This window comes from Moschus berezovskii, chromosome 8, assembly GCF_049115385.1.
Source record: "Moschus berezovskii isolate FMDL1 chromosome 8, NW_MosBer_1.0, whole genome shotgun sequence".
Classification (NCBI taxonomy): Eukaryota; Metazoa; Chordata; class Mammalia; order Artiodactyla; family Moschidae; genus Moschus; species Moschus berezovskii.
The window spans coordinates 108,632,722-108,776,900 of record NC_142467.1 but is presented as its reverse complement, the minus strand read 5'-3'; the positions used below and the strand labels follow the sequence as shown (position 1 = coordinate 108,776,900).

Genomic DNA, 144,179 nt, shown 5'->3' with positions numbered 1-144,179 from the left:
GGATTTGGCAATGAGTTCTTAGGTATGACATATAAGTAATAAAAGAAAAATAAGATTTCATCAAAATAAACTTTTGTGTATCAGAAGATATTATTAATAAAGTCAAAGACAATGTGCAGAATGGGAAAAGTTTTGCAAAGCATATATCTGAAAAGAGTCTAGTAAGCAGAATTTAAAAGGATATCTTTCAATTTACCAACAAAAGGACAAACAACCCAGTTAAAAATGGGCAAAAGACTTCAACGGACACTTTAAAGAAGACATAACAAATGGTCAGCAAGCACATGATAAGAGGTTCATTATTATCAGTCATTCAGTTCAGTTCAATTGCTCAGTCGTGTCCGACTCTTTGCGACCCCATGAATCACAGCACGCCAGACCTCCCTGTCCATCACCAACTCCTGGAGTTCACTCAAACTCATGTCCATCGAGCTGGTGATGCCATCAAGCCATCTCATTCTCTGTCGTCCCCTTCTCCTCCTGCCCCCAATCCCTCCCAGCATCAGAGTCTTTTCCCATGAGTCAACTCTTCGCAAGAAGTGGCCAAAATATTGGAATTTCAGCTTTGGAATTTAGAATTTCAGTCGTTCCAATGAACACCCAGGACTGATCTCCTTTGGAATGGACTGGTTGGATCTCCTTGCAGTCCAAGGGATTCTCAAGAGTCTTCTCCAACACCACAGCTCAAAAGCATCAATTCTTTGGTGATCAGCTTTCTTCACAGTCCGACTCTCACATCCATACATGACCACTGGAAAAACCATAGCCTTAACTAGACCTAGGGCCTTTGTTGGCAAAGTAATGTCTCTGCTTTTTAATATGCTGTCTAGGTTGGTCATAACTTTCCTTCCAAGGAGTAAGCATCTTTTAATTTCATGGCTGCAATCAGCATCCCCAGTGATTTTGAAGCCCAAAAAAATAAAGTCTGACCCTGTTTCCACTGTTTCCCCATCTATTTCCCATGAAGTGATGGGACCAGATGCCATGATCTTCGTTTTCTGAATGTTGATCTTTAAGCCAACTTTTTCACTCTCCTCTTTCACTTTCGTCAAGAGGCTTTTTCACACAAATTAAAACCATGACAAAATGCTACTTTACACCTGCTGAGATACAAAAAAAGGAGGAAAGTAACAAGTGTCAGCAAGAATGTGTAGGAATTGGAACCTGTGTAACTGCTAGTGAGACGGTAAAGCGGTGCATCCACTGTGGCAACCAGAATGGTGGTTTCTCCAAATGTTAAATAGAGAATAACCATATGATCTAGCAAGTTCACTCCTAGGTAATGGAGTCTTAGGACTGAAAGCAGGGACCTGAGCAAATACATACACATCCTTGTTCACAGCAGCTCTATTCACAATAGCTAAAAGTGAAAACAGCCTGACATTCACCAATGGATAAAACATACAACGGAGTATCACTCAGCCATAAAAGGACTTCCCTGATGGCTCAGATGGTAAAGAATCAGCCAGATATGCAGGAGACCCAGCTTCCATCCCTGGGTAAAGAAGGTCCCCTGGAGAAAGGAATGGCAATCCACTCCAGTATTCTTGCCTGGAAAATTCCAGAGGAGCCTGGCAGGCTACAGTCCATGGGGTCGCAAAGAATCAGACACAACTAAGCAACTAACACACACACACACACATACACAAAGGAATGAAATACTGACATATGCCATAACATGGATGAATCTCAAGAACACTGTACTAAGTGAAAGACACCAGGTGCAAAAGGCCACATATTATTTGATTCCATTTATATGAAATGTCCCGAGTAGGCAGATCCACAAAGACAGAAAGCAAGTTGGTGGCTGCCAGAGACAAGGGGGAAAGGAAGAGGGAGAAACTGCTTATTGGTGTTTTATTTGGGGGTAACAAACCATTCTGAAACTAAAGATGGGACTTCTCAACACTGTGAATGCACCAAATACCGCTGAACTTGAAATGGTTACCTAAAAACAGTTACTTTCATTTTACACAAATTGGACTGCAAGGAGCTCCAACCAGTCCATCCTAAAGGAGATCAGTCCTGAATACTCATTGGAAGGACTGATGCTGAAGCTGAAACTCCAATACTTTGGCCACCTCATGCAAATAACTAACTCATTAGAAAAGACCCTGATGCTGGGAAAGAGAGAAGGCAGGAGGAGAAGGGGACAACAGAGGACGAGATGGTTGGATGGCATCACTGACTCGATGGACATGAGCTTGAGTAGGCTCCAGGAGTTGGTGATGGGCAGGGAGGCCTGGCGTGCTGCAGTCCATGGGGTCACAAAGAGTTGGACATGACTGAGCGACTGAACTGAACTGAACCCCTCAATAAAAAGTGTAAGGACATGTGGGGTAGTTGGGGTGATCGAGACAGGATACCCAGAGAGAGAGTGCAGGAGAAGAGGAGCAGGAACAAGGGGGCCGGCAGAGGTCCCCTCTGAAAGACTGTTGACAGCCCACTCAGTGTGGACCGGAGCCCCAGAAGGGCTGGGACCTCTCCCATAGCGCCTTGGCCTCACCAGCACCTCTGCACCCCAGACCCCACAGGCGAGGAGCTGGAGAAGAGTCAGACAGGGCCAGGCCACAACTGCCTAGGGCAGGGTAGAGAGCCAGGGGGCAGAACGGAGGCGGGGAGTGTCGGCACAGCTTTCCCAGAGTGTTGGCTTCCTCCAGTGGACACCAGACTGCTGCCTGAGGGTGGGGCCCAGGCCTCGGAAGCCCCTGGCCCTTGTATCCAGCATCAGGCCCATCTAGGCCTGCCAGGAGCCACCTCCCCTCCCCGGCAGGCGGGCTGGCCCACAGAAGTCCAGTGCTGTCTGTCTCACTGCCTGTGGGCCAAGCCTCAGGGGAGCTCAGAGGCGTCCACACTGGCCAGCACTCTCAAGCGCCCTCCCCTCCCAGGGCCCTGGCCACTCTGTGGCCTTCTCAGCAATCTCCCTTGGCTCCTCCACTGCACCCCGTGCCCCAGGCCACACCCTCCACCCCCTACCGCAAGTGAGCCCTCTAGCCCACTCTACCCTGACCCCAGTCCTGAAGCCCGTGGCCACGGCACACCGCCATGATGGGCGACCGCTCCCTGGCTATGCGGGTCACATGGAGCAACGAATACTTTTTCTGGTCTTTCTTCAGGGGATGGGTCTTAGCAGCTAGGTTCTTTTGCTTCTGGAGAAAGAGGTTCACATGTCACAGGCCTCAGAATCATTAGGCTACAGATTCAGATCTCTGGGACCCATAGGGTTCTGGCCCTGGCCTGTTGTGGGGCCCAGGAATCTGTATTTATACCTTGAAACCCATGTAAAGTGCGAGGGGGGGGGTCTGAGCCCTAGAATCTGAAGGGCTGACTCTCAGGGACTGGATGGTGTTACCCCCTCCCCTGCCATCTCAGCTGCATCCCTGAAGCTTTTCCTTCGGTGACCCAGAAGCTCCTGCGCTGTGCTGGGTGCTGCTGCTCAGTCTCCTCTTTCAACCGACTCTCTGAGTGAAGGGTACCCAGAAAACCACCACTGCCCTCAAGCAGCCCACTTTGGATGCTAAGACAGGCTTACTCCAGAGAAGCAAGAAAAGCTCCTGCCACTCCTGTTCTTGAAGTCTGTTGAGGAGATGTGAAATCAGACACTTCGAGTATCTTATCATTTGGGACTTCCCACGACTTTCAAGAAATGACACAGAGCCAGAGGCAGCAGCATTGAGTGAGACCCTAGACAGCAGCCCACCTCTTTTCAGGCCTTCTGAGGGAGGAGACTCTGGGGCCCAGTGGGCCAGGGGTCACACAGAGGAACAGTCTGAGCTAAGCTCTGAGAGAAGGAGCTGTCCAGGTGGGCTGGGGTCTTGGCCAAGCTTCCATAGCAGAAGAGGGTAGGAGCAGGGAGCCAGGAACTGCTGGTAGAGAGAGACAGGGCCCCTGCCTGGGAAGGGTCTCTGGTTAGGTGGGGCAGGGCCAAGAGGAGCTGATGAGTTTAGCAACCTTGGGGTGTGGAACCCAGGCGAGAGTCGGGCAGGGCCTGGGTGGGACATGGTGGCCAAGCTGGGGCTGCAAGACCCACTGGTCCAAAGGACGAGATGCTGGGGATAGCTGAGAGAGCCCAGCTCCTGACCACCTGGGGCAAACTTGAGCCTCTCCCCAGCTGGTGGCTCAGATGCTGAAGAATCTGCCTCCAGTGCAGGAGACCTGGGTTCGATCCCCGGGTAGGGATGATGCCCTGGAGAAGGGAATGGCAACCCACTCCAGTATTCTTGCCTGGAGACTTCCATGGACAGAGGAGCACGGCGGGCTCCAGTCCACGGGACCGCAAAGAGTCGGACACGACTGAGCGACTAACACTTTCACTCTCACTCCCTTCTGGTACGGTTAGTGCTCTTCCATGCCTCAGCCTCCCGTTCATTCAGGAGCCCCCTTCCTGCCCAGAGAGAGTGCAACCAGCCTGGGGCACAGGAACCCCTCCGACAGCAAGAGGGAGCAAGTTAAAGGAGGTGATGTGTGTGTCAGTCCCAGCCAACCCAGCGGTTACCTAAACAAATGAAAACCCCCACTCCAGGACCCAGGCACGATCACCTAGGAAGCAGCATAACTCAAGGCTTGGCCTGGCTGTGGGCCTTAGGCCCTCCTGTGAGTCATCTCTGGTGGCCCCAACGGTCCTGGCCCACCCCAGGGGACAAGAGGTCAGCTCCACCCTTCCTGGGAGCAGCAGGCCTGTCTAGTTCCAGTGATGTCATAAGGATTTTCCAAATTATGTTTCTGGATCCATCACACGGGTCGGAGGAGACATGAGGAACAGGCGGGACCTGGGCCCTTCCCTCTCTCCTCCAGACTACAGCCCAGACCCTGAGGTTCCACTCCCACTGCTCTGCCCCCACAGAGCCCACCGGGTGCCCCTCCAACATCTGGGGACCTGAGTCTGGATTCTGCCAAGAGGAACTGGGATTTAAGATGACTTCCCAGTCCCCGGGCCTGGCCTCCCCTGCTGTCTCTGACTAGGGAAGTTCCAGCATGCCTTCCTGAGCCAAGGCCCCTCTGCCACCCCCTGCAAACCCTGACAAATCCCAGCAGTTTGTCAGCACTTCATGGGCATCCAGGGCTGCACCCCTTGGTCAATACCCAGAGTCCCACACTGGCCAGGAGCTCCCAGGCCTCCCCTTCCTCACTGCAGAGAACCCAACTGTGAGTGTGCACCTCTGGGCAGGAGTGAGCCCATCCTGGATCCTGTTGCTCAGTCCCTTCTAAAGACATCACAGACAGATGTCATGAGTGGAACCTCCAAGCACCTCACAGTATATCTTAGGCCTCACTGAATGCTAGGGATAGGAGCCTGTCTAGAGGCGGAGGTTCCCGGGTGGCAGTCGGGAGGCTAGAGAAGCAGTAAGTGGAGAGGACTGTGAGGACGTGGGAAGGGTGTTTGTTTTAGGACGATCTAAGGGTGCTGTGAAAGTGCTGCACTCAATATGCCAGCAAAGTTGGAAAACTCAGCAGTGACCACAGGACTGGAAAAGGTCAGTCTTCTTTCCAATGCCAAAGAATGCTCAAACTACCGCACAATTGCACTCATTTCACACGCTAGTGAAGTCATGCTCAAAATTCTCCAAGCCAGGCTTCAGCAATATGTGAATCGTGAACTTCCAGATGTTCAAACTGGTTTTAGAAAAGGCAGAGGAACCAGAAATCAAATTGCCAACATCTGCTGGATCATGGAGAAAGCAAGAGAGTTCCAGAAAAACATCTATTTCTGCTTCACTGACTATGCCAAAGCCTTTGACTGTGTGGATCACAACAAACTGTGGAAAATTCTGAAAGAGATGGGAATACCAGACCACCTGACCTGCCTCTTGAGAAACCTGTATGAAGGTCAGGAAGCAACAGTCAGAACTGTACATGAAACAACAGACTGTTTCCAAATAGGAAAAGGAGTACATCAAGGTTGTATATTGTCACCCTGCTTATTTAACTCATCATGAAGAACGCTGGGCTGGAAGAAGCACAAGCTGGAATCAAGATTGCTGGGAGAAATATCAATAACCTCAGATATGCAGATGACACTACCCTTATGGCAGAAAGTGAAGAGGAACTCAAAAGCCTCTTGATGAAAGTGAAAGAGGAGAGTGAAAAGGTTGGCTTGAAGCTCAACATTCAGAAAACTACAATCATGGCATCTGGTCCCATCACTTCATGGGAAATAGATGGGGAAACAGTGTCAGGCTTTATTTTCTTGGGCTCCAAAATCACTGCGGATGCTGATTGCAGCCATGAAATTAAAAGACGCTCACTCCTTGGAAGGAAAGTTATGACCAACGTAGATAGCATATTAAAAAGCAGGGACATTACTTTGCCAACAAAGGTCCTAGGTCTAGTCAAGGCTATGGTTTTTCCCGTGGTCATGTATGGATGTGAGAGTTGGACTGTGAAGAAAGCTGATCGCCGAAGAATTGATGCTTTTGAACTGTGGTGTTGGAGAAGACTCTTGAGAGTCCCTTGAACTGCAAGGAGATCCAACCAGTCCATTCTAAAGGAGATCAATCCTGGGTGTTCATTGGAAGGACTGATGCTACAGCTGAAACTCCAGTACTTTGGCCACCTCATGCGATGAGTTGACTCACTGGAAAAGACTCTGATGCTGGGAGGGATTGGGGGCGGGAGGAGAAGGGGACGACAGAGAATGAGATGGCTGGATGGCATCACCGACTCGATGGAGGTGAGTTTGAGTGAACTCCGGGAGTTGGTGATGGACAGGGAGGCCTGGCGTGCTGTGATTCATGGGGTCGCAGAGAGTCGGACACGACTGAGCGACTGAACCGAACTGAACTGAACTGAAGGGTGTATGTGTAAACTGATGAGATGATCCAGGACAGGGGTCGATGAACTATGGCTCAGGGACCACGTCTGGCTGCCACCTGTTTTATCAATGAAATTTTATTGGAAGAGCCACACCCCTTTGTTTCATACTGCCACTGGCTGCTTCTACTCTACGGCAGCAGAGTGAAGTATGTAGTAGTAACAGACCATCATCCGCTCGATTAAATTCAGCAGGGGCCACTGGAGAGGCTGGGAAAGCATCACAGGATCTGCTCTTGTCCTAATTAAAGGAGACTGAGTGGCTGATGAGGTTTGGATGGATACAACCAAGCATGACAGCTGAGCACCTTCATATTGCCCCTGGGGGGCTATGGCTGTGACTCAGCTCAGCATGCTCTTGCTCAGAGTGCAGCACACACGTGCAGGCCGTGGGCCGTCTCCTCTTCTGGGGCCTCTGTCTCACTGCCTGTTCCACCTCACCTGGGCCGCCCATGAGACCCTATGTGCCCCTGAGATGGAGCCTCCAACTCAGTCATCAGTAATATCAATAATGTTGGAGAAAGCCTCAGATCCTATGGGTTTTACACTGCAGTTGTTGGGCGGGGACAGATAAGGATTTAAACAAACAGGGGAGTCTCAGACAGGATGATTGCTACAGAGACCCTGGCGGGCTCCTCATGAGGCACCTGCCGCATGAGAAGCCTGTTCACCAGGTAGGTAGCTACCTTAGTTTTTCGTCTCTTCCACGATAACTTTTCCAGGCTGTCAGATGGCCTCCGCCATTTGAGAACTTGCACCTGTTCTGGTCTGAGGTCCTACCTGTGGTTGCTATTCCTACTGTGTGAGCGTGGAGGCTGGCCTGACCAGGTAAACAAGCTCACTTAAAGGGGACCCAAGAAGTAGCAGGCTCTTACTGACCAGATGGCCAGGCTGGGAAGGCCTGGAGAGGGAAGGAAATGCCTGGCACCACAGGGCTGCCCAGCTGGGACAGGTCTCTTGGCCACCAATCATTGCTCTGAACAAAAAGGGCAGAGATGGCAACACAGGGGGTGTCCTAACATGAGCCCCCCCATCCCTCCTTAAAATACCCTCTCTGGTCTCCAAACCATATCTGGGCCCAAGAGAACAGCCCACAGTGCTCCGCCAATGGCCTTTGTTAACATCAAAGCCTCCATATTCATCTGGGGCATGAGAGACACCAGACACAGGCTATGGGAGTAGAGTGCACCCACAGAGGCCTCGGAAAGGAATCCTGTTCTCTCACTAAGTGACTCCGACATGTGCCAGGCACTGCTTGGTGCCATGCTCACAGCAGGGCTTGGAGTCGGGTGGGTGGTTCCTCATGGAGGGGCCTGTACTTCACATGGAGACACCATCTAAAGATGCCAGGACAGGTGACTGGGCATGCAGCTTCTCACCTGTGACATGCAGGGTAATCACACAGGCCTCAGCCCAGGCACATGATGAGTGATGCTTTCCGTTAACTCTTACTCCTACCTCCAATCTGATGTCACTATACTTTTCCCAAATGTTCTTTCTTGTAGCTTATTTTGTGAGATATTCTATGCATCCTTTACAAGCTGCTCCAAAACTAAACGACAAGTTGTGCTGAGTATGTGCTGTGTGCGTGCCTGCCTGCATGTGCCTGCAGGTGTCTTCATGTGTGTGCCTCCATGAGCATCACGTGCCTGAGTCTGCCTGCACATGTGTGTCTCTGTGTATGTATGCCTCTGTGTGTGCACACAAATGCACATGTGAAGATATAACTGCGTAATTACATCTGAGTTGCTGGGGATGAAGTCCCCGAGCAACTCTCCCACACTGATTTTAGTGAGTTAGCACATGCTCCAGGAGTCCGTGTGATGGAAGGCTTGCCTCCATGGAGTGGCCACCAAAGGTAACTGAGACACAGCCTCCTCCTTCTGGGCCCAGTTCCATGGGAAGGAAGTTTGTGTGACAAAACTTTGAATACACAGAAACATTGCACAACGTTACAAATGTTCCTGACATCATAGGAAGACAGGAAACCGGCCAGCAGCCCGTGGTGGCCATTGTTCTCCAGGGCGCGCGTGGCCAGAAAGTCTTCTGATGGCCCTTGGAGCACAGCTTTCTAGACTCTCACACTCTAGCTGTGTCTACAAGTCAGAGTTTTGCCTGAAAATAACCTCCATTTCCTTATATAGATTAAAAAGTAACTAGGGAAGAAAACTATTTTTCCAGCATAAATTTCCCCTCTTCTTTCCTTTCACAAAGAATATCTGCTAACATAGGCTTTGAGAATATCACTCCAAGGTGTCCTAAAAAGCAAACATCAGTTTTGGAGAGGAGGTGCAGACTCCCACCCTGCAGGGCACCTGGTGAGAATGTGTCTGCACGGTTTCTGCTGCAGATGGTTCTTTGGGAATTAGTGTTTAATGGTCAACCCATAAATAAGATAAAAATTGCAACTGAGGAATAACCCCAGAGAGGAGGTCATGGATTTCAAGCCTGATTTCAAATAAATCTAACGCACTTACCACCATATGTTTAAACTGTGACTTTTACAGTGGTAGTCAAGGAAGAGGTTGTTTTAGGGCCAGTCTCAGCTAAAATTTATTTGGTTGGTTTTACAGTAAATTCAATGTTTCGTTTTTAAGTTTGCCTTGCAATATCAAAACACTGATCCAGAAGCTCCAGGGAAGGAAAACTTGTGTTGCAAAGCTCCACACAGCTGTTTGTATTTTTAATTATAAATAACAAAAGTCAGCAAGAAGCACCCAACACTTGCAAGGACCATGGAACCATCCCTAATCCATGCACACATTTAGTTCCAGTGTTTGTGGGTCATGGAAGAACCAAGAGAGCTCCAGAAAAGCAGCACGCAGTTAGCACCTTAAAGGACTCCAGACAGCTCTGCATGGAAGGTGGAAGGTGGAAAAAAACCCATTCCTCCCGTAAACTCTTCAGCTTGCCCACATCCATCCAGAGATATGACAAAAGTAGGTATTTACATGCCCATCTGGCCTTGGCCCAGCCTCCTGAGGTGACTTCACCCAGTTTCCTGGTTTGTTTCCTTCTCCACAAGACAGAGTTTCCTAAGCTTTTTTCCAGTTTTAAGCGTTCCATATACATGTTTTTATTTTAAGCCAGCATGATCCTTTCTGAGAGAAAGTAAACACAAACCATAAATTTGTTGACTGGTACATTATCTCATCACAGTGGCCCCTCATTATTTGCAGGTTCTGTATTTGTGAATTTTCCTATTTTTTAGTGTTGGCTTCCCTTTTTGAAACTTATTTGACCCGTTCCACTGAAGGCCTGAGAACACAGGACCGGGGCTGGGGAGCAGCGTCTGACCCCCTGGGCGGGATGGTGCTGTCCAGAGGGTGGACTCAGAGGCTGTCGGGAGAAGACTGTATGTTTTTGGCTCTCAGCATGGCAAGGCCCTGGGCCGCCTTGGGGACAGTTCACTGCCTCTGCGGAGCCTCGGCGCTGCCAAGGGTGGGGTAGTCCAGGTGCCTCTCTCTCTCCTCAGCCCTGCTCGGCGGCCCCTCCTTCAGCCCTTGCAGTGTGGTCCGTCACTCAAAGAGAAGATGAGCCAGGCTCAGGAAGGGAGCATGGGCAGCAGCCTCCCTTTCTTCAGCGGAAACCTGGCCCGAAGCCTTCCCTTGGCTGTGAGAAAGCACTGTACGCACTGCAGTGAGGAGAGGGCTGACAGCACGCAGGGAGGACGGGGTCTGAGGGACGAGGGTGTGAGTGTCCCGCTGCCCCTTGAAGTGAGGAGCTGGGTGCAGGCCCACCTGTAGCGGTCACCATCTCAATCGGAGCCTGGGCCCAGTGAGATAGTGTCACTGCCTCACTGAACCTTCCCTTCTCCCATCCTTGCTTCTCAACCGGCTGGGAGTCAAAGCCTGACCAGCTCGGAGTGGCAGCCGCCTCAGGGGGCGGGAGGATAGGATGATACAGTGGGTGGACCCAGAGGCCGTCGGCCCTGTGCTCCTCCTCAGGGTAAGACTGTACGTCTTTAACTCTCAACATGGCGAGGCCGTGGGCCACCTGTGGCCAGTTCACTCTAGGGACTGAGGAAGGTGGACTCTTGCTGGCCTGCAGAAAACTTGGTTGCCACAGCTCCGGTCCTTCCAGGAGAAATTCCACGTCTGATCCAGCCTTCTCAGTCTTTCACCGCTCGCCCCAAGTTTCCCTGGGTGGTGTGTTGAGAACAGGACTCCTGGTATCACGTGGGGCCTCGGGCCTCTTAAGCCATCCTCAGATGGGCCGAAGGGAGCCCCGTGGTGTGCACACCCCACGCCCTTCCTAGCTAACCCTTGGAGGGAGGAAGCAGCTGGGGTGGAGTGGGGAGAGCGCAGGAAACTAGTGTAGCATGCGCCACAGAGGGTGTGCCTTGCTTGAGAAACACAGGTGGGAGGTTTGAATTCCGTGAAGTCATTCTGGCTAATGATTTCTTTACCACTGCCCCTCCAGGGGGACTATGTGGACCTTGCACTCACTGGGGTCCCTCAGGTCCCAGGACGAGAATGTGCCATCCTAGTGTTCATGTCAAAGTCCTACATGCTGGGAAGCTTCTCCCAGGCGTGTGAAAGGTGCAGGGTCTTTGATTGAAGCAGAAGATGGAGAAGAGTAAAAAGCTCATACGGTGGCACCAAACGTGGTGAAAGCAGCACTGGCTAGTGCCCCGTGGACTGGGATAGACTGCTGACCCTTCACAGGGACAGGACGCTGCGACCCCGGACTCGCACCGGCCGGCCCCGTGGCTGCAGTGACGCCGACCAAGCATTCGCTGTTGCACCCTGCGCTGAGGTGGAACTAGTTAACTGACGCGCGGGGCACACAGAGCATGAAAAGGAGAATGGTGCTCACTAGCGCCAGCACAACCTGGCTGTCACCAAAAGGAAGGTTCAGCGCCGGGGGAAGGACCACACCTGGACGAGGAGCCGGAGCTCACCCAGACACACGCACTGTATGCTGGGTCTGGACAGGGCGAGGAGCAAGCGGTGGCCACACACGTGGAGACCAAAGCCCAGTCCCTCAGACGGCAGCACTCCTGCTCCAGGCCTGGGCTTCATCTCCCTGGGAGACACCACGTGCAGCTGAGGGTGGTGGCTGCTAGGCGTCCTGGGCACACCACCCAAACAGCACCATCCCCTCTACTGCCCTGGCTGAGAGTGCTCACATTTCCTAACCCAGATGTCGCGACCAATGTCCTGTGGGTGGTAAGGGGAAACTTTGGAGGAGACAGCCCCAGATCCACCCCTGCCCAGGGCTGCGCATCTTCGTGGGGAGGTGCTGCCTGACGACAGAATGGGGCATCACTGACCTCAGCTACTGGGAGGCAGAACTCCCGGTCCCGGCACGGGGCACCCTGGGCCAGGCTCCCAACCCCGCCGGACTATCTCACACACCCTCGTGCCCACACTCACACCCCAGCCCCTGCATACGCACATATGCACCACACCCAAACCCATGCGCATACTTGTGTACAATTTCATTCACATGCACACACATACACCCAAACTCTTGCACACACATATACATACACTCATGCACGTGTAGGGCTTCCCTGATAGCTCAATTGGTAAAGAATCTGCCTGCAGTGCAGGAAACCCCGGTTCAATTCCTGGGAAGATCCACTCTGTAGAAGGGGTAGCCTACCCACTCCAGTATTCTTGGGCTTCCCTTGTGGCTCAGCTGGTAAAGAATCCACCTGCAATGCTGAAGACCTGGGTTTGATCCCTGGGTTGGGAACATCCCCTGGAGAAGGAATGGCTACCCACTCCAGTATTCCGGCCTGGAGAGTTCCATGGACGGTATAGTTCATGGGGTCTCAAAGAGTCAGACATGACTGAGCGACTTTCACTTTCACGCACGTATACTCTTACACACCTAAACTTACACACATACCCTTGCACACACACCTCCGAATCCACTCACACACCCTCCATTGCACACACCTGACTCCACACATAGTGTATACACACATCCCCAACACACACATGCTCGTATCCACACCGCTTGTCCTGTGGTGTGTACACACACACACACACACACATGCTCATGTATCCACACCGCTTTCCTGTGGTGTGTACACAAACCCACACACACACACGCTCGTGTCCACACCGCTTTCCTGTGGTGTGTCTTCACCCAGGATCAGGAACACTGGCGGCAGCAGCGCCGAGGGAGCTTGGTGTGCTTCTGGTCAGAGTGCTCTCTCCCACTGGCTCCCCCGCCCTGGAGCCAGGCTAGCCCTCCCTCTTCTACCTCACAAGGCTGTTCCCACTGCGTCCTTGGACAGCCCTAGGCATGCATCCCCAGACCAAACCCAGCTCCGGAACGAGGAGGAAAAGAAGCCAACGCTGAGCAGGGCTCCTGGTCAGCACCCTATGCAAATCCTGGTGACCAAGGCCTGAGGTCAGGGACTGAGGGGGCCCCGGGGCTCGTCAGAAGGTGGGACCCTCGGGAAGGAGCTGGGAGTCTCCTCTGGTCAGCTGATGCCTGCCCAGGCTCTGGGCAGCCTGCACGCAGACATACTTGTCTGGAGGGCTCCACAGTGCTCAGGTGCCACTGTATTGCCTCAGCTACTGTTTCCAGAACACCGTCAGGGTTTCACCCTGTCTGAGGGTGTGGCTCCTTTGCTCCCTTCCCTGCTGCTTACCAAAGACCTCCCTCCTGAAGAAAGGGAGCTTGGTGCATCCTCCCTTCCCACCTTCAGACCCCAGCTGCTGGGAGACGCCCCCTCAGCGCTACATGCTGCCCCCTCTATCACCTGTCCCCTCCACTTGGATGCCCTCCCTCTGCCATGTCCAAATCCCCTGCCATCTGACCATTCATTGCCCAGCCCACACTGCTCGGTCCCTTCTGCCTCGCTGCAGCTATAAGCTCACTCTCACACCTTCCCAGTGGTCTGGAGACCAGTGGGGCCAGGCAAGCTCATACGCACAGATGACAGAGCTCAACATATGAATGAGCAAAATATTAATAGTCCCCGCACAAAATTTTCATCTGGATCCTTTAGCACTATACAGATAGCAGGACTGTATTAAAATAGGCCTCAGATTGTACCTAATTTTTATCAGACTCTGAACATAAGGAAAGAATTAAGCTTTGAAGGAGGTATCATTTCCAAATTTAAGCGGATTTTTGTTTTGGAACTTTCTCCCTTGAAAATTACCAAAAGCCAAAACTGACAGGCATGCTTTCTTCTGAAATTGCAGAGTAATTTATTTATTTATTCAGGCCATGTGCTCGCTGGGATGGCATCTGGAGATAAACATCTGCTTTTGGTGAGAGTCTGAAATTTAGTCATGCCAGGCGCACAGCAACTTCAATCATGCAAACGCACAAAATATCTGGCCCTCTTTCTAAAATAAGAGACTGGTCAGAGGTGGGAGCCAAGTGTGGAGTCCTTCCACATCCTCCTGTGACAGAGCTTGTCCCAGCTAATGGGTCTTCTTTACAGGAAGGGGCCTTAGGAATGCCTACCCTGCCCTCTCCCCAGGACCCTATCCCAGGCCTTTTGCTTTTGGCCTACTCAATCCTGCAATTCCATGCTCACCACTCCCCTGCTCAGAGACACACCCAAGCTGAAGGCTTAAGGCGTGGGGCAATAAAAAGTAACCTCAGAAGCTCTCCCCTATCCCATCCATCTGAACTTCATGTAGCCAGGACCCTAAGTGGGTTTTGGTATGAACTGTGTGCCAGGCATGCCCTTATGTGTGCAAATGGTGCCCACTTGACCCCTGGGAGGCCCCACTGGAAGAGTGGAGAAGTCCAGCTGCAGGCAGGTATAGCCAATACACCCGGATCCTAATGAGGGCTCCAGTATCGCCTCTGGGCCTGCTTGGGGCTCACCCTGAAGGCCAACGTGCTGCAGGCTACCTGCCCGATCTCCTGTCCCCCCACATGGAGTTCCTGTAGTGCTAGTGCAAAGAGGAGAGGGAGGACTGTAGTCCTGAGGGCTTGAGAGTCTCCATCTCTGTCTCCCAGAGACACGCTTCACAGCAGTTTCGAAAAAGTTCTCCCAGGCACTGTACAGAACTTTGCTCCGTGCAGTTAGTCACTTCATCACAACGTCTGCCAACAGCACTGGATCCTTGTCACACACAGAATTTCAGACACCCCGGCTTTTTGTCTCCATTCTGTATCTTTCAGAGGGAGCTTCCTAGTGCCATCAGATGATCTCTGCCCCGTTTTGGCCTTGCCCCCTCTCTCCATGGATGGGAGAGCCTCTCTTCCCTCCCAGAAGCCAAAGGGACAATTGAACAAATTCATGATCTCAGGACCAGCCAGGAGGGCCAGAGTTGTCTTAGGTTTAAACATGAGCAATTCGAGTCAGGGACCCTCTTGACTGATTGGAAAAGACTCTGATGCTGGGAAAGGTTGAGGGCAGGAGGAGAAGGGGATGACAGAGGGTGAGATGGCTGGATGACATCACCAACTCAAAGGACATGAGTTCAAGCAAACTCCCGGAGACGGTGAAGGTCAGAGGAGCCTGGCATGCTACAGTCCATTGTGTCACAAAGAGTCGGACATGACTTAGTGACTGAACAACAAAAACACCATTTTTCTAGATATATGCGTTAATACATGATATCTGTTTTTCTCTGACTTACTTCACTCTGTGTGACAGTCTCTAGGTCCATTCACGTCTCTGCAAACAACACAATTTTGTTCTGTTTTATGGCTGAGTAATATTCATATGTACCACATCTTTTTTATGCATTCCTCAGTTGATGGGCATTTAGGTTACCTAGAGAGCATCACCAACTCAATGGACATGAATCTGAACAAACTGCAGGACATAGTGGAGGACACAGCAACTGAACAACACCCTCTTGCAACAAGCAGGTAGTAAGATGGGCCGCTGGACCACAGCATTACATGACATTACATGATGTACAGGTCCCTATGGCCATTTCCCAGGAAAATAAAAAGTGAGGCCATCTCTAGCACTGTCAGGAGTGCCCTGGCATCACCTCCAGTGATGGGAACATGTCAGAAATGCTTAATGTCCCTAGTGGGAAGGAACTAAACTCAGGGGATCCCAGAGGGCAGGGTGCTCTGAATTGGCTCTCCAATCAGGCAGCATCAAAAACACTGGGCCAGCATTAGCCTGCCTGCCTCACCCCTACATCTACAGAGTGCAGAGTGGAGGGACCCCACATGAGCAGAGTGAGCTCCATCGAGGCCTCACGACTCTTTCTGCTGTCTTCCCCCTTTACACTGCCCTGCTGATGGAGCAAGCTGCACCCACAAACAGCAGCAAACCATAATGTCCCCTCTCAGACGCTTACTCCACTGGTCACTGGTACCTGGACAGCGTCCTACTCACTCTATGGGGGTCCTGGGTCCACTGTTACTTCCTGTCTCTCCTGACTTGACTGCTGTAAACACCAGGCACCACAATAGAAACCATTAAGCTAATAACATGCTGAACATGGGGAACAAATAGGAACATTTGCATAGGTGGGGCTGGTGTCCAGCTGGCCATCTGCATTTTGAGTTCCCTGCTGTACCTCCCTGGCCTACTGCAGGTTCTGTTCTGGCTGTCACCTTGAAAATAGCCTGCTGGAACCACAGCGAGAGGTTCCTTTTGTGATGACAAGGGCACCTGGTCACCAGGCCGAGAGGATGAGGGGGTTTCCTCCCCATAGCTGTAGCCCTCATGATTGCCTTCATCATAGGATCTGTCTCCTCAAATGTGTGATGGAGAGGAAGGGGACGTCTCCCAGGACTTTAGCACTAAAGACCTCCTGGAAAAGGAGTGGCTTCACAAAGCCCTTTGTTCACAGTCTCCTAGAACCTGAAGCCACACTGAGGATGTCTCACAGCCACCAGGGGTGGGGGAGTCTCACAGATAAGCAGATAGGAGCTAATGGCTTGGGCCAGGGGCTCTGGCTGGTTGTAACAGTGGGCCTTTAGAATCCATATGCTGTAGATGCAGAAATGAATCTTCAGAGGTGGGAAGAAACTTACAGAAGTCCTACAGACAGACAGCAAGAAGAACCAGCACTGAGTTGATGCATCAGCTCCCTGTGGGCGAGGAGTGAGGGCTGGACCACCGCTTTCCTGGATGCAGGAAACAGACAAGGGTAGATCCTAAGACACCCTCAACATTCCTGCCCTTGTGTACACACAGGCTCGCCCCGTCATTTGATCAAACACTAATAAGGTGTTGTTGCATAGAGATTTTGTAGATAGGATCAGGGGACCTTAAGATAGGAAGATATCCATGTGGGCCTGACCCAGTCACATGACTTCTTTTAAAAGTATTTTTCTCCACCTGGTTGCAGAGGAAGAGTCCGCGTTTCACAGCGTGAAAAGGATTTGGCCTGCTTCTGCTAGTATGAAGATGGAGGAGGCCACGGGGCAAGGAACATGGGTCACCTCTAGGGGCTCAGAGCAGCCCAACTGAGAGCCAGAAAGGAAACAAAGACCTCGGTCTCACTGCTGCAAGGAGACGAATTCTGCCAACAACCTGGATGAGCCTGGAAGAGCCCCAGATGAGCCCCTATGAGGATGCAGCCAGGCTAACACCCTGATTTCAGAATCCTGGCCTCCAAAGCTGTGAGAGGAAATTTCTGTTGTTTCAAGCCACCCAGTCTGCAGCACTCTGTTATGGCAGCCCTGGGAAACAAATACAGATTCTATTACTTGGGAGTGGTACACCACTGCAACAAATAGCTAAAAATACGGAAGTGCTTCAGAATTAGGTAATGCCTTGAGAAGTTTAGAGACACATGATAGAAAAAGCCTAAACTGCCTTGAATAGACTATTGGTAGAAATATGGATGTTAAAAACTCTGCCAGTGAGTACTCAGAAGGAAATGAGTAACATGTTATTGGAAACTGGAGGAAACTTATTATAAAGTGGCAGAGAACTCAGCTGAACTGTGTTCTGCTGTTGGGTGAAAAGCAGAACCTGTAAACGAACACGAGGAGATTTCTAAGCAAAGTTTTGAAGGTGCAGTCTGGTACCTCCTTGCTGTTTATAGTAAGACTTGTTAAACAGAAATGATGAGCATCTGATGATCTGACTGGAGAAGGCAATGGCAACCCACTCCAGTACTCTTGCCTGGAAAATCCCGTGAACGGAGGAGCCTGGTAGGCTGTAGTCCATGGGTCGCTAGGAGTTGGGCACGACTGAGTGACTTCACTTTCACTTTTCACTTTCATGCTTTGGAGAAGCAAATGGCAACCCACTCCATTGTTCTTGCCTGGAGAATCCCAGGGACGGGGGAGCCTGGTAGGCTTCCATCTATGGGGTCGCACAGAGTCGGACACGACTGAAGTGACTTAGCAGCAGCAGCAGCAGATAGCACAAGAGGCTAAAATTAGAAGATTCATGGTTAGGAAGGTATCCACTAGTGAGAAAGCCAACTGTGGCTGAAGAGATTAAGGGTGTGACTCAACCATCTCAGCAGAAGCAAGGAACAGAGATGGGGTTACCCAGGAAAGATCTAATGGAGGATCTTCCTCTCTGTGGTGTAGGTCCCCATGACAAACACAGGAGACCCACGAGTTTTTTGAGAATGTTACTCAGCAGAAACACTGCCAGCTGGGACTGAAAAGGATGAAGTGAAAAAGGGCTGTTGGGACTTCTCAAATTCCACAGGCAGGAAACAAGCTGATAGAGCTACTGAGCTATTGACATATTCTACTCTTCAAGAAAAAGGAAGAGTGTGTTGGGCCCAGAGGACAAAGCCTTGAACCACAGAGGACTATTCTCAGGTCTTGAAACTGAGTGGAATTTGCCTTGCTGGACTTTAGTACTGCTTGGGACCAGAGACTGCTTTCTCTCCTTCCTTATCTCCTTCCCTTTCTCCCTTATTTTTCTCCAGCGGTCTTTGTTTCTTAGAGCAGTTTTAGGTTCGCAGCAAAACTGAGTGCAAGGTACAGAGAAAGTAATCCCTGGCCTCACATACACAGTGTCTCCCACTACCGGAATCCCGCAGCAGAGGGCACGTACGTTATAATCAGCAGGCCTACACCGACACATCACTATCAGTCAAAGCCCACAGTTTACACGAGGGTTCCCTCGTGGTGTTATACATGCTATGGATTTTGACAAACATAACCCTATTTTTTTTTAGCAGTTTCACAAAGTAGTTTCACTGCCCTAAAAATCCTCTGTGCTCTGCCTATCCATCCCGTTCCCTGCCCCCCATCCCCAATCCCTGGGAACCATCGATCTTTTAGATTTTTCTACTGCCTCCATGGTCCTGCCTTTTCCAGAACATTATATAGTTGGAATTATATAGTATGTATACTCTCAGATTTTCTTTCAGTTAGTCAATATACATGTAAGCTTTTTCCATGTCACTTCATACTCTATAGCTCATTTCTTTTTAATGCTGAGAAGCATTTCATTGTCTAGATGTACCACAGTTTCTTTGTTCATTTTGTCCTTTAGATTACAGTCCTTATCAGGAATGCCTTTTGCACATATTTTTTTTTCCCAGTCTGTGGCTTGACTTCTCATTCTCTTGACAGTATCTTTCACAGAGCAGATTTAAATTGTAATGAAACCCAACTTGTCAATTCTTCCTTTCATGGATCATGACTTTGGTGTCGTATCTTTCCTAAGATCTAGGTTTTCTCCTATGTTAGCTTCTAGGTATAGTTTCATGTTACATTTAAGCATGTGATCCATTTTGAGTTAAATTTTTGTGAGCAGTCTGTGTTTAGATTTTTAATTTTTCATGTGGATGTCCAGTTGTTCCAGCACAATTTGTTGAAGAGTATATTTGCTACATTGTGTTGCCTTTGCTCCTTTGTCAAAGATTCATTTACTATATTCAGGTGAGTCTACTTTCGGGCCTTTTACTGTTTCATTGGTGTGTCTATCTTTTCAACAGTACCACACTTTCTGGATTATTATCGCATTACAGTCATCTTGAGGTCAGTCCTCAGACTCTGTTCTTCCCATTCAGTATTGAGTTGCCTATTCTGAATCTTTTGATTCTCCAGATAAACTGTAGAATCAGTTTGCTGATATCCACAGAATGACTTACTGGGATTTTGATTGGAACTGCATTCAACTTATAGATCAAATTGGAAAATACTGATATCCTAACAATAGTGACTCTTCCTATCCATGAACATAGTCTATTTAGCTCTTCTTTAACTTCATTAGTATACTGTAATTTCTCTCATAGAGCTCTTATATATATATTTTTAGATTTCTACCTAAGTATTATATTGGGGGGGGGGGGTGTTGTGCTAAAGTAAATGACATTGTTAACTTCAAATTCCACATGTTCATCAATGGCATCTAGGAAAGTGACCGACTTTTGCATATTAACACTGTATCCTGCAACTTTGCTATAATTGTTTATTAGTTTCAGCAGTTTGTTTTGGTTAATTCTGATTTTCTACATAGAAAATCATAACCTCTGCAAGCAAAAAAAGCTTTATTTTTCCTTTCCAGTCAGTATTCTTTTTATTTCCTCTTTTAGTTTTGCATTAACTCTCAGAACAAGGTTGAACAGGAATTGTGAGAAGGAGCACTGTTGCCTTGTTCCTGATGTTAGCAGAAAAACTTCAAGTTTCTCACTAGGATGTATAGCATTTGCTTTAGATTTTTTTGTAGATGTTCCTTATGAAGTTGAGAAAATTTCCTGTTCCTAGTTTGTTGGAAGATTTTTATCATGAATGTGTATATGCTTTTTCTATACCTATTGATATGATCGTATGATTTTTCTTCATCTGTTGATGTGATGGATTATATTGATTTTTTAAAACGTTGAACCAGCCTTGCAAACATGGGATAAATCCCACTTGGTCACTGTGTATAATCATTTTATGCATTGTTGATCTGGTTTGCTGACATTTTGTTGAGGATTCTTGCATGTATTGGTACCTTGTAATGTCTTGTTTTGTATTAAGGAAATGCTGGCCTCATAGAATGTGAACTCATTTCTTTAATAGATATAAGAAGGGTTGTTTTCAGTTTGTTCAGCTTTTAACTTGTTGGTAGGATGGAGAAGTGACTTCCCAGCTCCTCTCATGCTGGACAGGAAACAGGAACTCTGGTGACCCTTTCTAACTTCCATATACCCTTTCCCCCTTTTGGAGTAGGAACAGCCTATCACTTATCATATGCCTGTCCCACTACTGTATTTAGAAGCAGATAATCTGTTTTCTGGTTTCACAGGTCAGAGGTGGAGAGAAATTTTGCCCCAGGATGGACCATACCAAGTGTCTCACCAATACTAGATGTAAATGATTCAGATGATGAGATCAGAGCTGATGATATTTAGATGAGATTTTGGATGAAGAGCTGTTATGTAATGGGTTGAGACTTTTGCAGTTGTTGGGATGGACAAATATATTTTCTATGTGGGATGAATGTGAATTGAGGAGGAACAGAGGACAGATTATAATAGGCTGAACTATTGCCCTCAAAAGATATGTCCAAGTCTTAATTCCAGGAACCTGTAAATATGACCTACTTGGAAAAAGCGTCTCTACATATGCAGTTAGATTACAAATCTTGAGATGACCAGATCATATGGGATTTTTTAGTGGATGCTAAATCCACTGACAAGTGTCCTTTTAAGAAAGCAGCACTGGGAATTTTGAGGCAGTTACACAGAAAAGGAAGAGGTAATGGGAAGATGCAGGGAAATGGAGAAATGTGGCTTCAGAAAGTGGAGAGGCAAAGATTCTCCCCTAGAGCCTCTGAGGAGACCAGGGCTCTGCTGACACCTTGATTCCAGAATTCTGAACTCTGGAATTGAGACAGCTTAAATTCTGCTGTTTCAAGCCACCCAATTTGCGGTGTTTGCTACAGCAGCCCCAGAAGACCATTCACCTCCATCTACTCTTTTGTGCAGTGTGCAGACAGGCCAGGTAGTGGGGAGATCCTATTCCATGCTGTGAGGTCTGTGAGTGAAGGGCTGGCTGACGCGGAGACCCCACCCTTGCTGAGGTCTGTGGACTGAGAGCAGAGTAACATGGACACCCCACCCATGATGATGTTCCTGCGCTGGGCAGTGTGACAAGGGAGAGCTGAGCAAGCAGGAGTGGGTGGATCTGTGAGCAGCCTCAGGCTGGTTTACGATGCCAAGAGGGCAGAGTGTTTGCTTCACAGGATCCAGAGGTCAGACTGGGCCTGAACAAGATGCAATGGTGTCTTTTCTGACGACCCCACACTCCAGCAAACTCACAGAGCAAGTGAGGCTGCAGCTTCAGGCATCTCCTCATTTTGGGTTAAGCCGACAGGAGAGTGAGTGACCGAGAAGGCATCTTGTTGCCTCCCCAGCTATTGCTTCAACCCCCTCTGAGACCCTCCGGTGCTGAAGCAGTGTTCTACATGAATAAGCCAGTTGGGAAGAGAGGTGGTCTCTAAGTTTAGCAGTCAGCTACTGCTTCCAAAAAGAAACCAATTTTCTATGACATGGGGCATAACATGGGTGGGTTTCGATCTGTAAGTAACCCTGGTTCGTTCAGAACACACCCCGTGACCTGGGACACTTCCCTTCTCTCCACAGTGTCCTTCCTGTGCATTCACTCTTGTTGGGTAGTCAGGATCTCAGCAGAGCCTCGACTATAGACCCTGGGTGGGTGTTAGGTATTTTTTTCCTCACTTGTCAGGAAGATAAACAGAGCTCCCCTCTGGGGAACTCCTCTGAGCACTCTGCAAGGCCAGCAGGCTTGTGCGTCTGATTCATAGATGAACCACTTACAGGGCACTTAGGAATGGGATCCCTGGTCTCGCCTTCTGACCCACTTCCATCATCTTCATTCCTAATTTCCATTCCCAAACTGTGTATCTCAATGCTGCCATCACATTAGGAAACAAACCGCCCTCTAGAGCATCACTTCCACTGGAAAATGCAGAAGGTCCAAACAACTACATATAAGGGACTTCACAAGGCTGTGCATTCTCTGCTTGTCCTCACCTTCCATGGTAGGAGAACCCAGTGCCTACACTCCTTTCCAGGGCATCTGCCCTGAGCCTCTAAAAAAGTCCAGCCTCAATAATGCCAGCAGCAGCTCCACAGCCCAGAGTGGGAACAGAATAGCCGCTGCATGGTGGAAGCCGCCGGGCATGGAGGAAGAGGCATGGGCAGCAGGCTCGGCTGTCTGCACAGCCTGGAGGGCCCGGCCCTCCTTTATGGGAACCTGGGTTTCCGCACCTGTCCTTTACTCATTCTAGGAGCATGCCCTGGACCACCAACCCTCCCACCTCCAGAAGAGACACATGAGGGACGTGGGGTGCCACTCCCTAGCTCACACCTCCCTCCCCAGGGTGAGAGAAAGGGACAGAGGATGAAGGTAAAATCCAGAGGTCCCTGAGGAACCAGTGCTGCCTTGGACCTGATGAGAGAGCACGTTGGACAGTGTGGCACTAGTGTACCCCAGGACAGCAGCTGCTCATGGTGGGACGGCCTGAATATGGCTGCCTACCCAGCGAGAGCCCGGAACGCAAGTCAGGCTCAAAGAACACAGCCTTGACCGTGGTCAGGATCTCCTCACCTGGACACTGCTCAAGGGCCTTGAGTGGCTCCTGGGTTGACAAGCAGCTCCTGCTGTCTTTGAATTGATGCCCCTGCCGGTCTGTTTCTCACTGAGGAGGCTGAGGGATGAGACTGAGCAGTCCTTCTGGGAAGCAGGACCACCCTTGTCTTCAGACTAGCTGAAGGACCAACCCTGTGGCTTTTTACTTTGAAAATGAATCAGGGAAAATTACCTCCTGGGCAAACCCACTGCTGTTCTGTTTCCAGATGGGTGCCAAAAGCTTGAGATACTATGTGGCTGTGGAAATCAGTTGCAAATGCGAAAACCGATTACAATTTGTAAGGTGTATTCAAACCCATAACTAATAATTAAATCAGGAGCAGTGAGAGGGGAGGGGGCTCCTCACAGGTGAGGCCAGTGGGGCCTTGGAAGCTTGCAGCATCGTCTCATGCCACGGCTGACATCCCAATCAATACAACTTCCTCCAAGAGGGCATTTCATCAAACCCAAAACCAAAGCTCCCCACCCCAACTAACTGCCTGCAGTCAAGTTTCCTGCGTTATTTGAAAATGTCTCTAGGACTGACTGCTATCTTCTTCTCTCCTAAAATCTGTGTGTGCCCTGTTTTGGAGCCTCCAGAGATTACCTGTGGAGACCATGACCTGCCATTTCCCATCTCCTTCTATCTCTAGTGTCCCCCATTTCCGCCTTATAAAGGAATGGGACTGACTAGTGCCATCAAAGCAGGTTCTGACGCTCTCAACAGCCGAGCAGAGTCAGGAAACAAGCCGGTGGGTATCTCCCAGCCTGTGACTGGTACTTTTGCTGTAAGCAACTTTGCTGCGAGCAGTTTGGTCTCACAATTGGCTGTAAGGCAATTGTTCCATAAAAGATAATTTACTAGTCTTGCAGAGCATTAATTATCGATTCTTTAGCTAATTTAGATACAGCAGCCTGTTCTCTAATGCTTTCTGAACCAAATTATGCAACGTTAGAAGCTGGAGGGAAAGAAGAATCAAGGACCTCCTATTCCCCCCAGCTCCAAAATACATGGTTATGATTCCTCATGAGCATAAGTTTCCTAAAAATGGTGACATTATTTGATAGCAGAGTACATGATGTAGTAGAATTTTGGTATTTGGCACAGAATCTGCCTTAGATGATTTGGTTAAATATTAATATAAGGACTGGACATGTGATGGAACATTTAAATATAGTCCAGGTATGTACTACCAAGGAGAAGGCAACGGCAAGCCACTCCAGTACTCTTGCCTAGAAAATCCCATGGATGGAGGAGCCTGGTAGGCTGCAGTCCATGCGGTCGCTACGAGTCAGACATGACTGAGTGACTTCACTTTCCCTTTTCACTTTCACACACTGGAGAAGGAAATGGCAACCCACTCCAGTGTTCTTGCCTGGAGAATCCCAGGGACGGGGGAGCCTGATGGGCTGCCGTCTACGGGGTCACACAGAGTCGGACACGACTGAAGTGACTTAGCAGCAGCATGTACTACCAATTATACACAATATGTTGATAATAGCATCCTTCATCTGTTTATTTTACTTCCAGAAAAATATCAAGAGATTTCAGATTTTTTTATAAAGAACTTACAACTGACATTAGATCCTGAATCCTTAAATGATCGACTGTGAAAACCGAAGTATCATCATTTTCTCTAAGTTATACCCAAATACAACTATAACCATGAATCTACACACATTTTAAATGGTATTCAAATATTTTTAGCATTTTCATTTTTCCAAAATAAAATCTTTTAAAGATTTTGTCATTAGTTTTTCATGTTTCATTATGTCATTTTTGCCTTTTTATCTTTTATGGCAAAAATACCCAAAACCCTCCCAGCCGCAACCCTAGACGCAGTGCTGGCCACCAGCAAAAAGTGCCATGCGAAGGGCTCAAGCCATGCTTGAGTTTGGGGCTAAGGAGGGAAGTGAGACGCCCTCCAGACAATGCTCGAAGACTCTGATGTGAAACTTCAAAGGAACACACCCATCTGGGCAGGTGAGTGCAAAGCCCTGAAGTCTGTTCTATGGCTTACAAGCTAGGGACATGTATAAATGTTCAAATGGCTGAAAGAAGAAAATCAAAACAAGAACATTTTGGAACACATGAAATATATGAAATTCTAACCTCACAGGTAGTTTTAATGACCATTTGTTCCTAAGTCCAGGCTGCCTTCATTTAACAGCAGACCTGAGACATTTCAACAGATACCACGTGGCTTGAAAGATGAAGTATTTTTTACCTGGCCTTTTACTGAAAAAGTCTGCTGACTCTGCCCTAAACAAACAAAAGAATCAGCCATTTCTGAAGAAATGTCAAAGCAGTTTCATTTCGGCTCAGTGCTGGTCGCACAGCTGCATCAGATGTGGGTCTTTATCCTGCCCACCTTCATAGAGTGTAAAACTAACTTAAAGAACTACGTGTGTCAAGAAGTGCAAACACCTTATGGGATGATAGCAAACTTAACACAATCCATTCCCTCAGTCAGAGGTTAAAGGGCAAATAGATTTTGTTACTCACATGCATGAGCTTGACCCCCGACACAAACCCAAAGTCAGTGTTACAGGACAAACTCCACATCAGGAAAATAAAAAACAAAACAGGAGACACAACAGGTCCTGATCCAAACACCAGTGGTGATGACAACAGGCTCAGGATGCCTTTCCTGCCACTCTCCAGAGGTCTACTCACCTGGTAGGACCCACTTTGTTCCAGCCATCAAGACACATACCACCTAGGCCGCCTGAGGATGGCAGGAGAGACCACCAGCTGACCTGCTCGTCTCCTTCCCTGGGTACTGCTTCTAGGAGCATCTCAACAGCTGTCCCCATCATGGCCTCCCCGTGTCTAAAACATGGAGGCAGAGCCAGTGCACCACAGTTGGAGGGAGCAATGGGAAGTGGAATCAGTTCCCCTGGGATAGGAATTATTCCCCAGGGATAAGTGTGTCGTGAGAGTCAGTTAGAGTTCTTGGCAATTTTGCTTCAGCCTGGGTGACTAACCATTTGGCAGATGGATTTTCTGCTACGGGAAGGTGTTATGGTTAAAAAGTTATTTCTGGGGTCAAGGTTTAAAAAAAAAATAGCATAAAATGGTCTTTGATGGCCTTTTCTTTTTTATTATTCTTAAAACACTCTAAGTCTCCACATCAATTTAGCTATTCATGGGCGAGAAAGGGCCCAGAGAACAGTCCTCTAACAGTACAATGTCTTCTGCACCACACACCTTCATGCTCAGAGTTATCTGGTGATGGATAAGGAAAGGGTGAGGCCCACAGAGCTCAGGGCTTGTTACTAGCAGGGGATCACCAGCAGAGTCCCGGCCCCTCTCTCCAGAGGCCTGTTAGCAGCCGAGGTGTCTATGGCCCTGATGCCAGAGGAGTTATCTATTTTCAGGATAAGCTGAGGCTGGCTGGCTGCTGGAGACTGAGCTGGGGACCTCTGACCAGTGCCCACTGTATTCAGAATAGCATCATGAGTGGCACAGATTCGTGTTCACTTCAGCTGCTCAGGGCTCTCCAGAGCTAGATGCAGAGAGAGCAGGTCCGATGGCAGGAAGTCACCTGCTCATTAGAGACATCTGGATAACGCATGCGCCCTCAGATGTTCTGCCTCCGGGCCTGGGGTCAGTGTATGTATGCCTGTACTTTGTGAGTCCCAGGCGTGAGCCCAGCGCGTGGCCATGGTGAGAACCACGCGCTCTACCCCAGGGGACGCGCTCTTCGAGGGCTGCCGTGAGAAGCACGGTATTTGGGTGCAGCCTGCCCACCTGCGCTGGCCTGTGCCTCTCCTCAAGTGTCCCTCCAGGCTCCACAGGGGTGCAGGCCAGCTGCGGCTGCCTCTAGGCTCGAACTCTCCACAGCTGTCCTGTCGACACACTTCACACCTGCGGCGTTCTCCCTGACCTCCCCGGCGTCATGCACGAGAGACGGCGGCATGCGGCTCAGACCCCGTGGGAGGGGCATGAGCTCTGAGCTCATCCATCACCTGAGGCACAGGAGAGGTCAAGAGCCACTCTTCACACGCCTGCGTTGGATGAGAAACCTTGAGAGGACAGGCCCACTTCTCATTCTGGAGGTCAGTAAGTACAAACCAAGTAGGACAAACAGAGACTAGGAACGTAATTTACCACAGTGAATAAGGAAAATAACTGAAAGACCCTTACGACTACTATCTTCGAGAAATGCTACTTTCCATGTCTTTCTGGAATGGATCAGCTGTCACAAGGCTGGGCATCCCTAGGTGACCCAAAATCCATGCCCACTCGGAACCTCAGACCTAATGTGGAAATGGGATCTCTATAGACATCATCAAGGTGAAAAGGTCTGAAGGTGAGATGACCTTAGATTAGGATGGGTCCTAATAAGAGAAAGGACAGGGAGCTCTGAGACACAGAAACATGGGACGGTGGCCACGTGACAACGGAGGCAGAGATCCGGGTGGTGTGGCCCCAAGCCCGGGGATGCCTGGAGGCACTGGTGCCTTGAAATGGCACAAATGATCCTCTCCTAGAGACACCAGAAGGATAGCAGACTGCCCACACCTCAATCCTGAATTTGTGGCCTCCAGAAGCGCATTCCTACTGCCGTAAGCCTTCTGTCTGTGGTACTTTGTTAGGGCGGCCCCCGGAAACTAACACTGTGTCTGTGAATTAATTCTTAAAACCGCCCAGGACTTGGTATGCAAGAGGAGTGGTGCACCACGGCAGCATAGGGCTTGCAGGCACCACCCTGGGAGGGCTGCAGCCAGGCAACTCAAAGCAACGGCCATACAAGGTCTAAGTGTGCTTCTCTGGGCAAGGTTCTTGGGATATTATTTCAAAGCAGCCTGGACGTGGCCTGTTGTGAGAATGGGAGGACGTCACCCACTTCTCTACTTTCCCCTCATCTTCCCGTGAGTAGCTCTCCCAGGAGTCACTCAGTCATGTTTGACTCTTTGAGACCCCACAAACTGTACTCCATCAGGCTCCTCTGTCCATGGGGATTCTCCAGGCAAGAAAACTGGGGTGGGTTGCCATGCCCTCCTCCAGGGAATCTTCTTAACCCAGGGATTGAATCCAGGTCTCCCACATTGCAGGTGGCTTCTTTACTGTCTGAGCCAACAGGGAACACACTAAGGCACCCCAAACCAAGCCAAAAGGCATCAATGTATAGCTTCAAACAACATTCTAAAACTAGCATTTCTGTCTCTGGATAGAAATGGGGCAGAAAAGCAAAAATTAACACTATTTAAAATAGGTGCAATTTGTACTGTTTTCATGTTTGACTAAAAACTGATCAGTAAAAGAATATTTCAGGTGTGTACAGGATGATCTCGTGGTGTACCGGGTATAATCTTAGCTTTTGTTAGAACTTACAGTATAACCAAAAAGAAACGGACCTGTCCATCAGAGAAAAATGGAACAACATGAAGGCAAGGGGGTCTGTGCTGAGCAGGCCATGCAGGAAAGGCAGGCTCGGGACCGAACGTGATTCTGGAGAAGAGGTTTTCCTGACAAAGGATGCGCCTGCAGTGTTCAAACAGGCAGAGGGTTAGAAATAAGAGACATAAATCATCCTTTTTATGGTCACTGAGAATGGAGACAGGATGAAAATACAGCTAGCTGTGCACTGGAGACCCGGGACTGTGGCCATGCAAAGTGGTCCCTGAGGCCTGGGTCCAGCTCACCCTCAGAGTGAAGACACTGAGCTGCCGTGGCCACCTCATAGGGCTCAGCCTGTGTTTGAATGTGTGTGCTCCCGACTCCCCAGGCAGCCTGAGAGGGCCTTGCAGCTCACTGCACTTGTAGGCAGAACTCTTCCCGCGCACTTTCAGCTCCCTACAAGGGAATCCCTTGGTGGCAGCTACGATCACCCCACGCAGCTATCTCGGCAGCCCTTCATCTGAGGCAGCTGCGCACCTCCCGGGACAGGGCACTTGGAATGACTTCCTGGGTCTTCATCTCAAAGGAAGCATGCAGGATCTGAGAACAACGCGATCGAAGTGATTCTCATCAGAAGCAGCCACCCCTACGCTTTCCTGCTCCTCTAAGTCAGTTTCTTCATCCGTCGGTTATGCTTGTCGATGGTTAAGGTTGCCCGGTCCACAGCTGCCGTGATGCCATCCAAGGCCTCATCCTGTCTCTCCAGCTCTGTCTCGGTGTCTAAGGCAAGACCTTTGAGCTTCCTCAGGATCTGCGAGAATAGATAACATATCTTTCCATTATTTTCATAGTACTTCAGAAAATGTGTCAGTTAATGAGGATAACGCACACGCTGAGCACAGAGCCGGAGCCTCCAGTTCTGACCCGGCTTTGGGTCTCACCGCTGCCATTCTCTGGCGCTGACCTTCAGTGAGGCAGAGCTGTTGGGAGATGACGCATCTGCTGTCTGGCCCTGCTCCAGGCCATAAACAAGGAGCCTGACCACACAGCCCCAGGAGATACGTCCCTGAGGCACTGCTGTTTCCAACCCGTGATTTCGACGCTGACCGCTTTGCTGAGAATGTTACCACATCCACATGGAATTCCTGCAAACAGTAGTGGCACGGGGTAGAACCCAGAATCTGCAAGCTACAACTCTTACAACTCTACTTGAGACTAGTTGCACTGTGAACTGTACTGTAATTACATACCTACTGAACCAGAGTTTAAAAATTTAATGTCTTTGACAAAAAAAGAAATGATTTTGAGAGAAATTTCAATGACCAACTGCTTGCAGTAAATTCCATACTGTTCCTCTTTTAGAGAAAGGTTCAGGAAAGGGAGGAACTGCACAGTCTGAATTAAGATGAGCCCTTGGTGCCTGGTTTACTAACTCCCAACGGACCAGCCTGCCTATGGGTCCATGCAAAGTCCTTTATCACAGGAGGATGGGTCTGACGATGAACAGCCCGGGGGAGCACCAAAGGGGAACCCCGAGTGCAGTCCTACTGATGCATGTCACACTCCAGACTGAGATCCACACCCCCCCACAGGTCCCACCCAGAGACACGGGACCCCGAGTGCAGTCCTGATGACATGTCACACTACAGACTGAGATCCATCCCCCGCAGGTCCCACCCAGAGACACGGGCAAGAACGCTCTGGGCTCCAGAGGCACCTGGGACCACCTGAGCGGTGCTGCTGCCTGGGAAAGGAGGCCGCACCTCAAGGAGAGTAAAGCGCACCCACGTGGTGTCTCAGAAGGCACAGTAGCACCTGTGAGGTCAAGCCGATCAGAAAGGACTGCCTGACCACCTGGCCCACCACCCACTGCCGGGGAGAACGCCTCCATCTGATTAACAAGAAACAGAATAGGCAGGGAGATGGTCGGGAGGATAATAAGATCGACTCCTTCCCTAAAAACGGTGGGGCTCAAATGAGATCACAAATGTGAACAAGCTGTGAAAACTATAAAGTGCTATGTAAGGTGCTGCCGCCAAGTCGTAGAACGCTCAGACTGAAGGAACCCAGCAACACACCCCCGCTTTTTGGAGGGGGACGTGGAGATGAGGCCCGCTGAGGTCATCCGCAGTTATACGCAAGTTAGTGACAGAGGCAGGATTTACCCCATCTCTCTTCAAACAAAGCATCGTCACAGGGATCTTCGTCATGAGAAAGAAGAATAAATCCTGATCCAAGTTAGCAGTCTCAGACACTACCTTTTTGCACCCTCTGGGAGCTGGTGGAAACTCCATCAGTTGAGTCACTTGAAAAACTGGACCAAGCTCTGGAAAGTATACTGTGGGGTCAGTCAGCTCTGGAGGGGATGGGCTAGATGACCTAATACAGGAGGTCTTTTCCATCTCTCATTTCTATGATCTCATATGGCTGAGGCCCAGACAGCATAATAAAAAAGCCACCACTCACCACTATGTTAGGCAGGTCCTTCCATGCTGTTCTCTCTGGTCAACTATTCCTTCCTTATTACCTCCATTTTAGTGGGATAGTAAGGCCATTCTACCAGAAACTTGCACAAAGTGTCCCCTGTGTTACACACCTGCGTCCTATCTGACACTTTTGAGGCAGTCTCTCTCCTACGTTGAGTGATTAGGCCACACAGACCCTGTGACTCTCTCTGCAACCTCTACATGCTTGTCAAGCACATCAAAATGTGGTCGTGTATTTTCAGTTGAACTGTCTCTCAGGCCGACCAGGTTCTGAACTGTAAACAATCGCTGTTCGCACGTGCACTAAAGGCAGGAGATGGGCTCTCAGCCAGGGAGCCACCCGCTCCCATCACTGCAGCCAGCCAGTTGTTCTGCTCTGCTCTGACATCAACAGTGCACTCAGAAAACCAGGCAACAGAACTAGAGGAGACGATAAAAGTCTTCCAAAACCCAAATCCAGACCAGTGCCTGTGAGACAAGCTCTGCTGATAATATGCTTTCCCATCCCAACATCCAAATGCTCTCAGAGGAAAGTAAAACCAGGGATTAGAGTGTATGCACATATATATGCGTGTGAGCTCAGCTGGGTCTGACTCTGAGCAATCCATTGGACTGCAGCCTGCCAGGCTCCTCTGTCTATGGGATTTTTCAGGCAAGAATACTGGAGTGGGCGGCCATTCGTCCTCCCGGGGATCTTCCTGACAGCGAGACTGAACCAGCATTGCAGGCAGATTCTTTACTGCTGAGCCACTGGGGAAGCCACACAGATATATGATGTATATGTATGTACGTGTATATATACATGGTTTTGTTTTCTGTGTTCTCATTCCCCAGTTACCTGAAATAAGAACAGAATTGAGGGAACCCCTGCAGTATGCCTGCCCTAACTATTCTCTGTCAATCCTCAATCTAACTCTGTTTTACAGGTGAAGCTGAGAAGGGTGGGTGACTTGCTCGAGTTCCTGGGGTCGAGCTCCTACTGTGGCCCTGAGAACCGCTGCATGGACAAGAGATGTCACGGCCATGACTCAGAGATCACATCACTGAGACACTGAAAGAAACTGCATAAGACCCTTAAAAAATGGCAACAGGACTCTCGCCATGGATAGGCAGTCAATTCACATATCCCAGAACCTGTGCCAGCTCTCAGAGCCCTGAGAGACTATGGAAAGATATCCAATTAGGGAGAACCATACTCAAAATTTCAAATTTTCTAATAAAAGTAAATAGTATAATTAATTTAAAAATGTATTTTATTTAAACCAAATAACCCAAAACATTACCATTTAAACATGTGAGTGGGTGCTCAGTTGTGTCCAACTCTGCAATCCCAAGGACTGTAGCCAACCAGACTTTACTGTCCATGGAATTTTCATGACAAGAATACTGGATTACCATATCCTTCTCCAGGGGATCTTCCCAACCCAGAGAGCAAATCCATGTCCTTGGCGTCTCCTGCAATTGGCAGGTGGATTCTTTACCGCTAGCGCCACCTGAGAAGCCCCCCATTTAAACATGAAGTCAATAAACATTAATGAGAGATTTTATATCCATTCCTTTTTTATACGAAGTTCTCACAAGCTACTTGCGAGAGCTTGGGCCAGCTGCTTTTTAAGTGCTCGGTACCCACACATGGCTAGAGGCTACCACACCAGGCAGAACAGGACCACATTGCCACGCGACAGCACTCTCACCAAGGACCACTGTGTGTGATGGATCCGGTGTGTCCCACACTTCCACAGCCATATTTCTCCAGAGGATGAATCAACTGCCTCCTTTCCAAGATGAAACCGTGGCAAAGGCAAGAACACCTATATTCTTCAGTCTATGCTTAACAAACACAGTAGCAAAAGGCACATATACCTTACTTTGTGAACAGGAGCAGCTGACACGCCTACAAAAGCTGAGCGTTTTACTGAGTATATGAATCCAAATAAAGGCTGGTTCCTGTTGAGTTTCATTTGGAAACAGTTTCACTGAGATGGTCTTAAAAATAGCACTTGTTCTATGAAGCCTGTTGAGACCCTTGGTTGGTCTGCCAAAACTGCACTTGAAATTAATTAATACTGCAAAAACACAAGTGAGATCTTTACAGCTACTGAGCCTGCAAAGAAAATTACTGAGTAAACCTTCAAACTGCTAGTACCTCTGGAATACTGGTTCAGTGTCTTCTTCCTTTAAGAAAGGGACTGAAGTAATTAAATGGCACCGTGTGCATTCCATGCAACATGGGGTGGAGAGAATGGAGAATACGAAGTCTGGCCAAACCTTAACAACAGCTGTTACTTCTGTGGCCCAGGATGACAGGCTGTCTAGTCATCAATGCACCATGTTGCCAGCCTGTGGAATATCAACGGGGCTCTCAGACGAACCTTCGCTGGGCTCTGACTCAAAGACCAGGGTCAAAATGGACTCTTCCCCAAGTCTCTGCTCCACTAATAAATAAACCCAGCAGCCAGCCATCATCCAGCTACATCTGTACCTACACAGAAATTATGTGATTAATAGTACATTGAGTTTTAGGAAAAACTGATAAATTCCCAAGAAATATATAGTGCACATAAGTACAAGTTCAGATAAAATAACATGTAAGCCAGTATCTCCAGGAGCAGCATTCTGGGAAAAAACCACAGAGACGCTCAATGCTCTTCAGCTCAGTAACCAGGAAGTGGGAGCGCCAAGATGACTCAGGCAGGACGCGGGAGGCGCCACATGGTCCCCAGGACAGAGCAGAAGCCTCTGGCTTCTCTGGGAGAGGAGCACCTTCTGCTCGGCCACACGCTATGGTGACCTCCATCTCTGCAATGTCACAGGCCTCAGAGTGGCGGCACAGACGCCATCTGGGCTGACAGAGAGCAGATACAGGGATCCTTTAGCTTCCCAACCATTTTCTCTTTATTTATAAAAAGAAATCAATTATGGAAAAATGGCTCACCCAGTGGAGGAAGCTCCCTTACCAAAACAGATGTATGCCTCACGCCAGCTATCAAGGTGTGAAAGCCTGGGAATCAGAGGCCCCAAGCTCCGCTGTAAGTAGAGCCTCCAAGGGGGTCCTGGAACATGTAGGCTGGTGTTTTCACTGTGTAAGGACATGGCCTTAATGTTTCTACAAAGCCTATAATATGCTAGTTGTTGCCTCACTTATAGTCCGAAAAAAGAAAGTGTTTTGTTCTACCTCACAATAAAACCCCAAGATTTAGACTATTAGTATCTTTAAGTACCTAAAATGAGTAGGAGAAGGAAATGGCAACCCACTCCAGTATTCTTGCCTGAGAACGCATACACAGAGGAGCCTGGTGGCCTATGGTCCATGGGGGTGAGGGGCTGTCACAACAAAGAAGTCGGAAATGGCTTAGCGACTGAACAACAAAACAAAGTTTAATATTAGCTAGACTGTCTGCCTTGATCTTGTTATTAAACTGACCCACTGAAAAACTGAATTTTCTTGCAGTAAGAAACTAGCAACCATTTAAGAATAGAGCTGGGATAAATCAAGCTGTCTGCAGTTCTACCATTTGGGACTATTAACATGCTGTAGAGAAGGCAAAGAGGGAAAAATTGGCTCCCTCTCAACCAAAGCTCTAGAGGCTGTACAGAATATTCTAGGCTACAATCTGTCACATTCAGCACTCACAGGCCACCCCTGTACCCCACCCTGTCCTCTCTGCATTCCCTGAGGTCCTGAGGGTGATCTGTGCTGCACAGGGGCAGGAAAGGGTTCTCTTTTAAGGAGCACCCCTCTTCACAACCCCCTCTCAGCAGAGAGGGTTGAGCATAAACCTGCCTTACACACCACAGCTGTGTCTGTACAACAAGACTTTGAGAGCTGAGTCTTCAGGGATCTGTTAGCCCTCACTTGAAGTCTGCTGAATAGTGCAGTTACAGACACCCTCAATGGCCCACAGCAAAGATAGCCCTTTTAGCTCATGGTCTGGGCAAGGAAAGCACCTCCCAGGACTATAGAGAAGTCCTGGGAACCAAGCTGCTATCAGACTGTAAACAGAGCTTCCCATGATGAGAACCACGTTTTTAAGAGAGGACTGGAATCCCTACCAAATGCTCAATAAACTGAAGGTTCATCTTACATTAGGAAGTAAATGCCTCAGTGGGGACGTCTCAGGATATGAAATAAAGAGAAAATGCATTAATTTGGAACTTCTTCAGAGCTGATTGGGTACAAACATTTGGGGCCCCACTGGTAAATTTGTTTAGAACAGAATTCTGCTCCGTACAGTACCAGCCTCACCTTCACTTCAAGCCCAGCAAACCTCAAGTAGGGACCCTGTTTTGTAAAACGTGATAGTAGCACTTTTTCTGGGAAATGGGCAGCCTGTTGAAGGCCACACGGCTCACTTAAAGGCACTTACTGGCCATGAGAAGCTACGTTTCCAACAATTAGTCCCTAGCCCGATGCTACAGATGGGATGGACAGACGTACACTGCCCAAGGCCATGAAGCTTCCCCAATACTGTGTCCATGTATTCAGCCCAATTTTAGATTTAAATACTGCATAAAACCGACTTTCCAGCCTGAACCAAAAACCACCTAACACTAGTTAACTATTTTTTAAAAGTTAAAAACGATGCTGGTAATGGGTGAGATATCCTGATAGAAAATCAATAAGGAAACAAAGGACTTGAACACCATCTGCACCCAACAGATGCACAAAGCATACTCCACTCGAATCAGTGGAACCCACGGTCTCCTCCAGTGTACACAGAACATCCTTCGGGACAGACCACATGGCAGGCCTCAAAATAAGCCTCAGCTTAAGACTGAAGTAACAGAAAGTACCTTCACAGTGGAATGAAACTAGAAATCTGGAAAAATAAAAAAAAACTCACAAATATGTAGAAATACAACACTCTTAAACAACCAATGGGTCAAACAGGGAAATTAGTAAACTAAGACGAATGAAAATAAAACCACAACATACTGAAATAGTAGCAAACTGAACCCAAGTAGAATTTATCTCAGAATGCAAGCGTGGTTCAGACTTAGAAAATCAATTCATGCAATATACCATATTGTTAGAACAAACAGAAAAAACATATATAATCAACTCAATTGATGGAGAAACAGCAATGACAAAACCCAACATTCTTTGATGATAAAAACCTTAGAAAAGCAAGACTAAAAGAGAACTTCCTTCTATGATAAAAGAAACCTAACCTATCCTTCTGAAACTATTCCAAAAAACTGCAGAGGAAGAAACACTTCAAAAAGGAAAAAAAAGAAGGAAATACTTCCAAACTAATTCTATGAGGCAGGGGGATTCTTTACGGATGAGCCACTGAGGAAGCCCCCCGTTCACTATTGGTGGGGATGTAAACTGGTATAGCCATTATGGAGAACAGTTTGGAGGTTCCTTAAAAAACTAAAAACAGATACTATATGATCTGACAGATCCCAATCCTGAGCGCATACCTGGAGAAAAATCAAAATTCTAAAAGATACAATTCTAAAATTGTTAGTTCTAGCTCTGTGAAAAATGCCATTGGTAATTTTTGCTTTGGAAAGCAGTCATCTTGACAGTACTGATTCTGCTAACCCAAGAACATCTGTTTGTGTGGTCTTTGATTTCTTTCAACAGTGTCTTACAGTCTTCTGCATACAGGTCTTTTGTCTCCTTGCTGCTAAGTCGCTTCAGTCATGTCCGACTCTGTGTGACCCCATAGACGGCAGCCCACCAGGCTCCCCCGTCCCTGGGACTCTCCAGGCAAGAACACTGGAGTGGGTTGCCATTTCCTTCTCCTTCCGTCCGTTCCGTCGCTCAGTCATGTCCGACTCTTTGCGACCCCGTGGACTGTAGCCTACCAGGCTCCCCCGTCCCTGGGATTCTCCAGGCAAGAACACTGGAGTGGGTTGCCATTTCCTTCTCCAATGTGTGAAAGTGAAAAGTGAAAGTGAAGTCGCTCAGTCGTGTCCGACCCTTAGCGACCCCACGGACTGCAGCCTACCAGGCTCCTCCATCCATGGGATTTTCTAGGCAAGAGTACTGGAGTGGCTTGCCATTGCCTTCTCCGAACATTAATGCTACAGATCATTAATATTACAGAATATTAATACCTCAGCTATTAAAAGAATGAATCTGAGTCAGCTGAACTGAGGCTGATGAACTTAGAGCCTGTTACACAAAGTGAAGTAAGTCAGAAAAAGACAAATATGGTATATTAACACATATATACGGAATCTAGGAAGATGGTACTGATGAACCTGTCTACAGGGCAGGAACAGATATGCAGATGTAGAGAACGGATGTGTGCACACAGCAGGGGAAGGAGAGAGCTGGATGGATTGAGAGTAGCACTGAAATATATACATCACCATGCGTAAAACAGTTACTAGTAGGAAGCTGCTGTGCAACACAGGGAGTTCAGGCCAGTGTTCTATTACTACCTAGAAGGATGGGGGCTGGAGACAGGGTGGCAGGAGGGAGGCTCAAGAGGAAGGGGGTATATGTCTACTTATGCCTGATTCATGTTGTTGTACGGCAGAAAGCAACACAACATTGTAAAGCAATGATCCTCCAATTAAAAATAAATAAAAGATACATGTACCCCAATGTTCACTGCAGCACTATTTACAATAGCCAGGACACAGAAGCAACCTAAATGTCTACTGACAGAGCACTGAATAAAGAAGATGTGGAACATATATATATATATATATATACACACACACACACACACACACACACATATATATACACAATGGAATATTACTCAGCCACTGAAAAGAATGAAATAATGCCATTTGCAGCAACATGAATGAGCCTGGAGATTATCATACTAAGTCAGACAAAGAAAGACAAATATCCTTCTTTGATATTTCATGATATTGCTTATATGTGATGGTTGTTGCTCAGTCACTTAGTCATGTCTGACTCTTTGCGACCCCATGGACTGCAGCACGCCAGGCTTCCCTGTCCTTTACCATCTCCTTAAGCTTGCTCAAACTCATGTCCATTGAGTCAGTGATGCCATCCAACCAACTCATCCTCTGTCATTCCCTTCTCTGCCTGCCCTCAATCTTTCCCAGCCTCAGGGTTTCTCTAATGAATCAGCTTTTTGCATCAGGTGGCCAAAGTACTGGAGTTTCAGCTTCAGCATCAGTCCTTCTAGTGAATATTCAGGATTGATTTCCTTTACAATTGACTAGCTTGATCTCCTTGCAGTCCAAGGGACTCTCAAGAGTCTTCTCCAACACCACAGTTTAAAAGCATCAATTCTTCAGCACTTTGCCTTCTTTATGGTCCAACTTTCACATTCATACATTACTGGAAAACCCACAGCTTTGACTACATGGACCTTTGTTGGCAAAATAATGCCTCTGCTTTTTAATATGCTGTCTAGGTTTGTCATAGCTTTTCTTCCATGGAGCAAGTGTCTTTTAATTTCATGGCTGCAGTCAGCATCTGCAGTGATTTTGGAGCCCAAGAAAATAAAGTCTGTCACTGTTTCCACTGTTTGCCATGAAGTGACGGGACCAGATGCCATGATCTTAGTTTTCTGAATGTTGAGTTTTAGGCCAGCCTTTTCACTCCCTTCTTTCACATTCATCAAGAGGCTCTTTAGTTCTTCTTCACTTTCTGCCATAAGGGTGGTGTCATCTGCATATCTGAGGTTACTGATATTTCTCCCGGCAATCTTGATTCCAGCTTGTGCTTCCAGCCCGGCATTTCTCATGATGCACTCTGCACAGAAGTTAAATAAGCAGGGTGACAATATACAGCCTTGACGTATTCATTTCCCTGTTTTGAACCAGTCTGTTCCATTTCCAGTTCTAACTGTTGCTTCTTGAACTGCATACAGGTTTTGCAGGAAAGGTGGTCTGGTATTACCATCTCTTTAAGAATTTTCCATGTGGAAAATTATATGTAGAACCCCCCTCAAAAATTGATACAAATGAACTTGTAGACAAAACAGAAACAAGCACACAGACTTAGACAATGAACTTGTGGTTACCAGGGGAGAAGGGTCGGGGGAGAGATAGATTGGAAGTTTGGGACTGACATGTACACACTACTATATTTAAAAACCGATAATCAACAAGGACCTACTATGTAGCACAGGGCACTCTGCTCAGTATTCTGTAACAATGTGAATAGGTAGTGAATTTGAAAAAGAATAGATACACGTATAACAATCACTTTGCCATACACTTAAGACAAACAACACTGCTAATTATGCTTCAATATGAAATACAAATTTGAAAACCTAGATGTGACATGAAGATATGACAGACGGAAATCATAAGGAAATACAAATGGAGTACAATATGGGAGATAAATGAGTTATGGAGAACATATGTAATGATTAGAAACAGAAGAGCCTGTAATAAAGTAAAAACTGAAAAACATTTTTTAAAAAGGCGCTTATGAAAAATTCAGCTAATAGGAAACTCAACAGGGAAGGACTGAAAGCTTCTGCAAATTAGGAAAAGACAAGAAAGCCCACTTTCACCACTGCAACACAGTACTGCTATGCATTGGAAGTCCCAGACAGAGCAAGCAGGCAGAAAAAGAAACAGAAGGCACCCAAACTGAAAAGGAAGAAGTAAAACTATCTCTGTTTTTACATGTAACTAGTAACCTGTGCGAGCGCTCACTTGTGTCCGACTCTGTGAGCCCATGGACTGTAGCCCGCCAGGCTCCTCTGTCCATGGAACTTTACAGGCAAGAACACTGGAGTGGGTTGCCATTTTCTACTCCAGGGGATATTCCCAACCCACATTGGTTGCATCTCTTGCCTTGACAGGCAGATTCTTTACTACTGCACCACTTGGGAAGCCCCATTTTCATATGACATGATCCTGTACATAGACTATCTCAAAGAATGCACAAGAAAGCTAGAACTAATTAACAAGTTTAGCAAAGTTACACTATCAACAGACAAAAATCAGTTGTGTTTCTATACAGCAGCAATGAAGAATCTGAAAAAGAAATTAAGAAAATAACCCGACAAGGAAATAATATAGCAGCTAACTAAAAAGCTAAACATAAAATTACCCTATAACCAAGCAATTCTACTCTGAAGTATATGTACAAAAGAACGAAAGCAGAGACTCAGATACTTGTGCATGAATGTGCATGGCAGCAGTATTCACAGTGGTCAAAGGCTGTCCATCAGTGATGAACAGGTAACATGAAGCATGTTTCATCCGTACAACTGAATATTATTCACCTATAAAAGGAAAGAAGTACTGATTCATGCTACAAGATGGATCAGCCTTGAAACATTAAGCCAAGTGAAAAAAGTCAAACACAAAAGGATTATAATACTTACAGGAGGCTCCTGAGATTGTGCTCAGTGGCTCAGTCATGTCTGACTCTGCGACCCCATGGACTGCAGCCTGTCAGGCTCCTCTGTCATGGGACTTCCCAGGCAAGAATATGGAGTGGGTTGCCATTGCTCCAGGGGATCTTCCCGACCCAGGGATTGAACCCGCACCCCCTGCACTGGCAAGTGGACTCTTTACCACTGCACCAGTTGGAAAGCCCACTGGAGGGCCCCAGAATAGGCCAATTCACAGAGACAGAGAGAGGATTAGCCGTTACCAGGAGCTGGAGAGAGGTGAGACGCGGAGCTGCTGCTTCGCTGTGACAGACGCTGCTGGGGTGACAAGAGGGCTCTGGGGGTAAAGCCAGCAGTGGCGGTGGTCGTGAAACATTTCTGAACGTAATTAATATTACTGATAGAGTTACAACAGAGAAAAACAATTTTTAAGTAGTTAAAATGACAAGATTTTATTCTACACATTCTAACACAGTAAAAAACACGGTTCTAATATACATAACCTTCCACCGGCAGGTACTCAATAACAGCATAATCAAACACTTGCTTTTAAGACTTGAGGTTCACTCAAAAGCTGACCAAGAACACAGGAAAATGTTCTGAAGGGTGAACAAGTCATCCTCCAAAATGAAATGCCGGAGCATCTGTTTCTTGCCCCTTGGCACTCTACTTTCTGTACCACCAAGCAGCGGCTCTAGAATTTGTTCACTGAGATGCTGGTACAGTCTGGAATCACAAAATCTTACAGTTCCTCATCGGGCAGCTTCTTCCCTATCCACAGTTCCCAGCGGTAACAGAAAGTACAGAATACATCCCCAAGATTCATCGGCATGGGCATCGGGACCCGAAGGACAGGCGCCTCCCCCGTGCAGCTCGGGTTCACACCACAGCCTCTATGTGGAGGAGGTCCAGTCAACTGCAGAGGACACACAGCCACGCACCTGGACTGGCCCTCTCATCATGAACAGTCACTGTCGCAGACAACAAGGGCTTCTGCTAGCATGGTGACCATACCCAACATAATGGGAATTCTGAAGGCTGCCATGGAGAAGAGCTGGCTGTCCCAGGCAATCACAGAGGGCACCAGTGGGAGGCACAGGAAACCACAGCAAGCAGGGCTGGGCTAGGCAGTGGGGGCACCACGTGTCTGTCTGTCAGTCAAAGCAGTGCTCATGGTTACCAGTGACCCAGCTACCCAACAGAGCAGACAAGAAAACCAGAAATGATTCAGTAAGGCATGGCATTTTCCTGTAACTCAGCTTTCCTTTCATTGTGGCCGATTCTGCCTTAGAGGGTAGGTACTGGAATACACCAGAAGTCAGTGCCCTTGCTTTTCAGAAGTGGAGACTGGGTCCAGGGGAGCGAAGTAGCCTTCCCAGGACTATAGACAACAGACAGGGCTGGGAGCAGCGCCGGGACCAGGGCTCATCCCGGGCACACAGCCTCTCACTGAAACGCCCCTGTATGTGAACAACAAAAGCTGCCAGGCGCTCTTCCTCTTCCAATGGCCTCACATTTAGAGACGACATGGGATGTGATGCCAGAAACACTTGTCAGTGATTCATGGTTAAGAGTAACATATTTAAATAAACGGCCTGCCTCGTTTCCAATATTCAGACTGGTATCAAAGCCCTAAATAAAACACTACCCTTCTAACTGACTAAAAAGACTCAGAAGACAGCAGAGGACAAAAACAAGAGAACCTGAGGAGAATGAGCAAGACCTGAAACCATCTCATTTCTCCTTATTTAAAAATCTTCAATGATTCCAAAATCCAGACTCCTTTGAGTGGACATGTCCAGCTCCCTGTCCCCAGACCCCTCCACAGAGCCCACTCCAACAAAGGTGTCGGCACGCCCTCCCAGCACTGGTCAGTGGTCCTGTAGCTGGTGGAATGTATTACCAGTTTAGCCATTCCCACCTTCATCCTAAGAAGTACCAGTTCTAGAACGTGCATTTCTGAGGTGTGGTTTAGTCTACTGCCATAGCTGATGAGAAGCATCATGGATTACCACCCCTCACTTAATATCTCATAACTGTGTCCTGACAATTATTCAAGGAAACCCAGATGTGCTGTTTTCTCCAAATAAACAAGTAATACACTGAAGCCAGGGCTATACAATCCCAATAATTCAGACATCTATTTTAGGCTAAAGATCACTTATGCAAGAAATGAAAGATTCTTTTTTATCCTGACTAGGAAAGGAGACATGAATTGGGACAAATTTAAATAACTGGGGAAAAAGTACAAGGAAAAAGACCAGAATGGTGGCATTATTGAAGACAAAATGTATTTTATAATTTCTACAAAAAAGAAAGAAAAAACAAAAAAAGATTATCTTGTAATAAACCCTAATGGAAAACAATGTGAAAAAGAATATAAACAGACACACACAGAACATACAGAGAGAGAGAGAAAAGGACATTAATTTCTTAAGACAATCAGCAAGGAGAGAGCCAGAGCATCCTTTCTGGCCGTGAATTATTTCGGGAACGATCCAGTGAATTACCAGCGCAGATACTTGTGGAACTTGGCTCGGCTAACCAACGCAGAGACAAAAGGCCTAGCCCTCACTCACCTCCCCAGCACAGGCATCCGCAGGACTGCCTTTCAATAAACTCTTCTCCTCATGCCAGCTGACGAGCTAAGTTTCCAGTAAACCAACTTTCTGACTGAACTGAATGAATCACCTCCATTTTTAATTTTTGTGTTTTGCACTTATTGTTTATAAAGATACCACATACAGTAGGCAGGCTAAATGTCCAAATATAATCAAACAGAAAGTTCAAAACCATGACCTAAAAACTTGCCATGAATCCACACTCTGTGCAACCCTTTTTACTGGAAATGATGAAAGCATCCAGAGCAAGTCTTCCTGCACTGCTGTTCCGCAGCCGGGGATGTTGAAGAGCCTGATAAAGCGTAAGACCAGAGCCGAGTCAGCTTCTCACTCTGATCCTTTCTTTGGTGAAAGACGGACGGAGGGTTAAAAAACAACAAGCACAAGACACAGAAGTGGAGATTAAGAAGTTATGAAGAAACTTTATATAAAATTGCAATGTCCTGAGGACAGAACCAGCCCGTTTTTGTCTTATCACTTCCAAATGCTGTATCAAATACACGGGAGTCACAGATTTAGTAACGAAAGAGCAGGAGTTCTGAGGCAGGAAAGGTTAGCACATCAGACATTGGAAATGATTCACGGGATTCTGCCAAACCCCTCTGAGGGACTCTGATTCCTCTCCCAGCCTCCTCCACCACGTGCCCTCCCACAGCGGATGGTGGACAGCCACAGCTACGCAGCAGATGGGGCCCAATTGTAGCCCACATGCCTGCTGCAGAGGCCCAGCACAGAGGGAGCTGGCACACTGCACTGAGCACGGCTGCTCCCTGAGGAAATCACGGCGCGTCTCCTCTCTAGCACCCCAGCTGCACTTTAAGTCACCAAAATCCATTTTCACGTAATGACTTTAATAGCATCTACAGCAGAAACCACAGATGAATGGAGCGAGATTTTCTTGCATTTTCATTTTCCCTAGAAATTTAACTCACTCCTACCTATGCCTGAGCTTCAGCTACACAGCTCAAAATTCTTCTCTAAATATGAAACATGTGTTTTACCTCAAAAAGACAACCCCATATGAAACTACGTTCTCCCTGCAGGGAAAGAGCATGAGACGGCTAACTAGCACGAAGTCCCGCCCCTCCTGTGGGTAGGTCCTGCCAACCCAACCGCTCAGGGATCACCACGTCCTCTGCCCCAAAGCCAGCATCCTGATTCATGACCATGGCATCTGCTGCTGCCAGCACGGACGCCACAGGGCTCACTGAGACTTGTTGATGACAGTCAGGACCAACCACACAGACACAAGCTCTCGTGGGGAAGAATGGTGGCCTCCGTGGTTGCTGAGGAATCTTACTCTACTCTTAACTGTTGGGGCGTCCATCCTGATCTCCCCCATTCTATCTACCTAGCTTTTAGGGGAAGAGCACACTGGACATGATGGTAGAGATTGTTTATTTGAAACTGGAAGGACCCTCTCAAACTACATGGCCACCAGTAGAATTAACAGATAAGATTCTTACACTTCCCATGAAAAAGCCACGTTCTTGCTCCAGTCTCAACACAGCTGTGGGTCACAGAAGAGCTCATCTCAGCCACAGACATCTTCGTTGGAGGGTGAGAGAAGGGACCCAGATCCCACCAGTCTGAGGCCTATATGTACTCTCATTCACTTTCACAAGAACAGGTTACGTTTGCCTTCACAGTACAAGGCTTTCTCAAGCCCCAAGACAGACAGTATCTGCAGTGTCCTGGAGTCAATAAGCCTATCAAAAGAAAGGATTAGTAAGCTGCAAAATCTGCTAGTTGCAGCTAGAAAGCAGCATGCCTCCGTGTCACTACTGAAAGTGATTAAGTCAGATCAGCAGGAATAAGTGACAAATGACGGATGTTTAAAATACCCCACAGTAAAAGATGAGCACTCTTTCCCCAAAAGGAAACAGCTGAGCTTAAAGGAGTCTAAGCCTATGCAGACACACAGAATAAAACTACTTAAAACAGGTTTAAACGGCATAGTCTCTTATATGCTTTGATGAAATCTGTGGGGTGCCACCAACAAAACAGTCTCTCCAAAATGGAGCCTGAATCTGACGAAGCCTCTAGAGCTACAAAGAGGCCTACAGGAGTGCCAAGGCAGAGAGCAGACAGCTCACCGCCTGCTGGGAGGGGGAAACCAAGTAATATCTCGCAAGGTGCAAAATTGTGACAGAGAAACAATTCAGCTTTTTCATCAAATAAAGTGCAAAGGAAGAAGAAGAGATGACAGAGGAAAATTGTGAATTAAAGGCACTTCACTAAATGCAACATAAGGGGGCTTATGAGGACCCCGATCGGAACAAACGTGACGCATTTTTCTAAATGCGGGAACTAAGGGAAACCTGAGCACTGGCTCGATGTCTGCTGACACCAAGGAATCTATCCTTTACTTTTTTAAGGTGAGTATGGTACTGTGCTGATTTTTTAAAACAGTTCTTTCTTTTAAAGCTACTGAAATATTTATGAATGAAATGACACAATGTCTAGGTTATCTGCTACATAATTATTAAAAAAGGAGAAAGAAAAGGCCCCTGTGTGGTCCAGCATTAACATAGGAAGGTAAATTGAAAGTATTTCTATCAAATATTGTTTAAATTTCAATTGCCTGGACAAACAGTGGCAAGCCTTCTCAAGAACCAGTGTGCAACACTCAAGGGCAAGTGCCCTCAACCACACATGCCCAGGCAGTGCACACACAGACGGCACACACACAGGTGCTGCATATGAGTGCACACAGTGCACACACCACACACGCACACATGTACATGTACAGAACATGTGCGTGCACAGACCACACGCGCACACATGTACAGAGCACATGTGCGCACGTGCACACACACACAAGAGGCAAGACTACTGTGTGCACACAGGAACACTGTGTGCATCTGCATGCCACAAAATGCAAGGAATCAGAATGGGCAATGCCTTTATCCTCCTTTTTCAAGCCACAGGGAACTTAGCAAATCAGATGGCTATCCCAACATTTCCGTGTAGGTAACAGGCAAGCAGAAATCAGTGGAAGGTTGTTTTTAGGCAAGAAAGAGAAGTAAGTTGCCTGCAGGGGAGGATATAACACTATGAATGCATGTTACCTGTCCCAGTTCCTGGGTGTCTTCCTCAGAAATTACTGGCTCGCTTGTTTGTAGCTGAAGTGGCTTCCCTTCCTGGCTCCCTGAGGAGGATTCACAGTGCGTGGCTTGGTCCATCAGTCCAGATGCTGAAACATAAAGTCAAACAGAGTGGCATCTTCCAGAAGGTGTGAACAACACAAGCATATTTAGAACTTTAGAAAAAGTGGTGTTTAAGACCATCAGAGCTCTTTAGGTTGACAGAGTGTTTTCACAGTCATCTATGGGTATAGAGCCTCTGTGCTTGCTGGAGCAATAAGTGTGGTGAACTCACTTGGCTGAGCCTCTGCTTAGCTGACTGAATGTGGGACCTGCCTGAGCCTTGCCTTCTATCCCAACCCAGGGCTGCTTCTTTACCCGACACTGATCGGAGTGTACAACACAGTAAACACTCAGGATCTTGTTCTATAACTGACTTTGAGAAGAAAGATCTTTTATCCAGGAGTATATATTATTTAGTCACTAAGTTGTGTCCAACTGTTTGTGACCCCATGGACCGTGTAGCCCACCAGGCTCCTCTGTCCATGGGATTTCCCAGGCAAGAACACTGGAGTGGGTTGCCATGTCCTTCTCCAGTTTATTAGGATGCTGAAAAGATGAAAGCATATTGGTCTGAGAACCAGCATCTGGATTCCATGACCAACTCCTGTGAGCAGCTTGCTCTGCTTCTGCAGAATGGGAGGGCAGAGATGGGACAGCCCCACTTCCTTCCAAGGACCATCAGGGCAGTAAGCAGCACTGCCTTCCGGCAGAGTGGCCCAGAACAGCTGATATAAGTGCTTTGCTGGGAAAGGAAATTCATCTTGGGGTCCAGTTCTTGCTGGGCCTGAAGAGTAGGAATACAGCTGGTAACTCTAGGGTATGCTAACTACACAGGGGAGAGAACAGCCACCTCCAACAGGTACACAAGTATCCCCTTATTCTTATTTCTTAAAAAATTTCTTACAAACTAACACTCCCTGAAATTCCCTAACTGAGCAGAGAAGACATGAGAATGAGTGGTGTTTCTTGAGATACTAGAGTCTTGGTCAGATAGAGTGAGCTCAGGAACCAGCTGATGCAAAGCAAAACCTGCATGGAGGCAAGGGCAGGGGTTCCACACTGCAGACCTGAGCACTCCCCAGACCCATCTCGCCTGGGAAGGAGGCCCTGTGAGAGACTGCGTGCCTTTTAACTGTGCACACCTGTGAGTAGTGCAACCTACACAGAACTGCTACACCATCATATATACCTTGGGAGTCACAACACAAAAAACTCAGTACATACCATGCACTTGGGTTGCTTTTCTATTCTTTATATTAAAGCTGCTTGCAATCAACCAAATTGATTTCACAACCCGTGTTCTACAACCTCCAAAGTGCCACTACTCCATCATCCTAAGGGCTTATTAAATAGAGAACTTTCCATAGCATACAACTCACTGTTGGTTAGTCTTACAAGACCTAAACGTCACTAAGACGTTACCTCATGAAAAGCACCTTCCTAACACATTAGCAACAGAACACCATCAGAGCTCAACTGGACAACAGAGGACGTGTTCTACTATTATCAGCTCAAAGGAAAAGCCAACTGATGTACACAACCCTGAAATGTTATCAGTGGTACCATGATGGCCAAGTGCTCTTCACTTGTCTATGCTAACAGTGGTTCTCTGGCCAAATGGCTGAAAGTGAAAATCCTCGGGCAGCCTACACCCTTCTCCCTCGTCTGCTCCCTGACCCTGCAGACTCCTGCTCCTGCCAGCCTGGCACCCTGGCCCAGCACACTGGCCCCGCCCATCATGCCCCCCACTGCGCATGTCCTGCAGACAGACGGCCCTGGCCCGCGTCTGGAGGCACGCTCCCCACGCAGCCCCTCGTTACAGCACTCTCCCCTCGCCTGTCCTGCGCTCAGTTCACAGTGTCTCCACGGTATACAGCGCATCCACTGTATTCAGTTCACAGTGACAGTGACTTGCTTGGAGCTGCACTGCTATTTGTCTCTCGCAGCATCTTCTGGAATTCTCCGGGAGCAAGGCGCACGTCTGATTCACACTCGTGCACTTGTGCCCAGCACTGTGCTCCTTCGCTGTCACTCTGGTTTCTATGCCAACAGCTATAGCGGTATGACAGGCAGAAACATACTACTTCAAAATTTTTAACAAATGGAATTGAACAACCAGAAAATCACAACTGAGGACTTTTCTTCCTGGAATATGCTAATCAGAGATGTTTCTCACAATGAGCTGTGGCATCACCAGGGTCCCGCCTAGTACAAAACTCAGCCACCCTCAGAACTGTGTGCTGAGACCTGGGTTGCTGACTCAGTTACTTTAATGCTTTGAAATATCTTCTGGAAAAAATTAATTTGATGCAGTGTAAGATGGTTTTTGTCTCAGAAGTCAACAGCATTAATAGTTAAACAAAATAAGCACAAACTGTTCAAGCTACGTGAGAACTTACAGATGATCCCACTTTCCAAGGACAAGGAGGCATCAAGGGGAGCCCTGAGCAGGGACCAGGCTGGCAGGGGCAGCACCGGACACAAAAGCCACCTCTGTGCATCAGATACAGACTGGTCGCCTTACCGCAAGTTCAGAGCAAAGACCACCAGGGTCTGCCCTGCGAGCAGAAAAACTGCTTCAAGTCTGTCTGCTGCTGCTGCTAAGTCGCTTCAGTCGTGTCCGACTCTGTGCAACCCCAGAGACAGCAGCCCACCAGGCTCCCCCGTCCCTGGGATTCTCCAGGCAAGAACACTGGAGTGGGTTGCCATTTCCTTCTCCAATGCATGAAAGTGAAAAGTGAAAGTGAAGTCGCTCAGTCGTACCCGACTCTTAGCGACCCCATGGACTGCAGCCCACCAGGCTCCTCTGCCCATGGGATTTTCCAGGCAGGAGTACTGGAGTGGGGTGCCACTGCCTTCTCCATCAAGTCTGTCTAGTCATGAGCAAATCCTTCTCCCTGTCCTTGGGTCCCAAATGCCCCATTGATGACACAGGAAAATGCCTACTCTATCCAGCAGCTTATGTAACTGGAGTGGGAAGCCCTTTCAGAAAAAAACAGAAAATGCCCCATGTCCTCAGTGTAACAGGAGGTATAAGAGAGAGAAAGCTGAAATGGAGAGAGACAGCAGTCTCAACTAATTACAATTTTTAAAAAACTTACTTTGCAAATTTACAAAATTATATGGTACACAGCTTGGACCTGTGGGTCCTCAGAAGGGATCAAGGGGTTGAGGGTCAAGCAGCTCTCCGAGGGCCTGTCGACAGCCAGGGGTCACCATGTCCTAATAACCACACGGGGCCCATTTGAAGTCAGCGTAGTGCTCGTATCCTAATGGCCACATGGGGGGTTCTGTCGGTGGTCAGCCTGGGCCATGGCCCAGGGACCCTATGGAGCCTGCTGGTGGTAAGCACTGTGCTGTGTCCCAGGGTCAGAACGTCACTGCTTCAAAAGACGGTCCCACATTAATGGCCCTGTGCAGAGACTTCAATGCCCCAGAAGTTTACTTACCGTTTTACAGAGATGCATGTGCTAAGCAAGGTTTCTACAGGGTCAGTGAATGGGAAACCAGTCTTCTTAAATCAGATGGTCAGAGAAGGCCCCTCTCAGAAGGCAACAGTTAGCAAACAGTAAAAACAAAACTCACTACCAAAAAACTCCTTAAAAATGCTATGCATGGACCTTGCTCTTATGATAAGAGCTGTGGGTCTTCCTCCCCAAACCCATCACCCCAGTGGATCATGGGACAACACGAGACAAGGCCCAGCTTGGGAAAAGGCTACAAAACCTGACCACTGTTAAGATCATCAAAACAAGGCGAGTCTGAGAATCTGTACAGGCAAGATGAGTCCAAGATGAGACTCCAAAATATCATGTGGGATCCTGGATAGGATTCTGGAACAGTAAAACCTAAGGAAACCTGGATAAAACACGGAACTTAGTAAGTCGAGATGTATCAATATAGATAGGTTCATTAGTGTAACAATGAACAATACTAATGTGAGATGCCAAGAACAAGGGAAACTGGGTTAGGAGACACGGGCACTCTCTGTCCTATCCTCACAACTTTCCCTCAAGTCTGAAACGATTCTAAAATTTAAGATTATTTTAAAGATACTGCACAGGCAAACAGGAATTTGCAACTGTTCTTTCTGAAGGTGGAATCTTCCCACCTGCATCATTTCCAGCCCTTGAAGCCCAGGAAGACTCTCCTCCTCCCCCAGTCCCAGCCTGGCCACCTAGGCCCTCAATCTGTCTACACGATACATTACAACAAAGGTCTCTGGAAGATTCTTCTGGACTCTGGTTCTTCACAAACATTGGTCCACTGTTACTAGATCGCCACCTTCTGGCCACACATTTTACTAAAATAGCTCACTGAGGAGAGAGGTACGTTTCTGAGATGACAAAGTCATGGTTTCTATCTCCACCGTTTCTTCTTTTTCCCATACAGAAAAGTAAAAACAGAGGTGCTGACAGATGCAGCAGCAAGAAAGGGAATAGTGAGAAGGAAGTCCTTCCCGGGCTTGACAGGACCACTGTGAGGTCCCAAGCAAATAAGATATCCTCCTGCTTACTGAACTCAGCATGCTGGCTTCTTCCAAACGCAACTCCTCATCACCTGCATTCCTCCAAACCCACAGCTGTAAGGGACACCTGCCTTGCTGGGCAAGGCAGCTTCACAAGGGGAGGATGGCACGTCATGCTCAGTCCAGACTCAGACACACTGTAGGGATCCCACCCAGAAGCTAAAGTTAGCACTGAAATGAAAACCAATCGGTCACAGTGGATGTGGCTCAGCTCATTCCATATATATACAATCCGTTACTGGGATGGGAGAGGCCACAGTCCCCAGTTACTCAATCCAATCGTAATCTAGCTGTTGCTGGGAAGGTGTTTGTAGATATGGTGAAAGCTCTCAATCAGTTAACTTTAGGGGAGGAGGTCTATCCTAGACAATCTGGTGGGCCTGGTTCAATCAGCTGAAAAACCTTAAAGGTATAATATCTGCAGCCTCCCTGAGAAGAAAGACATTCAGCCTCTGCTCAGCAGCCTCAGTTTGTGAGCAAGAGGTCCATTTTCCCCTTCCAGATGGGCGGCCCTGCAAATCTGCACTCGCTTAGCTTCCTGCAGTCTGATCACAGCTGCAGAGTCCCTGGCGCTCACTCCCTGCTGCTCTCTAGCCCCATCTGCCACCTGCATGCTTAGAGTCAGAGCTTATCACCCCATCTTCCTCGGGGTCTGCCCTCCATGAGAGCAAGGCCCAGCAAGCTTGCATTCCTCTCACTTGTGGCACAGTATGCCACACAAGACATGCTCTCCCACCGGCCATCTCATTTGTAACATTCTATGCCATGTTCTCCCTCTGAAACCACCATGCCTAATAGGACCCACGAATCAAATGTGGTGGCGCTCCATGAGAAGGAGGACGGTTTTCAGGACTGCAGGTACCTGGCAGCATACCTGGCATAGACGGATTCGTCAATAGCACTGTTAAACCACTAGCCCACAGTGCTCCGCATCTGGTGGCACCAGCCAGGCCCTGCCTTCTCCTGTCAATGCTGAGGCTCCCCCAGAGGAAGCAGCAGTGATGAGGACCCAGAGACTTGGTTATCAGAGGAGCTAACCAGCCTGAGCTTGCAGATGGCCTCTCCTGAAGGGTCCTTCTGGTCAGGATCTGATGGTGGCTGGTACAATCTACCCGTTTTGGCCCTTTTATGTAAACAGATTGCATACTGAAATCAATCACTTAAGAGGAAAAGGAAATGAAAGGAACTGGAAAAGTAACAAACATGCCTCTTACAAACAAACTCTAACAACTGAAGTTAATAAGAAAAGATTATTACTCTGAAAAATCACTATAACAAGGAAGCAATGTCACCTGTAATGTTAGTGTTAGAAAATAGAAGAATATTTTATGACTCTGGGATTTCTTAAGCACGGCTCAAAAATAAACTTAAGGGGAAAAGTGGTGGATCTGACCACAACAAAATTAAGAGGTTTCTGTGATGAAGGCTGATAGTCTGGGAGAAGTATTTGTAGCTTCCAAAAATGAATATCTAGAATGAATAATGAACCCCTATAAATATATGAGAGAAAAAAAAGCCAAGTAGAAAAATAAAAACAAAAACAAACAGAACAAGCAACCCACAGAGAAAAATCTGCAAGACCAAAAAGCAACTAAAAGGTGTCTGGTATTTCATCTCACAATCAAAAAAATAAGAATACCATCAAGATACCACCTGACACCCTCACATCCACATGCCCTGACACCCACACTAGACCCTGGGGCCAGACTCAGCTATACCCTCCACACCCCACAGAGACCTGCAAGAGGATACTGCAGCCACACTGCCAAGAAAAGCAAAGGTTTTTCACAATCTTCGTAGATGCTAAAAATCACACAAAAACTATGCTGCAGAGTTATCAAAAATTCTGACATCCAAACGCACATCTGGAAGGTGGGCTTGGAAGACCTCAACTAAGTGGCAAGAAAATCAAGAGTGATGTGGGGCCCGGGAGGAGCCCCACCAGAGCAGGTGGACATGATGCTAAGTAAGGCCCTAAAGTGTTGCTTCTCAAATCAAACAGAGGAAACAGGTGAAAACATCTAACTTGGGAGCTTTCCTCCTGAAAGCGTCACCAAAACCTTTCTGACCTACTTGGAAACCACAGCTCTAAAGGAAATGATAAAACTGAGTGATCTGATATTTAGAGGGTAGATACTAAGAAAAATGGACTGAAAATATTTTTATTTACAAGCAAATGGGCAGTTGCCAGTGAGCTGAAACCAGCAGTTGATGCATCATGGTAAGTATGCACCATGGGTGTGCTGAGTTTGACTGTGACTTTACAGGTTTTGTGCACAGACTGTTTTGATGATCACTTACCTGCATGCCAGACGGAGTAGCCCTTCTCTGCTAGGGAAGAGGTTCCAGTGCTTCTGAGCATCATGGCGACTTCTAATAACTCGATCTTCTTGCTGAACTGTACTTCCAAAATGGGGATAACCTCTGGCATCTTGGCAGATATCAAACGATAAGTTATGTCTGGCTTCCCAATGAACCGCTGGCGGATGCTAATTTCATAAGGTGTGTGGACCTTGATGTCATCCACATCTTCTCTTTCGAATCTGTGCATGAGCAAAGAATCTGAGTTGTAGATTTCCAACCCAGAAACAAGAACGGTGAGCCTTCCTGGTTTAACATGAGATTCCGTTCTTTGGGAAATAACAGCAGGAACTTGGATCACTATCCCTTCTTTTCCGAAAGCTTTGGAATCAGTCACTGAGGTGTCCCACTTGGGCTTTGTCTCCGATGGTGTCTTCCAAAGCTTGGAGCTAAAGGGCCACCAAGCAGGAGACTCCAGTTCAGTCAGCAACCTAGAAGAGCAAAAAAAAACACAGAAAGTAGACAATCAGTTGTTAATATTTTGTTTTTTGGAAAATTGCTTTGACGTTTATAAAGAATGTTACCATTTTATAGTTTTCTTTTCCACAAGCACTCCAAGAAGCAGCAAAAGCAGGAATTATTATCCTCATGTTTTAAAAAAGAAGAACAGTAGGACATCTGTCTACAGATGCAAAGATAACCAGGAGCAGACACACAACATCGTCTGACTAGAATACTGCTCTTTTCACACTTGACCTGGGGTAGTTTTGACCAAAATAAATCCTGATCATAACCTTTAGAGAGCTATCTAATAGAACTTTCTGCAGTAATCTGTATTGCCTAATCCAGTAATGGAGACATATGGCTACTGGGCACCTGAAATATAGCCAAAGCAATGATGAGCTGAATTTTAAACTTAATTTTAACGTGGCTAGTGCTATCATATTGGACAACATAGCTCTAATTTAACCACTAACACATCAAGAGATATATCTAAAAAGTCAGTAAGAAAGGAAAACAGTGGAAGCAAGAAAGGAAAAGCAAAGGAACAAAAGAGCAAATCAAATAAACATGAGAAAATAACCAGACAGTAGAATTATCACAACCATATTTGTAATCATACCAAATGTAAGTGGACTAAATTCTCTAACTAAAAGGCACATGGTCAGTCTAAATAAAACACAGTTATATCCTGTTGACAAGAAGCAACATGAAATATAAAGACACACGACAGACTGAAAGTAAAGGGACTGTAAAAGTAAAGTAAAAAAATAACATGCCAAAAATAAACTTTAAGACAAGAAATGTTACTGGGAAAAGAGGGACAATGAATAATAATAAAAGGGTCAATCTAAAAAAAAAGACTTAAGGACAGTAAATAAGCATGCACCTAAAAACAGAACTTCCAAAATTCATTAAGCAAAAACTGACAAAACTAAAAGTAGTTGCAGGTTTTAACAAATTTCTCTCCATAACTGATACAGCAAGAAGACAAAGGTAATTAGTAAGAATACAGAAATTTTGAACAATACTATTCAACCATCTCAACTGATACCTCCAAATGCTGGATGCACTCTTCAGAACATAAACAATAACAACAGAAAGAATATGTATATAACAAAGTGGTCAAGATGGCACAGAATGAACACCTTCACTTCCTCCCACAGGTAAACCAAAATTATGACCACTTACAGAGGAACTATCAATGAGAAGGACCTGAAGACTAGCAGAAAAGACTTCCCCAAACTGAGGATATCAAGAAGGAACTGCAATGAGATGGGTAGGAGCAGTGGAGGTGAAGTATAGTTAAAACCCACATCTCGAGATAGGTGACATACAAAAGGGTGGGCAATCACAATTGCAGAGGTTCTCCCCAAGAAGTAAGGGGTCCAAGCTCCATACTGGGCTCCCCACCCCTAGGATCTTACACTGGAAGATAAGCTCCGTAACAATGGACTTGGAAGGTCAGTGAGTCTTGTCTAAGAGAGAGCTAGAGGGCTCTAGGAAGAGAAATGCTTCTCTTAAATGATACAAAGTATCACATGCTCAGAGACCTGCAAAGAGGGAGTAATTTCAAAGGAGTCTAGATCAGACCTGCCTGTTACACTGGGAGAAGCCTGCCAGGGAGGTAGGAGGCCACCAGAACTTCTGGGGACACAGATGCTGGTGGCAGCCATTTATAGGAGCTATTTAGGTTCTATCATGAGGATACTGCAGCTGGCAAGTGCATCAGTGGATGAACCTCTTTGGAGTCTAGGCTATCGGCACTGGAACATGGCTCCACCCACCAGCAGGTGGGCAACAGCCTTGGGACTGCCCACACTGCACAGCCATGACCCTGACAACCATCAGGCAGGGACCCCAGTCCTGGACCAACAGAGCTGTAGCCAGCCACACAAGAATCTGGCACCATCCACCAACAGATAAGAATCAGCTCTGGGACCCCAGGCCCTACAGGCAACTATACTGGGAACAGGCTCCACTCATAATGATGCAGGCACCAGCCCTGGGAATCCATGCGTCACACACTAGCAAGCCAGCACCAGTACTGGGACTTGCCAGCTCTTGCAGACAGCAAGCAGTCCAGGCTGGCAGGCCCCAAAGTCAACTGTACTGGGACCAGATACCACCTACCAGGAAACTATAAGATATTTGAAGTGAGTGAAACCAAAAACATGATATACAAAAATACAGTGGAATGTAAACAGAGCAGTCATGAGAGGGAAATTTACCTCTCTCAATGCATATATTTGAAAACCTCTTGTAATTCAGTTGCTCAGTCACATCCAACTTTTTGAGATCCTATGGACTGCAGCACACCACCAGGCTTCTCTGTCCTTCACTATCTCCTGGAGTTTACTCAAACTCATGTTCGTTGAGTCGGTGATGCTATCCAACCATCTCTTCCTCTGCTGCCCCCTTCTCCTCCTGACCTCAATCTTTCCAACCATTAGGGTCTTTTCCAATGAGTCGACTCTTCCCATCAGGTGGCCAAAATATTGGAGCTTCAACATCAGTTCTTCCAATGAATATTCAGGGTTGATTTCCTTTATGATTGACTACTCAATCTCTTTGCAGTTTAAGGGACTCACAAGAGTCTTCTCCAACACCACAATTAAAAACGATCAGTTCTTCAGTGCTCAGCCTTCCTTATGATCCAACTCTCACATCCAAGGATGTCTACTGGAAAAACCATAGCTTTGACTATACAGACCTTTGTTGGCAAAGCGACGTCTCTGCTTTTCACTCTCTAGGTTTGTCACAGCTGTCCTTTCAAGGAACAAACATCTTAATTTCATGGCTTCAGTCATGGTCTGCAGTGATTTTGGAGCCCAAGAAAAGAAAATCTGTCACTGTTTCCACTATTCCCCCTTCTATTTGCCATGAAGTGATGGGATCAGATGCCATGATCTTAGTTTTTTGAATGCTGAGTTTTACGCCAGCTTTTTCACTCTCCTCTTTCACCCTCATCAAGCGGCTCTTTAGTTCCTCTTCACTTTCTGCCATTAGAGTGGTATCATCTGCCTATCTGGGGTTGTTGCTAATTCTCTCAGCAATCTTGGTTCCAGCTTGTGATTCATCCCAGCCTGGCATTTTGCACGATGTACTCTGCATCTACGTTAAATAAGCAGGGTGACAATATACAGCCTTGACATACTCCTCTCCCAATTTCAAACCAGTCTGTTGTTCCATGTCCAGTTCTGACTGTTGCTTTTTGATCTGCATGCAGGTTTCTCGGGAGACAGGTAAGATGGCCTGGTATTCTTATCTCTAAGAGTTTTCCAGTTTGCTGTCATCCACACAATCAAAGGCTTTAGCATCATCAATGAGACAAAGCAGTTTTCCTGGAATTCCCTTGCTTTCTCTATGATCCAACAAATGCTCACAATTTGATCTCTGGTTCCTCTGCCTTTTCTATATCCAGCTTATACATCTGGAATTTCCAAGTTCACATACTGTTCAAGGCTAGCTTGAAGGATTCTGAGCATGACTTTGCTAGCATGTGAAATGAGCACAACTGTATGGTTTGAACATTCTTTGGTGTTGCCCCTTTTTGGGATTAGAATGAAAACTAACCTTTTCTAGTCCTGTGGCCATTGCTGAGTTTTCCAAATTTGCTGACATATTGAGTGCAGCACTTTAACAGCACTATCTTTTAGGATTTTAAATAATTCAGTTGGAATTCCACAACTTCCACTAGCTCTGTTCGTAGTGATGCCTCCTAAGATCCACTGGACTTTATACTCCAGGACGTCTGGCTCTAGGTGAGTGATCACACCATGGTTATCCAGGTCATTAAGACCGATTTTGTATAATTCTTCTGTATATTCTTGCCACTTCTCTTTAATCTCCTCTGTTTTTGTTAGGTCTTTGATGTTTCTGTCCTTTATCAAGGTTATCCATCTCTGCATGAAATGTTCCCTGATATCTCCAATTTTTTGGAAGAGATCTCTAGTCTTTCCCATTCTATTGTTTTCCTCTATTTTTCTGCATTGATCATTTAAGAAGGCTTTCTTATCTCCCCATGCTATTCTCTGGAACTGCATTCAGTGTGATATATCTTTCCCTTTCTCCCTTGCCCTTCACCTCTATTTTCTCAGCTATTTGTAAAGCCTCCTCAGACCACCACTTTGCGTTCTTGCATTTCTTTTTCATTGGTATGGTTTTGATCAACACGTCCTGTACAATGCTAGGAACCTCCACCCATAGTTCTTCAGGCACTCTGCCTACCAGATCTAACCCCTGAATCTATTCATCACCTCCACTGTATAATCATCCTAAGGGATTTGATATAGGCCAGACCTGAATGGCCTAGTGGTTCTTCCCTATTTTCTTCAATTTAAGCCTGAATTTTGCATCAGGAGATCATGAAAACTTCTTAGGAAAGTTTAAAATCAGTGGTCTAAGCTTCTACCTCAAAATGTTAAAAATTATACACAAAGAAAGTAGAAGGAAAAGTAGGAAACAATGAAAACAGAAAAATTACAAAACATTATCTTTGAAGTAATTTAAAAATTAAACCTCTAGCAAGAAATTATATATATAAATAAAGAAAAAAATTGAACGAGAGGGAACAAACAACCTAAAAAATAAAACAGGCTTACGTAATTTTATATTCATCGATTATTACATTGTTAAGCAGCAACACTCTCCCAAAATGACACATTCAACCCAATTTCTATCAAAAGCCCAACTGGCTTTTGTGTAGAACCTGGCTAGCTGATCCTAACGGAGAAGGCAATGGCAAGCCACTCCAGTACTCTTGCCTAGAAAATCCCATGGATGGAGGAGCCTGGTGGGCTGCAGTCCGTGGGGTCGCTAAGGGTCGGACACGACTGAGCGACTTCACTTTCACTTTTCACTTTCACACATTGGAGAAGGAAATGGCAACCCACTCCGGTGTTCTTGCCTGGAGAATCCCAGGGACGGGGGAGCCTGGTGGGCTTCTGTCTATGGGGTCACACAGAGCCGGACACGACTGAAGTGACTTAGCAGCAGCAGCAGCAGCTGATCCTAAAATTCACATGAAAATGCAAGGGACCCAGAATAGCCAACAATCTTGAAAACGAACAAAGTTAGATTCCTATTACCTGATTGCAAAACTTACTAGAAAGTTATAGAAATGAAGATGGTGTAGTGCTGGTATAAAGTTATGTATATGAATGAAACAGAATTCAGAGTTCAGAAACAAACCTTGACATTTATGGGCAACTTATTATCAACAAGGGTGACAAGACAATTCAATGGGAAAACAAGTCTTTTCAACAAATGTTGCTGATACAACTGGATATCCATAGGCAAAAAAAAAAAGAAACTGGTCCCATTTCTCATGCCATTTGCAAAAATGAACTCAAAGTTAATCATATATATATAAAAGCTAAAACTATAAAAACTCTTAGAGGAAAGTACAAGAGTAAATCTTTGCAACCTGGGATTAGACAAGAGATTCTTAGATATGACACCAATAGTGAAGCAATATTAAGGAAAAAACAGATACATCACACTTCATCAAAATTAAAATTTTCATATTTCAAAAAACAATCAAAGGGAAATGACAATCCACAGAATAGGAGAAAATATCATATATCTGATAAAGGGACTTATATCCAGAATATATAAAGAATTCTTATAACTCTAGAATAACAATAATAAATGGTCAAAGGACTTGAAAACAATATATATATATATATATATATATATATGAACAAAAAGCACATGAAAAGATGCTCACTATTGTGAGGAAATGAAAATGGATACCACAATGAGATACCACTTCACACCCACTAGGGTGGCTATAGTTTAAAAAAAGGCAATAAAAAGTATTTGTGAGGATGTGGAGAAAATGGAACTCTCATACATCACTGGCAAGAATGCAAAATGGTGCAACTATTTTGGAAAACAATTTCTCAGCTTCTAAAAATGTTAAACAAAGACCCAGCAACTTCCCTCCCAGGGTAAATGAAAATATGTACCTATACAAACACCTGTACATGAGTATCCATAGCAGCATTATTAATAATAACCACAAAGTAGAAACAACATGTATATCATTGGGTAGGGAGTCCCACGCTAGTCTAGTGGTTAGGATTTGGTGCTTTCACTGCCGTGGCCAGGTTCAGTCTGGGGACTTGAGATTCCACAAGCCATGTGGTGCCCTACCCCGCAAAAGACGAAAAACTAGTCAGTGGGTAAACAAACTGTGATAGACCTACGAAACAGAGTATTCCTCAGAAATACAAAGCAATAACATACATCCTACAACATGAATGCTAGCTGAAAGGAGCCAGGCATATATCAACTCTCCAGAAAGACAAAGCTACACGATGCACAAAGACAGCAGATTAGTGGCGACCTGGGCTACGGTAAGAACAGAGCAACACCAACTGGGCGTGAGGCAACTTGTGAGGGTGACAGAAGCGTCCTAAAACTGGATTCCAGTGACATTCAGTTAACTCTGTAAAGGAACTAAAAATCACTGAAGTGTTCACATAAAATGAGTCAATTTTACGGTACGTGAGTTAGAAGGATGTTCTAAAACATCTACACAAACAGCAGTAAAACATTAGAACATTTAGAATAGGGAGAAAAAAACATTAGCCACAAAGGAACAATAAATTCTCTTCAGCAATAACACATGCAAAGAGGACAACGGAAAACATCTTCAAAATGTTGAGCTAAATCTGGCTTAACTGAGAAGAGCCAAATTACCAGAGTGTCAGTAAAATAAAGGCATATTCCAACATACGAAGATTGAGACAATACTACTGACTCAGAACCCAATGAAAACATGATGAATTCTAAAAATTAATTATGTAATCCTTATTTTACCACAGAATGTGAGGAAGTGGTAGAGATCTGACTGCAGAATGGCATGGCTGTTAAATGAGAATTAGGGAACCAGGGCTCTTAACTCCCTCCCAAGGGGCAGCTGTAAGTAAAGCCTCTGGAGGCCAACTGCACTGACGAGACTTTCTCCAGTGACTCGAAGATTCGGTGCCTCCCCTTGCTTCTGCTCCACAGTGTGGGCTTTACCTGGAATTTGTCTGCAGACCATTCACCCAACAGTTATATTTAAAAGGTAGTAAAAGGTGACAGGAGCTGTCCCCGAATACCTGAGATTATGTAATTTAAGGTTTACAATCCTAGATATTACTCCCTGCTAAATTATTGGATTAAAAATGTCACAACATGCTTAAAGATGGAACAGCTTAAAGTTCAGTAGTATACTAACTCAATGGATTGAAACTCATCAAATGCTTTTAGATCCAGGAATTCAAAAGGATATTAAAAATTATAACAACATTTTCTGACGACGATAAAGAACAAAATCATTACTTTGAAAACTGCTAAATACAGAAAAACAATGAAATTTACTCCAGAATGAAATGATCACATGAAGGGCATCATCTATTCATAAAAGCCATATAGTTAGTGAGTGCAGGGAAGATGATGGAATAGGAAGTGCAGAAATCTGTCCCTCCAGCAAAACAAATAAACCGGCAGAACTGTCTGAAGCAACTACCTTGGAACTCTGGTCAAGGAGAAGATCTGCAGCATCCAGCAGGAAGTTGATGCAGAGACAGTGAATTCCAAGCAACTTCTGCTTTCAAGCAGTAGCAGCTACCATCTCCCAACCCCACAAAACCATAGCTCACAGCTGTGGAACAGCAGCAAGTATTCCTAGTGTGGCCCGCTGGAGCCAGGGTGGACTACAATGACCTTTCCTCCAAAAATTGGGATTGTTGAATTTTGACTGGGGCTTTCGATTGCTGAGAGGCTGGCACAGATATCTCCACCACCATGGGCTGAAGTGCTCCCCAGTCAGGAGGGAATTTAAAGAAACAAGACCTATTTATTTTTTCTTTCTTGGGAGCTTCAGTGGCCACACTTAACAAAGAATACGCTTTGCAAAAATAGTCTGGAGTAGTCACAAAAAGTCAGTTCCGACCCTCAACAAGCAAAAACCACCAACCCCTGAGGTATAGGAGAATTAGATTTCCAGAGTGTTATCAGTCAGCTTGGGCTGCAACAGACTTGTAGCTTAAGCAACAAATATTTATTTCTTACAGTTTTGGAGGCTAAAAAGTCCAAGATCAGCATTACAACAGATGTGGTTTTTGCTCAGAGCTCTTTCCCTGGCTTTCAGTCATTTTCTCTCCAGCTTCTTCCTCCTCTGTAAAGACACTAATCCCATCATGGAGGCTACACCCTCATGACCTCATCTAAACTTTACCTTCCAAAGGCCCCACCTCATAACACCATCACACTGGTGGTTTAGACTTAATACACGAATTTCAGGGACACATACATTCAATCCATAACAGAATTACGAAAACATACTCTTCAGAATGTGTAGTTCTTAAGAGAAATTACAAAATATACAAAGAAAGAGGAAAATATGGCCCATTCACAGAAAATAAAGAAAGCCCAAGCATTTGAATTATCAGTCAAAGACATTACACCAACTGTCTTAAATATGTTCAAAAAACTAAAGGAAATTATGGACAAAGAACTGAAAGAAATCAGAATAACAATATATGAGCAAAGAATCTCAGTAAAAAGATAGAAATTATGAAAAGAAACCAAACAAATTTTAGAGCTGAAAAGTAACAGTAACTGAAATAAAAAACTCACTACAGGAAGTCAACAGCAGATCTGAGCAGGGAGAATAAAGGAAAAGCAAATTTGAAGGTCAAACATTTGAAATTTTCTAGTCTGAGGAGCAGAAAAAAAAAAGAAGAAAAACGCTGCTGCTGCTAAGTCACTTCAGCAAATTTGAAGGTCAAACATTTGAAATTTTCTAGTCTGAGGAGCAGGAAAAAAAAGAAGAAAAACGCTGCTGCTGCTAAGTCACTTCAGTCTTGTCCGACTCTGTGCGACCCCAGACACAGCAGCCCACCAGACTCCCCCGTCCCTGGGATTCTCCAGGCAAGAACACTGGAGTGGGTTGCCATTTCCTTCTTCAATCATGAAAGTGAAAAGTGAAAGTGAAATTGCTCAGTCGTGTCCGACTCTTAGTGACCCCATGGACTGCAGCCTACCAGGCTCCTCCATCCATGGGATTTTCCAGGTAAGAGTACTAGAGTGGGGTGCCACTGCCTTCTCCAGAAGAAAAATGAACAGAACCTAAAGGAACTATGGGACACTATCAAGCAGGTCAACACATGTATTACAGGAATTCCAGATGGACAGAAAAGAGGCAGAAAATATATTTGGATTTGAAACTTCTCAAATCTGGTGAAAACCATGAACAGACACATCCAAGAAGCTCAACAAACTCCATGGAGAATAAAAAAGAAACACATTATGATCAAATTGCTGTAACTTAAAGACAAAAACCCCATCTATTTCCCATGAAGTGATGGGACCAGATGCCATGATCTTTGTTTTCTGAATGTTGAGCTTCAAGCTAACCTTTTCACTCTCCTCTTTCACTTTCATCAAGAGGCTTTTTAGTTCCTCTTCACTTTCTGCCATAAGGGTGGTGTCATCTGCATATCTGAGGTTATTGACATTTCTCCCAGCAATCTTGATTCCAGCTCGTGCTTCTTCCAGCCCAGCGTTCCTCATGATGTACTCTGCATATAAGTTAAATAAGCAGGGTGACAATATACAGCCTTGACATACTCCTTTTCCTATTTGGAACCAGTCTGTTGTTCCATGTACAGTTCTGACTGTTGCTTCCTGACCTGCATACAGGTTTCTCAAGAGGCAGGTCAGGTGGTCTGGGATTCCCATCTCTTTCAGAATGTTCCACAGTTTATTGTGATCCACACAGTCAAAGGCTTTCGCATAGTCAATGAAGCAGAAATAGATGTTTTTCTGGAACTCTCTTGCTTTCTCCATGATCCAGCAGATGTTGGCAATTTGATCTCTGGTGCCTCTGCCTTTTCTAAAACCTGCTTGAACATCTGGAAGTTCACAGTTCACATATTGCTGAAGCCTGGCTTGGAGAATTTTGAGCATGACTTTACTAGCATGTGAGATGAGTGCAATTGTGCAGCAGTTTGAGCTGGCATTGCCTTTCTTTGCGACTGGAATGAAGACTGACCTTTTCCAGTCCTGTGGCCACTGCTGAGTTTTCCAAATTTGCTGGCATATTGAGTGCAGCACTTTCACAGCATCATCTTTCAAGATTTGAAATAGCTCAACCGGAATTCTATCACCTCCACTAGCTTTGTTCGTAGTGATGCTTTTTAAGGCCCATTTGACTTCACATTCCAAGATGTCTGGCTCTAGGTCAGTGATCACATTATCGTGATTATCTTGGTCGTGAAGATCTTTTTTGTACAGTTCTTCTGTGTATTCTTGCCACCTCTTCGTAATATCTTCTGCTTCTGCTAGGTCCATACCATTTCTGTCCTTTATCGAGCCCATCTTTGCATGAAAAGTTCCCTTGGAATCTCTAATTTTCTTGAAGAGATCTCTTGTTTTTCCTATTCTGTTGTTTTCCTCTATTTTTTTGCATTGATCGCTGAGGAAGGCTTTCTTATCTCTCCTTGCTATTCTTTGGAACTCTGCATTCAGATGTTTATATCTTTCCTTAGATGGGATAACAGTGGAAACAGTGTCAGACTTTATTTTTTTGGGCTCCAAAATCACTGCGGATGTTGATTGCAGCCATGAAATTAAAAGACACTTACTCCTTGGAAGGAAAGTTGTGACCAACCTAGATAGTATATTAAAAAGCAGAGACATTACTTTGCCAACCAAGGTCCGTCTAGTCAAGGCTATGGTTTTTCCAGTGGTCATGTATGGATGTGAGAGTTGGACTATGAAGAAAGCTGAGCGCCGAAGAATTGATGCTTTTGAACTGTGGTGCTGGAGAAGACTCTTGAGAATCCCTTGGACTGCAAGGAGATCCAACCAGTCCATTCTAAAGGAGATCAGTCCTGGGTGTTCATTGGAAGGACTGATGCTAAAGCTGAAACTCCAATACTTTGGCCACCTCATGCGACGAGCTGACTCACTGGAAAAGAGTCTGATGCTGGGAAGGATTGGGGGCAGGAGGAGAAGGGGACGAGAGAATGAGATGGCTGAATGGCATCACCGACTTGATGGACATGAGTTTCAGTGAACTCCGGGATTTGGTGACGGACAGGGAGGCCTGGCGTGCTGTGATTCATGGGGTCGCAAAGAGTCGGACACGACTGAGCGACTGAACTGAACTGAACTGAAAGACAAAAACAAAAATTTAAAGCAGCAAGAGTGACTCGCCATAATCAAAGAATTCACAGTAACGGTCCACTGTAATCGACCCGCCAATTGGCTGACTGAACACCCAGGAGAAAGATGCCACGCTGGAGACTCAATGCTGACCTCTGCTGCCATTGGGTTGCATGGCAGCGGCAATCGCCAAACTGGCCTTGATAGGTGGGGTTCACGCTGCGGCCCCCAAACATAGCCTCCTCCACCCTGCTGCCATGGCCGTTGTGTTCATGGGCCCACTGGGCAATAACAGGATGGACTGGAGAAACAGGCTGACTGGTATCCAGAGGACGGGTCTTCCTATCCGTTTGGTTACTATAATTCTCTTCTGCTAAGAAGACGTGTTGGTGTCCATTCATGTGGGACATATCTTCACCTTTTTGCCCATTCAGAAAGATCTATTCATACAATTCTACCCCAGACCTCCTCGTCATCAAGTTTCCAATCATGTTTCTCCCAGTCCCTGAACCTCCAGCCAAACCACTTTGACACAACCAATCAGTACACAGTTCAGCCTCTGGCCATCCCTCCTTCCAAGCAGACTGTTGACCGGAATACTGCTTATCGTCACTAATCCCAGAAGAGGACTCCAAACACCTCCCCACAGCACCCTGGTGTTGGAGTCAGCATGAAACACAACACAGTTAAGCACCAGATGGAGCAACACCTTACTGAGCTTTATTTACATAGAAAAGAGACAGAGCAAGATCAGTTCCAATAATGGGCACAGGTCCCTCATGGCCAGCAGGTCCCTCCAGCAGCCAATGGACAGCAACTGGCTCGTGCACACTCCTCAGTACCATAGTGGAAGGACCCTTCCCATTCCCCCACGGAGTCTGAAAAACTTAAAGGACTGGGTATGCTTGAGAACCACTAATGTACAGGCTTAAGCAGAACAAAAGATCACTGGTAGAGACTATAACAAGGAAAGTTATTCCCCCAAAAGCATGGCATAGGTTGTGGGGTTTTTTACCTCTTGATAATAAAGCGTTCTAGCCCCAAGGTCCACTCTTAAGAGGCAAAGTAGGGGTAAAAAGACTGCATACACAAGACTGCATTTCCCAACACGACCCAGAAGCACTGCTTGCAGTTCTGTGCACTGGGAGGATTTCCCCTCACCACTGTCCTTTAGGATGTCCCAGAGAGAAACCGACCTGCTATTACTGTCCTCTTCTGGGTAGTGCCTACATATCTTGCAACCAGGCCCCAGTGTTTCCTCCTCAGTCAACTGATTTCAGGGCACTCCCCAAGTAGGGAATGAATTATAAATGGCTGGGAAACAGAAGGCAGTGTACCAGAAAACGGTGGGAGGAGCATGCATGTGGGTTAACTCCTCATGCATCTTAAGCTGTGCCTTCAGGGCCTACTTGAGCCCAATCTTTTGTATCCCACTTTTTGTGGGATACATTTGATGATGGGGTGCTGCTAAGTATGCCCAACTTCATGAATGGTGAGTCAGATAACAACCACTCAAGATGGGCAGCTGAGCTCGTATAGTAGCTTGGTGCCCTGTGGTCGTGTTCTGTCTCTACTAACGCCCAGGAGCAGGCCAAGAGCTGATTCTCAAAAGGAAAGTAGTTATCTGCAGAGGACAGCAGTGCTTTGCTCCAAAATCCTAAAGGTGTGTACAGAAATTCCCTATAAAGGTTTGCAAAAGGCTCCAAAGAGCACACCTGTCTGCCACTCACACATCACATACCAATGGATCATATGACCCAAGTGGCAGAGCAGCTCTGTGGCGGTCTGGACCTGTTTCAGAGCCTTCTCTTGTTCTAGGCCCTACTCAAAACCAGCAGCTTCTCAGTCACTTGGTAAATGTGCCAGAGTAAGACATGCAAATGAGGAACATGTTGCTGCAAGAATGCTAAGAAGCACTGTGCCTCCTTTTTGGTTGTAGGACGAGTCAGATGCAACAACCTACCCTTCACCACAGAGGAGATACTTCAACGAGCCATATACCATGGGATTTCTAAAATTTTCACTGAAGTAGAAGGCCCTTCAGTTTCTGTCAGATTTCCCATCCCCTGATACACAGATGTCTTATGAGTCTACAGTAGTTGCTACTTCTTACTCACTAAGTACAATCAGCATTAACATCATGTCATCTTGTGGAAGAGAAAGGCACCAAGACCTTTGTGAACTAAATCATGACACGGGGCTGAAAAGTTGGTATACCCTTGAAGTAGGGCAGTGAAGGTGTACTGCTGGCCTTGTCAGCTGAGAAAAACTGCTTCTCATGGTCTTTACTAACAGGGATGGAAAAATCAGATCAGATGCAGATCAGATGCTGCATACCAGACACCAGAGGATATGCTTGTTAGCTTGCTCAAGCAGTGAAACTACTGGAATGCCAACTGCAATTACAGTCACTGCCTGGTTAAGTTTAAGATGTCCTGCAAGACCCATACTTCTTTTCCACAACCAAATAAGTGAGCTGAATGGAGATGGGGTAGGACTTACTATCCAAGTTCTTGACAGTGGTACTCATCTCTATAATCCCTCCAGGAAAGCAAAATTGCTTTTGGTTTACTAATTTTCTAGGTAGAATCAGTTCTACTGGTTTTTACTTAGGTCTTTTCCACCAGAGTATCTCTCATTCCGCAGGTCATGGAACCAGTGTAGGGACGCTGCCAGTTGCTGAGTATGTCTATTCCAATTACACACTTCAGAGCTAGGAAAAATTACCATAGAACACATCAGGGGTCATCTCAGTGTGCGATGACCCTGAGCCACAACGCCACTGGCCACCTGACCTCCAAAAGCCCCCACATGAACCACAGTGATGTTGTGGGTCTCCTAGAATTAGTTTTAGTTGAGAGCTAGTGTCTAGTGTGAAAGTGTTTAGTCTTTCAGTCATGTCCGACTCTTTGAGACCCCATGGACTGTAGCCTGCCAGGCTCCTCTGTCCATGGAATTCTCTAGGCAAGAGTATTGAAGTGGGTTGTCATTTCCTTCTCCAAGTGTCTAGTAGTCCCTGAAAATCTGATTATTTCTTTTTCTCCAGTGCATGGTCACCCTGGTAAAATGCCATAGGTCTCTGGAGATCCCTCAACAAGGTGACGGACCCACCTTCCCCATCATTCAAGGTGGTTCAAGTCTAGAAATCGATTAAGAAGCTATGACTTTTTTAAAAAATTCAATTTAGATATTGTTCACATCACCTACAACTCTTCTGCTTAACAGATCGAGTAAGAACTGAGTCAACTGCCCAACTATTTCTCTTCTAGGGGCACATGACCAATTGATTCCCAGGTCTCTGGGAATCAGATTATTCTGATTGCTTGTTTCGACTCTGCTGTCCATTATGGTAACCACCCCCACTTGTCTTTGGTGATTTAAATGCTACCATTTAGCCCTGCTACCCCAAAATCCAATTATCCCTGCTCATTTCAGGATCCCTGTTCAGTGGCAGCAGTTCCCACTGTAATTCCTGGCCTGCAGAGAAGAGCAATCACACAGCTCTTCAAGGATGCTGGCACTCCTCTTAAAAATTTATTTTCCACAGGCAAGGTGAAAAGTGTGTCTTCTTGGACACTGTCAGGGTAGATGAGGAGATCTCACATAATACATCTACTCTACCATTCCAATCTTCCTCAGTCTTCCTCTGAGTATACTTCCTATACTTTCACTGAGATGCTTCCTCTGGAGTATACCAAGGCAGTTCTGGCATTCCAAACTTCATTTAGTGTAGGCTGCCTTTCAGTGCACATCTCATTCAACCAATCATTAGAGCCTTTCTAACTTCTCGAGCTGCAGCAACAGAGATCCAAGATCTCTGTTTAGCAAGCCCCCATTTCACTAAACTCAGACACATCCAACTCCATATTCCTCTCATCCAACTTCATATGCCTCTCACCATTGACCCACACCCAAGATATCCATCCGCACACATATTAAGATCTCTGTCTGTAAAAACTAGAAAAATCATGTAGTTCTTTTAAAGTGTCGTGCACCTCCTTTTGGAGGTCACAGTTTGGGCTTCATCTTTTGGGATCTGCTGAGACTTAAGCCTAACAATATACCTAGAAGCAAAGAGGGATGGTGAGGGTAGGTCTTGAGGAGAATCTGCATTGTCCTGCAAAGCAATTATCTCAGGGGAGGCCATTACAGATTCCTCAGGCAAAGTGTGGTTCAGAGAGGGATGGAAAGGTTGTTTTTACTGGCAAAGAAGACTCATCAGAATTGAGGGGTTCTATTCTTTCAGTTTCATCAGGATCTTTCCATGTGTCCACATTCTAATTTTCAAGATCCCATTTCATTCCTATTAATACCCTTGGTTTAACAGCAGACACCATGCAAAGTTGGGATTTCAACTTACATTACGATTCAATCACTCACAGGATGACACTCTGGATCTGATTTTCAGAAATCTCAGTTGTGCAGCTATGGGAGCTAAGATTTTCTTTCAGGGCAGATACAGAAGTGTTCAGGTCACTATGGGACACCCTGAACTCATCCCTTCCTTTCCATACTTTACCTAGTGTAGTTAGAGCAGCCAGCCAATCTCATTACCTATTAGTGTGTCAAAAATGTTATTAGGGGAAAAAAAAAAAACGTTATTAGGTATCAAACGCACGGTCACGCAGAGCCTTTTACACATATTTGATCATGAGCATCCCATGATGATATTTTATATATCACCACTGCCACATCACCAGTGGCATTCGAAATAAGGGTTATCAGTCACTTTAAATCTAACCAGATTATATTTCAAAATGTGGAGAATTCCGAAACTCATCTTCCCTCAGTACAAAAAGAGAATGAAAGAGGAAGGGGAACAGGGAGCTAGAAGGGGAGGCAGAGAGGGGCAGAGAAACTTGGCGGGGGTGGGGGGAGAGAAAGGGAAGGGACCATATTTTGGAAAGACTGTTGAAGGCACTGTCCTGTGGGCTTAGTTGTGTCTGACTCTGCAACTCCATGGACTGTAGCCTGCCAGGTTCCTCTGTCCATGGAATTTTCCAGGCATGAATACTGGAGTGGGCTGCCATTTCCTTCTCCAATGATTGAAGACACTATAACTGCATAAATCTAGGACTGTCACGGGAAGATGGACCTGACATTCTCAGACCACAAAGCACTGCTCTGAAACACTGTGACCACGCTGCTTTCAGCAGAACCAAAAATTTCACTGTACACCCCACGCCTTCCCACACAGAAAAATAAGGCTATCCATAACAACCCAAGAAAAAAGAGAATAGGGCATCCAGTAATAACAGGCTGCTATTCAAAAGAAACACTTGGAAGACAGAAAATAATTCTTGGAAATTAAAAATATGATAACAGAAATTAAAGGTAGGAAGATAAAATTCAAGAAACGAAAGCAGAACAGAGACTGCTTCAAGACGGAACAGCAGAAGGAAATGTGCTCACTTTCTCCTGCAAGGACATCAAAGTCGCAACCAGCTGTTGAACAACCATCAACAGGAGGATACAGGAACCTCCAAAAAAGACGCCCCACGTTTAAGGGCAAAGGGGACAGGCTGCCCCAAGACTGGGGCAGACAGACTCCACTCTTGGGAGGGCGCAAACAAGGCCCTGCGTGTACCAGGACCCAGGGGAATGGAGCAGTGACTGGAACCTCCAAAAAAGACGCCCCACGTCCAAGGGCAAAGGGGACAGGCTGCCCCAAGACTGGGGCAGACAGACTCCACTCTTGGGGGGGCGCAAACAAGACCCTGCATGTACCAGGACCCAGGGCAATGGAGCAGCGACCCCACAAGAGACTGGGCCAGACGGAGCTCTGAGCGTCTGAGGGCCTCCTGTGGAGGCGTGGCTGCACAGTGGCCTGCCGCAGGGACGGGGCATCGGCAGCAGCAGCCCCGGGAGGTGTGCGCTGGTCTAAGTCCTCTCACAGGTAGCCCTGAGCCCTACCTTAGAAGCTGCAGGCCCAACACTGGGTCACCTCAGGCCAAACAACTAAAAGGGAGCGAGTGCAGTTCCTTCCATCAGCGGACAACTGGATTAAAGATTTACGGAACACAGCATGGCCTTGTCACCAGAGCAAGACCCAGTTTTCCCCACAGCCAGTCCTTCCCATCTAAAAGCTTGCACAAGCCTCATCCTCATTCACCAGAGGGCAGACACGAGAAGCAAGAACGACAATCCCACAGCCTCCAGAAACCAGTCACAGACAGCCAAGCAAAGTGAAAAGAAACAGGGTCACGCCCCAGGTAAAGGGGCGAGGTAGACTGTCAGAGAGACAACCAAACGAAGCAGGAACAGGCAGCCTTCTTACTCCCTTCGTACCGGTCTTCTGGGATTTCTCAGTTGCGAGACACTGCGGCAGAGACTACTCACGATCCCTGTTGCACACTCTCCTGTTTTTCCTTTGATAGTGAAACATCTGAGCAACCTCTCACAACCACCCAGCTTCTCTGTTCCCAAGTGTGGCTATGAGATCAAGTCCTGCCCGGAGGATGTGAGCAGAACTGATAAGGGCGATTCTGGGGTCATCTTCCTAAAGGCACGGCTATACACCCTGGGCTCCCTCTCTGTTCCCCCTTCCCACTGGCTGGGAATGATCGATGCCACCAACCTCTGATGTAGTAATGGTGCCACGTGATAAGATAGGAGCATGTTCTCATCAATATGCAGCCCAAAGTGACGGCGTAAAGCAGAGCTTTATATCTGCCTGGGATACCTACCTTCCTTTGGACCATTATATTAAACTAGCTTTTATCAACCACAATATTTTTGGATCTCTGTTATAGTGGCTTGTTAGTCTGAAATCCAAACAACGACCTTTACTAGCTTTCCTGTTGAATTGTCTTTTTCTCATTTGGCCTTTAACTAACTAGATGTCAATCTTTTGTTGGGATACGGGTAGGTATCACAAGAACTTTCTTCCAGCCTTAGGGTCATCCTTTCACTTTGTCTTTTGTCAAAAGAAGATGTACAAACCACCCAATTGTTCTCCAAAAGTATACCAATTGTCATTTTGATTACATTCTTTGCAGCCAAAGATGGAGAAGCTCCATACAATCAATAAAAACAAGACCTGGAGCTGACTGTGGCTCAGATCATGAGCTCCTTATGGAAAAATTCAGGCTTAAATGAAGAAAGTAGGGGATACCACTAGGTCATTCCAGGATGACCTAAATCAAATCCTTTATGATTACACAGTTGAGGTGACAAATAGATTCAAGGGATTAGATCTTGTAGAAAGAGTGCCTGAAAATTATGGATGGCGATTTGGAACACTGTACAGGAGGCAGTGACCAAAACCATCCCCAAGAAAACAAACGTAAGAAGGCAAAGTGATAATCTAAAGAGGCTTTATAAATAGCTGAGGAAAGAAGAGAAACAAGAAAGGGAAAGTCATGCCCAATGAATGCAGACTTCCAGAAAATAGTTAAGGAGAGATAAGAAGCCCTTCTTAAATGAGAAATGCAAAGAAATAGAGGAAAACACAAGAAAAGGGGCGATATCAAGGGAACATTTCATGCAAGAACGGGCACGATAAAGGACAGAAACAGTAAGGACCTAACAGAAACAGGAGATGTTAAGAAGTGGCAACAATACACAGAAGAACTACACCAAAAAGTTCTTAATGACCCAGATAATCACGATGGTGTGGTCACTCACCGAGAGCTGGACATCCTGGAGTGTGAAGTGAAGTGGGTCTTAGGAAGCATTACTCTGAACAAAACTAGTAGAGCTGATGGAATTTCAGCTGAGTTATTTAAAATCCTAAAGGACGATGCTGTTGAAGTGCTGCACTCAGTATGTCAGCAAATCATTTAGAAAACTCAGCAATGACCACAGGACTGGAAAAGGTCAGTTTTCTTTCCAATCCCAAAGAAGGGCAATGCCAAAGAATGTTCAAACTACTCTACAACTGCACTCATTTCACATGCTGGCAAGGTTATGCTCAAAATCCTTCAAGTCAGGCTTCAGCAGTACATGAACTGAGAACTTCTACATGTACAAGCTGGGTTTTGAAGAGGCAGAGGAATCAGAGATCAAGCTGCCACCATTTGCTGGATCATGGAGAAAGCAAGCGAGTTCCAGAAGAGCATCTACTTCTGCTTCATTAACTACACTAAATCCTTTGACTGTGTAGATCACAACAAACTGTGGAAATTTTTCAAAGAGATGGGAATACCAGACCACTTTACCTGTCTCCTGAGAAACCTTTATGTAGATCAAGAGGCAACAGACATAGACAATGGACTAGTTCAAAATTGGAAGAGGAGTACGACAAGGCTGTACTGTGTCACTCTGTTTATTTAATTTATATGCAGAGTACATCATGTGAAATGCCAGGCTGAATAAATCACAAGCTGGAATCCAGATTGCTGGGAGAAATATCAACAACCTCAGATATGGAGATGATACCACTCTACTGGCAGAAAGCAGAGAGGATCTAAAGAGCCTCTTGATGAGGGTGAAAGAGGAGAGTGAAAAGTTGGCTTGAAATTCAACATTCAAAAAACTAAGATTATCACATCCTGTCCCATTACTTCACGGCAAACAGAAGAGGAAAAAGTGGAAGCAGTGTCAGATTTTACTTTCTTGGGCTCCAGAATCACTGTGGACAGCAACTGCAGCCATGAAGTTAAAAGGTGCTTGCCCCTTAGAAGGAAAGCTATGACAAACCTAGATAGCATATTAAAAAGCAGAGACATCACTTTGCCAACAAAGGTCCACATAGTCAAGCTGTGATTTTTCCAGTAGTTATGTACAGATGTGAGAACTGGACCATAAAGAAGGTTGCCCATGTGTGTGCTAAGTTGCTTCAGTTGTGTCCGACTGTTTGCAACCCTATGTGACCCTGTCAGGCTCCTCTGTCCATGGGCTTCTCCAGGTAGGAATCCTGGAGTGGGTTGCTATGCCCTCCTCCAGTGAATCTTCCCGACTCAGAGATCGAACACGTGTTTCTTATGTCTCCTACACTGGCAGGTTGGTTCTTCACCACTAGTGCCACCTGGGAAGCCTAAAGAAGGCTAAGTGAAAAAGTGTTAAGTCGCTCAGTCGTGTCTGACTCTTTGCAATCCCATGGACTGTAGCCTGCCAGGATCCTCTGTCCATGGAATTCTCCAGGCATGAATACTGGAGTGGGTAGCCATTCCCTTCTCCGGGGGAGCCTCCCAACCCAGGGATTAAACCTGGGTTTCCCACATTACAGGCAGATTCTTTACCTTCTGAACCACCAGGGAAGTGCTGAAGAATTGATGCTTTTGAACTGTGATGATGGAAAAGACTCTTGTGAGTCAGTCCCTTGGACTGTAAGGAGATCCAACCAGTCAATCCTAAAGGAAATCAACCCTGAATATTCACTGGAAGGACTGCTGCTGAAGCTGAAGCTCCAACACTTTGGCCACCTGATACAAAGAGCCGAGTCACTGGAAAAGACCCTGATGTTGGGAAAGATTGAGGGCAAGAGGAGAATGGGGCGGCAGAGGATGAGACAGACAGATAGCATCACCAACTCAATACACATGAATTTAAGCAGTCTCTGCAAGAGAGTGGAGGACAGAGGAGCCTTGCCTGCTACAGTCCATGGGGTCGCAAAGAGTAAGACATTACTTAGCAACAGAAGAACAACAAAATTCTTACTTTTAGTTGTTACTAACCTAATCATTAAAACCTAGATTTCCATTAGTTTAGTGTACATTTCTTTGACTTCCAATGTAGATGAACATTCCTCTAAATCTCTGATCTCAATGTTCTGTTATATGTTGAAGCTGTTTAATAGGTGTCTCTATTTCCTACAGGACTGTTGTGTTAGTCTACAAAGGTTCCTGCTGTAACAAACAACTCCCAGAATCTTTAGGGCCCAGCCCCAGCAAAGGACTATCGCCTGTTGACACTGCAGTCCAATTAAGGGCTCAGATCAGGGTTCTGCTCTGGGAAACCACTTGGGGCCCTAAACTCTATCTAACTAATGTTCCTATCCTAGCACCTTCCAGTCCTGGAGGATTCCACCAGATAAAGGGGAAGACAGTCTTAGATTGGGTAGGAGAGCTTTTAGAGTCTAGGCCTGCAAGTGACCAACGTCACTTCTGTTACAACTGAGTCACATAACTCCTGAACTGCAGGAAGAGTGGAAAAATGTCTAGCCTTGTTCCCACAGGAAAGCTCACAGAGGTCTGATGATGTTACATCTCATTCACCATAAGCACCTCCTCTTAAGAATAAGAAGCAGGGCCCAGTTCCCTGTAGCTCTAGCACAAAGCCCTTTACCACACAGGGCTTAGAAATAGCAACAGGTGGTGACTGCAGAGTGTGGCCGCTCAGAAGCAACGGGCTCACAAACAGGGATCATGCACCCCTGGTCTGAGAGATGGAGGACCCACACTCAGGGTCCATCATGAGACTGTCACCGCATCCTGAGCTCTCAAGCAGCCATTCCAGACACCAGGGAGGGAGAGGTTACTCCTACTAGACTCAAAGATCCAGGATATATTTTACAGGTCGTATAGTTAGCACAGCACTTCTCAAAGTGTGGCCTTTGAGACCCTCCAAAGCAGTCTGGGAGGCCACAATCACTTCATACAATCCCACAATGCTGTGCAGCTTTTTACTCTCATTCCCTCACAAGTGTAGAGCGGCGTTTCCAGAGACGTGTGATATCACAGCAGACTGAGTGCAGAAGCAAGCATGAGAATTCAGCTGTTTAATAGTAAGCTTTACTTTAAAGAGAGGTGCAAAAAATCTTAAACACTGACACTCCTCTCACTACACATTTTACTTTATAAGTTATTTTTCATTAAAAAAAAAAAAAAGTTATGCATGTTACTAGAAGCCTGGCATGCTGCAGTCCATGGGGTTGCAAAGAGTCAGACATGACTGAGCAGCTGAACTGAACTGAGGAGATGGATTTATCATTGTACTTTTTAAGTGAATAATTATTTAATGCCTTAGTTTTTTTAAAAATATGGTACATATTGGTATATACAACCCAAATAAACAAAAGTTCTTTGGGTACTCAATTTTTAAGGAGGATGAGATGGTCCCCAAGACTGAAGGTTTCAGAGTGGTCTGGTGCAGTGGCTAAGATGGCAGTTTCTGAAGCCAAAATGCTTTTAGCTCAAACCTTGCTGCTATACAGGTAAGAAAAAGAAATCAAGATAAACTATGCTAACAAACTTAGTGTGCGTGACCTTGAACAAATTACTTGGCCTCTCAGCCTCAGTTTCCCTGTGGACAAAATGAGGAACAACATGCTCCTCTTGGCGTGTGTGGTGACTGAATGAGGTAATCCCCATAAATACTTAAAACTGTGCTCGGCACATACTGCACACGCAGTGAACGCTGGCCCTCATTTATTTGTATGCCCACAGCAGTCAGCCCGGCGCAACTGTCCAGAACAGGAGTACAGCTTGTGTTTTCAGAAGTTGAATGTGAAATAAACAGAAAAGATACCATACCACAGCCGTTCCAAGGTCAGGTCAGGATCACAGTGTCCGCTTACCTGTCAGCCACATCCAGGTCAGATTCCATCTTGTCCAGGCCTCTGGAGATACTGTCGAGTTGCTCGCCCTGATGGTGGAGGACTCTGGCTGTGTCTTCCAGACGCTTCTGGGTACAGGCCATCAGACCAGTCAGCTCCTTCCCCTTGGTCATGGAGGAGGAGGATGCCTCAGCGGCAGCTCCTGACTGAGACAACAGCAGCTCTCTCCAGAAGTGCTCGATGACGCTGAAAACGGCATTTCGACTAGGCTGCAAGGAACTGAACCAGTGCTTGTTGTGGTCCCTCTCCAGGATGGTAATGGAACTGAAGATAAAATGAGAAGCTTCTTTCTTGATCTCAGTTATACTAGAAAGGGGGAAGTTGACAAGAACCTCTCCAGTTTTATCAGTCATAAACTTTAGTGAGAGAGAAGTCAATGAAAGCCTTCCGGGGACCCATCGCTTTTCGAGCTCTAAATAGTAGGAGCATGGCCAGGTTTGGACGCAGGTGTCTCTGCTCATCGGGCTCCTAGGTCGGTTTGCACCACAGCCAAGGTCGCCCTGCCTCTGAAGGAAAGGGCACACGTTAGTGGGCGGACGAGCCTGAAACAGGACTTGGACACTTGGACCAGAGACAGCAGGACACCGACACTGAGGGTGTGATCTGGGCTCTGAGCCCACGGGAGATGCCAGCACGGGGCCAGGTCCGCACCTACAAGGACTCTCACACCACCTGTGACAGGCAGGATGAAGACTGCACCCGACTCGGAAGAGAAGTAAGGGCTGGGGCCAGACCTGTACTTGTCCCAGAGCACCACGGGCCCCAGGAGCTCTGCACCACAGCACCCTCAGTGCTCACCCGTAGCTAGATGTGACCGAGGGAGGGAAATCACTGGAAATGACCGCCCAAGGATTCTTCCCAGGAACACCGCTCTGGCTGTGATGGCCCCTACCACTATACATTCTACAAGTTTTTAAACCAACACTCTTCTTTTGACATTTTTATAAGTTTACTTAGTTTCATACAGAAAATAATCCTACAAACTTTTCCATTTGTGTAATCCCAAATAATTTTATAGAGTTCCATATAATTATATATACATATTTATATATAGTTTTATATAGTTATAGGTAACAAAGGTATACTATTCATATCTACAGTTTGCATTTACCAATGCATTTTTTTCTTTTTTTGGACACGCTGCACAGCTTGTGGGATCTTAGTTCTCCAACCAGGGACTGAACTCAGCATTGAGAGTGTAGAGTCCTACCCACTGGACCAACAGGGAATTCATTACCAAAGCATTTAAAAGTCATGAATGACAGATCTGAAACAGCCTTTGTAGAACACTCAATCCGACCCTCTCATCATATAGATAAAGAATATAAGGCCAAGAAAGGATGAAGACTTTCTACAGGGTCAAACCACAAGTTTTAAGTCCCCTAACATACTATGCTGGGCTGCAAGTAGAAAAGAAACAACATCATCCTTGGTTCACAGAGCTTAAGAGTCCATTGGAATTCTATAAACTTCCTCACTGAGTTACATTCTAAAGACTCAAGACTCTTCAAAGTAATTACTGTACTACATGCCACATCACACAACACAAGGCTGGAGAGCAAAAAAGGGAGCAGCTGCACCTGAAGAACTTGCACTGACTTGAGAATCCCAATCGTAAGGAAGAAAGTGGCTCGAGATTCAGAAGAGCATCATCAACTATGAAGTCAGTTAATGCGGGAAAACAAAACACCCAAAGCTCATAGGTTACAGGCAAAAAGAGATGTAAAGGAGTCTTAATTGGACCATCAGTTCAGTTCAGTCGCTCAGTCGTGTCTGACTCTTTGCAACCCCATGAATCACTACAGTGGCATCTAACTGGTCTCCTGCATTTGGTGCTCCAAACCACCACCTGCTGCTGCTGGAACCTTCTTTCCAGAGTAAGAGAGGCCTTACCCATCCTCGGCCTCTCCTCCCCTCTTTCTACTTCGTGGGGCCGTACAGAACTCAGGCACACTTTCAGTACATGTAAACGGTAGGATGGCCGCTTGTTATTAGTCAAAAACAATAAGCTAGCAGTCAGCAAGCTCTCAAAGGGCAATGGTCATATTTTACTCATAATCCTAACTCAGGAAATACTTTGTGACTGAATGAGTGCAACAGATACTCAAGGTTTATGGTATCTGTCCAGCTGTGACCCTCAGCATAGTTGTGGTCAGTGCTCAGGCTGGCCTCACCCTACTGCTTAATACTCTCCATACAAGGTGTGGACATTACTGAGAGGTAATTCTTCATGGTGTTTCTCCATATATTATATCAAAAACTGGTATGAAATTTTATGTCATGAAAACTGTCCAAGAATATCTTCCTGTGAACTGTGGATAGTATCTTCCTCCTGGCTGAGAGATTTGTTTCTTGACCAGGATAGTAAGTTAGTGTCCCCTTTGAGGCAAGGGTTAGACAGGTTTGCTAGCAGTCCCCTCATAAGTTATGACACAAACCCATGGAATGTGCAGCATCCACTTGGGCCTTAGAATTTAGGGGGCAAAAGGGGCAGATGTACACAAGAATCCTGCTGTGCTACACACAACAGGTCCTTTCTCTCTGACCAAGAGCCGCCTGTCTTCTTCCACATCTGCAAAACTAAGGCAGGTCCACTCTTAAACCTATAAGAAAGTTTCAGATCCTTCAAGATTCCCGGCAGTGATGTGCACCACAAGAGCATTCTAACTTTGGGGTACCGGTTCTTCATACCAGAATCTCTATTAAAACCAAGTATTTAGGAAGTAAACTCCACAAATCAACTCTATCAACTCATAACACCCTAAGATGTTTCTATTTGACTTAAGGGAATCAAGACCTTCCCCAAACTTTAATTCATTTTAAAAATAATTACACATAAAGCTCAAAAACAGGAGTCAGAATGGTAGTTATAACCAGGGAGAAGAGCGGCCCTGAGGAGGACTCTGTGATACTGGTAATGTTCTGTTTCTCGCCCTGGGTGTTTTCATTTTGTGATAATTCAAGATGTGTGCTATTTCTGTTCTTATGATTTGCTTATTTTTCTGCATTAACACTTCAGTGAAGGATTTACTAAATATTTACTAATAAAATAAAATTTCATTAAAACTTAATAATAAATGTACGTACACATGAGAGATGTACCAAAACTAAATTTCAGCTGGGTACCACAATTTCAAAAACGCCTGAAATCACTGCCTTGGGCAGCAGAGCATCTGGAAGACTACAACACAAGCCTCTCAGACAGACAGCAGCCGGTGTGCCCACCATCTGCGGATGACCCCTCCTGTGTGTGACATGGCCCTCCTGCATCCACTTCCTGATCTGGAAATGGAGGTAACTGCACCCATCTCACACTGCAGTGGTGAGGCTTAGCTGAGCCGATACGTGAAAGCTGCTGACAAGAGTACTTGGCACCTAATATATGCTATAAGTGTGATTATGGATACCACGGAGTATCTACAGAATTCACTCAGTTCATCTATTAGGTGTGAACAATCTACAGCTTTCTCTTGATCCCATTTCTTTAATGACCGTGAAAACACCACTCTGCTCAGAATCTGTTGTTTGGTCTCATTAGTCTTCACCATCTGATCAGAGCTGGGAACAGACAGCACCTGAGCAGAAAAACAACCATGACAGTGAAAAGGAGAAGGAAGAGAGAAGAACATGCGCAGCACACACAAAGTTAAGGCGCCAAAACAGCTTGATTCCATTACGAGAGAAATAAACTTACCTATGTTAATCAAACTGAAGCACTTTCCAAATATATTCTAGAACTTCTCTTAATCACAACAGCAAGGGCTTGCCCAAACTTCCCAAATACGCGTATGTGCCAATCAAGCCCTGTTACAACTACAAAGCAGTCCAGTTTACTAGCTCTGCTAATTACTAACACCTGCAATTAGGACAAGCCTAGAAGAAAGCTGCCACACTAAGGATGAGAATTTTGTCATCACTACAAAATAAGACATGGCACTTGGAAGTAATAAACATAAAGGTATCAGGGCTGGAGGGATCACAGAGATCATCTCCAATTCACTTCATTCAACAAATGAATGAGCACAGTCCCATCATGGCAAAAGCTCTAAAAGTCCACTGATACGAAGTTCCTGGAGGTCCAGTAGTTAAGAATCCGCCTGCCAATGCAGGACACACAGGTTCGATCCCTGGTCTGGGAAGATCCCACATGCCACGAGCAACTAAGCCCATGCACCACAACTACTGTGTGCCTGGAGCCCATGCTCTGCAGCAAGAGAAGCCACTGCTATGAGAAGCCTGTGCACTGCAAGGAAGAGTAGCCCCCACCCCCCAAATCACAACTAAGAAAGCCCACACACAGCAAGAAGACTCAGTTTAGCCAAAAATAAATAAATAATTTTTTAAAAAATTGAAAGTCCACTGATGGCTTTCAGGAGTATTAGCATCTTCAAGAGTTTTCTCTGAGTGTCAATTCTGAGAAAGCAATAGCCTTAGGATCTACATATTTAAGGAGACATGAACCCAAGAATCCATCTTCTTAGCCAACATGATGATGAATGCCAGACCAACTCTAAAAACACACTGAACAAACAAACAACCTCATACTCCCAACTTGGCAGGGCTCTGTAAATGATCCAGGAAATCCATGCTCTTATGTCACTGGAAAGCTAACGAAGATCTCCTCAGCTGTTTGAAACTCCTGACCTTCTGTACCAAAGACTGGTGTCATCTTCTTTGCAGGTTTTATCTGTGAGCTCCCTCCCGGCACACGCTGGGATTGCGGAGAAGCACAATGCAAGGGGCAGAGCAGTTGGGAGGGTGCCTTTCCTCTTAAACAGCGGTTCCCACTAGACAAAGGGAACTGCAAAGCCAAAGGGTCTTCATCAGACCTCGCTCCCTAGAAAGGACACTCACCCAAGCACTCTGAAACAGACATAAAACAGACTACAGAGCATCGCTTGACTGGGGCCTCTCACAGGACAGGGAAGCAAAGGAGGTGCAGACCTTCAGCCTGTTATGACTGACACATCTGCCGTCCTTCCTGGGTAGTAAGGACCCTGGCAAGCCACCTGCACAACCCGCTAGCACTGTCTTCCAGTGAGGCCACTGGGCAGTCATTCAGATGTGAATAAGAGAAAAGATTTTTACTCTGAGAATTAGGGGACAACTAACCCCAACAATTTAACCATGTTTTTCAGTATTTCCACATCCGAGACAAGGTGCCTCTGGCCTTCATCACTAGTGTGCTCACAGCTCTGGTCAGGCTCGCAGCTCGGACACTGGCAGGACCCTGGTCCTTCTGACTGAAAACAGCCTCCTGCCACTTGGCCACTCTGCCTGCCACCAACTCCAAGAGAGCTGATGAGGGGCCAGATCTTGTTTACTGCTCTTCCCCATACTTACGAGTTTGATTTAGCATGAAAACTGAATTCACATTAACAAATTACCTGACCTGAGCTGTCATTCCTGAGTATGTACTCTGGGAGGTATTCCTTGAACAATGAGATGCACAAATTCCCCGAAGAATTATTGAGTCTGGCATTGCAGCATTCAAGGAACCATGCTATAGTTCCAATGCCAGCTCCTTCACAAACTTTAGGACTGTGGAAAAGTTATTTCACCTTCTGGGTCTCTGTTAACCATTAAAATCACTAAAAGACCCAAGAACAACAGCAGCTCTAAACTATTCTAAAATTCAAAAAGAGAGAAAAGAGGAAAGAAAATTCAAGAGAACAAAAACACTTCTCTTTCCTGTAGTATACAGAAGAAATATGAGGAAAGTACTTAGGTTTGACGAACACCAAGGAAAAAGCAAAAGGAGAAACCTGTGGCCACAACTTTTCCTACAACAGATTTCCATGGCAGCCTTCCAATCAGACCAAAATAAATGACGATTAAGTGGAAGAGCCAAAGGAACAACATTCCCGTGTGCGCTAGAATGACCCCACAGACACCCCCCCCTTCCCCGCAGCTGAGGACTCGGACACCACACCTGTCGCTGGGCGTCTGCCTTTCCTCTCTCCATGCACAGTTTGTGGGAAGCAGTGGCCCCACTCCCTCAAAGACCAGGTTCTAGTTCTCTTGATCCCAACCTCCTCCCTCTCCAGCAGCAATAACTTCTCTGTCCCTTCACCACTAGGAGAGGGCATGCTTTTTTCCCCCTAAGGGCCAAGTAGTAAACATTTTAGGCTTTGTGAGCACATGGTCTCTGTTAAACTATTCTGCTGTTGCAGACTATAAGTAGCCAGACAATCCCCAAAGTACACTCACTGCTCCTCCAAGAGAGTCCCAATGCGTCCCTGTGCTTGGCCACCAGCCAGGAATCTCCCCCTCCAGACAGGCTCCTGTCCCCACTGCTCACGGACACTTCTCAGCCCAGGCCTCCAGGTGGCCACACATCTGTTCTAACTTCTGTGCAACACACCTGCCCACCTCCTGAGAGACATCATGTCTTAGATTCTTGGATACCATGCTCCCCTGGTCTCCCACCCGCTGGAGCCTATTTTCAGTCTGCTCTGCTGGTTCTTCCTCTTCTACCTCACTGCTAAATGCTGGAATCACCAGGTCACAACCTTGGTCCTCTTAATCAATACTCTGTTCTTAAGTGAATCAACACATTTTCATGGCATTAAATATACCTTCCAGCTGTTGCCTGGCAAACTTTCCTGTCCAGCCCAGACTCTCTTGAAACTTGAGTACTGCCTGGGCATTTCCACCTGACCATCTAATAGACATTTCCAACTTAGCAAGCCCCTCCATCTGCTCCTGCATTTCAGTGAAGGCAGTGCCAGGTGAGTTCTCGCAGATTCCCTCTTCCTTACCCCTCTCAATCCATCAGCAAGTCCTGGCAGCTGTATCTCACACCTGCCCTCTGCACTCCCCACCCCCACAGCCACACCACTAGGCAATGCTGTCACTACTCTCCTGGACAACTTCCCAACTGACCTCCATGTTTCATTCCGCCCCCACCACTCATTCTCTATCCGGCAGCCAATGTGACAACCATAAGACAAAATGAGAAAATGTCCGTCTTCTGCTGAAACCCTTCCCCGCATACCTTGAGTAAAGCCACCAGCTAAGTCAGGTAGGCTTCAGTAACTACAGCCACACCGCCCAGCCCATTCTGTCCCTCAGGGCTCCACACCTGCTGCTCTTAGGACTCTGAAAGGCCAACTCCACCTCACTCTCCAGGTCTCTGTCCCAGTGGCATTCTCGCCTCTTCACCAAGCACAGCACTCACGACAATCCCAAGAGCCTGTGAATGTGTTTACATGCTGACCAACTGGGTCAAAACACTGGCGAAGGCAAACACTACAAGGAGGGCGCCTTGGGGACAACACTGGTGCACCACAGGAACCCAGCGAATATGGCACGAGGGAACTACAAATCAGATGACGTGAGAACACCAGCTGTGTCCACTGGGGACGGTTTTCTTCTTTCTATATGCTAAATTAGGTCACCATTCTATGTCAAGTTCCCAGAGTCCTTATTTGGTCCTCGCCTGCTGTAAGCTGGAACCCACATCTCCAGTGAAAACGCAACACACCTGCTGACCATATGGAGAGAGCTGAATTAGGGAGGGGACGTCATGGCAAGGTACCTCAAGAGTGTCTGAGACTAATCCACACAGTGATGCTCTTGGGGAAGAAATGAGCGGTCACAGGGACTGAACTTACACACACTGCAGTTAGTATAATGGATCTCTTTTAGCACTTCCATCAGACCTGTGTCCTGGAGTAGACTCAGTATCAAGTAAACACCCTATTTTTAGTTAATTTCCAATGTAACAGACCAAGCAACATTTTACACACCTTCCAATAACTTCTGACCATAAGAAGGATTAGAGTCAGAACAGTGGGAACAGTGTCTGCAGGCACCAGCGGTCAGTCTTTTCCATTACCTTCACCTCCTGCTCCTCAGAGGCTCCCACTTTCAACCTGGGAGGTTTGGGGTGTTTCACTGCAATAACACAGCCTATTCACATGGCATGCACCATCTTCTTAACTTCTCAGAGCCGAGAACTAGGATTTTATGTTATTCCCATTGCATTTCCTACAAATGCTAACTTTTAAAATTCTCCTCCTGTTATTTTTCCTCTGGCCCTCTGTGGGGTGTGTCACTGGGATGTGATAAGGCAGGCCACGCTCCCAGAGCTGATTCAAGTCTCGGTGCGGCTCAGCAATGTGCATCCCCCAACAGCGCCCAGGTGATACCAGGGCTGTTGTCAAGGGGCCTCGGAGGAACACAGACCTGTGTTCCAGTCCCAATCCTGTTCTCAACAGCTATGTCAGAAACTCGTGCATAAATGGTGGTAACAGGGTTAACACTAGAGAGCCATCATACAACTAGAGAAAACACAGGACAAAATGCCTGGCCCAGGGCAAATGCTCAAGAAAGGAGACATTCTCTTCTACCCTGAGCTACTCGTTCAGTTGCCCCAACAATCCTGGGAAACATGGGGACCTGCTGGCCTAAAGCGTCCCCTTACTTATAAAACTTAGTCGCAACCACAGAGCTTCAGAAGCTGGAATTCTGGAATTCTTCCCAGGCAATGTCTATCTGAACTCCATATTTCCCTTATGACGCAAACTTTGAACCATATTTCCCAAATCTTTAGACAATTATGAACATTCTCCTTCCCATACTTTTCCTATTTGCCTTCCATGATCTGCACTTACCACAGCTAAAATCAAATAACTAAGGAACATCCAGTCAATATGTGGCAAAAAAAACTGACAACTGTTCATGCAAAAGGATAACATGCCTGGAAGGGTAATTCTGTATCAAGAAACAAAAAAATGCTCATCTCTGGATGGAATTAAGGGTGACTCTTTTTCTCCATTTTAACTTGCCAAGGCATTCTAACTTTCTGCCCAACACTGGCCCAATGAAAAATTTCACGGCTTGACCATGTGAGGTACAATAAGACAGGCTGGGCAAAGCGCACAGTGCCCAGAATCACACAACCCCTCACACTGCTCTGCTTGCCACAAACTCTCCACCACCTGTCCCATCTTACCCACGTTCTCAGCTCCCACTTTAGACCCCTCCTCCACCTGGACTTCAGGCTCTCCCTAGCTCACTTTCTTCCTAGTCCTCCCTTCTGCCTTACCCCACTTCTGGTCCCTGCTGTTCTCCTGCATAAGCTTTAAACCCCTTGGAAAGAGTCTCCACCCCCAAACCCCTCTCCAAAGCTCAGAGCCCCAGTATTCCCAGAGTCTCCCTTATGCCACCTATAAGGATAAACAAGATTACATCTTCACTGTTCAATAAAGGGGAAGGAGCTGCCCCTTCTCTACCCTTTGAGTGTTTCTTTTCGTCAGGAATGAAACAAACTCAGTGTTCAGATTTTACAGGGCACAGTCACCACCTGCTGACTCAGAACTGTAAATAAACAGGGACCTCCAGAACCCAGGCAGGAGTCTCTTGTCAAGCACAGACTACACAGGTGCATCTATTTTTTTCCTCAACGCGATAATAGAGGTCTTCACAATTCTTTCTCTGCTTTTTGCATGTGAAATGTGTGAAGTTCTGCCCAACTCTACTCTCTTGCAGATGCCTCAAATGTATGTAATCTGCTCACACAGTAATGAAACTGTTTTCTTCTCTTCCATACTGATGCGGGTAGATTTGAGTTGGAAGGACATGTATTTCTCCAACATGCTGAGACCTGGATATGTCATCCCCACTCAAGTCCCCCTTTTTTGTCCCTCATTTCAGGTCTGCTGGTATGCACAGCCTCGTATCTCCACACTTGAACCCCCACACCTTCACTTCAGACCCTCGCTATTCCCCCAGCATCCCCTCCAGGTTCCAACCACCCCCTCCAGGTCCCATCATCCTATCTTGGTCTACACATCCCCTCCATGTTCCCAGTATCGCCCTAGGCCCTCCAGCACTCCCCTAACCCCCAGAATCCCCACCGGCAAACTACAGCATTCCTTCCAAGTCCCCATCATCTCCCTAGGCCTCCACCATCTCCCTAGCCAAGGCCTCTCCATCCCCTCCAGGTCCCCAGCATCCCTTAAAGACCCCCAGCATCCCTCAGATCCCACCTTTGGCCCTTGTACCTCTTTGCTGGCCCTGCCCACATCCCACCAACCTTCCGCAGCCCTTGAAGATTGAGGAAGGAAAGAAGAGGAGTCCTTACCTCACTGGTAGCGTCAGGAGGGATTATGCAGGAAGGGCACAAGCCCAGCTGCAGACTGGAGACACCGCTTACCTGAGTCGCTGGGAAGACGAGAAAACGGCGAGGCTCGGGGCCGGGCACCGTTCGACAACCTTTGAAGCCCTGCGGTGCCCGAAGCTGGGTCGAAGCCGCTGCAGGCCGTGCCAGTACCGGATGCGGGCCGCAGCATGAAGCGAGCATGCGCGCAAGGCCTGGCTCGCCGTGTTTCAGGCTCCGGCAGGAACTCCGAGTGAGGACTCTTGGTTCCGCCTGACTGCTCTGGGACTACCGCGGGCTTTGCTGTCCGTACCTCTCGGGTTTCTCTCTGGCCGGCTGTGGGCTGTGAGCCACGGACCCCCAGAGCGTTTACCCCGGAAGCAGTTTTAGCAAACACTTCCTTTTTCTGCTCCCAGTTTAAAGAGCAGAGACTTGGGATGCGCAAGTGGGATTCCGGACTTCCGCCCTTCGCGGGTCCGCGGCCGGGAGGCTTCGCCGCTCTTTCCATCGTCCGCCCCAGCCCCTCTGTCCCCGCTGCCCCTTCGACATCCCCCGAGCCCCGCCCCGTCCCCAGCAGCCCTGCAGACTCTCCGTCCTCGCGCGGCAGGCGTCCAGCCCAGGTTACGCTGCACCCCACGGACGCAGAACCTGGCCCGGGATGGACAGGGAGACGCGCGTGTTCGCCGAGAGCCACTTCAGAGGCCTCGAGGGGCGTCTCCCCAGCAGGGCTTGTCTGAAACTGGATCGTGTGGACTTCATCGAGAAGCCGGACTCCTTTTCCTACGCCGAGTTTTTCAAGGGCTACCTGCTCCCCAACTTGCCCTGTGTTTTTTCCAGCGCCTTCACCGAGGACTGGGGCAGCAGGAGGCTCTGGGTGACACCCAGCGGAAAGCCCAACTTCGATTATCTGCTTCAGAACTATGGTAAGGACTGGGCAGGAACACCCCGGAGTGCAAGCACAGGCCTTGACTCTGACCTAAGTCAGACTGTGAGGGCGCAGATGAGGAGAGCCACAGAGGGCTTGAGGGAGGCAGGCCATGAGAAGAATTCAGTGGAGACGGTGTAGCAGTGAATTGGAGGGCGGACAGGGTCAGGGAGGATGGACAGGCTGGAGGACTCTCAGAAAAGTCTTGGGCCTGACCCTTTCCTTTCAGGAGACGTGGTTGTACCTGTTGCAAACTGTGGGGTCCAGGAATACAACTCCAACCCCAAAGAACACATGCCCCTCAGAGACTACATCAGCTACTGGAAAGAGTACATTCAGGGAAACTACTCCTCTTCACGGGGCTGTTTATATCTCAAAGACTGGCATCTGTGCAGGTAAAGGGGCCCGGAATACTGGCCACAGCACTGCTTCTCAGTTCTGAGTGAGCCCTGGCTGCACACAGAGGAACTGGGCTTTAACCCATTTAGGAATTTCATGTGATCTCTTCAACCTGGTTGAAAGTGTTGTTATTTCCAGTCACGGCCATCTCACTATGCCGTCACAGGCTTGGCTGCTGTGAAGAATGGGCCCGACAGAGGTGCATATGGCTGTGGTTACCCACCTCTTCGTTGTCAGTTTTGCCCAGAACCTTCCTTGTCAACTTCACCTTCATCTAACTGGCAGCACCCAGCCTTAGCCTGTCCTCTCAGGTGCCCCTGGGACCAGCCTCCCGTGTTCAATCCTTCTCCAGGTCAGGCCTCTTGTCATTCACCTTGTTTGCTGCCAATCTCCAGACTACCCTGCCTCAGGTCCTTCACTCCACTGCTAGGCTCACTAAAGTCCAAATGAGCTTTCCAGCGGGACTGTGTCCCTCCCATTTAAAAATCCCCATCACTGACGAGCAATGGCAACTGTTTAATGAGGCCTTCCAAGGTCTGTCCCCACCCACCGCACACTTCTTCCACCTGGAAAGCTTGAAGGATGTTGTCCTGAGAAACATCTCGCTCATTTGGGCAACCCCACCCCTTCTGTGGTGTTCCCATTCTCTGACATGGTCCTCGGGTTTTGTAGCCATTTCTCCTGCCAGGGTTTTGCTTTTCACAAGCAGAGAAGAGGTCCTACCCAGACCCCCACTCTCTGGCACAGGGCCTTGGCACAGAGTAGGTGCTCATTTAATAAATGACTGAATGATTGAGTTCTTGTTTCACTGACGCAGGAATTAAGACTCCAAAAAAAAAAAAAGTGAATTCAGGCCCTTGTGATTCCCAAGAGCAAGCCAAGAGAACATAAAAGGCATCAGCAGCATCCTGCTCACAGCTTGCCTTGTTACTACCTGCCACACAGTTTCCTACCTGGCAGACAGAAGCTAAGATGCAACCAAACTCTGGCCTTGGCCTCAGGGGTTCATATTCCAGCAGCCCAGATGGACTCACAGACTCAGACGCTCATGTCCTGTGAGTTTGTGCTTCAGATAAGCAATGAGTGGTCTTTACGTACTTATCCTAGAACCTTGTTCACTGTTTATTTGAAATTCAGTTTTGACAGAGTGTCTTGCATTTTCCTGGGCAACCCAAAAATAAAAAGACCAGAGGAAGACCTGCATCAGGTAGGCAGGGGTAGCCACAGGGGAGATAATATCTGAGCAGGGTTTTGAAGGGTGAGCAGGTGTCTGTTAGTGTACGGAGGAATCTGCGTGGTGTTGGGGAAACTACCAGTGGTTTGGTACCCTAGCATGGCCTCTGACCGACAGTGTTGTATGATTGTAGATAAACGTGCACTCTCCCTCCGGCTGGTTTAGAATGTTCCTGTATTTGGGATCCCATTGGTTGGGTTGTGGAAGTGAACCAGGAGAGTGAGGGACTGAGAGACAAGGCAAAAAGGACCTTGGTGTAGCTGGGCTGTCCTCATGTCTGGGCTTATGGCTTTAAATCTGCTTGATAGTCAGGGTCACTGGTGTGGGTAAAAAAGTGGAAGCTCCCAAATTCAGGAAGCCATCATGATGCAAATGACACATTTATAACCCCATCTCAGCCAGAGGCTGAAATCCTGGAATGGGTGTGGAAGAGGCCCTAAACATCTAGGTCACTACCTGTGCAAGTTGTCTAGGTTCTGTCATAGCACCCCAAAGCCATTTTATCTGCTTACATCTCTGGTTCAGTCATTTGGGCAGGGATCAGCTAGGGTCACTCAGGGCTGTAGTCATCTGGTGGCTGGGCTGTGGCTGGATGGTCTGAGGTGGCTCCAGTCCTGGTGGTTGGTGCTGACTCCAGAAGGTGGGTCAGGGTCATTCACATAATTTCAAAACTCTCATGATATTTCATGCACTCAGGATGTGGGTGCTGGGAGGTTGGCTTGTAGCCACTTATGCTGCAGCTTCATGCCACTTTCTAAAGGGACTTCTCGGCAGAAGGCGTGTTCACCCTGCCCATATACTTCTCATCTGACTGGCTCAACGAGTACTGGGATGCCCTAGACGTGGATGACTACCGCTTCGTTTACATGGGGCCCACCGGCACTTGGTAACTGCCTGTCTGCTCCCATCCACCATTCTATACCCCTGTCCCTGGTCACTCTCCTGAACCTTCCTGTTGGTCTGTTGGCTCTTGCCCAAAGCCTCTCAGAGATCCCTGTTAGCCAAATGGAAAGAGCTCCTGCACCTCCTTTGTGATGTTCTGGGGTTGGGGAGGTTTGGCCCTCCCACCTGGCTCACAGGCCAGGTGTGAGAACTATGGACCACTGAGGCCTCTGAGCCTGGCCAGTCTATTCAGAAGAAGCATAGCCCACACCTGAGCCACATGGCACCAACAGGAGCTCTTGCGCAGGTCGCCGTTCCATGCCGACATTTTCCGATCCTTCAGCTGGTCCGTCAACATCTGCGGGAGGAAAAAGTGGTTCTTCTTCCCACCAGGGCAAGAAGAAGCCCTGCGGGATTGCCATGGTGGCCTGCCCTACGACGTGACCTCCCCCACCCTCCTGGATAGCCGCCTACACCCCATGCGAGATGGCTGTGGCCCACCACTGGAGGTCACACAGGAGGCAGGCGAAATGGTGTTTGTGCCCAGTGGGTGGCACCACCAAGTCCACAACCTGGTAGGATGGCACTCCATACCCCACGACCTATGGCCCGGACAGGTCAGGGAAACAGGCCACGGTACTACACTGGGCTGACTCTTACCCCCACTCAGTTGGGCACTCTGGCCTGCCCAGCAGCTCTCCTTGCCTTCAGCACCTTCCTGAATGCATTTATGCAGAGTGGGCAGGCTGGCCCTCTGGGAGAGCCTGTGTATGGGATGGGGCAGGCCACGGGCAAGACTGGTGCTGCATGTAGCCTTGTTGGTTCCTGCATGCAGCGCTGCTGACGGCCCCCAGCCTCTCTGCCTCCCTTACATGTTACTTTCTTGGGTGACAGTGGGCAAGGGATCTGCACACTTGGGGTTGTCTCAGCCTTTGGGGAGCCCCACTATGGATTAATAATTGTAGATTAGGAAGATCCCAGCCCCAGCTCCCTCTTCTCTACTGGCTCCCACTGGGAGATAGGTGTGGCTCTTCCCAGCTGAGGAAGTCTGAGCAGATCTCAGGACAGGGGGAGGGGACAGTGCCCCCTGTGGGATCATGAGGACAGCCTGCACCCTGCCCCTTCCAGGAGGACACCATCTCTATCAACCACAACTGGGTCAACGGCTGTAACCTGGCCAATATGTGGCACTTTCTGCAGCAGGAGCTCAGTGCCGTGCAGCAAGAGGTCATTGAGTGGAGGGACACCATGCCTGACTGGCATCACCACTGCCAGGTGGGACAACTGGCCTGAGCAGTAGGGGGGCACGGGGTGAGCGAGGCTCACCACAGCTATGTAGGAGTGGGAGTAGGAGGTGGGTAGGGGGCCTACCTGGGCCAGGACCACTAGGCCAAGGCCGCAGTCAGGGAAAGGTGTGGAAAAAACTCCAGGACAGCTTGCAATCTAAAAAGAGGTGTGGTCTCTGAGGTCAGAGCTGCAGTCTTAGGGGCTCAGTGGCAACTAGGCCTACCTATGTGAGTGAGGGTCTGGGGCCAGGCTGCAGGACTCAGACCCATTTGATTACTGGCCGACCCACAGGTGTGTCTACATCCTCACGGACTGGACTGTGTGTCAGGGCCCTTTGTAGCCTAGACTTAGTATAGGGTCAACAGAGCTTTGCCCAGAGCTATGAGTGAGCAGCAGCTCACTGGCTGTTTCTTTCTGACCCAGGTCATCATGAAGTCCTGCTCTGGGATTAATTTCGAAGAATTTTATCACTTCCTGAAGATCATTGCTGAAAGGAGGCTTCTCCTCCTTGCGAAGGGGATGAGTCCTGGCCAGGTAGAGGGTGGCGAGGACACTGGGTTGGGCCCCCAGCAGGCCGTGTTTGACATTGGCCGCATCGCTGAGGTGCTGGAGTCCGTGGTGGTCCACCCTGACTTCCAGAGGGTGGACACTAGTACATTCTCACCGCGGCCAGAAGCTCTGCTGCGGCAGCTGGAAGAAGCTGTAGCTGCCACCACGTCCCTGTAGTGCATGCTCTGAGGACTGGGTGCAGCATGCCTTTGGAGGGTGCTGGAGGCCCAGTGTGGAAGGCGGTCATCCTGCTCCAGGATGCCTTCTGGAAATTCTTCTGGAAATAAAGCTCTGCCCTCCTGTGTGGCCTGGGACCTGTCACCTCCTTGTTGAACTGTCACTTCGGTGTCCCAGGCACAGTTCCTGCTCTTAGGGGTCTGGTATGTCCTGGCTCTCCTTTGGCATCCCTGGGGCCCTGGCACTTGTCCAGAAGGTTCAGGCTCCTTGTCCTTGTGAGGTTCAGCCAGGACTGGGAACTGGATCTTGTGAGGGGGTGCATGGAGAAGTGTTGGTCATTTGGACCCAGAGCAAGGAGGTTAGGAATGTGCTGGGGACTCGAGTGGGGGTGGCATATGGCCAGGTTTTCTTCCCCCCTCCTCCCCCCACCAGCCTTCCCTCAGCAAAGGCTAGCACCCATGCTGACAGCCTCCCATCCTCAGCAGTGCAGGGGCCCCTCTGCAGTAGCACCACATCCCTGCATGAATCCACACCTCTCCCACTAGAAGAGGGCCCTCAGTGTAGGGTAGAGACTGGAGCCCAAGGCAGACCCAAGACCCAAGGCCTGTGTCTCCATCCCACATTGGAATCACTGTTTAAATAGAGCGTTCCTTCCCTCTTCTGGCCTATGACCCTCTTCTCCCCAGCAGGATCCTGAGATGTCTGTTAGTCAGAGTTCCAGGCCTCATGTGCTGTCCTTCATGCAGATTTCCCAGATGTCATAGGTACATCATTCAGGTGCTCTTTGGGTCCTGGCAATAGGGCAAGGCAAAGCCTATCCCCCTCCTGCTTGCTATAGCAATACCTTTCCCCTGCAGAGACTATGAGGTCACCCCTGCAGCTGCACACCCAGTGAGGGAGAATGTCTTGTCTGAGGTCTCCCTGCGGGCCACGTAGGGCCCAAAGGCCAGCTGGAACCTGGGTCTCTTCCACACCTCATACACCATCCAACTTCAACTCATTGCACACCCACTATTGGCCATCTGAAGTCACTTTGCAGACTGAACAGCCGCTCTTTGTGCACTCATTCTGCCCTGTCCAGAATTTATCATTGCGCTCTTTTCACACTTGTCTGTGCCATCCAGTTTCCACTTGTTGCACACCTATGTTATATGCAGTAGTCACAGTTTCAGAATTCTCCAGAGAAATGGAACCAATAGAATATATGTAGAAAGAGGTGTTAAGGGCTGGTGAGTGAAATCTGCGTGATAGGCTGCAGACCCAGGAAAGAGCTGACACTGCAGTCTAGAGGCTGGAAACTCAGGCAGGGCTTCCAATCTAGAGGCAGAATTGCCTTTTTGGGAAACTAGGTCCTTTGCTGTTAAGATCTTAAACTGATTTGATGAGGTCTACCCACATTTTATTTTTTGGGGCTCCAAAATCACTGCAGATGCTGATTGCAGCCATGAAATTAAAAGATGCTTACTCCTTGGAAGGAAAGTTATGACCAACCTGGATAGTATATTGAAAAGCAGAGACATTACTTTGCCAACCAAGGTCCATCTAGTCAAGACTATGGTTTTTCCCGTGGTCATGTATGGATGTGAGAGTTGGACTGTGAAGAAGGCTGATCGCCGAAGAATTGATGCTTTTGAACTGTGGTGCTGGAGAAGACTCTTGAGAGTCCCTTGTACTGCAAGGAGATCCAACCAGTCCATTCTAGAGGAGATCAATCTTGGGTGTTCATTGGAGGGACTGATGCTGAGGCTGAAAGTGCAATACTTTGGCCACCTCATGCGATGAGCTGATTCACTGGAAAAGACTCTGATGCTGGGAAAGGTTGGGGGCGGGAGGAGACGGGGACGACAGAGAATGAGATGGCTGGATGGCATCACCAACTCTGTGGACATGAGTTTGAGTGAACTCCGGGAGTTGGTGATGGACAGAGAGGCCTGGCGTGCTGTGATTCATGGGGTCGCGGAGAGTCGGACACGACTGAGCGACTGAACTGAACTGAACCCACATTTTGGAGTGTCATCTGCTTAAAATCTCTTGAGTTGAATGCTAATTTTAAAAATGCCTTGACAGCAGCATCCAGACACTGCCATTTAGCCAAATAACTGCACCATGACCTAAACACACTGGCGCATAAAATAGACCATTGTAATTACTCCTCACGTATTCACTGGTCACTCTGCTTCATCCAGTGCCTGGTTCTTACATGCCCACTCAGACATTCACCAGTACCTCCTTGCACACTCACTGTGTAATTAAAAAGCCAGTGACTGTCATTTGCAGGTCACTTTGCACATCTGTTTGCCATCTGGAGTTACTGCATACTCTCCATGTGCAGTTCACCAACCAGTCTGTGTGTGCGTCCCACTTTCACTCCAGTACACTCTTGTAGCATTAACAATCGCTCCTCCCATGCTCACCATCAAATTTTCTATTCTCACACACGACTGTATTCTAGTCTATACAGCCTTACTGCACACACACTGTGCAAGACTGCACACACACTGGGGCCAGGTTATCAGCTGCCCCTCATGCCCCTCACTCTTCAGCTTCCCCTCCTACACAGCCATTGTGTGCCAGTTAACAGTGCTTGCACACTCACTGCAAAACAACTACTCTGTACATTTCTGTGAATTTATCAGTCTCTCCTTGCACATTAATGCTGCACCATCCACATTCATCAATAATCAACTCTGTTATGGTCATTATGTGTTCAACCATCATTTGCTCTATCTTGCTCATCCTGTGTCTTCTTGCACTCCCACTTACATTCAACAGTCACTTGCACAAATCCTTTAGGGCCTGGTGAGCCCTACTGTGTGTCTGAGTGACAGAACCATCAGGAAGGAAAGGGTAAGTCAGAATTGCCCCACAATTCATCTGTTTCTTGCCTTTAAAGGCTATATATTCAGGGGAGGGTATTGAAAATACGTGACAGTATAGTCTGAAGGCTGTGTAGGATCCCAGGGGCTCCCTCACTGTGCCTGACATTAACCCTTTAGTTTCCAATCCTAGGAGAAGCCTCAGGAGGGCACTCAGGTGAGGGCAGGGCAATGTGTGTTTCCCATCCAGGTTGGAAGCAGTCTAGTGTTTAATTGGTAGAGCTGTGTCTGTGCTGTCCATGGATTGTTGGTCCTGGTGATATACCTCCTCCCTGCCTATCAGGCTGCATCTTTCAGCCCTTCTTACAGGAAAGGTTGATATCTCCATGACATAACCAAGCCTCAGGCAGAGAAGAGTGGCCATGGTGTATGTGATATGGGACTGGGGACCATCTAGGACATTTCTGCATTAAAAGTTTGTAGGGCACTGCAGGAGTGCTGGGAATCCTTGTACACAAGCAGCAGGACTGCTGGTAGAATGACATCACAAATCTTTCCCTGGATAAGAAATAAGCAGGAAAAGGAATCCTGAGGTCAGAGGAGTCTTCCAGTTTATGTAAAGTACCGACCTTGAGAAAGTGGGGTGATGGAAAATCTTGCCTGCCCTCAGTTTGTTTGCTGATAACCTTCCTCTGCCTTTTTCTTTTCCATGCTGTATGCTTTGTCTTTTTCACAAGTTTCTCCACTTAGGGCTTACAGAATTGCAGAGTTTGACCAACAGTTTCCTAATTGGTGGTCAAAAGATACCTCAGTAACAGAAGCAGAAAGCTCTTCCTCCATAGTGTAGAAATCAGCCATTGTCCTGGGGTAGGAAGTGATCCTGGCAAGAGTTAACTTTTAAAGATGCCCACATTTTAGTGGTTGTTCCTATGCCTGTGAAAATACCTTCAGCTTCCAAATTCCCCAAGTTATGAGGGGCTTTCTCAGCTCCTTGTCCAGTTTAATGATACTGAAACAAACCTCTGTGAAAGATGGACGTGGACCTGTCCTTCAGAGAAGATAACTGATGCTTCTTTCTTCTTCCACATACAATAAACTGATGGCCCTGAAAGACTTACTGAATGAGGAGTGAGAGTGCCTGTCTCTTTTTAAACACCAAGAAACGAAAGAATCGCAACTCCTAGGCTATAGTAGAAAATGGGATTTTAGTACAATATTCAAGTGTAGCTTTGGCTATTTACAACAGTAGTAAACTTTTTCACCTTTTATACAAAAAAAGCAGTTACTCTCTCACCTCCTCGGAAATGTTCCCACTGACCCCTTCTCCTGTGGTCTCGTAAGGCCTTGGTGCTTGGCACTTGCAGTGGCACCAGACAGCATCAGTGGGATGAAGGTGAAGAGCAAGGTATGCGAAGTGGGGTCTCTCCTCTACTGCGGTAGGGGAGTGGGTAAGACCGTCTCTCTCAGTTGGCCTTGATGCTGGAATCTCTGAGGTTCCATCTAGCCTGAGAGAGTGGAGGGAGGTAGGACCAGGATTCCTGGGGAGGTCGTAGGCAGGTGTGAAGCAGGAGAGAGCTGCAGTCCTCTGACCCAGCGGGTGAGTGAGGTTCTGGGGAGCCTGTGGGCACAGCTGGCAGTGAGTGGTACCTGTGAAGGGCACTGTACCGAGGGCAGTATCTGGCAGCAGGCAGGGCACTGTGCCCGTTGGCAGTACTCGGCTAAAGTTAACTAGCCTGGTTCCCAGAGAGCAGAAGGCACCTACGGCAGTAAAACCCGTGGGAGGCCAGGTTAGCCTCTGAACTGCCCAGCCAGAAAAGAGGCTCTGTGGTGAAACAATCCTGGAGGTGGCTTGGGCTGTCAGGGTGGAAGCATGGTGTCTGGTTGACCTGGGCCACTTCAGTCTGGAAGTTCTTAATTCACTCTGGAGAGGGTGATCCTGAGGCTGGCCACTGTCAGGAGTCAGAAGATGCCCTTTTTGAGCCAGAGAAAGAGCAAAGTCAGGCTAAAAACTAAGAGCAGAGATGAATATAATAAGAGAACAACGTAACAATGGAGAAAAATAACAAACTAAACGTTGTTTCTCTGGAGAAATGAGAAAATTGACACACATTTAGATAAATTGACTAAGAAGAATGGAGAGAAGACTCAAGTCAGAAACAAAGTTGGGGTTGCTCAGAATGACCCTGGGTGTCCCATCCCTGCAGCTGTTGCTTTGTTGAGTACAGTGGGTACAGCCCATCCCACTGGTAAAGTCAGTGCTCTAATCCAGACAAGAAACCAGAGTACAAAACACAATTTTGGATGTCATCAGATAGTGGTTCCCTGGGCCCTTCACGGGGCAGAGGAGTGGGACATGCAGACTCCAGGAGTGGTGAGAAGGACCTCAATCCTCCCTTATCTCCGTATTACCTTCCTCTGGTCCTGGACATCCAGTTCACTCATGAGACCTCACCACACCTGGACAGTAAACCTAACTCCACTTCCAAATGAGGACCCCAAGCCTCTAGCAAAGATGGTCATGTCTCTGGACTTAACTATGTTATGAATTACATCTGGTCTTCAATCACCCATGCCCTCAAGCCATTCTGCTTGGAGGATTGCCGGTGTCCTCAGCACAGTGGACCATCAGTGGAGAACAAAGTCCAAAAGATACTTCTGACTTGGGGTCACTCCATGCACCCAACTTATAGAGGAGGAAACTAAAGATTTCTGTAGCCCCCTCCACACTAAGGGATTTTGCTCAGATGCCTGTATCAGTAGACACAAGACCCCAACAACAAGAGTTCCAGGTGCCTGTATCAGTAGACACAAGACCCCAGGCATTGTCCTGTCCAGGATGCTCTACAGTGTCCCATTCCAGAACCCTGGGGGACCTCTGCCTATCAGCCTGGTATCACTCCCCCTCTGCATGCTGTGGGCCTGTGGACCCGCTGCTAGGATATTAAATGTCCCTACCCCATGAGAGAGCTTCCCCAACCTCTTCTTCCTCTTATCACCTTCAAGTGTCTGCGCTTCCTCTGCCTCCCATACTTACAGTGCCCACCTGGAAGTCTCTGTGTGTCCTGGAAGGGTATTGGAAGGAATATGGCCCATTAAGGAGAGGGTGAACAGGGAGCCCATGGGAATGGTTGACTAAGGGTATCAGGATAAGAGTTAGGTGTAAGAGGTTGGGATTAGGGATCAAGTGTAGGACATTAGGGTCAGGGTCAGTATTGAAATCTGGATCAAGATTAAGATTTGAGTTTCTGCTTGGGTTTCGGTTTGTAATTGGGTTAGTGGGTCAGGATCAGGATGTAGGTTAGGGTCAGAATTAAGAATAGAGTAAAGGTCAAGCTCAGGGTCAGGTTTTGGCTTTGAGCCTAGGGTTAGGATCAGGATAAGAGTCAAAGTTTGGATTAGGTTTTAGATTTGGGGATGGATTGAGGGTTAGGGATTTGAATTAGGGTCAGGGTTAGGTTTAGAAACAATGTTCAGTTCAGTTCAGTCACTCAGTTGTGTCCGACTCTTTGCGACCCCGTGAATCACAGCATGCCAGGCCTCCCTGTCCATCACCAACTCCCGGAGTTCACTCAAACTCATGTCCATTGAGTAGGTGATGCCATCCAGCCATCTCACTCTCTGTCGTCCCCTTCTCCTCCCGCCCCCAATCTTTCCCAGCATCAGAGTCTTTTCCAGTGAATCAACTCTTCGCATGAGGTGGCCAAAGTACTGGAGTTTCAGCTTTAGCATCAATCCCATCAATGAACACCCAGGATTGATCTCCTTTAGAATGAACTGGTTGGATCTCCTTGCAGTCCAAGGGACTCTCAAGAGTCTTCTCCAGCACCACAGTTCAAAAGCATCAATTCTTCGGTGATCAGCTTTCTTCACAGAAGCAATTTTGAGTCCTTATAAATACTTCACACATTACAGAATATCACTTCCATTAACACAACACTGTTTGGAACACAGCTTGTAAATAGCTTCTAGAAACACCTTTATTTCAAGTCCCTTAAATACTTCACTACAGGCATTATAGAATAGGTAACACTTCCATTTACTGATGGAACACTATACCGATTGCAGATTTCAGTGACTGTTTAAAAACCATTTCAAGTCTCAAACATTTCACCACATGCATTACAAAACAGGTATTATTTAATTCATTGAAAGAACACTGTGCTGAAGGCACCTTGCAAATAGCTTGTAAGAAACATCTTTATTTCCAGCCAAGGTCAATCTGAAACAACTATTACGGAAGTTAATTGAATGGCAACTCAGAACATGAGGACAAGTCACTGATACCTCAGACAGACAGCTAGTCAACCCACAAGGTAGTCATCCCAGGCCAAGGCTGAAACACTTTAGAAAGACAGGTGACTGAGCTGGTAGCCAGGAGCTTGAGGCCAAGTCTAGGATGATCGGGTCAGACAAAAGGTCAACATGGCAGCTTAATGACTGAGGCCAACTCCAGGACTCCTGTGAAGGACAGCTAGTCTGGCACATTAGTATTAGAGGTCAAGTTCAGGATGCCTGAGACTTTAGATAGGTTGTTAACATGGCAGCCTGAAACAAAAGACCAAGTCTGGGACACCCTGGAAAGGGCTGACCAACCCAGCAACCTGGTGGCCAAGGCTGTTTGGGGTGCCCAGGATGAACAGCTCTTCAAACCAGACGACTAACATCCAAATCCAAGTCTGGGAGGCCTGGGGAAAACAATTGGTAAACACAGCAGCTCAGTACCCAAGGCCAAGTCTAGTACACGTAGGACAAAGAGCTGGATGATCCAGCACCCAAGATCAAGTCTGAGGGGCCCAAGACATACAGATGATCAACTAAAATCTGGCACTAGAGGCCACGTCCAGGACACTGGTTGACCAACAAGTACAATGTCCAAGGGTAAGTTCAGGAAACCTGAGATACCAGTGATAGCTTGACTTGGCAGCTCAGTGCCCAAGGCAAAGTCTGGGACCTTCTAAGACACATGAGACATTCGAGATGAATAACAAGTCACCCCAGCAGCCCAGTGATGTCAAGTCTGGGATTCCTAGGATTGTCAGCTGGTTTACTTGACAGTCTAGTACGCTAGGCCAAGTCTGAGTACTAGACATGGGGTGCCTGGGATTCATATGTGGTTAATCCAGAAACTTGACACTTGAGGCCAAATCCAGGATGCCTAACAAGACAGCTAGTTACTTGACAGAATGGTACCTGGGACCAATTTTGGGATACCTGGGTCAAAGAGTTGGTGGGCCTGCCAGCCTGGCACCAGAGGTCAATCTAGAAAGTCTGAAATGGACACTTGATTGACCTGGAAGCTTGGAATCCAAGGCCAAGCTCAGAACACCTAGGATGAATAATTGGACAGTTCAGTAGCCTGGTGCCAAGTTCCTGAATGAACAGCTAGTTGACTTGGCTACCACCCCCCAAGGTCAAGCCTGGCTCTTCTAGGATGAATATTAGGTCACCCCGGCACCCAAGGCAAAATCTGGGATGTCTGAAAAGGACAGCTGATTGACTCTGCAACCTGGAGCCTTAAGACTAAATCTGGGACATCTAAAATGCCTGAAATAAACAACTTGTTGATCAGGCAGTCTGGCAACCAAAGCCAACTCTGAGCCACCCCAAACAGACAGCTGGTCAACTCAGAAGCTCAGTGCTTGAGGCATAGTCCAGAAAACCTTGGACTGACAGTTGGTTGACCCAGCATTGCAACCATGGAGATCAAATCAGGGACCTCTGCAAGGGACAGCTAGTCAACATAGTAGGTCAACACCCTAAGCCAAGGCTTGTTGTTGTTCAGTTGCCGAGTTAACTCAAACTCTTCATGACTCCATGGACTGCAGCACTGCCTGTCCCTCACCATCTCCTAGTTTGCCCAAGTTCATGTCCATTACATCAATGATGCCATCCAGCCATCTCATCCTCTGAAGCCCTCTTCTCCTTCTTCCTTCAATCTTTTCCAGCATCAGAGTCTTTTCCAATAAGACAGCTGTTCGCATCAGGTGACCAAAATATTGGCCAAGGCTGGGACCTTACAAATAGCAGTTTGACTTGGCAGCTCAGTGTTTGAGGCCAGTCAGTGATGCATGGATATCACTAAGTTGGACAGATGTTCAATCCACAAGCTTGATGCTAAAGGCCAAGTGAAGGATTCCTGAGATGAATAGTTGGTCACCCCAGCACCCTGGCATTCAAGACCAAGACTGGGAAACCCCGGTCAGACAGCTGTTTGACCTAGTAGGCCATGTCTGGGATGCCACAAATTAACAGACCCAGAAGCCTAATGTATGAGGCTAAGTCTATGACACCCTGGGTGAGATAGGTGGATGATGTGGCAGACCAATGCTAGAGGCCAAGTCTGGGATCCTGGAGGAACACTTGGTCAACCTGACAGTCAGTGCCAGAGGCCAAGTCATCTAGGGATAGACAGTTGGTTGACCTGGCAGCCCACTGAGAAGCCAAATCCAGGATCCTCTGAACACATAGCTGGCTGACCAGGCAACCCACTCTTCATGCCAACTCTGAGACAACCAAGATGCCTAGACACAGTGAGTTGACACAACAACCTGACACTGGAAAACAGATATAAAAAGGCTGGAATGTTTGGGATGGACAGCTGATGGAGTCAGTAACTCAATGTTGGTAGCCAATTCTTGGATGCCTTGGAGAGTAAGCTAGTCAACTCAGTACTCTTGCCACCCAAAGCCAAGTCTAGGATGCCAGAGATTGACAGCCGGCAAACCCCTTGACCTGGTGGACAAGGCCAAGTTTCATGAAACCCCAAGACTGGTAAGTGGTCAACCTGAAATCCCAGCAACCAAGGCCAAGTCTTGGAAATTGGGACACCCTAGACTATACTGTGGGCAGGAATCACTTAGAAGAAATGGAGTAGCCATCATGGACAACAAAAGAGTCTGAAATGCAGTACTTGGATGCAATCTCAAAAACGACAGAATGATCTCTGTTCATTTCCAAGGCAAACCATTCAATATTACAGTAATCCAAGCCTATGCCCCAATCAGTAACTCTGAAGAAGCCAAAGTTGAATGGTTCTATAAAGACCAACAAGACATTTTAGAACTAACACCCAAAAAAGATGTCCTTTTCATAATAGGGGACTGAAATTCCAAAGTAGGAAGTCAAGAAACTCCTAGAGTAATAGGCAAATTTGCCCATGGAGCACGGAATGAAGCAGGGCAAAGGCTAATAGAGTTTTGCCAAGAGAACGCACTGGTCATAGCAAACACCCTCTTTCAACAACACAAGAGAAGACTCTACACATGGACATCACCAGATGGTCAACACCGAAATCAGATTGATTCTATTCTTTGCAGCCAAAGATGGAGAAGCTCTATAGAGTTAGCAAAAACAAGACCAGAAGCTGACTGTGGCTCAGATCATGAACTACTTATTGCCAATTTCAGACTTAAATTGAAGAAAGTAGGGAAAACCACTAGACCAACAGATATGACCTAAATCAAATCCCTTATGATTATACAGTGGAAGAGAGAAATAGATTTAAGGGACTAGATCTGATAGATAGAGTGCCTGATGAACTCTGGACGGAGGTTCATGACAGGAGACAGGGACCAAGACCATCCCCATGGAAAAGAAATGCAAAAAAGCAAAATGGCTGTCTGGGGAGACCTTACAAATACCTGTGAAAAGAAGAGAAGCAAAAAGCAAAGGAGAAAAGGAAAGATATAAGCATCTGAATGCAGAGTTCCAAAGAATAGCAGGGAGAGATAAGAAAGCCTTCCTCAGTGATCAATGCAAAGAAATAGAGGAAAACAACAGAATAGGAAAAACTAGAGATCTCTTCAAGAAAATTAGAGATACAAAGGGAACATTTCATACAAAGATGGGCTGGATAAAGGACAGAAATGGTATGGACCTAACAGAGGCAGAAGATATTAAGAAGAGGTGGCAAGAATACACAGAAGAACTGTACAAAAAAGATCTTCACGACCAAGATAATCACGATGGTGTGATCACTCACCTAGAGCCAGACATCTTGGAATGTGAAGTCAAGTGGGCCTTAGGAAGCATCACTACAAACAAAGCTAGTGGAGGTGATGGAATTCCAGTTGAGCTATTTCAAATCCTGAAAGATGATGCTGCGAAAGTGCTGCACTCAATATGCCAGCAAATTTGGAAAACTCAGCAGTGGCCACAGGACTGGAAAAGGTCAGTCTTCATTCCAATCGCAAAGAAAGGCAATGCCAAAGAATGCTCAAACTATCGCAGAATTGCACTCATCTCACACACTAGTAAAGTCATGCTCAAAATTTTCCAAGCCAGGCTTCAGCAATACATGAACCATGAACTTCCAGATGTTCAAGCAGGTTTTAGAAAAGGCAGAGGCACCAGAGATCAAATTGCCAACATCCGCTGGATCGTGGAGAAAGCAAGAGAGTTCCAGAAAAACATCTATTTCTGCTTCATTGACTATGCCAAAGCCTTTGATTGTGTGGATCACAAGAAACTGGAAAATTCTGAGAGAGATGGGAATACCAGACCACCTTACTGCCTCTTGAGAAACCTGTATGCAGGTCAGGAAGCAACAGTTAGAGCTGGACATGGAACAACAGACTGGTTCCAAATAGAAAAAGAAGTACATCAAAGTTGTATATTGTCACCCTGCTTATTTAACTTATATGCAGAGTACATCATGAGGAACGCTGGGCTGGAAGAAGCACAAGCTGGAATCAAGATTGCTGGGAGAAATATCAATAACCTCAGATATGCAGATGACACCGCCCTTATGGCAGAAAGTGAAGAGGAACTCAAAAGCCTCTTGATGAAAGTGAAAGAGGAGAGTGAAAAAGTTGGCTTGAAGCTCAACATTCAGAAAACTAAGATCATGGCATCTGGTCCCATCACTTCATGGGAAATAGATTGGGAAACAGTGGAAACAGTGTCAGACTTTATTTTTGGGGGATCCAAGATCACTACAGATGCTGATTGCAGCCATGAAATTGAAAGACGCTTACTCCTTGAGAGGAAATTTATGACCAACCCTAGATAGCATATTAAAAAGCAGAGACATTACTTTGCCAACCAAGGTCCGTCTAGTCAAGGCTATGGTTTTTCCCGTGGTCATGTATGGATGTGAGAGTTGAACTGTGAAGAAAGCTGATCGCCGAAGAATTGATGCTTTTGAACTGTGGTGCTGGAGAAGACTCTTGAGAGTCCCTTGGACTGCAAGGAGATCTAACCAGTCCATTCTAAAGGAGATCAGTCCTGGGTGTTCATTGGAAGCACTGATGCTAAAGCTGAAACTCCAATACTTTGGCCACCTCATGCGACGAGTTGACTCACTGGAAAAGACTCTGATGCTGGGAGAGATTGGGGGCAGGAGGAAAAAGGGACGACAGAGAATGAGATGGCTGGATTGCATCACTGAGTTGATGGACATGAGTTTGAGTGAACTCCGGGAGTTGGTGATGGACAGGGAGGCCTTGCGTGCTGTGATTCATGGGGTCGCGGAGAGTCGGACACGACTGAGCAACTGAATGGAACTGAACTGAGACTAACAGCTGGTTGACCCAGAAGCCCAACTCCAAAGGTTAAGTCTGGGAACCCTGGGATGGACAGTTGGTCATCCTGGAAGCCTGATGCTTGAAGCCAAGTCAGAGAAGCTATAGTATGCACAGTTGGTTGCAGCAGCGTGACACTGGAGGCCACGTTTAGGGCATTTGGGTGTCACAGATGGTTGACTTGGGAGGCCCAGTTGCATGGAATGGACAGCCAGCCAACCTGGCAATATGATACTGGAAACCAAGTCCAGGTCCCTGCATCTGGGGTGCTTGGAACAGAAGCTCCTCAACCCAGCATCCGGGCACCCAAGACCAAGTCCAAGAAACCTAAGAAGCCTGGGATGGACAATTGATCAATTCAGCAGCTCAATACCTGAGGCTACTTTTGGATCAGAAAGGACAGGCAGCTTGTCAGCCAAGTAGTCTGGCACCCAAGACCAACCTCAGAACACTCACAATACCCAGTATGAACAGCTGGTCTGGTAGCCTAATACTGGAGACCTTGACAAGGATACTCCAAAAGAATGGTGGGTTTATTATAGGGAAGAGCCAATTTTGACTCCATGTTGGATCCAATTCTCTTTTTTAACGTTTGCTTCCCATTGCTTTTGTTCACTACAAGGATACTGTCCCTACATAATTGTCTGCCTCAGGGAACCCTGCCCCTCTGCCTGAATATCAAACCAGAATGCCTTTGTTTAGGATCCTGTCCATGTGTGGATGGCTCCAGAAAGGAAGAAATTAATATGACTCTTTGTGACCCCATGGTCTGTCCATGGAATTCTCTAGGCCAGAATACTGGAGTAGGTAGCCTTTCCCTTCTCCAGGGGATCTTCCCAACCCAGGGATCGAACCCAGGTCTCCTGCATTGCAGACAGATTCTTTACCAGCTAAGCCACAAGGGAAGCCCCTTTCACTTTCACTTTCACTGCCCAAACCTGGGCATTCCAGGAGATATTTAAAGATTAATGGTCTTTTTATTTTATTTCCTCACCTTCTTCCTTTTCTGTTCTATAAAAGAACCTCCAGACCCCGATAAGATGGTTTTTTTGAGACATTAGTCTGTCATCTTTTCAGTCTGTCAGCTTTTCGAATAAAGTCGTATTCCTTGCCTCAACACTATGTCTCTCATATTTATTGGCCTACTGTTGGTGAGAATAGCAAGCTTGGCTTCAGCAACAATAGCAGGTGCTATCCATGACCAGTTATAAATTCATTGGTTCATCTTTCACTGCAGCTACAGCTGTGATAGTTTCTACCTTTCTTAGGGGCTTTCCACTTCAAACATCTGCTGCATCTTTTAGTTTTCCTAATTTAGGGCTCTTTCTGAACCCCCAAGACCTAACCAAACTACATCTTCTGTACTGCAGGAGAGTTAATGCCCAAGGGACAAACATCAAGCAATGCTGTGCTGTGCTTAGTCACTCAGTCATGTCTGACTCTTTGTGACCCCATGGACTATAGCAAGCAATGGGTTCAGTTCAGTTCAGTCGCTCAGTCGTGTCCGACTCTCCACGACCCCATGAATCACAGCACGCCAGGCCTCCCTGTCCATCACCAACTCCCGGAGTTCACTCAAACTCATGTCCACAGAGTCGGTGATGCCATCCAGCCATCTCATTCTCCGTCGTCCCCTTCTCCTCCCGCCCCCAACCTTTCCCAGCATCAGAGTCTTTTCCAGTGAGTCAACTCGTCGCATGAGGTGGCCAAAGTATTGCAGTTTCAGCTTTAGCATCAGTCCCTCCAATGAACATCCAGGATTGATCTCCTCTAGAATGGACTGGTTGGATCTCCTTGCAGTATAAGGGACTCTCAAGAGTCTTCTCCAACACCACAGTTCAAAAGCATCGATTCTTCGGCGATCAGCCTTCTTCACAGTCCAACTCTCACATCCATACATGACCACGGGAAAAACCATTGCCTTGACTAGACGGACCTTGGTTGGCAAAGTAATGTCTCTGCTTTTTAATATACTATCAAGGTTGGTCATAACTTTCCTTCCAAGGAGCAAGCGTCTTTTAATTTCATGGCTGCAATCACCATCTGCAGTGATTTTGGAGCCCAAAAAAACGAAGTCTGACACTGTTTCCACTGTTTTTCCATCTATTTCCCATGAAGTGATGGGACCAGATGCCATGATCTTAGTTTTCTGAATGTTGAGCTTCAAGCCAACCTTTTCACTCTCCTCTTTCACTTTCATCAAGAGGCTTTTGAGTTCCTCTTCACTTTCTGCCATAAGGGTAGTGTCGTCTGCATATCTGAGGTTATTGATATTTCTCCCGGCAATCTTGATTCCAGCTTGTGCTTCTTCCAGCCCAGCGTTCCTCATGATGTACTCTGCATATAAGTTAAATAAGCAAGGTGACAATATACAACCTTGACGTACACCTTTTCCTATTTGGAACCAGTCTGTTGTTCCATGTCCAGTTCTAACAGTTGCTTCCTGACCTGCATACAGGTTTCTCAAGAGGCAGGTCAGGTGGTCTGGGATTCCCATCTCTTTCAGAATGTTCCACAGTTTATTGTGATCGACACAGTCAAAGGCTTTGGCATAGTCAATAAAGCAGAAATATATGTTTTTCTGAAACTCTCTTGCTTTCTCCATGATCCAGCGGATGTTGGCAATTTGATCTCTGGTGCCCCTGCCTTTTCTAAAACCTGCTTGAACATCTGGGAGTTCACGGTTTATATACTGCTGAAGCCTGGCTTGGAGAATTTTGAGCATGACTTTACTAGCGTGTGAGATGAGTGCAATTGTGCGGTAGTTTGAGCATTCTTTGGCATTGCCTTTCTTTGGGATTGGAATGAAGACTGACCTCTTCCAGTCCTGTGGCCACTGCTGAGTTTTCCAAATCTGCTGGCATATTGAGTGCAGCACTTTCACAGCATCATCTTTCAAGACTTGAAATAGCTCAACTGGAATTCCATCACCTCCACTAGCTTTGTTCGTAGTGATGCTTTCTAAGGCCCACTTGACTTCACATTCCAAGATGTCTGGCTCTAGGTCAGTGATCACGTTATCGTGACTATCTTGGTCGTGAAGATCTTTTTTGTACAGTTCTTCTGTGTATTCCTGCCACCTCTTCTTAATATCTTCTGCTTCTGTTAGGTCCATACCATTTCTGTCCTTTATCGAGCCCATCTTTGCATGAAATGTTCCCTTGGAATCTCTAATTTTCTTGAAGAGCTCTCTTGTTTTTCCTATTCTGTTGTTTTCCTCTATTTCTTTGCATTGATCACTGAGGAAGGCTTTCTTATCTCTCCTTGCTATTCTTTGGAACTCTGCATTTAGATGCTTGTATCTTTCCTTTTCTCCTTTGCTTTTCGCCTCTCTTCTTTTCACAGCTATTTGTAAGGCCTCCTCAGACAGCCATTTCGCTCTTTTGCATTTCTTTTCCATGGGGATGGTCTTGGTCCCTGTCTCCTGTACAATGTCACGAACCTCCGTCCAGAGTTCATCAGGCACTCTATCAATCAGATCTAGTCCCTTAAATCTATTTCTCACTTCCACTGTATAATCATAAGGGATTTGATTGAGGTCATATCTGAATGGTCTAGTGGTTTTCCCTACTTTCTTCAATTAAGTCTGAACTTCGCAATAAGGAGTTCGTGATCTGAGCCACAGTCAGCTCCTGGTCTTGTTTTCGCTAACTGTATACAGCTTCTCCATCTTTGGCTGTAAAGAATATAATCAATCTGATTTCGGTGTTGACCATCTGGTGATGTCCATGTGTAGAGTCTTCTCTTGTGTTGTTGGAAGAGGGTGTTTGCTATGACCAGTGCGTTCTCTTGACAAAACTCTATTAGCCTTTGCCCTGCTTCATTCCGTGCTCCAAGGCCAAATTTGCCTGTTACTCCAGGTGTTTCTTGACTTCCTACTTTTGCATTCCAGTCCCCTATAATGAAAACGACATCTTTTTTGGGTGTTAGTTCTAAAAGGTCTTGTAGGTCTTCATAGAACCGATTAACTTCGGCTTCTTCAGCACTACTCGTTGGGGCATAGGCCTGGATTACTGTAATATTGAATGGTTTGCCTTGGAAACGAACAGAAATCATCCTGTCATTTTTAAGATTGCATCCAAGTACTGCATTTCGGACTCTTTTGTTGACCATGATGGCTACTCCATTTCTTCTAAGGGATTCCTGCCCACAGTAGTAGATATAATGGTCGTCTGAGTTAAATTCACCCATTCCAGTCCATTTTAATTCACTGATTCCTAGAATGTCAACATTCACTCTTGCCATCTCCTGTTTGACCACTTCCAATTTGCCTTGATTCATGGACCTAACATTCCAGGTTCCTATGCAATACTGCTCTTTACAGCACCAGACCTTGCTTCTATCACTGGTCACATCCACAACTGGGTACTGGTTTTGCTTTTGCTCCATCCCTTTATTCCTTCTATAGTTATTTCTCCACTGAGCTCCAGTAGCATACTGGGCACCTACTGACCTGGGGAATTCCTCATTCAGTATCCTATCATTTTGCCCTTTGTTACTGTTCATGGGGTTCTCAAGGCAAGTATACTGAAGTGGTTTGCCATTCCCTTCTCCAGTGGACCACATTCGGCTGTGGTCCATGTGATCAGATTGGCTAGTTTCCTGTGATTATGATTTCAGTCTGTCCGCCCTCTGGTGCCCCCTAGCAATACCTACCGTCTTATTTGGGTTTCTCTTACCTTGGTCGTGGAAAATCTCTTCACAGCCGCTCCAGCAAAGTGCAGCCGCTGTACCTTACCTTGGACGAGGGGTATCTCCTCGAGGCCGCCCCTCCTGACCTTGAACGCGGAGTAGCTCCTCTCGGCCCTCCTGCGCCCGCGCAGCCACCGCCTGTTGGACGTGGGGTAGCTCCTCTCGGCCGCCGGCCCTGGCCTCAGGCGTGGGGTAGCTCCTCACGGCCGCAGGGCTTCCCTGGTGGCTCAGAGGTTAAAGCGTCTGCCTCCAATGCGGGAGACCCGGCTTCGATCCCTGGGTCGGGAAGATCCCCTGGAGAAGGAAATGGTAACCCACTCCAGTATTCTTGCCTGGAGAATCCCATGGACTGAGAAGCCTGGTAGCCTACAGTCCACAGGGTTGCAAAGAGTCGGACACGACTGAGAGAAGCAATGGGTAGGAGTAGACAAATAGTTTCCCTTCTTTGAGGTGACAATTCTGAGGTGTATTACACATGTTAGAGAGTCCCCAGTAGCACTTAGCCCATAGTAACCACAGATGTAAATAGCAAAATAGTATATGCTTAATTGCCTTCGTGCTTTCTCAGGCTCAATCTCCCTGCTCCCTCAGTCTTGTCTCCTTGTACAACATTCTGCTTCTGAGGGGGGAAAGGAGGAAGATGATTCCAGTAAAAAATTAGAAATTACTGAAGCAAACCCCTCGTTGAGAGAATAAATAAAACTATAAATAGGGCTTTTGAAAGGCCAAAGAAAAAGAGAGTAACTACTCAATAAAGGAAATCAGAAAGGAAAACCATTAAAGATCCAGTAGTCCTTAAAACATGAGGGCTATAAACAGCCTTCTAAAATTGTGGAAATGATTATAAATGGGCAAATTATTTTTAAAATTTATCAAAGTTGTTTAAAAAATTGATTTTTTTTTCATCATGGCATCTGGTCCCATCGCGTTATGGCAACTAGGAGAAATAATGGAAACAGTGACAGAGTTTATTTTCTCAGGCTCCAAAATCACTTCAGATGCTGACTACAGCCATGAAATTAAAAGACGCTTGCTCCTTGGAAGAAAAGCTATGACCAACCTAGTCTAGTCTAAGTAGCTAAGCCATGTCCGACTCTTGAGACCCCATGGACTGTAGCCCGCCAGGCTCCTCTGTCCATGGGATTTTCCAGGCAAGAATAATGGAGTGGGTTCCATTTCCATCTCCAGGGGATTTTCCTGATCCAGGATCAAACCTGGTCTCCTGCATTACAGGCCAATTCTTTACCAACTGAGCTACAAGGGAAGCCCAACAGCAGCTCCACCTAGACAGCATATTAAAAAGCAGAGACATTACTTTGCTGACAAAAGTCCATCTAGTCAAAGCTATCGTTTTACTAGTAGGCATGTATAGATGTGAGAGCTGGACCATAAAGAAAGCTGAGTGCCGAAAAATTGATGCTTTTGAACTGGGGTGTTGGAGAAGACTCTTGAGAGTCCCTTGGACTGCAAGGAGATTCAACCAGTCAATCCTAAAGGAAATCAGTAATGGGTGTTCATTGGAAGGACTAATGCTGAAGCTGAAGTTCCAATACTTTGGCCAACTGATGTGAAGAACTGACTCTGGAAAAGACCCTGATCCTAGGGGAAATTGAAGGCAGGAGGAGAAGGGGACAACAGAGAATGAGACGGCTGGATGGCATCACTGACTCAATGGACATAAGTTTGAGCAAGCTCCAGGAGTTGGTGATGGACAGGGAAGCCTGGCATGCTACAGTCCATGGGGTCACAAAGAGTCGGACAGAACTGAGCAACTAAACTGAACTGTGTGAATAATGAATAAAAAAAGATATTCCTTAATTTAAAATTTTTACCATAAAGAAAACCCCAGGTCTAGAGAGCTTAAACAGTAAACTATCTAAACACTTTAGGAAAAAAATATAAATCTGACCAACAAAAATTTTTCTAGGGAATAGAAAGAGGGCATATCCCAATTAATTTTATGATTACAAAAATTTGGTATCAAAATCCTATCAAGACAATGTGACAAAGGAAAAATGTAGGCCAGTTTTGTTCATGAACACAGATACAACAATCCTAATAAAATTATTAGCAAAAGTTTGGCCGAGATGGCAAAGTAGAAAGAGCCTAAGCTCAACTCCTCCCGTAGGCACACCAAAATTACAACTCATTACCAAGCAACTATTGAAGATAAAGATTGAAATTTAGCAGAAAAGATTTTCTATAACAAAGGAATCACAATAACATAGGCAAGAGGGGCAGAGTTACAGCCAGAGATTCCAAATTCCAGCTCTGCTCACCAGACAACTTCTACTGTCTTTGTTTCCCCCTCAGCTTTTCTTCTGGTACTCAGTGGATGTCTTTATGACTATTCTGACCTCTGCCCCTCTGTGAACACACTACTTACCCAAGTCTGTGTGGTCAGCCCTGTTCAGTTCAGTCACTCAGTCGTGTCCGGTTCTTTGTGACCTCATGAATCACAGCACACCAGGCTTCCCTGTCCATCACCAGCCACTGGAGTTCACTCAAACTCATGTCCATCGAGTCAGTGATGCCATCCAGCCATCTCATTCTCTGTCATCCCTTTCTCCAACCACCCCCAATCCCTCCCAGCATCACAGACATTTCCAGTGAGTCAACTCTTCACAGGAGGTGGCCAATGAAATGGAGCTTCAGCTTTAGCATCAGTCCTTCCAATGAACACCCAGGACTGATCTCCTTTAGAATGGACTGGTTGGATCTCCTTGCAGTACAAGGGACTCTCAAGAGTCTTCTCCAGTACCACAGTTCAAAAGTATCAATTCTTCGGTGATCAGCTTTCTTCACAGTTCAACTCTCACATCCATACATGACCACGGGAAAAACCATAGCCTTGACTAGACGGACCTTGGTTGGCAAAGTAATGTCTCTGCTTTTGAATATGCTATCTAGGGTTGGTCATAAATTTTCTCCCAAGGAGTAAGCGTCTTTTAATTTCATGGCTGCAATCAGCATCCGCAGTGATCTTGGAGCCCAAAAAAATAAAGTCTGACACTGTTTCCGCTGTTTCCCCATCTATTTCCCATGAAGTGATGGGACCAGATGCCATGATCTTAGTTTTCTGAATGTTGAGCTTCAAGCCAACTTTTTCACTCTCCTCTTTCACTTTCATCAAGAGGCTTTTGAGTTCCTCTTCACTTTCTGCCATAAGGGCGGTGTCATCTGCATATCTGAGGTTATTGATATTTCTCCCAGCAATCTTGATTCCAGCTTGTGCCTCTTCCAGCTCAGCGTTCCTCATGATGTACTCTGCATATAAGTTAAATAAGCAGGGTGACAATATACAACCTTGATGTACTCCTTTTCCTATTTGGAACAAGTCTGTTGTTCCATGTCCAGCTCTAACTGTTGCTTCCTGACCTGCATACAGGTTTCTCAAGAGGCAGTAAGGTGGTCTGGTATTCCCATCTCTCTCAGAATGTTCCACAGTTTATTGTGATCCACACAGTCAAAGGCTTTGGCATAGTCAATGAAGCAGAAATAGATGTTTTTCTGGAACTCTCTTGCTTTCTCCACGATCCAGCGGATGTTGGCAATTTGATCTCTGGGGCCTCTGCCTTTTCTAAAACCAGCTTGAACATCTGAAAGTTCACGGTTCACGTATTGCTGAAGCCTGGCTTGGAGAATTTTGAGCATTACTTTACTAGCGTGTTAGGTCCATACCATTTCTGTCCTTTATCGAGCCCATTTTTGCATGAAATGTTCCCTTGATGTCTCTAATTTTCTTGAAGAGATCTCTTGTTTTTCCTATTCTGTTGTTTTCCTCTATTTCTTTGCATTGATCACTGAGGAAGGCTTTCTTATCTCTCCTTGCTATTCTTTGGAACTCTGCATTCAGATGCTTAAATCTTTCCTTTTCTCCTTTGCTTTTTGCTTCTCTTCTTTTCACAGCTATTTGTAAGGTCTCCTCAGACAGCCATTTTGCTTTTTTGCATTTCTTTTCCATGGGGCTGGTCTTGGTCCCTGTCTCCTGTCACGAACCTCCGTCCAGAGTTCATCAGGCACTCTATCTATCAGATCTAGTCCTTTAAATCTATTTCTCTCTTCCACTGTATAATCATAAGAGATTTAATTTAGGTCATATCTGAATGGTCTAGTGGTTTTCCCTACTTTCTTTAAATCTGAATTTGGCAATAAGGGGTTCATGATCTGAGCCACAGTCAGCTCCTGGTCTTGTTTTTGCTAACTGTATACAGCTTCTCCATCTTTGGCTGCAAAGAATAGAATCAATCTGATTTCGGTGTTGACCATCTGGTGATGTCCATGTGTAGAGTCTTCTCTTTTGTTGTTGGAAGTGGGTTTTTGCTATGACCAGTGCGTTCTCTTGACAAAACTCTATTAGCCTTTGCCCTGCTTCATTCTGTGCTCCAAGGCCAAATTTGCCTGTTACTCTAGGAGTTTCTTGACTTCCTACTTTTGAATTCCAGTCCCCTATTATGAAAAGGACAACTTTTTTGGGTGTTAGTTCTAAAAGGTCTTGTAGGTCTTCATTGAACCGTTCAACTTCGGCTTCTTCAGCATTACTGGTTGGGGCATAGGCTTGGATTACTGTAATATTGAATGGTTTGCCTTGGAAATGAACAGAAATCATTCTGTCATTTTTAAGATTGCATCCAAGTACTGCATTTCAGACTCTTTTGTTGACCATGATGGCTACTCTAAGGAGAAAGTGGTATGGACCTAACAAAAGCAGAAGATATTAAGAAGAGATGGCAAGAATACACAGGAAAACTGTACAAAAAAGATCTTCACGACCAAGATAATCACGATGGCTTGATCACTCACCTAGAGCCAGAAATCTTGGAATGTGAAGTCAAGTGGGCCTCAGAAAGCATCACTACGAACAAAGCTAGTGGAGGTGATGGAATTCCAGTTGAGCTATTTCAAATCCTGAAAGATGATGCTCTGAAAGTGCTGCACTCAATATGCCAGCAAATTTGGAAAACTCAGCAGTGGCCACAGGTCTGGAAAAGGTCAGTCTTCATTCCAATCCCAAAGAAAGGCAATGCCAAAGAATGCTCAAACTACCACACAATTACACTTATCTCACACGCTAGTAAAGTCATGCTCAAAATTCTCCAAGCCAGGCTTCAGTGAACCATGAACTTCCAGACGTTCAAGCAGGTTTTTGAAAAGGCAGAGGCACCAGAGATCAAATTGCCAACATCCGCTGGATCATGGAGAAAGCAAGAGAGTTCCAGAAAAACATCTATTTCTGCTTCATTGACTATGCCAAAGCCTTTGACTGTGTGGATCACAATAAACTGTGGAAAATTCTGAAAGAGATGGGAATACCAGACCACCTGACCTTCTCTTGAGAAACCTGTATGCAGGTCAGGAAGCAACAGTTAGAATTGGACATGGGACAACAGACTGGTTCCAAAAGGGAGTACGTCAAAGTTGTATATTGTCACCCTCCTTATTTAATGTATATGCAGAGTACATCATGAGGAATGCTGGGCTGGAAGAGGCACAAGCTGGAATCAAGATTGCTGGGAGAAATATCAATAACCTCAGATATGCAGATGACACCACCCTTATGGCAGAAAGTGAAGAGGAACTCAAAAGCCTCTTGATGAAAGTGAAAGAGGAGAGTGAAAAAGTTGGCTTGAAGCTCAACATTCAGAAAACTAAGATCATGGCATCTGGTCACATCACTTCATGGGAAATAGATGGGGAAACAGTGGAAACAGTGTCAAACTTTATTTTTTTGGGCTCCAAGATCACTGCGGATGCTGATTGCAGCCATGAAATTGAAAGATGCTTAACTCCTTGGGAGGAAATTTATGACCAACCTAGATAGCATATTCAAAAGCAGAGACATTACTTTGCCAACCAAGGTCCGTCTAGTCAAGGCTATGGTTTTTCCAGTGGTCATGTATGGATGTGAGTGTTGGACTGTGAAGAAAGCTGATTGCCGAAGAATTGATGCTTTTGAACTGTGGTGCTGGAGAAGACTCTTGAGAGTCCCTTGGACTGCAAGGAGATCCAACCAGTCCATTCTAAAGGAGATCAGTCTTGGGTGTTCATTGGAAGGACTGATGCTAAAGCTGAAAGTCCAATACTTTGGCCACCTCATGTGACGAGTTGACTCATTGGAAAAGACTCTGATGCTGGGTGGGATTGGGGGCGGTTGGAGAAGGGGACAACAGAGAATGAGATGGCTGAATGGCATCACCGACTTGATGGACATGTGTTTGAGTGATCTCTCGGAGCTGGTGATGGACAGGGAGGCCTGTTGTGCTGTGATTCATGGGGTTGCAAAGAGTCAGATGCGACTGAGCAACTGTACTGAACTAACTTACTAGCGTGTGAGATGAGTGCAATTGTGCAGTAGTTTGAACATTTTTGGCATTGCCTTTCTTTGGGATTCCAATGAAAACTGACCTTTTCCAGTCTTGTGGCCACTGCTGACTTTTCCAAATTTGCTGGCATACTGAGTGCAGCACTTTCACAGCATCATCTTTCAGGATTTGAAATAGCTCAACTGGAATTCCATCACCTCCACTAGTTTTGTTCGTAGTGATGCTTTCTAAGGCCCACTTGACTTCACATTCCAGGATGTTTGGCTCTAGATGAGTGATTACACCATCATGATTATCTTGGTTGTGAAGATCTTTTTTGTACAGTTTTCCCGTGTATTCTTGCCACCTCTTCTTAATATCTTCTTCTTCTGTTAGGTCCCTACCATTTCTGTCCTTTACTGAGCCCATCTTTGCATGAAGTGTTCCCTTGGTATCTCTAATTTTCTTGAAGAGATTTCTTGTCTTTCCTATTCTGTTGTTTTCCTCTATTTCTTTGCATTGATCACTGAGGAAGGCTTTCTTATCTCTCCTTGCTATTCTTTGGAAATCTGCATTCAGATGCTTATAGCTTTCCTTTTCTCCTTTGCTTTTTGTTTCTCTTCTTTTCACAGCTATTTATAAGGCCTCCTCAGACAGCCATTTTCCTTTTTTGCAATTCTTTTCCATGGGGTCAGCCCAGGGAGGGGCTTTATTGTCCTGAGAAAGGGTGTGGCAGAGACCTCAGACCTCCCACCCTGCTACTGCTACTGCTAAGTCCCTTCAGTCGTGTCCGACTCTGTGTGACCCCATAGATGGAAGCCCACCAGGCTCCCCCATCCCTGGGATTCTCCAGGCAAGAACACTGTAGTGGGTTGCCATTTCCTTCTCCAATGTGTGAAAGTGAAAAGTGAAAGTGAAGTCGCTCAGTCGTGTCTGACCCTTAGCGACCCCACGGACTGCAGCCTACCAGGCTCCTCCATCCATGGGATTTTCTAGGCAAGAGTACTGGAGTGGCTTGCCATTGACCTCCCAGCCACATAGGGGTAATACACTAAGTGACCTAGAGCTGTCTCTTTGCAGCCATTCTTGACTGGATTGGTTTCTTTTACCATTTAGCATTTGTCATTGGCATTGTCTTGCCATGGAAGCACTGTCCCAACCAATTCAACAAAGGTTGAGCTAGTACTAACCTCAGGACACTATGGGTCTAGGCCCTACAAACCATAAGTCCAGCACTAGTTCTGAGATACAGACAAAGAGCCCAGAACCCAATTATTTCTACCAGTAGGCCAGCACCAGCCCCAGGGCCCAGTTTTACCCACTGGTGGGTTGGCACCAGCCCCAGAATCCTTGAACACTGGGACTTCCCTGGTGGAGTGATTAAGGCCCCGTGTTTCCACTGCAGGGGACACAGGTTTGATCTCTGGTCAGGGAACTAAGATCCTGCATGCTATGCAGTGTGGCCAAATTTTCTTTAAAAAAGAAAATTCCTAAGCCACTAATCCTGTCAGCCAGCAGGTGAAAACAAGCCCAAGGCTACTGCAATCCACAGCTTGCCATGTCAGGACACAGACAAACCTCTAGCAGGGCAGCACAAACCGTGGTATTCCTGTGCCCTGGTCCTGCTCACCAGCAGGCTGACAAGAGGCCTGGAAACCCCTAGGCCCTGGATCTACCCATACAGCAGGCAAACAACAGCTCCAAAACACCTTGGACCCCTCAAACAGTATCCCAGAATCCAGTACCACCCAACCAGTCAGCTAAGACCAGCTTTGAGACCCCCAGGAACCTGAAGCCAGTGACTCTAGGACCTAGCTCTACCCACCAGTGAGCCAGCACTAGCCTGGGGACCCACCGGACCCTGGGTTTAGTCCATGAGCAGGCCAATACCAGCTCCTAGATACCTTAGACCCCTCATACAGCCAATATTGGATAGAGCTCCACTCACCAGTGGCTTATGACTTCCCTGGTGGCTCAGAAGGTAAAGCATCTGCCTACAATGTGGGAGACCCAGGTTCGATCCTCTGGAGAAGGAAATGGCAACCCACTCCAGTACTCTTGCCTAGAAAATCCCATGGACAGAGGAGCGTGGTAGGCTACAATCCATGGGGTTGCAAAGAGTCAGACATAACTGAGCGACTTCACTTTCACCAGAGGATCAGCACTAGCTTTAAGGCACCTAGAAGCCACAGCCAACTGTGTCAGAAACCGGCCTTACCAGCAGGCCAATGCTAGATACAGGAATCCATCCCTAACTACCATTCCAGAACCTGGTTCTGTCCACCAGTGGGTCAGCCCTAGCCCTGGAGTTCCCTGGAGTTCCATACCCACCTGCTTCATGACCTGACCCCACCAACCAGAGGCAAGCAACCTCCACACAAGGCAAGTCCTGGCAACCAATTGGAGCAGAGGCCAATCACGCCTACCAGAAGACCCACAGTAATCTGTCCACCACAATAGAAGGATTCATGCAACCCACATAGGGGGCACCCCTAGAGCATTAGCTTTATTGATAAGAGCAGAGTGAGCTGTTTGCACGCACAGGACATCTCCAACAATAAGCCACTTCTCTGTGGTTGGGAAATGTATCAAACTACCAAACATACAGAAATAAACTGCAAATTAGGGGGAAAGGTGACGGAGGTGTGCTCTGTGCTAAGTCGCATCGGTCATGTTCAATTCTTTGTGACCCTATGGACCATAGCCTGCCAGGCTCCTCTGTATGGGATTCTCCAGGCAAGAATTCTATGTGGGTTGCCACGTCTACCTCCAGGGGATCTTCGCGACCCAGGGATTGAACCCACATCTCTAATGTCTCCTGCATTGGCAGGTGGGTTCTTTACCACTAACAAGATAAAAGCCAGTAATGATTGTAAACATGATCAAAGAACTCAAGAGAAGAATGGATAAACACAGACGTTAAAAAGACATGGAAGACATAAAAAGAATCAAGTACAGTGGAAAAAATACAATAACTGAAGTTATCAACAGGAGAACAGGCAATACAGAGGAATAGATGAGTAAGCTTGGAGACAGGGTAATGGAAATCACTGAAACTTATCAGAGAAAATAAAAAAGAAAAGAGGAGAGTTTAAAGAGACCTCTAAGACAACATCAAGCATACTAATGTTCACATGATAAGGGTCCTAGAAGGAGAAGAGAGAGAGCAAAAGAGGTAAAGAGCATGTTGATTTTGTGCACTGCAACACTGCTTAACTTTTAAAGTTAGTTCTAACAGTTCTGGTGGAATTATTAAGGTTTTTCTACATTTAAGATAGTCTCATCCGTGAACAAAGAGAAGTTTACTTCTTGCTTTCCAATTTAGGTATCTTTTATTTCTTTTTCTTACCTAATTGCTCTGGCTAGGAATTTTACTACTATGTTGAATAGAAGTGGCAAAAGTGGGCATTCTTGTCTTGTTTCTTGTCACAGGAGAAAAACTCTCAGTCTCCCACCATTGAGCATATTATCTCTGGGGTTTTCATATACAGTCTTTATTTCATCACAGGAGTTTCCTTCTACTTCTACTTTGTTCACCATGTGTTTTTCATTTCCTTCTTTCTTTTTCTTTTTTAATCATGAATTGGTATTGAATTTTGTTAAATGCTTTATCAATTGTGATGATGGTGTGGAATTTTAAACTTATTCTATTAATGTTGTTTATACAGTGAATGATTTTCATATGACAAATCATCCTGGCAAATTAGTCCCACTCACTCATGGTCTAATCCACTTAATATGCTGCTGAATTTGGTCCACTAGTATTTTATTGAGGTTATACATCTATTCTCATAAGGGATATTGGCTTATAACTATTTTCTTATAGCGTCTTTGTCTAGCTTTGGTACCAGGAAGATGCTAACTTTATAAAATGAGCTTGGAAGTATTACTCCTTTTCATTTGTTAAGAGTTTGAGAAGGATTGGTGTTAATTTCTTTTTATTTCTGGTAGTATTCACCAGTGAAGCCATTTGGTTTAAGGCTTTTCTTTGTTAGAGATTTTTGATTACCAATTCAATATCCTTCTTAGTTATAGGTCTCTTCAGATTTTTTATTCTTAAATGATTCAGTCTTGGTAGTTGTATTTTTCTAAGGATTGGTTCATTTCACTAAGTTATCCAACTAAATGATGAACAATTTTTCATAGTATTCTCTTATAATCCTTTTTATTTCAGTAAAGTCAGTAGTAATGGCCACACTCTCACTTCTGATTTTAATAATTTGTCTTTTTAAAATATAATCATTTTAGCTAAAGGTTTATCAATTTTGTTGATCTTTTCAAAAAACCAACTTTTGGCTGCATTTATTTTCTCTATTGTTTTTCTATTCTCTTTCATTTATCTCCACTCTGTTCATGCTCAGTTGCTTCAGTCGTGTCCGACTCTTTGGACCCCATGGACTATAGCCCACCAGGCTCCTCTGTCCATGGGATTCTCCAGGAAAGAATACTGGAGTGAGTTGCCATGCTCTCCTCCAGGGGGCCTTCCCAACCCTGGGATCAAACCTGCATCTCTGATGTCTTCTGCATTGGTAGGCAGATTCTTTACCACTAGTGCCATCTGTGTTAACTGTGGATTTAGATTGTTCTGCTTCCATTAAGGGGCTTCCTAGGTGGCTCAGATGGTAAAGAATCTGCCTGTGATGCAGGTTTCATTCCTGGATTAGGAAAATCACTTGGAGAAGAAAATGGCAACCCACCCACTCCAGTGTTCTTCCTGAAAAATCCCATGCACAGAGGAGCGTTCCTTGAAAGGAAAGTTAGGTTGTTGATTTGTGGTCTTTCAGTCAGTTCAGTTCAGTTCAGTCGCTCAGTCGTGTACGACTCTCCGCGACCCCATGAATCACAGCACGCCAGGCCTCCCTGTCCATCACCAAATCCCGGAGTTCACTCAAACTTTATATCCCCATTTTTTCCCTTGTTTTAAATATAACCATTTGTAGCTATCAATTTCTCTAATCATCTAGCTTTTCTTGTAGAGCAAATCTGGTGGTAATGAACTATGTCACCTTTTGTTATCTGGGAATGTCTTGACTTTTCCATTTTTTAAGGACTGTTTTGCAGCATATAGAAATCTCAGTAGGCACATGTTTGGTTTTTTTGTTTGTTTGTTTTAATTTTTTCTTTCAGCACTTTAAATATCTCATCCCTGCCTTCTGGCCTCCAAGATTTCTACTGAGTAATCAGCTTATGATCTTATTGACAATCCCTCTTATTTGACACATCTCTTCACTCTTGCTGCTTTCAAGATTCTGACGTGCAGTGATTATAATGTATATTGATTTGGATCAACTTGTGTTTGTTCTACTTGGAGTTTTCTGAGTTTCATGGATTTGAAAATTCATGTCTTTCACTGAATTGGAGATATTTCAGCCATTATTTCTTCAAATAATCTCTCTGTCTCTTTCTTGTCTTTCTAAGACTCCCATAATGCATATACTGGTCCACTTCCTAAATCCTAATTCAGGTTCTGTCCACTTCATTCTTTTTGCTTTTTGCACCTCAGATTCAATTTCAAGTGTCCCATCTTCAAGTTTACTAATACTTTCTTCTGCCTGCTGAAATATGGTGTTGAAACCCTCTAGAGAATTTTTCAATTCAGTTATTTTCAAAACCCCAAATCACTGCTACATGTAAAATGGATAACCAAAAAGGAACTACTGTTTAAAAAATAAAGTTGTTCAAAATCAATTCTCTGAGGGTCCAGAGGTTAAGACTCCATGATTTCACTTCTGAGGGCCTGGGTTTGATCCGTGGTTGGGAAACTAAGATCCCAAAAACCACCTGGCATGGCTGAAAAAAAATATCTGAGGATATTTCATAACTTCGTATGGTGACAGATGGTAATTAGACTTACTGTGGTGATCATTTTGCAGTGTACAGCAAATATTAAATCATCATATTGTACATCTGAGACTAATATAATGTTATATGTCGATTATACAACTCAAAAAATGAAAAAATAGATTAAAATTAAATTCATTTAAAATAAATGAAAATGAAAAATAAAATTTAAAATAATGTAATTTCTATTTGATATTCTATTTGAATATGTTGATATTCTAATTTTTCTATATAATTTTCCTTATGTCCTTTAGTTTTCACCCATGTTTTCCATTAGCATGTTTAAGACAATTTTTTAAAAGCCTTTGTCTGATGTCTGTTTCTTCTGGATTGGTTTCTTCAGTCTTAATCTGTTCAGGATATTCTAACAAAAGTCCATCGACTGGGTGGCTTAAGCAACAAATGTGTATTCCTCATATTTGTGGAGGCTGGAAAGTCCAAGGTCAAGGTGCCAGCAGATTCAGTCACTGGTGAGGGCCCTCCTTATATTTGCAGATAGTTACCTTCTTACTGCATCTTCATTCAGTGAAGAGAGAGTTCTGGGCTCTCTTTTTTTCTTATAAAGACACTAATTCATGAGCTCATATACACCTAGTTATTGCCAAATGCTCCATCACCTTCACACTAAGCATTAGTGCTTCAACACATACATTGGGGCAGGGGGGCACACAACATTCAATTATAACACTGCTAGTTTTTTTTTTCTTTTGAAAAGTCCATGTTTTCCTATTTCTTTATATCCCTTGTGATTTTATGTTGTTACTGAAAATTGGGAATTTGAAAAAACAGTCACCTGGACATATGGTTTTCAGTTCTACATGAAAAGAACTCGTGAGTCACCCCTGCATCCTAACAACAAGTAAAAAGCTGAACAGACCTAAAAATCAACAGTTCTGCTAGAATGTTTAAGAAAGGCAAGAATACAGGGCAACCACTGCCCCCAAGATTAGAGAGACCAACAGGCAATTACAGAAAATAATTTACTGGAGCAGAGACTCACTGGTGGAAACTTCTGCAGGAACCAATTCTGAGGTAGGAAAACCACAACTGTAATTGATAACAGAGGCTCAGCAGAAATAGTTTAAAACTCCAGGGAGACCCAATTATAAAAGGGATGCCAAAATTTAGTGAGATTTATCTCAAGAGCTCCACAAAGTTCCCTCAATAAATACTGGAGGAAATCTTTTCATGCTTCCAAGGAGGGTGGTAGGAAAGATCCATTCTGAAATATACCAGAGCAATCGTTCTTCTAAACAACGTCTGCCCTTAGTGGAAAATAGTCAACCGCTAAAGGACCTGGAGGAAGGGATATACCTAACTCTTCTCAGCCCTAGTCTTCCAGGTGGGAGAAAGAAAATACCCAGGTCTAGCCATCCTGTCCCACATAAGTAGTGAAAGAAAAAGATTGAACACTACTTGTGAAGTTTACAGTCAAAAGGCATAGGCTTACTGAGACTGACGCCTAATCATAGGATTATAGAATACTTCTCCTTCACCCACAATTCACCAGACATTATATAGGCCCTATACAGCCTTTGCCAGTACATACATAACTTCTGGCTATCAATTAAAAAATATGAATCTTGCCAAAAGGCAAAAAAACAATTTGAAGAGTGAGAGAAAGCATCAGAACCAGATGTGTCAGGGATGTTGGAAATATAAAACCAGGTATTTAAAACAACTTTGATTAATAATATTGTTGCACTGCACCCCACAGGCCTGCAAGTCTTGTAGCTGCCCAGCCTTGAGACAGAAGAAACAGCCTGGAAACACTGACAGAGACATCAGTATTTTACATAATAGGAAATCATATAAGTATGAAGCAAAAGGTCCTGGAGCAAAATCTCACCGTATACAGCAGATAGCAGCAATCTTTACTAGTGGAAGAGAAGGAGGCTAGGTGGAACTGTGTCAAGTTGGTTCATCAGTTACCAGGGAAAGCAGTATTTGGGCAAGGGACAAGCATGTAGACAGCTACTGATTAAGCCCTATAATTAAGAGGATGGGATAGTCATGTGAGTGAAGCCGGTACTGGTCAAACAGGGAATTAGAGAGAGCAAGAGAACAGACATCTTGAATGATTTGACCAGACACTCACTCTACCCCTACAAACCCTGCACAACTCTTACTATCTTGGTCTCCTCTGCAATATCTCTTGGGCCAGGCATGCAGAGAAGCACTGCAACCAAGCACCATGGATGCAATATAACAATAGCACCCAAAGAGTACCAAGACTAAGTTACTTAGTATGCTAAAAATTGTGATTCATTAAGAAGTAGGCAAATTTTGAGCCAGGTGCTTGGCATGCAAGACTAGAGGAAGGCAATTCTTCAGTTTTTCCCACATGGTCACATTAACCAGATCAATTTTCCATGGCCTCTCACTGCAGATCCAGTAATCAGACTCATTAAAAAGTGAGGTCACCACTGCCACCCAGTCTGCAAACAGGTACCCTCTGTTCAGGTTAGGGATGAAATGTAAGAGATTTAAGACATCTTTTAGGATAGTTAAAAGCCGTAGGACCCCACATGCTAGTGGATGGCCACTTCAGGATTACCTCCACAACTTTCAGGATTACACCTGAGATATTTATGGTGAAAAATATCTCACCTGTAGAGGAACAAAAAATACACCCAACATATTTTCAGAAACCGTGCAAGCAAAAAGAGAGAGGAGTGAAATATTTAGAGTATTAAGAACAAGCCCACCAACCTAGAATTCTGTGCCCTGAAAACTATCCTTAAGAAGTGAAAAAGAAATAGAAGCTCTGGGTCAAGATGGGAGAGTAGAAGATGCACTCATCTCCTCCTGTAAGAGCACCAAAACTGCAACTAGCTGTTGACCATCGACAGGAGGATGCTGGACCCACCTAAAAAGATATCACCCATCCAAAGATGAAGAAACCACAGTGAGATGGTTGGAGGGGTGCAATCATGATAAAATCAACTCCCATACCTGCCAGGTGGGTGACCCACAAACTGGAAAACAATAATACCAAAGAAGTTCTCCCGATGTTGTTAAGGTTCTGAGCCCCATGTCAGGCGTCCAAGCCTGGGGTTCTGACAAAGGGAGAGGGAATCCCAAGGGAATATGACCTTGAAGGCCAGCAGGACTTGATTATAGGAATTCCACATGACTGGGGGAGGTAGAGACTCCAGTCTTTGAGGGCACAAAGAAAATCTTGCATCCACTAAGATGCAGAGTAAAAGAACAGTGACCCCATGGGAGACTGAACCAAAACTACCTGCTAGTGTTGGAGGGTCTCCTGTGGAGGCGTGGGTCAGCAGTGGAGATGGGCACACTGGTAGCAGCAGTCCTGGAAGGGGCTGCTTGGCCTAAGTGCTCTTGGAGGTGGCCACTAACCCTACCATATAACCCATAGAACCCAGGGCTGGGTGACCGCAGGTCAAAAACAGGGAGGGGTGCAAACCTACCCATCAGCAGATCATTGGATTACAGCTTTACTAAGCAAGGCCCTACCCACCAGAACAAGACTTAGTTTTCAACACCCTGTCCCTCCCATCAAAAAGCTTACAGAAGCCTCTTAGCTTCATCCACCAGTTGGCAGACAAACGAAGCAAGGAGAACCACAATCCTGGAGCAGCTAAAACAAAAAGACACATTACAGAAAGTTAATCAGGATGGAAAAGCAGAGTTATATCCCAGATGAAGAGCCAACGTAAAATCCCAGAAAAACAACTAAATGAAGTGGAGATAAGCTTCTTTTTCTTTCAGAAAAAGAATTCAGAATAATGACAGTGAAGATGACCCAGGATCTCAGAAACAGAATGGAGGAGATGCAAGAAATGTTTGCTAAAGACCTAGAAGAACTAAAGAACAAAGAAGATGAACAATACAGTAGAAGGGATCAATAGAATAACTGAGTCAGAAAAATGGAAAACTGACCTGGAGGACAGAATGGAGGAAATCACTGTCACAGAACAGAATACAGAAAAAAGAATGAAAAAAAATTAAGACAGCCTAAGAGACCCCTGGGACAACATTAAATGCACCAATATTTGTGTTATAGGGGTCCCAGAAGGAGAAGAGAGAGAGAAAGGACCCGAGAAAATATTTGAAGCGGTTAGGTTCAGTTCAGTTACTCAGTCGTGTCCGACTCTCCGCGACCCCATGAACCACAGCACACCAGGCCTCCCTGTCCATCACCAACTCCCGGAGTTCACTCAAACTCACCTCCATCGAGTCGATGATGCCATCCAGCCATCTCATTCTCTGTCGTCCCTTTCTCCTCCTGCCCCCAATCCCTCCCAGCATCAGAGTCTTTTCCAGTGAGTCAACTCGTCGCATGAGGTGGCCAAAGTATTGGAGTTTCAGCTTTAGCATCAGTCCTTCCAATGAACACCCAGGACTGATCTCCTTCAGAATGGACTGGTTGGATCTCCTTGCAGTCCAAGGGACTCTCAAGAGTCTTCTCCAGCACCACAGTTCAAAAGCATCAATTCTTCGGCGATCAGCTTTCTTCGCAGTCCGACTCTCACATCCATACATGACCACAGGAAAAACCATAGCCTTGACTAGACGGACCTTGGTTGGCAAAGTAATGTCTCTGCTTTTTAATATGCCATCTAGGTTGGTCATAACTTTCCTTCCAAGGAGTAAGCATCTTTTAATTTCATGGCTGCAATCAGCATCTGCAGTGATTTTGGAGCCCAAAAAATAAAGTCTGACACTGTTTCCACTGTTTCCCCATCTGTTTCCTATGAAGTGATGAGACCAGATGCCATGATCTTAGTTTTCTGAATGTTGAGCTTCAAGCCAACCTTTTCACTCTCCTCTTTCACTTTCATCAAGAGGCTTTTGAGTTCCTCTTCACTTTCTGCCATAAAGGTGGTGTCATCTGCATATCTGAGGTTATTGATGTTTCTCCCAGCAATCTTGATTCCAGCTTGTGCTTCTTCCAGCCCAGCGTTCCTCATGATGTACTCTGCATAAAAGTTAAATAAGCAGGGTGACAATATACAGCCTTGACGTACTCCTTTTCCTATTTGGAACCAGTCTGTTGTTCCATGTCCAGTTCTAACTGTTGCTTCCTGGCCTGCATACAGGTTTCTCAAGAGGCAGGTCAGGTGGTCTGGTATTCCCATCTCTTTCAGAATTTTCCACAGTTTCTTGTGATCCACACAATCAAAGGCTTTGGCATAGTCAATGAAGCAGAAATAGATGTTTTTCTGGAACTTTCTTGCTTTTTCCATGATCCAGCAGATCTTCATAGAATCATGAAATTTCAAGTTTTTCAGCATTCGTGGTTGGGGCATACACTTGGATTACTGTGATGTTGAATGGTTTGCCTTGGAAACAAACTACTCCATTCCTTCTAAGGGATTCTTGCCCACAGTAGTAGATATAATGGTCATCTGAATTCAGTTCGCGGATTCCCATCCATTTTAGTTCACTGATTCCTAAAATATCAATGTTCACTCTTGCCATCTCCTGTTTGACCACAGCCAATTTATCTTGATTCATGGACCTAATGTTCCTGGTTCCTATGAAATATTATTCTTTACAGCATCTGACTTTACTTTCACCACCAGATGCAACCACAACTGGGCATCATTTCTGCTTTGGCTCAGCTTCTTCATTCTTTCTCTAGCTATTTCTCCTCTTTTTCCCAATAGTATATTGGACAGCTACCGACCTGGGAGGTTCATCTTTCAGTGCCTTATCTCTTTGCCTTTTTACTCTGTTCATAGGGTTTCAAGGCAAGAATACTGAAGTAGTTTGCCATTCCCTTCTCCAATGGACCACATTTTGTCTGGTACTAACAGGGACATACCTTTCAGCCACTCATTGTAGCTGGATAACATGCCCAGTGCCCTGGTTGTCCCAATGCCGGTCGTTGTTGAGTGTGAAAACCTTCATTGGCTGAAGGGTGTCAGTTGATGTGTGGCTGGGGGTCAAGAAAAGGCCCCACTGGAGTGGCTGGGAAGCAAGTCTGGGGAAGACTGGAGCCAGTGTTGTATGATGCTCAAGAGCATCCCAGGGGGCACCCTGGCCATACCAATTGCCCACCCTGGAGCCAATCCATCACCCAGGAGTGGACGGTACCCCAGCCTCTCCTCTGCTTTGGTCTCCCTGTGGTGGATCTGCCACCACCACTGGTGGATTGGCTCCATGGGCAGATAGCGACTCCTTGGTGGCAGAATGTCTCCACGGGCAGACAGCAACTCCTTGGTGGCAGAATGGCTCCATGGGCAGACAGCAACTCCTGGGCAATAGATAGGCTCCAGGGTGGGCAGAGGTAAGGCCAGGGTGCCCTCCAGTCCTGGGAGTCCTCCAACATCATCTCCAGCCTTTCCTAGACCCCCTTCCTAGCCACTCCAGCAGGGTCTTTTCCTTGATCCCCCAGCCACAGATTGACTGACATCCCATGGCCAGTGAAGGTTTACACGCTCAACAAGGACCAGCATTGGGACAACCAGGGTACCAGGCATGTCATCCAACTATGTTGAGCAGCTGGATGGCTAGTAGGAGGCAGTTCTAATAAACAAGGGGGCTTACATACAAGGTTTGTCTTTGTCAGTCTCAAGACAAGTAGATCTTTCCATCCTCCTGCCATAATATTAAAAATTTATAGAGAGGTCTTTAAATTTTTATTTATTTATTTTTTGTCTGTGCTGGGTCTTTGTTGCTCTGTGTGGGCTTTCTATAGTTGTGGCAACTGGAAGCTACTCTCTAGTTGCAATGGGTAGGCTTCTCATTATGGCAGTTTCTCTTGTTGCAGAGCACAGGCTCTAACATGGTCTGGCTTCAGTAGTTGTGGTGTGATGGCTCAGCTGTGCCATGGCATGTAGAATCTTCCTGGACCAGAAATCAAACCAGTGTCCCCCGCATTGACAGGTGGATTTTTAACCACTGAACCACCAGAGAAGTCCTACAATAGGGTCTAGTCACGCATCCAGTTCAGATGGTCTCAGCAACACATTACTCTCTCAAGGTTGCATCCTTGAAGTGGCTGGTGGAGTGGAAATAGTAGGTGGAACATACATTCCAAGGACAGCGGAGAGGTTAAGGAGCCTCTGATCATCTGATTCCTGTTCATGGGTCAATTAGCAGTCACATCCTCTTGATGAACTCCCCCAACAATGACATGACCATCTATGTAGGAAATCTGGAAGAAATAACAAATAACTCGTAGAATAAGCAACTACAGCAAGATTACAGGATGTGTGGTTAATATACAAAAGTCAATTGCTTGCCTCTATACCAGCAATGAACTCATGGACTTTGAGATTAAAGATATAATACCATTTATATTAACATCCCCAAAATGAAATACCAAAGTATAAATCTAACAAAATATGTGCAATATCTATGTGAAAAAAACTATAAAACTCTGATGAACAAAATTAGTGAAGAACTAAATAAATGGAGAAATATGTCTTGTTCAGTTCATTGATAGAAAGACTGAATATTGTCTAGTTGTCAGTTCTCCCCAGATTGATCTATAGATTCAATGCAATCTCAGTCAAAATCACTGAAAATTATTTCATGCATATTGATAAGCTGATTATGAACTTTATATGCAAAGGCTTAAGATCCAGAATACCTAACAGACTATTGAAGGAGAAGAATAGTTTGAAGATTGATGTTACCTGACTTCAAGACTTACTACAGGCATATCTCAGATATTACAGACCCTAGCAATAAACTGAATACTACAATAAAGTAATTCACATGAACTTTTATTGTTTCCCAGTGTACATAAAAGTTACATTTACATTATACTGTAGTCTATTGAGTGTGCAATAACATTTTGTCTAAAATGTAAATAATGTAAGTAAAAAATACTTTATTGCTAAAAAATGCTAACCATCATCTGGGCCTCCAATAGTTCATAATCTTTTTGTAATGGTAATATTAAATATCACTAATCAGGGATTTCCATAACAAATATAATCATAATGAATATGTGAATTAATAATTAATTGAAATATTGTGAGAATTACCAAAATGTGACAGAGAGATCCAAAGTGAGCAAATGCTGTTGGAAAAATGCCACTGATAGACTTGCTTCAGTCAGTGTTGCCACAAACCTTCAATTTGTAAAAACTAAAAATATCTTCAAATTGCGATAAACTAAAGCACAATGAAGCAAGATATGCATGAGTGAACTACAGTAACCAAGATAGCATCATCTTAGTGAAAGAAGGGATCAATGAAATATGATAGAAATCTCACATCAGTTTAGTTCAGTCGCTCAGTCGTGTCTGACTCTTTGCGACCCCATGGACAGCAGCACGCCAGGCTTCCCTGTACATCACCAACTCCCAGAGCCTACTCAAACTCATGTCCATCGTGTCGGTGAGGCCATTCAACCATCTCATCTTCTGTCATCCCCTTCTCTTCCCACCTCCAATCTTGTCCAGGATCAGGCTTTTTTCCATTGAGTCAGTTTTTCCCATCAGGAGGCCAAAGTATTGGAGTTTCAACTTCAGCATCAGTCCTTCCAATAAACATTCAGGACTGATTTCTTTCAGGATAAACTGGTTGGATCCCCTCGCAGTCCAAGGGACTGTCAAGAGTCTTCTCCAACACCACAGGTCAAAACCATCAATTCTTTGGCACTCAGCTTTCTTTATGGTCCAACTCTCACATCCATACATGACCACGGGAAAAACCATAGCCTTGACTAGACATTCCTTCGTTGGTAAAAGAGTGTCCCTGCTTTTTAATATGCTGTCTAGGTTGGTCACAGCTTTTCTTCCAAAGAGCAAACATCTTTTAATTTCATGGCTTCAGTCACCATATGAAGTGATTTTGGAGCCCAAAAAATAAAGTCTGTCATTGTTTCCATTGCTTCCCCATCTATTTGCCATGAAGTGTTGGGACCGGATGCCATGATCTTAGTTTTCTGAATGTTGAATTTTAAGCCAACTCTTTCACTCTCCTCTTTAACTTTCATCAAGAGGCTCTTTAGTTCTTCTTTCCTTTCTACCATAAGGCTGGTGTCATCTGAGTATCTGAGGTTATTGATATTTCTCTTGGCCATCTTGATTTCAGCTTGTGCTTCATTCAGCCTGGTATTTCACATAATGCACTCTGCATATAAGTTAAATAAGTTGGGTGACAATATACAACCTTGATGTACTCCTTTCCAAATTTGGAACCAGTCTGTTGTTCCAGGTCCAGTTCTCACTGTTGCTTCTTGACCTGCATACAGATTTCTCAGGAGGCAGGTCAGGTGATCTGGTATTCCCATCTCTTGACGAATTTTCTACAGTTTGTTGTGATCCACACAGTCAAAGGATTTGACGTAGTCAATAAAGCAAAAGTAAATGTTTTTCTGGAACTCTCTTGCTTTCTCGATGATCCAGTGGATGTTGGCAATTTGATATCTGGTTCCTCTGCCTTTTCTAAATCCAGCTTGAATATCTGGAAGTTCACAGTTCACATACTGTTGAAGTCTGGCTTGGAGAATTTTGAGCATTAGTTTGCTAATGTGTGAGATGAGTGCAATTGTGCAGCAGTTTGAACATTCTTTGGCATTGCCTTTCTTTGGGATTGGAATGACCTTTGGAATGACTGGAAAACACCTTTTCCAGTCCTGTGGCCACTGCTGCATTTTCCAGATTTCCTGGCATATTGAGTGCAGCATTTTCACAGCATCATCTTTTAGGATTTGAAATAGCTCAACTGGAATTCTACCACTTCCACTAGGTTTGTTCATAGTGATGTTTCCTAAGGCCCATTTGACTTCACATTCCAGGATGCCTGGCTCTAGGTGAATGGTCATACCATCATGATTATCTGGGTCATGAAGATCTTTTTTGTATAGTTCTTCTGTGTATTCTTGCCACTTCTTCTTAACATCTTCTGCTTCAGTTAGGTCCATACCATTTCTGTCCTTTATTGTTCCCATATTTGCATGAAATATTTCCTTAGTTATCTCTAATATTCTTGAAGAGATCACTGGTCTTTCCCATTCTATTGTTTTCCTCTATTTATTTGCATTGATTGCTGAGGAAGGCTTTCTTATATCTCCTTGCTATCCTTTGGAACTCTGAATTCAAATGGGTATACCTTTCCTTTTCTCCTTTGCCTTTAGCTTATCTTCTTTTCTCATCTATTTGCAAGGCCTCATCAGACAAGCATTTTGTCTTTCTTCATTTCTTTATCTTGGGAATGGTCTTGATCACTGCCTCCTGTACAATGTCACGAACCTCCGTCTATAATTCTTCAAACGCTCTATCAGGTCTAATCCCTTGAATTTATTTGTCACTTCCACTGTATAATTGTAAGGGATTTGATTTAGGTCATACCTGAATGGTCTAGTGGTTTTCCCTACTTTCTTCAATTTAAGTCTGAAGTTGGCAATAAGGAGTTCATGATCTGAGCCATTGTCAGCTCCCAGTCTTGTTTTTGCTGACTGTATAGAGTTTCTCCATGTTTGGCTGCAAAGAATATAATCCATCTGATTGTAGTATTGACCATCTGGTAATGTCCATGTGTAGAGTCTTCTCCTGTGTTGTTGGAAGAGGGTGTTTGCTATGATCAGTGTGTTCTCTTTGAAAAATGCTGTTAGCCTTTGACCTGCTTCATTTGTACTCCAAGGCCAAATTTGCCTGTTACTCCAGGTATCTGTCGACTTCCTACTTTTGCATTCCTGTCCCCTATAATGAAGAGGACATTTTTTTTGCGTGTTAGTTCTAGAAGGTCTTGTAGGTCTTCATAGAACTGTTCAACTTCAGCTTCTTCAGCATTCCTGGTTGGAGCATAGACTTGGATTACTGTGATATTGAATGGTTTGCCTTCTGTCATTTTTGAGCCTGCATCCAAGTACTGCCTTTTGGATTGGAGAAGGAAATGGCAGCCCACTCCAGTGTTCTTGCCTGGAGAATCCCAGGGATGGGGGAGCCTGGTGGGCTGCCGTCTATGTGGTCGCACAGAGTTGGACACGACTGAAGTGACTTAGCAGCAGCAGTAGCAACTGCCTTTTGGACTCTTCTGTTGACTATGATGGCTACTCCATTTCTTCTAAGGGATTCTTGCCCACAGTAGTAGATATAATGGTCATCTGTGTTAAATTCACCCATTCCAGTCCATTTTAGTTCACTGATTTCTAAAATGTTGATGTACACCCTTGAAATCCCACATAAATACAGCCAATTGATGTCTGACAAAGAGCAAGGGAAATACAGTGGAGCAATGACAGTCTCTTCAACAAATGGTGCTAGAAGAACTGAACATCTACACATGCACAAATAAAATGAATCTAGACACAGATCTTACATCCTTCATAAAAATCAACTCAAAATCGACTTATATGTAAAATGCAAAATGTAAAATTTTTAAAGATAACATAGGAGAAAACCTAGATGACTTTGGGTAAGGTAATGACACAACACCATAAGCATGATCAACGACAGAAATAATTGTAAAGTTGGACTTCATCACAATTAAAAATGTCTGCTTCAGTGGTACAGTGCATAAGAATTCACCTGCCAGTGCAGGAGACACGGGTTCAATCCCTGGCCCAGGAAGATTCCACATGCTACAGAACAACTATAGCCCACAGGCCACAACTGCTGAGCCTGAGTATTGCAACTACTGAAGCATACCTAGAGTCTGTGCTCTGAGACAAGAGAAGCCACAACAATGAGAAGCCCACACACTGCAATGAAGAGTTGCCCTCACTTGCTGCAACTAGAGAAAGCCTGCATGCAGCAATGAAGACCTAGTGTAGCCAAAAATAATATAAATTTTTTAAAAATGTCTATTCTGTGAAAGGCACCATCAATATAATGAAAAGAAAAGCCACAGACTGGGAGAAAGTCTTCAAAAAGCTATATCTGATCAGATATTATCCAAAATATACAAAGACCATTAAAGCTCAATAGTAGGAAAATAATAAGATTTTTTTAAACGGGCCTAAGACATTTATGGCAAATAAGCATATGAAGATATATGACAAATAAGCATATGAAAAGGTCATCATATGTTCTACATCACATGTCATTAAGGAAACGTATATTAAAATAACAATGAGATTCCTTCATGTGCCTATTGCTGCTGCTGCTGCTGCTAAGTTGCATCAGTCGTGTCCGACTCTGTGCAACCCTAGAGACGGCAGCCCACCAGGCTCTGCCATCCCTGGGATTCTCCAGGCAAGAATACTGGAGTGGGTTGCCATTTCCTTCTCCACACGTGCCTATTAGAATGGCCAAAACCCAGAACACTGACAATACCAAATACTGTCGAGGATGTGGAGCAAGAGGAAGTCTCATACTTTGCTGAAGGGAATGCAAAATGGGACAGCCATTTTAGAAGACAGTTTAGTAGTTTCTTACAAAACTAAACATACTCTTACCATATGATCCAAGTGTGAAAGTATTAGTCATTCAGTCATGTCTGACTCTTTGTAGCCCTGTGGAACTGTAGCCCGCCAGGCTCCTCTGTCCATTATGTTTCCCAGGCAAGAATACTGGAGTGGGCTGCCATTTCCTTATTCATATGGCCAAAGAGTCATGCTCAAAAGAGAATTTGAAAGCTATGTCCACACAAAAACTTGCACATGGCCAGTTAAAGCAGCTGTATTCATAATTGACAAAACTCGTAAGCAATATAGATGCTCTGCTGTAGGTGAAAAGATAAAAATATGGTCCATTCAGACAACGGAATATCATTCAGCTTTAAAACTCAGTGAACAAAATCAAGTCACAATGAAATCAAGTCACAAAAAGATGCAGAGGAAACATAAACGCATACTACAAAATGAAAGGAGCCAGTTTGAAATGGCTTCATAGTGTGTGATACCAACTATATGACATTCTGGAAAAGGCAAAACTATGGAAACATTAAAAATATCAGTGGTTGCTAGTTAGGGGATAGGGAGGGATGAACAGGCAGAGCACAGAGGATTTAAAGCTGTGAAACTACTCTGTAACCATAGGTATGTCATTTATTATATATTTGTTGAAACCTATAGAATACACAAAACCAAGAGTTAACCCTAAAGTAAACCACAGAATTTGAGTAACTGGGATGTCACTGTAAGTTTATCAGTTGTAACAAACATACCACTGTGGTGAATGATGTTGATAATGAAGGAAGCTATGATATATTGGTGTAGAAAATAAGTGAAATTTTGTTCTATCTTCCTCTCAATATTGCTGTGAACCTAAAACTGGTCATTAATACTTTTTTGTCTTTTTTCAAAATAAAAAAAACAGAGGTCTGGTGGACATAGTGGGAGAAGGAGGATAAGAAGAATTGAGAGAGTAGCACTGACGTGCATGCATTTGTCGTCACTGTTGCTATTCAGTCGTTTAGTCGTGTCTGACTCTTTGTGACCCCAGGAACTACAGCACACCAGGTTTTCCTGTCCTTCACCATCTCCTGCAGCTTACTCAAACTCATGTCCATTGAGTCAGTGATGCCAGGTATGCACTACAATGTGTAAAACAGATAGCCATAGATAGCTAGTAGGAAGCTGCTGTATAGCACAGGGAGCCCAGGCTGTCACTCTGTGATGGACTAGAGGGGTGGTATGGGGAGGGGGTGGAGGCTCAAGAGGGAAGGGATATTATATATACATATCAGTTCAGTTCAGTCGTTCAGTCGTGTCTGACTCCTTGCGACCCCATGAATCACAGCACACCAGGCCTCCCTGTCCATCACCAACTCCCGGAGTTCCCTCAAACTCATGTCCACCGAGTCGGTGATGCCATCCACCCATCTCATTCTCTGTTGTCCCCTTCTCCTCCCACCCCTAATCTTTTCCAGCATCAGAGTCTTTTCCAGTGAGTCAACTTGTCGCATGAGGTGGCCAAAGTATTGCAGTTTCAGCTTTAGCATCAGTCCTTCCAATGAACACCCATGCAATTATGACCGATTCATATTGATGTATGATAGAGACCACCACAGCTTTGTAAAGCAATTACCCTTCCAAAAAAACCCCAAAATGGAGCAAAATAAGAAACTAGTCACCGCTCCCAGTCTTTGCAGACTGGACCTGTGATACAGAAGTCCTTTTCTAATTATCTGGCTCGCTCTCAGCCTAGGAATCAGATGGAGGTGAAAACTTAAGATCCCTTTAAGTCTCCATTGGACATGAATCTTGGTTGGGTCTTGTGTTGCTTTCTCAGCTGCTTTTAAATGTACTGATTTCCCAAGTCTAATCGCAGTCACCCATTAATGGATTACACTCTTGTAATGGCAAAGGGGCTTGCATAATTCAGTGAAGCTATGAGCCATGCTGGGCAGGGCCACTCAAGACAGACAGGTCATAGTGGAAAGTTCTGACAAAACATGGTCCACTGGAGGAGGACATGGCAACCCACTACAGTACTCTTTCCAAGAGAACCCCATGAACAGTATGAAAAGAAAAAAAGATATGACACCAGAAAATGGGCCTCACATGTCAGAAGATGTCCAGTGTACTACTGGGAAAGAGCAGAGGGCAGTTACTAATAGCTCCAGAAAGAAAGAAGCAGCAGGGCCAGAGAGGAAACAACACTCAGGTGTGGATGTATCTGGTGGTGAAAGTAAAGTCCGATGCTGTAAAGAGCAATATTGCATAGGAACCTGGATTGTTAGGTCCATGAATCAAGATAAATTGGACACAGTCAAGCAGGAGATGGCAACAGTGAACACTGACATCTTTGCAATCAGTGAACTAAAATGGACAGGAATGAGTGAATTTAATTCAGATGACCATTATATCTACTACCATGGGAAAGAATCCTTCGTAAGAAATGGAGTAGCTCTCATAGTCAACAAAAGAGTCCAAAATGCAGTATTTGGGTACAGTTTCAAAAATGAGGTATTGATCTCAGTTTGTTTCCAAGGCAAACCATTCAACATCACAGTAATGAAAATCTATGCCCTAACCACTGATGCTGAAGATGAAGCTGACCAAGTCTACAAAGACCTACAAGACCTCCTAGAACTAACACCAAAAAAGATGTCTTTTTCATTACAGGGGACTGGAATACAAAAGTAGGAAGTCAAGAGATACCTGGAGTAACAGGGAAGTGTGGTCTTGGAGTACAAAATGATGCAGGGCAAAGGCTAGCAGAGTTTTGTCAAGACAACACACTGTCATAGCAAACACCCTTTCCCACAAACCCAAGAAACTACACATGGACATCACCAGACGGTCAATATGAATATCAGATTGATTATGGCCTTTGCAGCCAAAAATGGAGAAGCTCTATACAGTTAGCAAAAACAAGACCTGGAGTTGACTGTGGCTCAGATTATGAACTCCTTGCTGCAAAATTCAAGCTTAAATGGAACAAAGTAGGGAAAACCACTAGGCCATCCAGGCCTGGCCTAAATCAAATCTCTTGTGATTATACAGTGGAAGTGACAAATAGACTCAAGTGATTAGTTATGGTGAACAGATTGCCTGAAGAACTATTGACAGAAACTCCTAACATTGCTTAGGAGTTGATGACCAAAACCATCCCCAAAAAAACAAATGCAAGAAGGCAAAGTAGTTATATGAGGAAACTTTACAAATAGCTGAGGAGTGAAAGGCAAGGGAGAAAGGGGAAGATAGACCCAACTGAATGCAAAATTTCAGAGAATAGCAAGGAGAGATAAGAAAGCCTTTTTAAATGAATAATGTAAGGACAAAGAGGAAAACAATAGAATGGGGAAGACTAGGGATGCCTTTGAGAAAATTGGAGATATGAAGGAAACATTTCTTTTTTTTTAAATTTTATTGGAGGCAAATTACCTTACATTAATATATTGGTTGGTTTTCCATACATTGACACGAATCCGCCCCGGGTGTACATGTGATCCCTTTCTTGAACCCCCCTCCCACCTCCCCCTTCCCCATATCCTCCCTCCAGGTCATCCTCATGCACCAGCCCCAAGCATCCTGTATCACGCGTCAAACCTGGACTGGTGATTCATTTCACATACGATAATATACATGCTACAGTGCCATTCTCCCAAATCATCCCACCTTCACCCTCTCCCACAGACTCCCAAAGACTGTTCTATATAATAGGGCTCTTTTGCAGTCTCGGATACAGGGTTAAGGTTACCATCTTTCTAAATTCCATATATATGCGTTAGTATACTGTATTGATGTTTTTCTTTCTGGCTTACTTCACTCTGTATAATAGGTTCCAATTTCATCCACCTCATTAGAACTGATTCAAATGCATTCTTTTTGATGGCTGAAAAATACTCCATTGTGTATATGTACCAAAGTTTTCTTATCCATTCATCTGCAGATGGACATCAAGGTTGCTTCCATGTCCTGGCTATTATAAACAGCACTGCAATGAACATTGGAGTACATGTGTCTCTTTCAATTCTGGTTTCCTCAGTGTGTATGCCCAGGAGTGCGATTGCTGGATCATATGGCAGTTCTATTTCCAGTTTTTTGAGGAATCTCCACACTGTTCTCCATAGTGGCTGTACTAGTTTGCATTCCCACCAACGGTGTAAGAGGGTTCCCTTTTCTCCACACCCTCTCCAGCATTTATTGCATGTAGACTTTTGGATAGCAGCCATTCTGACTGGTGTGAAATGGTATCTCATTGTGGTTTTGATTTGCATTTCTCTGATTATGAGGGATGTTGAGCATTTTTTCATGTGTTTGTTAGCCATCTTTATGTCTTCTTTGGAGAAATGTCTGTTTAGTTCGATGGCCCATGTTTTGATTGGGTCATTATTTCTTCTGGAATTGAGCTGCAGGATCTGCTTGTATATTTTGGAGATTGATCCTTTATCAGTTGCTTCATTTGCTATTATTTTCTCCCATTCTGAAGGCTGTCCTTTCACCTTGCTTATAGTTTCCTTTGCTGTGCAGAAGCTTTTGATTTTAATTAGGTCCCATTTGTTTATTTGTGCTTTTATTTCCAATATTCTGGGAGGTGGGTCTTGGAGGATCCTGCTGTGATTTATGTCAGAGAGTGTTTTGCCTACATTCTCCTCTAGGAGTTTTATAGAATCTAGTCTTACATTTAGCTGTCTAATCCATTTTGAGTTTATTTTGGTGTATGGTGTTAGAAAGTGTTCTAGTTTCACTCTTTTACAAGTGGCTGACTAGTTTTCCCAGCACCACTTGTTAAAGAGACTGTCTTTTCTCCATTTTATATTCTTGCCTCCTTTGTCAAAGATAAGGTGTCCATGGGTGCGTGGATTTATCTCTGGGCTTTCTATTTTGTTCCATTGATCTATATTTCTGTCTTTATATCAGTACCATACTGTCTTGATGACTGTGGCTTTGTAGTAGAGCCTGAAGTCTGGCAGGTTTATTCCCCCAGCTCCATTCTTCTTCTTCAAGATTGCTTTGGCTATTCGAGGTTTTTTGTATTTCCATACAAATTGTGAGATTATTTGTTCTAGTTCTGTGAAAAATATCGTTGGTAGCTTGAAGGATATAAAATCAACACACAGAAATCTCTGCTTGAAGGGCAGAGAAGGCAATGGCAAGCCACTCCAGTACTCTTGCCTAGAAAATCCCATGGATGGAGCAGCCTGGTAGGCTGCAGTCCGTGGGGTCGCTAAGGGTTGGACACGACTGAGCTACTTCACTTTCACTTTTCACTTTCTCACATTGGAGAAGGAAATGGCAACCCACTCCAGTGTTCTTGCCTGGAGAATCCCAGGGACGGGGGAGCCTGGTGGGCTTCCGTCTATGGGGTCGCACAGAGTCGGACATGACTGAAGTGACTTAGCAGCAGCAGCAGCTTGATAGGGATTGCATTTAATGTATAAATTACTTTGGGTAGTATACTCATTTTCACAATATTTATTCTTCCATTCCACGAACACGGTATATTTCTCCATCTATTAGTGTCCTCTTTGATTACTTTCACTAGTGTTTTATAGTTTTCTATGTACAAGTCTTTTGTTTCCTTAGGTAGATATATTCCTAAGTATTTAATTCTTTTCGTTGCAACGGTGAATGGAATAGTTTCCTTAATTTCTCTTTCTATTTTCTCATTATTAGTGTATAGGAATGCAAGGGATTTCTGTGTGTTGATTTTATATCCTGCAACTTTACTGTATTCATTGTTTAGCTCTAGTAGTTTTCTGGTAGAGTCTTTAGGGTTTTCTGTGTAGAGGATCATATCATCAGTGAATAGTGAAAGTTTTACTTCTTCTTTTCCAATTTGTATTCCTTTTATGTCTTTTTCTGCTCTGATTGCTGTGTCCAAAACTCCCAGAACTATGTTGAATAGTAGCGGTGAGAGTGGGCACCCTTGTCTGGTTCCTGACTTTAGGGGAAATGCTTTCAGTTTTTCACCATTGAGGATAATGTTTGCTGTGGGTTTGTCATATATAGCTTTTATTATGTTGAGATATGTCCCTTCTATTCCCACTTTCTGGTGGGTTTTTATCATAAATGGATGTTGTATTTTGTCAAAGGCTTTCTCTGCATCTACTGAGATAATCATATGACTTTTCTTTTTCAGTTTGTTAATGTGGTATATTACGTTGATTGATTTGTGGATATTGAAGAATTCTTGCATTCCTGGGATAAAGCCCACTTGGTCTTGATGTATGATCTTTTTAATGTGTTGTTGGATTCTGATTGCTAGAATTTTGTTAAGGATTTTTGCATCTATGTTCATCAGTGATATTGGCCTGTAGTTTTCTTTTTTGTGAGATCTTTACCAGGTTTTGGGATTAGGGTGATGGTGGCCTCATAGAATGAGTTTGGAAGTTTCCCTTCCTCAGCAATTTTCTGGAAGAGTTTGAGTAGAATAGATGTTAGCTCTTCTCTAAATTTTTGGCAGAATTCAGCTGTGAAGCCATCTGGGCTTTTCTTTGCTGGAAGATTTCTGATTACTTCCTCTAGTTCCATGCTTGTGATGGGTCTGTTCAGATTTTCTATTTCTTCCTGGTTCAGTTTTGGCAAGGTGTACTTTTCTAGGAATTTGTCCATTTCTTCCAAGTTATTCATTTTATTGCCTTAAAATTGCTGATAGTATTCTCTAATAATCCTTTGTATTTCTGTGTTGTCTGTTGTGATCTCTCCATTTTCATTTCTAATTTTATTGATTTGGTTCTTCTCCCTTTGTTTCTTGATGAGTCTGGCTAGTGGTTTGTCAATTTTATTTACCTTCTCAAAGAACCAGCTTTTGGCTTGGTTGATTTTTGCAATGGTCTCTTTTGTTTCTTTTGCATTTATCTCTGCCCTAATTTTTACGATTTCTTTCCTTCTACTAACCCTGGGGTTCTTCATTTCTTCCTTTGCTAGTTGCTTTAGATGTAGAGTTAGGTTATTTAGTTGACTTTTTTCTTGTTTCTTGAGGTGTGCCTGTATTGCTATGAACTTCCCCCTTAACACTGCTTTTACAGTGTCCCAGAGGTTTTGGGTTGTTGTGTTTTCATTTTCATTCATTTCTATGCATATTTTGATTTCTCTTTTGATTTCTTTTATGATTTGTTCATTATTCAGCAGCGTGTTGTTCAGCCTCCATATGTTGGCATTTTTAATACTTCTTCTCCTGTAATTGAGATCTAATCTTACTGCATTGTGGTCAGAAAAGATGCTTGGAATGATTTCAATTTTTTTGAATTTACCAAGGCTAGATTTATGGCCCAGGATGTGATCTATCCTGGAAAAGGTTCTGTGTGCACTTGAGAAAAAGGTGAAATTCATTGTTTTGGGGTGAAATGTCCTATAGAGATCTATTAGGTCTAACTGGTCTAGTGTATCATTTAAAGTTTGTGTTTCCTTTTTAATTTTCTATTTAGTTGATCTATCCATAGGTGTGATTTGGGTATTAAAGTCTCCCACTATTATTGTGTTATTGTTAATTTCCCCTTTCATACTTGTTAGTAATTGTCTTACATTTTGCTGTGCTCCTATGTTGGGTGCATAAATATTTATAATTGTTATATCTTCTTCTTGGATTGATCCTTTGATCATTATGTAGTTTCCTTCTCTGTCTCTTTTCACAGCCTTTGTTTTAAAGTCTATTTTATCTGATATGAGTATTGCTACTCCTGCTTTCTTTTGGTCTCTGTTTGCGTGGAATATCTTTTTCCAGCCCTTCACTTTCAGTCTGTATGTGTTCCTCATTTTGAGGTGGGTCTCATGTAGACAACATATATGGGGGTGTTGTTTTTGTATCCATTCAGCCAGACTTTGTCTTTTGGTTGGGGCATTCAACCCATTTACGTTTAAGGTGATTATTGATAAGTATGATCCCGTTGCCATTTTCTTTATTGTTTTGGGTTCGAGTTTATATACCCTTTCTGTGTTTCCTGTCTAGAGAAGATCCTTTAGTATTTGTTGGAGAGCTGGTTTGGTGATGCTGAATTCTCTCAGCTTTTGCATGTCTGTAAATCTTTTGATCTCTCCTTCATATTTGAATGAGATCCTTGCTGGGTATAGTAGTCTGGGCTGTAGGTTACTTTCTTTCATCACTTTAAGTATGTCTTGCCATTCCCTCCTGGCCTGAAGAGTTTCTGCTGAAAGATCAGCTGTTATCCTTATGGGGATCCCCTTGTGTGTTGTTGCTTTTCCCTTGCTGCTTTTAATATTTGTTCTTTGTGTTTGATCTTTGTTAATTTGATTAATATGTGCCTTGGAGTATTTTGCCTTGGGTTTATCCTGTTAGGGATTCTCTGTGTTTCTTGGACTTGGGTGATTATTTCCTTCCCCATTTTAGGGAAGTTTTCAACTATTATCTCCTCAAGTATTCTCTCATGGTCTTTCTTTTTGTCTTCTTCTTCTGGGACTCCTATGATTCGAATGTTGGGGCATTTAATGTTGTCCCATAGGTCTCTAATATTGTCCTCATTTCTTTTAATTCGTTTTTCTTTTTCTGTCTCTGTTTCATTTATTTCTACAATTCTATCTTCTAGCTCGCTTATCCTGTCTTCTGCCTCCGTTATTCTACTGTTTGTGCCCTCAAGAGTGTTTCTGATCTCATCTATTGCATTATTCGTTATATATTGACTCTTTTTTATTTCCTCTAATTCCTTATGAAACATTTCTTGCATCTTCTCAGCCCTTTTCTCCAGTTTATTTATCTGTAACTCCATTTTGCTTTCCAGATTTTGAATCATTTTCACAATTAAAATTCGAAATTCTTTATCGGGTAGGTTCCCTATATCTTCCTCTTTTGTTTGTGTTGGTGGGCATTTATCCTGTTCCTTTACTTGCTGGGTATTTCTCTGCCTCTTCATCTTGCTTATATTGCTGTGTTCGGAGTGGCCTTTCTGTCTTCTGGCAGTTTGTGGAGTTCTCTTTATTATGTAGTTACCTCGTTGTGTGTGGGGTTGGATGGGTGACTTGTCAAGGTTCCCTGGTTAGGGAAGCTTGTGTCGATGTTCTGGTGGGTGGAGCTAGATTCCTTCTCTCTGGAGTGCAATGAAGTGTCCAGTAATGAGTTTGAGATGTCAGTGGGTTTGGAGTGGCTTTGGGCAGCCTGTATATTGAAGCTCAGTGCTATTCTCCTGTGTTGCTGGATAGTTTGCGTAGTATGTCTTTCACTGAAACTTGTTGACCCTTGGGTGGTGCCTGGTTTCAGTGTATGTATGGAGGCATTTGATGAGTACCAATCAATTAATGTTCTCTGGAACAGGAGATCTCTGGTGTTCTCAGGATTTGGACTTAAGCCTCTGCCTCTGGTTTTCAGTCTTATTCTTGCAGTAGGCTCAAGGCTTCTCTCTCTGTTACTTCCAAGGCAGTTCCTTCTGTTGAAAAAGCTCTTCTGTTTTCTGGTCTCCTCGGTATCTAATTCCCGTCCTGACACCAGGATGCGGTGGTGGACACTTTTTTTTTTTTTTCCCGGCTCACCTGTTCAGTCCTGCTATGGGGAGGGAGGAACGCAGCTAACAAATATCCCTGGTGTCTGTGGGAGTGCTTGCAGTGTCTCGGCTACACTGGGAATGCTCCCGCTCAAGGCGTGTGTGCTTTCCCTGTTTATGCTGCTCAGGCTCTAGGTTGCTCTGCCAGGAGCTGTCCGCAGCTGGCACTGGGTTGCATGCAGTTCCTGGGTCTGAGCGGCTCAGGTTCATGTCCTCGGGTATTCCACAAAGGCGCAGACTTGGCTGGGCCTGCGTTTTGTGCCTTCCCCGGTCCGAGCAGCTCAGGTGACCAGGCGTTTGGCAAGCGAGGTTGCTGTGACTTATCGCCTTCCCAGTCCCCGCCACTCAGTTTTCTGGGTGTACAACCGGCACACTTTCTCAGGTGGATATCGACCAGCCCGAACCCAAGAAGTCTTGGTTAGCAAGTAAGCCTGCCTGCAGCTTGGTATGGGAAGCCTCTCTGGGGCCACGGCTGCCCCTTCCGGCGCTGGCTGCCCTCCCTGCCTGTGTCAGTGGGGGATGGGGGATGGGGCCGCCCGCTGCCGGCTCCCTCTGATCAGTGCTTTGTTCTGTGAGCGGGGCTGGCGGAGTCTTGGGTTGGGGCTTTTCGCAGCCTTTTCGCCTTTTAGCTGCAGGGTCTGCTTCACTATCTTAAGTTCGCGCCCTCAGTTTGCCCTGGGGCGCTCAAGCCTGGTTCTCCCTCTAAGCGCCGCCGCCCGCGCCTCCTTGCCCAGCCCCCACCCGCTAGTGGGGGGCACAGGCATCTGCGCCACTTCTCCGCTGAGAGTTTCCTCTGGGCACTTAGTCTGTGAGCTTTAATTATTTATGTCTTTTGTCTACCAGTTATGTGGCCCTCTGAGGTTCCACTCACAGTGTTCCCAGGTGTTTGGAAACTTCTCTCTCTCTTTTTTTTTAAGCCTCCCTTCCCAGGACGGAGCTCCATCCCTCCCTCTTTTGTCTCTCTTTTTATCTTTTATACTATTTCCTACCTCCTTTCGAAGACTATGGGCTGCTTTTCTGGGTGCCTGATGTCCTCTGCCGGTATTCAGAAGTTGTTTTGTGGGATTTACTCAGTGTTCAAATGTTCTTTGGCTGATTTTGTGGGGGAGAAAGTGGTCGCCCCATCCTATTCCTCCGCCATCTTCCCGGGCTCCTCAAGGAAATATTTCATGCAAGGATGGTCCCAATAAAGGACAGAAATGGTAAGGACCTAAGAGAAGCAGATGAGATTAAGACAAGGTGTCAAATATATACAGAACTAATCATCATCTGGTCCCATCACTTCATGGGAAATAGACGGAAAAACAGTGGAAACAGTGTCAGACTTTATTTTTTGGGGCTCCAAAATCACTGCAGATGCTGATTGCAGCCATGAAATTAAAAGACGCTTGCTCCTTGGAAGGAAAGTTATGACCAACCTTGATAGTATATTAAAAAGCAGAGACATTACTTTGCCAACCAAGGTCCGTCTAGTCAAGGCAATGGTTTTTCCCGTGGTCATGTATGGATGTGAGAGTTGGACTGTGAAGA

The 144,179-nt window shown here is 45.7% G+C and overlaps 2 protein-coding genes across 2 annotated transcripts; one reads left to right on the top strand and one right to left on the bottom strand.

Moving 5' to 3' along the window:
• Positions 1-24,767: 24,767 nt before the first annotated feature.
• Positions 24,768-86,629, bottom strand: SNAP47 (synaptosome associated protein 47). The gene is made up of 5 exons (XM_055431302.2): positions 86,326-86,629; positions 76,125-76,669; positions 53,000-53,490; positions 46,093-46,217; positions 24,768-29,429 (listed from the first exon to the last, which is right to left on the bottom strand). Exons 1-5 carry the CDS (start codon positions 86,470-86,472, stop codon positions 29,283-29,285), a joined length of 1,455 nt encoding a protein of 484 aa, XP_055287277.1. The 5' UTR covers positions 86,473-86,629; the 3' UTR covers positions 24,768-29,282.
• Positions 86,630-86,696: 67 nt separating this feature from the next.
• On the top strand, positions 86,697-91,865 carry JMJD4 (jumonji domain containing 4). The gene is made up of 6 exons (XM_055431303.2): positions 86,697-87,191; positions 87,423-87,588; positions 89,587-89,712; positions 90,016-90,283; positions 90,837-90,983; positions 91,419-91,865. The coding sequence occupies exons 1-6, from the start codon at positions 86,927-86,929 to the stop codon at positions 91,719-91,721; spliced, it is 1,275 nt and encodes a 424-aa protein (XP_055287278.2). The 5' UTR covers positions 86,697-86,926; the 3' UTR covers positions 91,722-91,865.
• The last annotated feature ends 52,314 nt before the right edge of the window (positions 91,866-144,179 follow it).

Excerpts from the sequence above, each read along its gene's own strand:
- SNAP47 (XM_055431302.2), bottom strand. The coding sequence starts at position 86,472 with ATGCTCGCTTCATGCTGCGGCCCGCATCCGGTACTGGCACGGCCTGCA. Across the intron at positions 46,218-52,999 it reads CTACTCCGTCTGGCATGCAG|CATCTGGACTGATGGACCAA; the intron begins GTAAGTGATCAT and ends TTTATGTTTCAG. Across the intron at positions 29,430-46,092 it reads ACACCCAGGAACTGGGACAG|ATCCTGAGGAAGCTCAAAGG; the intron begins GTAACATGCATT and ends CTATTCTCGCAG.
- JMJD4 (XM_055431303.2), top strand. The coding sequence starts at position 86,927 with ATGGACAGGGAGACGCGCGTGTTCGCCGAGAGCCACTTCAGAGGCCTC. Across the intron at positions 87,192-87,422 it reads TTATCTGCTTCAGAACTATG|GAGACGTGGTTGTACCTGTT; the intron begins GTAAGGACTGGG and ends CTTTCCTTTCAG. Across the intron at positions 89,713-90,015 it reads ATGGGGCCCACCGGCACTTG|GTCGCCGTTCCATGCCGACA; the intron begins GTAACTGCCTGT and ends GCTCTTGCGCAG.